The 115,470-nt window shown below is 35.1% G+C and overlaps 1 protein-coding gene across 1 annotated transcript; it reads right to left on the bottom strand.

Annotated features, from left to right (window-relative positions):
• Positions 1 to 53,435: 53,435 nt before the first annotated feature.
• CCDC172 (coiled-coil domain containing 172) lies at positions 53,436 to 113,918 on the bottom strand. Its single transcript, XM_063101633.1, has 8 exons — positions 113,840 to 113,918; positions 113,551 to 113,636; positions 88,732 to 88,848; positions 87,412 to 87,577; positions 74,776 to 74,877; positions 74,313 to 74,415; positions 54,313 to 54,400; positions 53,436 to 53,471 (listed from the first exon to the last, which is right to left on the bottom strand). The coding sequence occupies exons 1-8, from the start codon at positions 113,916 to 113,918 to the stop codon at positions 53,436 to 53,438; spliced, it is 777 nt and encodes a 258-aa protein (XP_062957703.1).
• Between the last annotated feature and the right edge of the window lie 1,552 nt (positions 113,919 to 115,470).

Genomic DNA, 115,470 nt, shown 5'->3' with positions numbered 1-115,470 from the left:
CCAAGCCCGTCAGCATGCACGTATGGCTTTTCCCAAACTGCCCTCACGTGCTTCTCCCACTGCTCCCCACTCTAAGCACCCTTCAAGCTGAACCACTTCGAGCACTGTAAGCAAGCCATTTGTGCTTATGCCCCCGTGCCTTTATTTGTGCCATTTCTGCAACACTTTTTGCCCTTCCCCACTGGGTAAGATCCAGCTCAAGAATTACTTACTCTGTGAAATCATCCCCAACCCCTAAATTGGAAATTGTCACTTACTCTGGGCTTCCCCGTGCTTTAGACATATCTCTGCCTCTGATGCTATTGTATTTTAATCAGGCACATGTTGGACTGGTCCCATCTGACCACCACCTTGAGATTAAGGAAATTGATGCCTTGTAGCCATCTTTATGTTCCCCTGTACTAGATAAGAGGCTTGTCACTTGATGGACACTCAGGACTCTTGAACAAATACTTTAACAAATAAATGAGTGAAGAGAGAAAGAAAGAAAAGAAAGAGAGAAAGTATCTTATCTTGATCTGGCTAAACATGAAAACTCTTGTCTGTGGGTCCAAATTTCTATAATTATAACCTTTACTGACTCATGGGGAAGGAAGAAACCCTACAAGTTTATTTATTCCATTCTTTGTGTTTTCTATTACATCTAGGCACTTAAAAAAAAATCAGCTTCAGGCCTGGTTCTCTTTCTCTGAAATCCAATAATCATTATGTATTGTCCTCTTTGGCATACTAAAATAGCTATATGTACCCCAATATAACAAATATATATTCCCACAACAAATAATGCCAAGAATTCAACTTTGGCACTAATGAACATTTATCCCTAATCAGGCCAAATAATGGACTATTTCATCAACTACTTCAGTATTACTTGCTTCCATATTTTCAAAATGACTAGTTCAATTTTAATGAATTTAAGTTTTCTGAGAAAAAGATGACTTGGTGGTAACTTGAAGACAACTGGGTTTTCTCTTTTCATAAGAGAGCCAATACGTGAACTATTATAGATAAAACAATATGCTACTATTTGAGGTTTATTAAATACATATTCTTAAGCTCTTTACATGATAAGTTACAAAACACATTTGAACAAAAGCACTTATTTCTCTCTGGCAGATTTCATATTTAAATTTTACGTGACAGAATATGATATAGAAAAGACAACCCAATTTGACATCCAAAGAGAGTAGTGTGAGAAAGAGCTCTCTGGAGATGGAGATAAATAGACATAAAGGTTCTGGCCTCTATTCTCAATACTTCTACTATCTAGCTATGATCTAGGACAATGCAAGTCTTGACTCCTTTGTCTGTAAAATGAGGAAGACGAACTTTGTGATATAAGTTTTTTGGGGGTTCTAAAATAGGCTGTGCTTTGTGTTTTAAGGATCACTTGCATTGATATTTGAATAAGCTCTTCTGGGGAAAAAAAATGGACCAGTTTGGCTTCCTGTGTCACAATGATGCTGGTGCTGTAACCATAAAACCATCCTAAAGTACAATTATTTCTTGCTACCTGTGCTGTCTCAGTGCTATCATAGTCAGGTGGTGACTCTTGGCACCACCCAGAAAGGAGCTCCTCTTTTGGAGGAGGATATCATTAAGCAATTTTAGGCATGAAGAGTGACTTGCTTGCAACTAAAATAACCAAAGAGTCAGTGTGTCTTGATGAGTAAAGGGATTGATTTGTGTCCAGTCAAATCTGAGACCTTGGTATGGCATGAATACCACTGTTATTTTGAAACAACAGAAATTGAGATCAGCTTTTTCCCCCATTGTGGAAGGGGTAATGAAAGCATTAACAAGGAACTAAATGCCTTTAAGCTCCACCTTAATGGATGAAGCCCCACTCTTGGGCTGGGAGACCCCTAAGAAAGGAATAGGACCAGTTTATAGAAAATAAAGGGCTCAATTTAAGGTGGAATCTTCTAATAGATAGAATGTACTCAAAGTGGAACTCTTTAATAGGTTACTTGAATAATATATTTGAGAATATTTTTACAGGGAAGACACTGGTTATTAATAGGGTTTTAAGGACTTAAATATAGATTTTGCCCTCAAAGAGACTATGATCCAGTAGAAGTTGTTTGGCATATACATAAGAACTCTAAAACCAGATAGAAGGTAAAATTTATGACATGAGTAGAAAGGTAATAAATCCAATGTCATTGGCAATGTTCAAGGAGAGGCGGCATGACTATTTGGGGTGATGTAAGAGATTTATACATCCGGTAGGAAGTTAAACTACATGACCTTCAAGATCCTTTCCAACAAATGCTTTGTGGTTTTATCACTAAAGTAAGGATTTATAAAAAAAAAAAAAAAGGACTGTCTGATTTTCTTTTCCATCTCACATCTCAGTTAGATGTTGCTATGTTGGTTTTTTTTTTTTTTTCTTCAGAAATGTGTCTCTATTATGTGCTATTAATTTCTAACACTAGTTCTTAGAGCAAACATTCTTAACTAATTTACTTAAAACATGTATAAGAATTCAATCAGTTAGAAAAAGCCAACAGAGCATTATTAAAGCTATTTCTAAAAGGCAGATACAATTTTTTCAATATAATAATGATGTACTTTTTAAAAGGAAAGTAGAATTATTTTATATAATACAAACCAGAAAAATGAGACAAATATGATAAACTTACATACATCTATAATTTCCACTCACTCTTCATACTATTTTAGCTTTAAGATTAATTGTTCAGAATCTTATTTCACAATCCCTCAACTTTTATTGACTTCAATATTGACAGACTTGGTACATGTTGTAAAGCCTTATGTGGCATGATATATAATTAAAATACTTTGTCTCATAACTTATATTAATGGGTGCTTGTCGGAGAATGCCTATTCGCCTCTGAGAAGAATGTAAACCCACATTAATTAATTTATTGTGGAAAAGCCTATCTGGGCCATTAACCACTTTGCCTTTGCATTACATAGTAAAGCCCTAGCAGCTAAAGGTCTTGGCTGAGAGCACTGTAGGCTCAGCCTACCCTACTATAATGTGACTCCTGTCAACACAGCTCATATCCAACTAGCCTACTGGGTAAGTTTTTCAAGATGTAAAGCCACTGGATTAGATTAAAAAATAAAAATAAAAAAATAAAAGTATCAGTAGAAACATCTTTTCCTGGAACTACCCACTAGCAACTTTGATTAGCACTTTGAATAGTCCTGAAATTTCTCCAAAAGTATTCACCAGTGCTTAAATTCATTTGTTTTATGTGGGTTTTCAAAGCAAAAATAATAGTAATTTTATTGCTAAATTATTGTGGCAAGGGAGCCTCTCACTATTATTCTCAAATACTCATAAATAATTTCAGTTGAACAGTGGGGATGGTCTAACCATTTTTAGAACACTGGCAGAAAAAAACAAGTAGCAGGATCTGGTCCATTGTTTTATAGGTCAAGATACTTTTGTCAGGATGCCCAAGGGTGATAAGGCTCTAGCAACGGATTTAGCTACTCAAACTGACAAGAGGCTGTTATGTAAATGGGAAAGCACGTATAAGGAAAAAAATCACTTCTGAGACAAGACACTCTGGTTCCTGATAATTATGGTCTTTCCCTCAGGCCAGACTGATAAAGTTCTTATAGCTTGGTGAGCATCACATCTGATCAAGGATAGCTGGTTGAATGATATTTATGGCCACTGTTATCAATTGAGAAAAAGAACATCCATCTATCTCCACAGTAATAACATCCTTGAGGCCACTGGTCTGGGCACATTTTTTCCCTAGACAGTGCTGGAGACACTCTGACAAATCCCTGTTCTTTGGACTCTGTTTATAAACACCATATAGATTGTTCTCTTTCATAAAAGGGTGATGGAGCAGCACACAGTGGTTTAGGTCAAGACAGAGGTCATTCATTCAAATGTCTACAGGGACCAGCTAGTCACGTAAATAAGTGGAGCAGATTAGATGCCAGTCTAGTCAAATGCCAGAAAAACAACCAAAATTATTTTACATTTCTTGAACAATAATATATGCATGTAACATAGTACAGATAGGCATGTACGGCATTAGAGATATTTGAAATTGTAAAATAAAAAAACAACACTGAAAAAATAGAAATTTTCATTACTAAAGTTTTCTTTCATAATAATTCCTTGACTTGTCATTGGAACCTCAAAGATATCACTATTAGGCCATAAAACCTAAACCACAGATACTTCATCTGCAAGCAATAATTTTATTTACTCAGTTTCATATGCAAAAGTGGAATTTACAAACATTGGTGCTACTTAACAAGTACAGACTCTCTTTATACAATGGTTATAATCTAGAGATAAGTGTTCAGTTCTGGCATTCCAGCATCGTTGTGTTTAGTTTTCATTGCTTTGTAGTTTAAAAACTTCAATTTGTAGCTCTTTGTTCATATTATCAATGTCAAACTACAAAGATAAACAATGTTAATTTCCATAAATTTTAAAATCAGAGAACTTTTTTTGGAATTCCATTTTCAACTCTACAGTTTTGGTAATGTAGTTCAGGTTATGACTTTCATTTAAGAAAAGGATTGCAGTGCAGGCTAATGGGCCAGATTATTCTTTGCCAAATTAGTTTCTTAAAAGCACAATTTCACTTAAAGTGAGCAAATCGAATCATATATTTGTGGAGCTGTTTGTGAATGGCTTTGAAGAAAAATGTTCAAAGACTAGGTTCTAATGTCAACCAAAAAGACCAAGACTGGTCCTCTTTTCATTGTTAGGTATTGTGTAGGAATTTTCTCTTGAATGACATAAAAGTATCCAGAAGTATCTCTCAGCACTCAGTCACTGAATCCCATGTATTACAAGAGGCCACCAGACATCTAACTCATAAAAAGAAGCACTGGAGCATCTGGATTTCAGCCATGGGATTTTATCTGGTTCACAGTGTCAATTACCACACATTCACAATATATTACATTTATAATTCTTTGGTACAAAGCAATTCCTGGCAAATGATGTAATCAGGAGACCTAAGGTCCATGTTCCTGGGAAATGTTCCCTTTCTGAATTTAAGATTAACACTGAATCTTAATTCAGATTAATCTGAATTTCACATTAACACTGTCCATTGCAAAAGTGGAGTCACAGTGACTGATTTTGACCAACTATGTTACATTTTGCAAAACGTTCTTACTGACAAAGATAAGTCATTTGCTGAATTCCAATCAGGGCCTCTCATCTTCTGACTCATAAAAATTCTTGTCAATATCATAAGCTAGGTGTTATTATTTATGTCTATGCTCTCATCATTTTCAATAGAAATACTGCAGTCAATTTAACTTTTTACATACAACTTTCCTGTAAGTGCTCACACCTAACTTCAATATACTGGTCAACATTATTTCCGGTAAGACTTAAATTTACAAATGCTTGTCTTAGAGTAGGACACATAATTTCTGCTGTATTCTATGATGCTCTTTTATAAACTTACCATCTATAAAAGCTTTTGATGCCTGGACAATTTTTTCACTTAATATATAACCTCATTCATAGTAGCATCAGATATTTTATTCATATTCAAAACCAATTGCTTGCTGAAATTTCGGTCCTTTTTTCAACTTAAATTCTTCATTCATTTTCTCCATATACCCGTCAGAGATCTTATGATAGTTTACCTCATAATGGCCTCTTAAATTTTGGTTCTTTCAATACAGTCATCTTTTATTTGCATATTACACATGGAGGAACATTCTTCAATTCATCAAAGAAAGATGATCTCTTCCACTGTGCCTGAATCAAGCTTCTTTTTCCCACATTTGGTGGAGATATGGGTATAAAGAAGCAGTTCTCTGTTCTAGGAGAAGCAAGTGCAAGTGGCAATTGAAATCAGCCTCAGTGTTAGAAAGATGATAGGGAGTGATGGTGCTTGTGGGTAAGGAGAGAACAAATGCTCCATCTAAGAGAATAGCTGCGGCTGCTCCATATAAAACAGATGGCTAAAGAGAAGAGAGCAACTCTTCTCTTGGGACTTACTACAAGAAAGTACAATGAAGTCTAGAATTGTCCATGGTCATTTTTGCCACCACACAAGAAGAGTCTACCTCAAAATGATGCCAGGTTGGAGGGAAATAGCAGAACCAAGAGCTGGAGAGAAAAAGACCAATTGGTTAGATCACTGGAACTGCTAAATCCAGCCGTTTCTTTTTTATTTTAAACAAGGATATACACATTTATTTGTTCAAATAACAAACACATAAACTGAATAACAGATGAATAACAAAATACTCTGTAGAAAGTAGGGCTTCAAATTTTCACAAAAACTAGAGATGTAAAACGTGTTAAAATTTACATATTTCATTTTGTAATCTCTACAATTATTTGAAATAGCTCTCTAAAGTCTTCTGAAAGCATGCAAATATCAAATTAATTTCAACAGAGGAAGATGAATAAGCTTTTCAAATGCAAATTAATTTCTAAGCAAATCAACAAGTCCACTTAAAAAGAAATCAAGAATGGAAACTAAATATCTAAGTTTAGCAATATCAATTTCATAAAAAAATCAATAAAAAAATATAAACACATGGGAACTTCAGAAAATTTGTAGAATAATAGAATTGAAAGATAATGGAAATCTTTCCAAGAGATTTTTTCATTTTGTTTTAAAATAATTTTTTCCTTTTCTTTTTTAAAAAAAAGACTACGATCATAGAAAATATGTTCTCAGACCCCAATAACAGTAAGAAATTTAGAAAACTCACATCTCTGTGGAAATTAAACAACACTCTCCTAAATACCCAATGGGTAAAAAGAAAAATCACAGGGAAATTAAAGAGTACTTTGAGATAAAGATCAAAGTGCAACATATCACAATTTATAGGATGCAGAGCTCATGCATTGCTTAGAGGAAAATTTATACTTGTAAACACCTATATTAAAAATAAGAAAAAATCTCAAATCAGTAATGTAAACTTCTACCTTAAGAACATAGGAAAAGTACAGCAAACTAAACCAAAAACAAATATAAGAAGGAGATAATAAAGATTATAACAGAAATATATGACAGGGAATTAAAAAACAATAGAGAAAATCAACAAAACCAAAAGTTGATTCTTTAAAAGATCAACAAAATTTGTAAACTTTTATCTAGACTGACCAAAATAAACAGAGAAGACTGAAATTACTAAAATCAGAAATAAAGTAGGGACATTACTACATAGTCACTACGGCTTTTTGTGGTGGTAAGATTTAGTTTCTTCCTCTTTCTCCTTTGCAGTTTTGTTCTACCAGTGGGTTTTGTTTTTCTTGTGTATTCGTGGTAGTGACCATCATTTTTCAGCTTCCAGATGCAGGACTTCCTTGCAGATTTCTTACAGGGCTGGTCGTTTGGTGGTGAACTCCCACAGGTTTTGTTTGTCTAGAAAATACACTATTTTTTCCTCATTTCTGAAGGAGAGCCTTGCTGGGTATAATATTCGTTGCTGGCAGTTTTTTTCTGTTAGTATTTTGAACATATCATCCCATTTTCTTCTGGCCTATAGAGTTTCTGTTGAGAAGTCTGCTGTTAGTCTGATAGGGGCTCCCTTATAGGTGACTTGACAATTTTCTCTTGCTTCTTCTAAGAATCTCTCTTTGTCTTTGAGCTTTGCCAATCTGACTATAATGTGTCTTGGAGAAGATCTTTTTGGATTGAATCTGTTTGGGGATCTTTGAGCCTCCTGGATCTGAAGGGCAGTGTCTCTCCCTATACCTGAGAATTTTTCTGTTATTATTTCATTGAATGGTTTTCCATGCCTTTTTCTTCCTCCTCCCCTCTGGAACACACATGATTCAAATGTTTGTGTGCTGAGGGTTGTCTGCTAGCTCTCCTATGCTTTCTTCACTTTTTAAAATTATTTTTTCCTTTTTTGTGTGTGTGTGCCTGGGTTATTTCAAAAAGACTACCTTCAAGATCAGTAATTCTTTCTTTTGCTTGTTCTAGCCTGCTGCTTAAGCTATTGGTTGTGTTTTTCATTTCTATGAGTGAATCTCTCAGTTCCATGAGTTCTGCTACATTCTTTTTTTAATATATTAATCTCTTTTGTAAATTTCTTCCTTCATATCCTGGATTTTTTTTCTCATTACATTATATTCTATAACTGAGTATTCTCATATTTCAGTGAGTTTCCTTAAGATTGTTGCTCAGAATTCCTCTTCAGTCATTTCAAGGGTTTCCTGCTTCATAGGGTCTGGTATGTGAGAATTACTATATTGTTTTGATGGTGTCATATTTTCTTGGGATTTTGTATTTCTAGTATCTCTACATTGATGTCCAGTAATCTGATAGAGCAGTTGCTTCTTCTATTACTCTGGAGAGGGCTTTGAGGAGAGAGAGATCCTTATCTTTTTCCAGTCTCTGCTGGTGACTCTCTTTGTGTCAATGTAGTTGAGTGTCTGGTAGGCCACCTGCACAGTGGTTGTGGCTGCTGCTCTTTCATTGACCTGCTTTTTCAGAAGCCATGGCTGTGGCAGTGGCTGTAATGGGCCACCCACTTGGAAATGGTGTTTTTGGCCTGCTCTCATCTGCTTCTGGGTAGAGGGGGCTGCTTCCTATGGCTCCTTGCCTGAGAACCCAGGCATGCTCTCTCACCTCCTTTGGGACAGAGGCAGCTACAGCCCACCTGAATCCAGCCATTTCTGAAGCCAGAATTTTCCTCAGTCTTTCTAGTTACATAAATCAATATATTCACTTTTTGGCTTAGGGTGGTTTAAGGCAAGTTTCTGTAACCTGCATAGTCCTGACTCTGACAGGTATAAATAAATAATATTATCCTTCATGTCCATCTTGTTTGACAAGCTATATGGTCCCATATAATCCTGAATTTTCTCCATTGTAATTTGCTACATTTAATTGTAATCTCTTATATAACATAGATTTTGCCAACTAAATTTTAAAAACTTTTTCTATAAAGACTAAATAGTAAATTATACTGTGTGGGCCAGACTGATTCTGTTGCAACTAACTCAACTCTGCTATTGTACATGAAATCAGCCATAGGCAATATGTAAACAAATAAGTGTGGCCATGTTATAATAAAATTTTATTAATGGCACTGAAATTTAAATTTCATAAAATTTTTACAAATCATAAAATATTATTCTTTTGATTGTTTAACCACTTAAAAATCATTTTTAGCTTGCATGCCTTATTCAACCTTGTGAGCCATAGTTTGCTTACCCCATAGTAGATTATATTGTACGTAAGTGGAAGGAGTGAGTCTCACTGTCATTATGTCCCAGCACCAAGACACAATGCCTTGCATTTAGTAGATTATCACTAATTATTGAATGGATAAGTGAATGCTCAAGTAAAATCATGATTACGGAAAATTGAGATTTCACAAAAAATACAGTCACACCAAACTTTTTGGAAATTTAATAGAAATTATTAAAATTTTAAGGAACCTGAGAAACTGTGAAGCTTTTGCCTAGTTCTCTGACCCTTTCTTTTTCTCTCTCTCATCTCTTCACAACCTCCTTCCTGAATGTCCCACTAACCCCCAACTTTTTGTCCTATTATGCAGGTCACTTTTCTATCTTTACAATGCCTACTCACAAATTTGCATACCCAAACAAGTCAAGGTATTCAAAAGCACAGAGTGTTCTACCCTAAAAGCAGGGTGGCCAACTGTCCCAGTTCTATTATTGACATTCTCAATGGGTAATTAGTCTCAGGCAACTCATTTAATTGCTCATTTTTTTCTGCACATAAAAGGGAGAAAATGTCAGCTATTGAGCCAACTTCGCATTTTTTTGGAAAGTATCACATGAAATAGTTAATATATAGGGTACATAAGCTTTTTAAATTCCTAAAAAAATTAACACATTATTAATAAAGCTTTTAGTAGTTTTCACAATGATCAATGATAAGAAATGTGATCCAGCAAGCTAAATAAAATAGGTCAAATTTATTTTAAAAGAGTGTTCATCATAATGAAATTTCTCATCTTAAAATAAGAATAAACTAGCTCAAAGTCTTTCTAGGAGATATACTACAATTAGGATAATTTTTATACTATATTTTTTCTTAATTGATAATCTCCTATTCAACTAATTCCAAACTGTTACAATAGTATATGAAAATGGAAAATGATGACATATAAATTTTAGTTGTGTAAAGACAAAAGAATTTGGCCAATCTAATCTCCAAAAATACAAAATTTACACTTTTAGGATGTTTTGTTCTAGAGTAACATGGATATTTCTGAACATCTTTTCAAATGATATTTTATTCTAGAGGAATTTCTTTCTCTTTCATTAACCTGGAGGGTGATGTAACTACCAAATGAATAAAATAGCAATATATCATCAATATACAACACACCAATCTTAATTTAATAGTATTCTAAAATTTTTAAGTCTTTCATGCTACAATGAACAGGTCTCTTTCCCTAAAGTCAATCTGCTCTTTAATGTGTTGCTTAGCTACTGTTGCTAAGTATTTTCTATCTTATTTTTCTAGAAAAGGAATATTGTGTAATATAATTCATGTGCTCTTCTTTCCCTGCCTTAACTTCTGTTCTATCTACATAAAACTTAAAATCTACACAGACATGCTTTGGTTTTCAATAAAGAATTATACATGGAAATGGTTAGAATTTGAATTGTTTTAAATGTTTATATTATGTTTCAAATTGTACATTTTCATAGATGGAAAGTTTGGGTTCATAGCACATACCATCTAGTTATTCTATCCATTTTTTCACTTATATCCATTTATGAAATATGTAAATAAAAAATGGAATACCTACTGCTAAGCAAAGGTGATTACATCATTTAATAAATACAGGATGAAAATGCATTCCATCATTTAAGAGGTAAAGAGCCATATTAATTCCTACCAGTTATCTACCTCTGGTTCTACAAAATCAAGTATGGACCTAAGATGAAACATTCTCTCCCCTACTCTATTACTTTAGAAAGTAATATCACTTTCCATAGCAGGTTTTCAAAACAACATAATGTCTTTTTGTCACCTCTCAGTCATAAGTTCCTAAGTGGTAGGAGCCAAAGTTGTGCACCAGCCTACCTCCCCCCAGTGCACTGTGAATTCTTCAAGGGCAGGGCCTTGTTTTACTGATCTTTTTACCTCCTGTACCTCACACAGTGCAAGAGAATGAGGAGGAGGAGCTCAGTAAGAATGTAGAAGGAATTAATGAGGGGATGAAAGCCCAATGGTTAGAAGTCTATTTGTAGACAAGAGCAGAAACCCCTTTAGAAGAGAAATGATGATAACATCTCATCAGCTAGGACTGTAGGATAACCCCTACAAAAGAAATAATAGGTATAATAGTTATTAATTATTTTAAATATAGAAAATAATTAGTGAAAGTCACCCTAAAATTTGCATCCATTCATTGAGATCTGAAATGTTGAGTCGGCATATAACCAATTACAGGACATGATGAAAGAAGTACCATGAGATCAGGAACTAACAAAATATTTTGCATATCAAAGATCATTTTGATCAATATTTGGAAGTTTTGTTCCTTTTGAATTCCTATGTTGTATATACGGATGTTCAATATTTTAGAACAAGATGTTGTTAAAATTGTTTTTCTTCAATGAAGGTCTACACGGAAGAATAGACTTTTGTATTTTCTAGAGACAAAAGTGGGATTCTATGGAAAAGAAAACTCGACAAGAAAGGGCAAATAAACTCATTCTCAATACTTCTGACCTCCTTCCTGATATTTAAGTAGATCCTTTGTTTTAAAATGAGCGCTTTGGGACACACTGATGAACCTGATGTTGATCATTATATATCCCAGGCTTTCCTTGATGACTTTCCTTTGCACAAGAGAAACAGAAGTGCCCGAGCAGTTTATTGAACCTGCTCATGTATTTTAATAAGATTTTCCATCATTATTGCTTCACTTAGAGTAGTACCATCAATTAGAGTAGCACCAATCACTTAGAGCAGCACATTGCTCAGAGATTGTCCCTTCAAAAATGGAACCCAGAACTATGTTGCTTATGTATATCTGTTTCAACATTTCATTTTTTTGTATTTCTTAGATAATGTAAAGCAAAATCTAACGTGAAGTTACCAATCAAATCTTCCTGACTGAAAGTCCAAGTGAAATCCCCAGCTAGTGAGACAACACAACCCAGCATCACAATAACTAAAGAGACATATTCTAGTACTAATGTCCATTTACATTGACAGAAAGCTATTGCCCAGAGTCAGTGGAAGTCAGGAATTGTATGTGTCAGAATGCAAGAAGATGAGCCAAATCTGTTATAGTTGTGTAGCATCTAAAACTTCATCTACAAATTCAAGGATACAGTGTGTACTTATTTTTTCTTTTTTTGGTGGCTGGCCAGTGTGGGGATCCAAACCCTTGACCTTGGTGTTACCAACATCACAACCTAACCGAGTAAGTTAAACAGTGTGTACATTTTCTCCTAAGAGCCTCTTTGAATGAACCTACCATTAGGGTGAAGGTTTAGCAAAATTATAATGTTCATGATTGGATGTGAACATTCATGTGATCTTGACTATAAAAGTGTCTTACTCAGAAAGTCTAGATAAGAGGCTGGCCCATGGCTCACTCAGGAGAGTGTGGTGCTGATAACACCAGGGCCATGGGTTCTAATCCCATATAGGGATGGCTGGTTAGCACATTGGGTGAGCGTGGTGCTGACAACACCAAGTCAAGGGTTAAGATCCCCTTACCACTCATCTTTAAAAAAAAAAAAAAAAAGGAAGTCTAGGTAAGGAATAGTCTTCAGGGCAAGGGAACCTCTGCCTTAGCAGTCGCCCTCAGAATTGGCCAGTGAATACTTCCTCATGTGGCCTGTTGCATGGATCAGCACCACAGCTGAGATAGCTAGAAAAGGTACAGACAAAAACAACAGGAAGCCAGGCAGGGGACAGCTTAGAAAAGTGTCTTGAGAAAGAAGCGATTCACACCATGACCAATCTGTTTCAATATGCTGATAATATGACCTCAGCAAGTTGTCGACAAAGTTCCTAAAATATAATATGAAGAATTGGGAGTTTATACATAGAAGCCAGTCTAATTCCATCTGGACTCAGACATTATACTAATTTACTTAAAGCTAAAAAGTATATCTCTCGTCCTAAGGGGAAAAACTTGAAAACCAGTTAAGTTAATGAAAAAAAGGGCCTCAGACTAGCAGGACAATCCCAGTAGGCTACATCAAGTCCTTTCAGAAAGGTCTCAAACCTAAAACTGCAGGAACTTCTTGAAAGGCTACCAGTGACCCATCAAATAAAAATCTAAGCATTCATATTTTGTGCTTACAAACCACTGTTTTTACTGTATTTTTGTTCAATAAATGTGAACTACTGCTGAATTATTTTATAGCCCACTAGAAAAATGTTGCTCCATGATATTAAATTCACCAGCACACAGAGACTTTCTGGAATATCAAGCAGGAACTGAGTTCTGAATTTGGGCCAGAACATTACAAATGCAAACTACAATGTCTTGACAGAGAGGGATGGATGATTAACTCGATTGGTTAGAACATGTGCTGATAACACCAAGGTTTGGGGTTCAATCCCTGTATCAACCAGCTGCCAAAACAAAAACAAAAACCAACAGCCAACAGAGATGCATAAGTATAATACATACCTCCCCAGTTTCCACAATAGTCTACAGGAGTGCAATCCAAAGGTGTGGAAAATAAAAATAATTATCTTTGGCTCTGAGCCACTAGCAACAAAACAGACCTTTATGGCATATAGTTGTATTGTTGTTTCTTGCAACTGACATGCCACTAGACACAATGGTTTTTGCTGTGGAGTATGAATGAACAAATCAGTCTGTCTCAGAAGATACTCAGCAGTCTGTGAACAAGGGATTATTTGAACTGCCCTCATGGTTGCCTCCAGCAAATGTTCAAACTGAGAAGATGATGCAGATAACAAAGATTATCACATCAAAGAAGACTGCCATCAAGACTCCGCAGGTTTCTTGTCACTTTAAAGGCTCACAAGTCCCATATTAAAAATCAGGGTCCAGTAGTGGTCCAACAGAGGTAGGGAACATTCCTAGGGCTACAAAGTCGAGTGGGGGGGGAGGGGGAGGGAGGTTGGGGGATGATTGGGTGGGAACAAGGGTTACAAAAGTAATTTCTGGTAATGGGTATGCCCCCAGTATGAATCTGACCCTCACATCATGGGCAGGAGGAGTGATAATTAGCTTTGTATCTCGTGGATATTCTTAATAAATATAAATCAATCAATCAATCAATCAATCAGGGTCCATCCAGAGAAGACAAGTGGGATAGTGCCTCACCTTGTTTCAGCTGTCTGCAAACAAACTCAGAGAATTCTGAAGCCTGCTCTGCCTGTACCCACCATTCACCCATTACCTTTCAAAGTTGGTCTTTGGAAAGAGCCCTGCAGTTGGACCAGGGTTGTTTTCTGTCACAAATATTGAGGAATCCAACTTTGAAATACACAGTACAATGTGCAGATGGGCCAATAGCTCTCAACTGCCAACTGAAAAATGTTTTCCCCAAGGAACTCAATAATACCAGAGCCATTAAGAGTCCTTCTCAGCTTAAGCCGAGTACCGGAATTACTTGAGGAGCTTTAAAGCTCTGGCATCAGTTTTGGTTTGCTTGTTTTGTTTTTTTGTGTGTGCGTGCATTAGGGTTAGATGAGGATGCTTGAAGATGGAATAAAACGTATAATATTCAGCAAACTATGACTAGATGGGAGCTTCCTTAATTCCATAATGGGCTTTACAAAAGAAGCTACAGTTAACAACAAACTTAATGATGAAACAATAAATCCTTTCCTGCTAAGACTGGAAACAGGACAAGGAAGTCTGCTGTCACCATTTGTATGCAACAGTGTACTAGAAGTTCTTCCTAGTGTATTAACTCAAGAAGAAGAAACAAAAAAATCTAAATTGGAAAAAAAGTTGTAAAACTCATTATTTACAGATGACATCAATAAGTATTTTTAAAATCCTATGAAATTTTCATAAATCTAGTAGAACTAAAAAGTGAATTTAGCAAAATCACAAGATATGTAGGCAATATGAAAAAATTAATTGTATTTCTATGTACTAGCCATAAGCAATTACAAAATTAAATTTAAAATGTTACTAAGTACAAAGACATCAAAAAACATCAAATCCTTTGGAAAATATATTACAAAAGATGTACAAGACTTTTACATTGAAAAGTATAAAATGTAACTAAGACAAATTAAAGAACACCTAAATAAATGGAGATAGTTACTATTATGTTTACATATTGGAAGGCTTAATATTGTTTGGATATCAGTTCTTTCCAACTTAGTTAAAATGCAAAGGATCCAGAATAGCCAAAACAATCTTGAGAAACAGCAGAGTAGGCAGAAGTGCTCTGTCTGATTTCAAGACTTGCTACTTAAAGTTACGATGATCAAGATCAATACTGTGGTATTTCCATAAAGATAGACATATAGATCAATGGAACAGAATAGAGAGGCAGGAAATAAACTTACTAATATCAATCGATTAAGCAATAACTTACTAATAAGCAATCGATTTTTGCTCAAGCCACCAAAGCAATCCAATGGTGGAAAGGAAAGTCTTTCTAAATATTGCTAAAAAAAAAAAACCCTGGATATCATATGAAAAAATAGTGAACTTAAGCTCCTCTCTCACTATATACAGAAATACTAATATGAGATGTATTATAGACCTAAATGTAATACCAGAAACTACAAGCTTTTAGAAATAAAACATAGGAGAACATGTTAGCAACTTTGGGGTAGACAAAGTTTTTTGAACAGGCACAAAAAGTACCAATCATTAAAAAAAAAAAAAAATGGGCAAATTGATTTTCATCAAAATTAAAAATTTCTGCCCATCAAAAGATGTTATTTAAAAAATGAAAACACAAGCTACAGACTGGGAAAAATATTCATAGTTCCTAAATCTAACAGAGATTTATATCCAGAATATAAAAATAAGTCCTATAAAGTAACATTAAAAACGAACCCAATTTTTTTAAATGGGCAAAAAGATTTGAACAATCTCACAAAAGAAAATATATAATTGGCCAGAAAGTACATGAAAAGGTAAACAATACTATTAGTCATTAAGGAAATGCAATCAAAAACACTATTTAATGCCTGTTACAGTGGTGGGAAAAAAAATAAAAAGACTGACAGTGTTGATGAGAATATGGAGTAACTCCCCCCCCAATTAAGTATAATCAAGTATGTTTCAATAAAAACAAAAATAAAAATAAATTTTAAAAAGATATGGAGTAACTGGAAATTTCACACATAATTGGTAGGATTTTAAAATGGTGAAACCAGTTTGGAGAATTATTTGGCAGTTTCTTATAAAGATAAGCATACATATATTCAACAATAACTCAGCAATTCTACTCCTAGGTATTTCCCCAAGATAAATGAAAACATGGTCACAAAAATACTTGTATAAGAATGTTCATAGTAGCCTTATTAATAGTAGCCCAAAACTTGGAACAACACAAATATCTGTCCTCAGCAGAATAAATAAATAAATAAATAATAAATAAATCATGGTATATTTATATAATGGAATACTATTTAGTAATAAAATAAGAGTGAATTGCTGATAGCCACAACAACATGGATGAATTTCAAAATTATTACATTAAAAGAAAGAAGTCAGAGTACCTATTTGTATGGTTTCATTTATATGAAGTCCAAGAACAGAGAAAACTAATCTTTGGTGGTAGAAGTCAGAAAGTGATTGCTCGGTAGAGGCAGGGGAGTGAACAATTGACTGGAAAAGGGCATGAGGAAACTCGTCTGCAGTGATGGAATGCTGCATATCTTGTTTCGGGTGATGGTAGCTTTGAAAAATATAAATATTTGTCAAAACTCATTGATCGCACCTATTAGGAAGGCTATTACTTAAAAAACATAACAAACAAACAAAACAGATGATAAGTGTTGGTGAGAATGTGAAGAAACTGAAACTCTGTGCATTGCTGGTGGAAATGTAAATGGTGTGGCTGCTATGGAAAACAGTATGGTGGTTCCTCAAAACATTAAACATAGAATTACCGTATGATCCAGTAATTCACTTCTGGGAATATACTCAAAAGAATGGGAAGCAAGGATTTAAACATATATTGTGCACCCGTATTCATAGCAGCATTATTCACAATTACCAAAAGGTGGAAGCAACCCAAGTGTCCACCAACGGATGAATGGATAACAAAATGTACATACATACTGTTATGGAAAGAACTTGGCAAGGAAAACTTCAGACACTCAGAAGTTTGGAGAGCCAGGAAGTTTATTACGCTAGCGTGACCCAGGCGAACTCACGTCTTTAATCCTGGGACCCTGAGTGCAGGGAGAACTGTGGTTTTATACTTTTCTTGAGCAGGCATGCAAGCTTTTTATTGGCCCTGCCTGTATTCAAGCAGAGTCACACAAACTGGGGGCTTAATTAAGCAGCTGTGCAGAAGCAGGAAGTACAGTTAGGTGGGTTCTGTAAATTTCAATTTCTAAACATATATCTTGGGCAAGCAATTTCTCCAAATTCAGGTGGCTCAAACAAGCAAGCAACTTCTCCAAAACAGGCAGGCATCAGGGTTACAGAAGCCAAAAATGCAAACTGTTTAACCACTAAACCAACTCTTAGGGGTCTTCTGCAAATAAGCACATTCCAGCTGCAAAGTTACACAAACAAAGGGCCTTGGCTAAAAATCTACTTTTCAGACCCCAACAATACAATGGACTATTATTCAGAAAGGAAGGAAATTTTGACACATGCTACAACATGGATGAACCCTGAAACATTTTGCTAAGTTAAATAAGACAGACACATAGAGCTCAGCCTTATAGTACCAAGGTCACGGGTTTGGGTCCCCACACTGGCCAGATGCTAAAAATCAATCAAGCAATCAATTAATAAGACATAAAAGGTCAAATATTGTGTGATTCCACATATGCGATGTGCCTGGAATAGTCAAATTCAGAGAGACAAAGACTAATGATCGTTGCCAGGGGCTGGAGTGAGGAATGGGACATTATTGCTTAATGAATACGAAGTTTCAGTTTGAGAAAATGAAGTTCTGGAGGTGGATGGTGGAGATGGCTGCACAACAATGTGAATGTACTTCATGCCACTGAAATAGAGATTTAAAAGTGGTCACAAATGGTCAATTTTATGTTATCTGTAGTTTATCAAGATAAAAAAAAACCTCATTGCAATGAACTCTTAAGACTTGCCCATTTTATTGGATATTAAATATACCTCAATTGAAAATCAACCTTGCATTCGTGGAATAAATCTCACTTTGTCATGATACATTATCCTTTATGTATATTACTGGGTTGTTGCAATTTTCGTGTCATGTTCATAAGAAATATTGATCTGTAATTTACTTTTCTTGTGGTATCTTTGTTAGGTATCACGGTATTCTAGCTTCACAGAACAAGTTGAGCAGTGTTCCCACCTACTTTATGAAAGCGTTTGTATAGTATTGATTTTATTTCTTCCTTCAGTGTTTGGTAGAATTCACTAATGAAGCTATCTAAGACTATAGTTTTCTATGAAGGGAAGTTCCTGATTGTAAATTCAATTTATTAAATAGATATGTAGCTATTTAGGTATTCTGTTACTTATCGTATCAATTTTGGTAGTTTATGTTTTTCAAGAAATTTGCCCATTTTATTTATGCTGCCAAATTAATTGGCATAAAGATACTTAACATATTCACTTATTATCTTTAGAATGACTGTACAATCTGCGGTGGTGTCCATTTTTTCATTCCAGATATTGGTAATTTGTGTTTGCTCTCTCTTTTTCTTGATAAAACTTACTGGTCATGTATCAATTTGATTTATCTTTTCAAAGGATCAACTTTTGACTGTTGATTTTTTTTTTCTGTTTTTCTATTTTCTGTTTCGTTGATTTCTACTCCAATTTTTATTTCCTTTCTTCTTATTTCAAGTTTAATTTGCTTTTTATTTTTTGAGATTTATAAGTTGAAAAATTATATAATTAATTTTATTCCTTTTTTCTTTTCTACTATAAGCATTTAAAGCTATAACTTTTCCTCTAAGCACTGTTTTTGCTACATCCCACAAATTTTGATATTCTGTGCTTTCATTACCATTCAGTTAAAATTATTTTCTAATTTCTCTTGGATATCTTCTTTGACCCATGGTTATTTAGAAGTGCATTGTTTAATTTTTAAATATTTGGGGGATTCTCTAGATATTTTTTAAAATTGATTTCTAATTCAATAGCATGTGTTAGAAAATATACTCTATGATTTCAATTCTTCAACACAATGAGATTTGTTTTATGTCCCATCATACTCCTATCTTGGTGAATATTCTATGTGCACTTGAAAATACTGTGTATTTCATTGTGGTTAGTTGTAGAGTTCTATAAATTTTATCTAGGTCAAACTGGTTAAAACTGTTGTTCAAATAATCTATTTCTTCACTGATTTTTGTCTACTTGTTCTATCAATTACTGACAGAAGGTGTTAAAATCCTCAACGATGATTGTAGGTTTATCTATTTCTTTCTTTAGCATCATTGATCATAAAAAGGACACATTTGTTTTTAATACAGATACTAATTGACAAGTTTAATTTAATTAAAATACTACGTTAATTATTAATGATAATAATCATTAATGTTTAGCATATATCATGTTTAATTTTCCAGCTACGTTCAAATACAATCTCTCAGAGGAAGTTACTGTTAATGTATATACTTCCAGACATTTTAAAAAAACTTATACAAATGTAGATATGTGCACATGTGTGATAGGTAAACTAATGCTCCCCTCTCAAAGATATTCACATTCTAATTTCCAGAACCTGTAAATATGTTGTATTACATGGCAAAGGGGAATTAAGATTGCAGATGGAATTAAGTTTGCTAATCAGTTGATCTTGAGATGGGGATATTATCCTGGGTTTCCATGTGGGTTCACGGTAATCACAAGGATCCTGATAAATGGAAAAGGGAGGCAGAAAAGGGATAACCGAAGAGACGCAACATGAGGACTCAGCCTGAGATTGCTGGCTTTTAAAGATGGAGAAATGGGGCCACATGCCAGGAAATGCAAGCAACCTCTAGAAGCTAGAAAATGCAAAGAAATGGATTCTCCCTAAGAGCGTCCAGAAGGAATACAGCCCTGCCAATATCTTGATTTTAACCTGGTGAGACCATTTCTTACTTCTGACCTCTAGAACTCTAAGATAATTCGAGTGTGTTGTGTCTAGCCATTAAGTTTGTGATAATTTGTCACAGTAGCAATAGAAAAATAATAAAATATATCACCATCTGTATATATATCACCACCATATATATATCCATCTATATATAATATGTATACACACATATGCAAGTCCCACATAACAGGTTTTTAAAAATGTTGTTGTTATTTAAAATGTTAATATATTTTCTTTTTTCCTATCTGCTTTTAGTTTTTCCTGGGGTTGAGAAAAGGGTAAGGTCTGAAGAGGTGGGAAATTTAGAAAAGAAGGAAATTTCCTCTATGCATATGTCCAAATAAAAGAGAAAACACTACCTAACCATAAAAAATGTTAATATAGCTTCTAAATTGCTTTTTTCACTTAATATATCATGTACATTTCCTACAATTTATAATGTGTATTCTATAATTTTTTGTTTGTTTTTGCAGCTGGCTGGTATGGGGATTTGAATCCTTGACCTTGGTGTTAATTCCTCAGTTTTTAACAGTTGCATAATATGCCCTTGATTCCATATATAGGCCATTTCCAAATTTTTTTAAACTGTGAATGATGTTGCATTCTTGTTCACAAATGCTCATACAATCCCTGCTGGTACCTTAGTACTTAAAACCTGCTAGGTTATAAGTTATGAATTTTAAATGTTTATAGATTTTCTAAAAATATTATAACATAAGAGCATGCCCTCTTCCTTTAATTTCACCAGTACTGGCATAATCCTTTTGTTTAATTTTTGCCAGATTACAGGAAAAATTGTATCTTGTTTTTATTTGCATTTTTAATTATAAATGAGTTTGAGCATCTTTCCATATGAACATTAGCCTTTGTGCCCTTTTCAATTAATTATTGATACCCCTTGCCTATTTTTTACTTTTTTATTAATTTTTTGAAGTTGTCTCTATATTATTAATGTTAACCCTTCACTTATCATTTGTTGCAAATACATTTTCCCAGTTTTTCATGTGTGTGTGTATGTGTGGTATTGGATGTTCTGTTGTAAGTACTAGAATTAGAGGAATGTTTATAGTTGCCTATAGTTGAGTAGGACACAAAAAGACTTTATAGAGAAAATTGTACCTGAAACAAACCTTGAAGAAAAGCAGACATTAAGAGTGCTTGGAATATACTAAGTACATTTGCTGGTAATGCCCAATATTCATCCTTCCTTCTTGTGGTAACAGCATTCCCATTTTCTCTTGGAGAAATTTGCTTCTCCTTTCTCAGTGCATGAGGTTTGCGGTAAGCTGATCTATTCCTTGCCCCACCCCTTGGCCTGGTCTGGCCTGGCCTGGCTAATCAGAGTAACAGAGATTGGGGCAGGCATAGATGCCCAGTGCAAGTCAGGCCATTGAAAGCAGTTCAGAGACTTGTTAGACCAACTGGAGACAGATGCTTTCTTTCCATGGGAATAGCTAAACTGACAGGAGAAAATCCTAGAGCTGGCAGTAGCCCATCTTTGCCACCACATGGGCAGAGTTTGCCTGGAGATGAAGCCAGAAGAACTAGCATAGGGGTGGAGGGAAAGACTGGTCTGATGATTCTGAGCCATTGGATCCAACTGTGCCTAAGGTCAAGATGCATCCTAGATCTTTCTACCTAAGTGAAATAGTACAGCCCATTTTTGTTTTTAAATTAGTTTGAGTTGGGTAACTGGTCATTTGTAAATAAAAGCATCCCAACTTATTTAGTACTAAATAAATATCTATTAAAATGGATAAAAAATTAACAGGTAGAAAACATGAGATGGGATTCCAGGTCAAAAGAATTAAAAGCATAAACAAAGTAGCAAATTAAGTAACTTTTATGCAGCTTAATTGAACCTTTTTCAAAAATGGAAGAAAGTGTATGTGTGCATACACACACACACACACACGCGCACACACACACACACACACATCTCTGTCCTTAGCAGCCTACAGATGCAAGATTTTTGATATCTCTTAAGGCATCTATTTGAAGGCTCCTTGTTCATCTCTCAAATTGTCGTATGTAAGAACCACAGTACATTTGAAAGGAATGGCTTATCTAGTTTTATTCAAAGAGGCTATGCATTTTTTCATAACCTGAAGAAAAAGATTCAGGGCAACACTACAGGACCTATTTATTATATCTTTGTTAAGCTATTAGAATCAATCCTTAAACCAACCATTTTAATGTCATTCTTCTTGACAAGCACCAGGAACCAATTCCTCTTCTTAATTTATAGCCAAAAGATTTGCATAACCTGTGCTATATTCAAACAGCATGTGTTAGGACTAGGGCACTACCAACTCATGATGATATGACTTCAGTACCTTTTCTGTTTCATCAAATTACACATTTATTGAATTAGCACTTCTCAACTTGTCTCATATAATTTCGATGTTGTGACTTTTCTGTACACACAAAGCTTCATTTCTGCTTCCTAACATAAAGATGTGATTCTGTTTTAAATAGTCTTATTTCTAGTGCACCTTTCTTTAACAAGAAAAAAAATTTTTTTTTTCATTGCTGCACAAGCCAAAGATAGGCCAGGATTCCAGGACTGGAGCTGTCTTTTGTAACATGGCAGTGTAAACACTTTTTTTCTTACTCTCTTATGCTACAAGGAACAAAAATATCCTCATTCCTTGTTTTAACAGGTGAATAATCTCAGACTAACCCCCTCACCACCTATCACCAGTTACAACTAGACTCCAGCTAAACTATCCGGCTTTATATAAGTGAATTATACAGTGTGTACTCACTTGAATCTGTTTTTTTTCACCCAAGATAATGTCTGTGAGATTCACCTGTGTTCACAGACATTATCTTGGGTGAAAAAAAACAGATTCAAGTGAGTACACACTGTATAATTCACTTATATAAAGTTCAAGTACAGGCAAAACTAATCTACCGTGAAAAAAATCAAAACACTGGTTACCTGAGGCCAGGACAGTGGTGGGAATAGGGATTGACTGCATGTAGGCATCAGAAACCCGGAGTGGTGGAAAAGTTCTATTCCTGGTTTGGGTAGTGGTTTTTATGAGTGTCTACCTCTGTTAAAGCTCATCAAACTGTCCACATAAAATCTGTGCATTTTATTGTATATGATTTATATCTCAATAAAATTGATTTAAATTTAAAGAAAAAAAAAACAAAGAAAAATATAGACTTATATTTTACGTAGCAACAGTGAACTTTTCATGCAAGCCAGAGAGGACTTTTACTCAAAAAACATGAATAGTACTGGAGTTATTATAAGCTGGTTCATATTAACTTAAGAGAGCTGACTGTGAAATTTCAGGAACTTTGCAATGCAGTTGTTAAACCATCGTCAACTTGAAATTGGCCATGCTTGACATCTTTTAACATGTTACACAACAGGACTCTCCCCTGCCCCAAGAGCTGGTTTACCAGCACACCACTGGGTTTATAATAAAATAAAGGCCTGCTTTATATGTCACATTTAAAGTTATTGTCAACAAAAAAAGCAAACATTCCAAAAATAGTTCTAAGAAGTTTACTTGTATTAATGAACACTATCAGTGCCTCCTTCCCTACTCCCCTTGTCCATCAGCCCTACTCCCAAGCAATAATTTCAACTCTTTTGGCTGTTTATCTTTGAATTTGCCTTCATGTCACTAAATAACGTGCTCATGCTGCTACTTATTTTTTTCAGTTTTGGCATTAACTACAGATTTCCCACTAGGGAAGGTAAGAATTTAGTTTACTTCCCCACAAAACATATGCCACCATCACAAATACACTTCTCATCCACCCCAACCTTTAACATAGTTTTTACACTTTTAGTTAGATCTATAAGAACCCAAATGCCCCAAGGGATCACACCCTGATCCAATCAGCCTTCCCTAAAAGCCCTATATATATGTGTGTGTGCTGCCAATAAGCTCTCTCCGGTGGATCGTCAACTGGTGTCGACTCATCCATTCATTTGGTGCCGAAACCCGGGACAGAGATTCGAGCGGTGACACTTTTCGGATCGCAGCGGCGACATCTTCCAAGTCGCCCCTCAGGGCTCCCTCGAGCTGTAACACTTTTCAAATCGCAGCGGCAGCACTTTTCGAGTCGCCCCTCGGGAACTCCGTCCTGCCAGGACCGGCCTCCCTCCCACCACTCACCATTGACAGTCCACCCTCGTCCATTCTTTTCGGCGCTGGCTCCTTCCACTCACCACTGGCTCATCATTAGGTAAGCCCCCTTTCCTAAAGGGCACCAGCCCTTTTCAGGCTACCACAGGGAGTCTAACGCCCATACCCCACCCCACCACGGTCTTTACAACCACCATAAATTCCCAAACTATAACAGGTTCCAAAGCCCTGGTAAACTTTTACTTTCATTTTTGGAGGTTAAAAGCCCCATTCTGTTCTCTCCTTCACCCTCCTTTCCATCGCTCTCTTCTCTCCACTTCCCGGGTCCGGGACCCGACCAGAAAATCCTGGCGCTAGGTTCCTTCAGGCACTGGGCTTTTGCCCTAGAGAAGTGGAGGTCTGAGTGACGACCCACACCTCCCTTCTCTCCTCCTGGTTGTTACCTGAACCTGCCGGGACTGACATGACCTACTGGGGATGCCCTCTAGGATCCCGCCTTTCCCAACCGGCCGAAGGATCTGTTCTATCACTAAATCTCTGTCCGATTTCTGTCTAAATTCCCATTAAGAGACCAGAATGGGCGCTTCCTCCTCCTCTCTAGGGAACTCTCCACTTCAATGCCTTCTGAAAAACCTCACCAACCCTTTCCCTCAGGATATTGAGCCCAAACTCCTCACCAAATCCTGTACACAAGATTGGCCTTATTATCCTTTAGATAATCAAAACACATGGCCCCCTGAGGGCACACTAGATCCTAACATTCTACGAGACCTCTTTAACTACTGCCAGTGCCTAAAAAAATGGAAGGAGATCCCCTACATCCAGGCTTTTATCCTCTTGGCTCAGAACCCCACCCTCTGCTCCTCCTGTGCTCCCTCTCAAGTCCTTTTAGCCTGTAAACCATCTTCACAGTCACCCCTCGATTTTTCCACCTTCAACCCTGCTGATGAACCCTCACCCTACTGACCTCCTCCTCCCCCAGCACCTCCGGCGCCTGCTCCTCCTCCCCCGTCATCCACGTCACCTTCTGCACCTCCTGCGCCATCCACTCCTCCGTCTTTACCCTCCCCTACTCCTGACCCACTAAGCCCCCCTTTCACCCGTTACCACCCCCCGCCCCTTTAACAATCGCCCCACTATGTGAGGTAGCTGGGGCTGAAGGAGTAGTTAGGGTCCATGTTCCCTTTTCCCTAGCTGACCTTACAGAATTAGAAAAAAGACTAGGCTCTTTCTCTACCGACCCTACGACCTACATTAAAGAATTCCAATGGATCCTGCAGGCCTACAGCCTCACACATCATGACATCTTCATGCTCCTAGCCAATACCCTCCTCCCCGAGGAACGCCGCAGGGTCTGGGATACAGCCCAAACCCATGCCACTGACACCCATTGTACCAATCCGAATCACCCGCCAGGCCCCCAAGCAGTCCCAGAACAGGAACCTAATTGGGATTATAACACAGCCCAGGGAATCCAGGCTCGAGACCGTTTTGCCTCTTGCTTAATAATTGACCTCAAAAAAATCGGCTCGCAAGGTCGTCAATTTCCAAAAAATTCAAGAAATTGTCCAAAAAAAGGAGGAAACTCCCTCTCCATCATTCAGGACCTATTAAAAAAGGGGTATCTCCGTCCCACTCACTCCCCTTTCAATAAAAAAAACCTAATGGTGCCTTTCGTCTTGTCCAAGATCTCCGCCTTGTTAACGCCACTATCATTCCCATTCACCCCCTTGTATCAAATCCATACACTCTTCTTTCCAAGGTCCCAGTGACCTCTACTCATTTCTCGGTTCTGGACTTAAAGGATGCCTTCTTTTCCATACCCCTGGAAACCAATACTCAGGACATTTTTGCCTTCACATGGACTGACCCCCACTCCCGTCACTCCGAACAACTCACTTGGACGGTCCTGCCACAGGTACTTCGAGATAGCCCTCATATTTTCAGGCAGACCCTAGCACAGGACCTCAAATCTTTTCACTTAAACCATCCAGAGTCCACCTTATTACAATATGTGGACGATCTCCTTCTATGCAGTCCTTCATGGGAACAATCCCAAGCTGACACTGCCCATTTGCTTAACTTCCTAGCCGGTAGGAGATATTGAGTGTCCCCCACCAAGGCCCAAATCTCCTTACCGTCTGTAACCTACCTTGGTTTTCTCCTCTCCCCGGGAAAGAAGGAAATCACCCTGGACAGAAAACAGTTTCTTACTGACCTGCCCATCCCCAAAACCAAAACAGAGATCCTATCCTTCCCGGGTCTAGCCGGATATTTCAGAGCATGGATCCCCAATTTCTCTTTGCTAGCCCGACCTCTGTATAATATGAGTAAGGGTCCTCCTGAAGAACCTTTACTCTCCTCACCTCAGCACCCTTTTCTCAAGCTTCGGCAGGCCCTTCTAACAGCCCCTGCACTTCATCTCCCTGATCTAACTAAACCCTTTTTCCTCTATGTTCATGAAAATATGGGACAAGCTCTAGGCGTCCTAGGACAGAATTATGGCCCCTCCTTTCCCCCGTAGCATTCCTATCAAAACAGTTGGACCCATGGATTCATATTTCCAGGCTGAAGCCTTACACTCAAGATCCACCCTCGGCCACTGAGAACTCCAATAACAAGCTGCAAAAGAACTTAACACACCATTCTTTTAAGTGTATCCCTCATCCTACCGACCCTTTCAAACTCCACCTATCCCGGACCTCAGCCTTACCCCCAATTCCGGAGACATGAACCTTCTCCTTGGCCTTCTCCTGTTCTTTTCATTTCACCCAGGGAGCTTTCAGGCCCCTCTGCTAGCTCCCCAGGGTCACCCATTTACACCTGGCAACACATCATTTCTGAAACACTCATCTTTCTTTCTCTCTCCCGGAAATTGTTTTCTCTCATGCGACCGCTCCTGGTGGCCATCCCCTTAAATGCTTCCCTTCCTCAACCATTTATAACCACACCGTTGCCCCACCAGGCTCTTTCTTCTGGTGCAATGGAACCCTCTCTACCTCCATCCTGCCTAATCTTGCTGCCCCATGCCTTCTTGTCACCATCGTCCCTCAACTCACTCTGTACACCAGTTCAGAACTGTTCCATCTTCTTCATCCCCCCTCAAGGCAAAAAAGGGCCGCCTTCCTCCCGATCATGGTTGGTATTTCCCTAACAACATCAGCGGTTGGAGCCGGCCTGTCGGGCAGTTTATGGGCTGTCAAAGACATAAATGCTAAACTTGAAGGGGCTCTGACCTCCACTGCTGAATCTCTTTCCTCTCTATAGAGACAAATTACCTCTTTAGCTCAGGTCACCCTCCAAAACCGTAGAGCACTAGACCTCCTCACTGCAGAAAAAGGAGGTACTTGCATCTTCCTTGGGGAAGAATGCTGTTATTATATCAATGAATCCGGTCTAGTAGAAACAAACATCATCAAACTCACTGACTTAGCTTCCAGCCTATGAACCACATCCAGTTCTAACCCCTTTTCTTCTTTTATCTTAAATCCTATCCTAATTGGATTTGGCGCATTTTGGGACCTCTAATCATTATCCTCATAACCTGCCTTTTCTTGCCCTGCATCATTAGGTTTCCTCAAACTCAAGTGGGAAAAATCTCTAATCAGGCCTTTAACCAGCTTTTGCTTAGAAACTACCAGCTTCTAGGTACCAATGAACCCCCCGCCTCATCTCGTGAGTGCCTCAGCTGATGCTGAAGAGACACCACCTTACAGAGGAAATGCATTCCTACACGTCCTCGCCACCGACGCCTGGCTGCTCCCTCCAGTCTCCAACTACGAACAATGGAACCAGTGCATATTTGACTTGTGGCTTCAAGGAACATTTATGGACTTTTCCCCTTTTGAAATTACTTGTTTCTCCACCCTCCTTTGGGGTTTCATAGTGGGTATTTATGTACCTTCCTCCCTTTGCCCCCCCCACAATGCCCCAGTTCAGCAGGAAGTAGCTCGATGACTTCAACGTCCCCTTTCCTAAAACAAGAAAAAGGGAGGAATGTAAGAACCCAAATGCCCCAAGGGATCACACTGAGGAATGTAAGAACCCAAATGCCCCAAGGGATCACACCCTGATCCAATCAGCCTTCCCTAAAAGCCCTATATATATGTGTGTGTGCTGCCTAATAAATGAGCTCTCTCCGGTGGATCGTCAACTGGTGTCAACTTGTCCTTTCAAGATCGGTATTCAGTGTTTATCCTATGAACATATTCACAGCTGAGCTGTCTAGTATTATGATGACTTTTCCTTCCTTGCACAACTTTTTGCTTTTTCTCTGGAGTTAATGATATTCTTGTTTTGTTTTTCCATTTGCTTAATTTGTTATGTTCTTATCACTGATTTATACCTATTGAACTCTATTCAAATTGTTTAAAATTCCTCCCAATAGTTTAACAATAGTTTAGGTATTCTAGCAATTTCATTTTCTTGGGAAAACCTCTCTAGAGGCTGCTATAATTTGGATTGGTAGCTCTCAAGGCCTGATGCTCAGCTATGATCCTGGGATTTATCTTCCCTTTATCTAGGTGATCCTTATCACCTCTTTTATGAATTGGTAAACAAACTGTTGGATTGGTCATTCAAGAATTGCTGTTGAGAAGCCTAAAGCTATTCTGACTCCTGATCTTTTACAGGTGACCTATTTTTCATTTCAGAAGATTAAGGATCTTATCTTTGTCCTCCATGTCTTTGCGATGTCAGGTGGGCAGTGGGTCTAATGTGTCAATTCTACTTGGCCCTCAACTGGTGCTATGAATCTGAAAATTCCTGTCCTTTAATTCTTGGAAATTTTCTCCTCTTTTTCTGCTCTTTCTAAACTTCGTTATTCAGATGTTGAACAAAATGAACTAATTATCTTATCTTTTTCTCCCATTTTCCCTTTATTTGTCTTTCTGCTCTTCTTTCTGGACGATTTCCTCAAGTTTCTCTTTTAACTCATTTTTTAAAAAAAAATTTCTGCTAACATTTTAAATTTAATTTATTCATAGCATTCTATAATGGCAAGTATCTTCTCTTATCTCTCAAAAGATACCAGCGACTTTTTAAAAGTTTTTTCCTTCCTGCATAATATCTATCTTCTTAGTTGATTTTTCCCCTATGTTTAGGGGCATAGATCCTCTTCACGTTAAAGGCATGTCTCGTGAATGTTGACTTCTTCCATTTAAAAGTAAGGCTGTAAAGGGTTAACTGAAAGTTCTGCGTAAATAGGCAGTGCTTATCAACTGTGGGCATCACTTTAGGTAATCTGGATGGACTTTTCATTGAAAAACACATTTTCTTAAATCTTTTTTTTTCCCCCCAATAGGGATTTGTGGGATGTTGAGTCCTAAATTTTAAATGTGATTTAAGTAATGTTAAAATTTGGTCTTTAGAGTTATAGAGGTTTTCTAAAAGTTTTTATTTATTTATTTGTTTGTTTGTTTGTTTAAATATGAGATACAAAGCTAACTGTCACCCCTCCTGCCCATGATGTGAGGGCCAGATTCACACTGGGGGCATACCCATTACCAGAAATTATTTTTGTACCACTTGTCCCCACCCAATTATCCCCCAACCTCCTTTCCTCTCCCCCTCGCCCCCTCTCCCCACCATGCCAATTTATAGCCCTAGGAATGTTCCCTCCCTCTGTTAGAACACAGGACTACTGTTGTCTTTCTTTCCTGCCTTCTTTCTCTTTCAGCTCCCACATATGAGTGAGCACATGAGGTATTTATCCCTCTGTGCTTTGCTTGTTTCACTCAACTTAAGTTTCTCCAGGTTCATTCATGTTGTTGCAAATGGGAGTATTTCATTCTTTTTTTATGGCAGAGTAGTATTCCATAGTGTATATATACCACAGTTTCCGTATCCAATCATCTATTGATGGACATTTAGGTTGGTTCTTTATCTTGGCTATTGTAAACAGAACTGTGATAAACATGTGAATGCAGGTATCTCTTCGATGTGATGATTTCCATTCCTCTGGGTATATACCCAGAAGAGGGATTGCTGGATCATATGGAAGATCTATCTGTAGTTGTTTGAGAAACCTCCATATTGTTCTCCATAGTGGTTGTACTAATTTACAGTCCCACCAACAGTGCAGTAGTGTTCCCTTCTTTCCACACTCTCGCCAGCATTTGTTATTCACTGTCTTTTGGATTATAGTCAGTCTAACTAGAGTGAGGTGGTATCTCGATGTGATTTTAATTTTCTTTTCCCTAATGACTAGTGATGGTGAGCATTTTTTCGTTTATCTGTTGGCCATTTGTATGTCTTCCTTTGAAAAATGTCTATTCATGTCCTTTGCCCATTTTTTAATTGGGGCATTCATTTTTTTTTACTGTATAATTGCTTGCATTCTGTGTATATTCTGGATATTAATCCCTTGTCAGATGCTTAGTTCGTGAAAATTTTCTCCCACTCTGTAGGTTGTCTTTTCAATCTGTCAATTGTTTTCTTTCCTGTGCAGAAAAACTTTTTAGTTTGATATAGTCCTATTTGTAAAGCCTGTGCCCTGACCTAACTGCTGAAGTGTTTCACCTATATTTTCCCTTAGTAATTTTATAGTTTTGGGTCTTATGCCTAGATCTTTAATCCATTTTGAGTTGATTTTAGTGTATTGTGAGAGATGCATATCTAGTTTCATTCTTCTGCATATGGATCTCCAGTTTTCCCAGCACCACTTGTTGAAGAGGCAATCTTTTCCCCAATGTAGATTTTTGTTGCCTTTGTCTAATATCAGATGGCTGTAAGTCTGAGGAGTGATTTCTGGGTTCTCTATTCAACTCCACTGTTCTGAATATCTATTTTTATACCAGTATCATGCTGTTTTGGTTACAACAGCTTTGTAGTATAATTTGAAGTCAGGCAGAGTTATGCCTCTGGCTGTAGTTTTTTTTTTTTCCTCAGGATTGCTTTAGCTATTCAGGGTCTTTTGTTTTTCCATATGAAAGGTAAGATTCTTTTTACCATTTCTGTGAAGAATGCCATTGGTATTTTGATGGGAATTGTATTAAATCGTACAATGCTTTGGGTATCATAAACATTTACACAATGTTAATTCTTCCAATCCAAGAGCATGGAATGTCTTTCTATCTTTTTGTGTCTTCTTTAATTTCTTTCATAAGTGGTTTGTAGTTCTCATTGTAGAGGTCTTTCACCTCCTTGGTTAAATTGATCCCTAGGTATCTTATTTTTTTGTGTGACAATTATAAATGGGCTTACTTTATTTCTCTTTCTGTTAATTCATTATTTGAGTATATAAATGCTACCAATTTGGAGGCATTTATTTTGTATCCTGCAACATTACTGAAGTTATTAACCAGCTATAGGAGTTTTTTGATAAGAGTCTTTAGATTTTTCTCTATATAGTATCACGTCATCTACAAATAGACTGCATCTTTTCCAATCTGAATTCCCTTTATTTCTTTCTCTTGCCAGATTGCTCTAGCAAGTACCTCCAGTACTATGTTGAATAGAAGTGGTGAGAGTGGACATCCTTGTCTTGTTCCTGTCCTTAAGGGGAAGGCCTCCAATTTTTCCCCATTCAGAATGATACTGGCAGTGGGCTTGTCATAAATGGCTTTTATTGTGTTAAGATATTTTCCTTCTATACCTAATTTGCTGAGAGTCTTTATCATGAAGGGATGTTGAATTTTGTCAAATGCTTTTTCAGCATCTATTGAAGAAATCATGTAGTCTTAGTCCTTGAGTTTGTTGATGTGATGTATCACACTTATTGACCTTCATATGTTAAACCATCCTTGCATCCCTGGGATGAATCTCACTTGATCATAGTGTATAATTTTTTTAATATGTTGCTGTATTCTGATTGCTAATATTTTGTTGAGGATTTTAGCATCTAAGTTAATCAAGGATATTGGCCTATAATTTTCTTTTTTTGTTGTGTCTTTATCTGATTTTGGTATCAGAGTTATGTTGGCCTCAAAGAATGAGTTTGTGAAAGTAGTGTCTGTCTCAATTGTTTGGAATAGTTTGAGGAGAATTGTTATTAACTTCTCTTTAAAAGTTTGATAGAATTCAGCTGTAAAGCCATCTGGACCCAGACTTTTTTTTCGTTGGAAGATTGCTAATTACTGCTTCAATCTCCTTGCTTGTTACTGGTCTGTTCAGGTTTTCTATCTCTTCTTGGTTCAGTCTTGGTAATATGTATGTGTCTAGAAACCTATCCATATCTTCTAGATTTTCAAATTTGTTGTCATACAGTTGTTTATAATAGTCTCTAATGATTCTTTGCATTTCTGTTGTATCAGTTGGAATGTCTCCCTTTTCATTTCTAATTTTTGTTATTTGGGTCTTCTCTCCTTTTTTTTTTTATTGATCTAGCTAATGTGTGTCTATTTTATTTATCTTCTTGAAAAAACAACTTTTAGTTTTGTTGATCTTTTCTATTGTTTTTGGGGTCTCTATTTCATTTAGTTCTGCTCTTGATTATTTAGTTCTGATCTTAATTATTTCTTTCTGTCTACTGTCTTTAGGTTTGGACTGTTGTTTTTCAAGTTCTTTGAGGCACAGTGTTAGGTCATTTATTTGAAGTCTTTCTATTTTATTGATATAAGAATTTGCTGCAATAAATTTGCCTCTTAGGACTGCTTTTGCAGTATCCCACAGGTTTTGGTATGATGTATCTTTATTTCATTAGTTTGTAGAAATTTTTTGATTTCCTGTTTAATATCTTCTTGGACCCATAGGTCATTTAGGAGTCTATTATTTATTTTCCATGTGTTTGTATAGCTTCCAGTGTTTTGCTTATTGTTTATTTCCAGTTTTAGTCCATTGTGGTCTGAAAAGATAGTTGTAATGATTTAAATTTTTAAAAATTTGCTGAGACTAGATTTTTGACCAAATATGTGGTCTATCCTGGAGAATGTACCATAAGCTGATGAGAAGAAGTGTATTCTTTAGCTGTTGGGTGAAATCTGTATAAATCTACCAAGTCCAGTTGGTCTAGGGTATAGATTAAATCCTGTGTCTCTTTGTTGACTTGTTGCCTGGAAGGCCTGTCCCATACTGAGAGAGGGGTGTTCAGATCACCCACTATTAATGTATTAGGTCCTATTTCTTTCTTTAGGTCTAAGAGTGTTTGCTTAATATATCTGGGTGCTCCAGTATTGGGTGCATACACGTTTATGATTGTTATGTCTTCTAGCTGGATAGGTCCCTTTATCATTATATAGTGGCCTTCTTTGTCTTTTTAAATGTTTTTTGGTTTAAAATCTATTTTGTCTGATATAAGAATAGCTACTCCTGCTTGTTTTTGGTTTCCATGTACATGGTATATCTTTTTCCATCCCTTCACTTTTGGTCTATGTTTGTCTTTACAGATGAGGTGAGTCTCTTGGAGACAGCATATACTTGGATCTAGCTTTTTAATTCAGTCAGTTAGTCTGCGTCTTTTGAATGGAGAGTTTAGTCCATTCATATTTAGAGTAGCTATTGACAAGTGTTTCTTAATTCCTGTCATTTAACTGCTACTTGTTTAGAAGGTTTAAATATCTTTTGATCATTATTTCCCTTTTTATTTCTCTTCTTCAATGTTAGTTGGGAATTTAATGTGGAATGATTTAGCTTTTTTCTCTTTCTTACTGGCATTTTTGTTTTAACTGTGGGTTTTGCTTTTTCTTGTGTATTTGTGATAGTGATCACAATTATTCAGATTCCAAATGAATTACCCCTTTGAGAATTTGTTGCAGGGCTGGTTGTGTGGTGGTGAAATCCCACAACTTTTGTTTGTCTGGGAAATACACTATTTCTCCTTCATTTCTGAAGGAGAGCCTTGCTGGGTAAAGAATTCTTGGCTAGGAGTTTTTTCTTCAGTATTTTGAATATATTATTCCACTTTCTTCTGGCCTGTAGGGTTTCAGTTGAGAAGTCTGCTGTTAGTTTGATCGGGGTTTCCCTATAAGTGACCTGATGCTTTTCTCCTGCTGCTTGTAGAATTTTTTCTTTGTCTTTGAGCTTTGCAAATTTAACTATAATATGTCTTGAGGAGGATCTTTTTGAGTTGAATCTGTTTGGGGACCTTTGAGCTTCCTGGATCTGAAGGTCTGTATCCCATCCTACACCTGGGAAGTTTTCTGTTACTATTTCCTTGAGTAGGTTTTCAATACCTTTTCCTTTCTCCTCCCCTTCAGGAATACCTACAATTTGGATGTTAGAGTGTTGGAGCTTGTCTGCTGTCTCTCTTAGATTTTCCTCGTTATTTTTAATTATTTTTTCCTTTTTTTTTTTATCTGCCTGAGTTATTTCAAAAAGTCCATCTTCAAGCTCTGAAATTCTTTCTTCTGCTTGCTCTACCCTGTTGCTCAAGTTCTCAGTTGTGTTTTTTATTTCATTGAGTAAGTCTTTCATTTCTAGAAGTTCTGCCAGACTCTTTTTTAAGGAATTAATCTCTTTGTAGATTTCCTCCTTCATATTCTGGATATTTTTTCTTCTTTCATTGTGTTCTCTAATTGAGTTTTACTTTATTTCTTCAAGTTTTCTTAAGATCTTTGCGCAAAAAATTTTTTATCAGACATTTCAAGGATTCCCTGATCTGTAGAGTCTGACTTTGGAGCATTACTGTATCGTTTAGGTGGTGTCATTTCTTCTTGATTATTCGTACTGCTAATATTTTTTCACTGATGCTTGGTCATTTGGTAGTGGGTTTGTTTCTTCTATTATGCTGAGGATGGCTGTGGAGTGGCCTTGGTTGCTATTGTGGAGGTGAGTTGTCTTTGCTCGACAGTAGGTGTGGTGGTGGTTATGTTAAACCACCTTGGTTCCTGTTCCAGACTCTGTGGTCACAGAATGAGCCCTTAGCACTGTGAGGTTCTGCTGGGCCAAACTCAGTGGGTTGGACCCATAGGTTAGTGCTCCCTCCTGGGTCTGAGGTCGGGTGAGGGGCCATGTCCAGTCATGTGGTTCCACTGGCTGCTGCTGCTACTGTCTGCCACTGGTGAGTTCACCTGGGCAGTGCCAGTTTGGGGTGTGGGGGCAGGGCCTGGTGCTCACCCCCAGCCTTGATCCAAGGAAGGGTGAGGGACTATGTCCAGCCATGCGATTGTGCTGGCTGCTGCTGCTGCTGGCTGCTGCTGGTGGGCTCACCTGGGTGGCACCAGTTTGGGGCATGTGGGCAGGGCCTCCATTTCCTTAAGTCTTTTGAGCATATGTGATTGATTTCTTAGAGAAGGATATTCTAATCTTTTACTTGGAGTAGTCATTATCAAACTTGTGTGTGCATCAGAATCACCTGGCGGGCTTGTTAAAACATAGATTGTTGGGCCTCACCTATACAGTTTCAATTCAGTACATCTAAGGTACATTTCTAACAATTTCTTAGATGATACTGATGCTGTTGGCCCTGGGACCACACTTTGAGATCACTGGCCTGAGTAATATAAATTTGATTGCCCAAAATGAGACTTGAGATAGAGTAAAGGGTTAGGGATTATGACAGTCACAATGTAAATGTTTCTGGATCCCTCTGTTTTCATTAATGATACTCCATACTCAACAGTGCCTGGTGCCCTCTGTCCAGAGACCCTCTGTTTTTTATTCTCTAGAAAAGAAACCTAAAATCTTCTGCCAGGGTAGGGAAGAGGTTGGAGCAGGGAATAGTATGTGAGGATCTCAGTGATCCTTAAACATACATTCATTCAACCAATCCCTTCATTTTCAGTCCCACCTTTGTCTTCCCAACCAGAGGTACTTAGTACTACTAACACTTCCTGAGTGTTTGAGGATTCTGGAGGGGCAAATCAAGATGGTTTTCCTCTTTCCCTTTGCTGCTTTGCAGTCCACTTTCTCAAGTTTGCTAAGTCATTCCCCACTCATCCCTTACTTCCTAGCTTTCAAAATCATATTGCTATCAACTTCTCTACATCATCTTCTCTTTGCCCTTTAGGTCTTTAAAAGAAAACAATTTCATTACTGTATCAGTGGACTTTGGTGGAAGAAGAAGTAAAGGTTTGTGTTCAATCTGACACTTTCAACTGGAATTTAGAAAAGTCTTTAATGTCCAAAACATCATGTTCCCAGACTCTGATTATATCTCAGAGCATAAACCAAATAAGATTTTCTTTTTTTTTCCCCATGACCGGTAAGGGGATCTCAACCCTTGGCTTGGTGTCACTCGCACCACGCTCAGCCAGTGAGTGCACCAGCCATCCGTATATAGGATCCGAACCCACGGTGGGAGCGCCACTGTGCTCCAAGTGCTGCACTCTCCTGAGTGAGCCATGGGGTTGGCCCCAAATAAGATTTTCTTGAAGGCAAGCTGAACCATCCCCAAATATTTCTCTAAGCTGGTCAGTTTAGTTGTTTCAGGTTTGGTAAAAGATGCCAATTATGTTTGCATAGGAAATTCTGTTTCATACCTTCAGACTGCACCTCTGCCACAGCCAAGTGTGTCATAGGTTTGGGATACAAGCCACACTTATGAAATTCTGGTAACTCAAAGTAAGAGATCAAAGTGCATGAACCAGTAAGATTATTTTATATACAGAGGTCAACACTAAATATATTAATACCATGCTAAGGTACTCTATATCTTACATACTGTCTTCTGCCTAACAATTAAAATGACTATGATTCACTGAGCAAATACCGAGTTTCAGAATTATGCTACAGTCTTTATATACACTGTCTCATAGAATCATTACAACCACCCAACAAAATGGACATTATTTTATTCTTTCATTATGAATTAGAAAACTGAAATCTGAATAGTTGAGTCACTAGCTCAAGGCCACAGAGGAAGGGCAGAGTCAGAATAGGACTGTAGGTCTGCCTCATTCTAAAGCCAACATATAACCGTTTTGAATAAGGTGAGATAAAAGCAAGTAAATGTATTTATTTGTAATGCAAAACTCAAGCTGATTTTGTAACATAACACAGCCTACTTGAATTTAAGTTTCTTTCAGATTTAGACCTACATATATCTTTGTGTTACACACACACACACATACACACACACATACACACATATTTGCAACGCATACAGCACCTACCAGAAAAAAACTTTACAAATTGCTTATTAAATTAAAGACTATATATTTAATAGTTGTATGAATATTGCTCAAGAACAAGTTGATTCAAGATTATGATAAATTTCTACCAAGGGACTTGGTATGGTTTGAATGTATCCCCCAAAGTTCATGTGTTGGAAACTTAATCTCCAATTCAACAATGCTGAGTGGTAGGACCTTTAAGAGGGAATTAGGTCATGAGGGTTCTGCCCTAATGAATGGATTGATGCCATTATCACAGGAGTGGGTTCCTGATAAAAGGATGAGTTTGGCTCCCTTTCCATGTCACTCACTGCTGTGCTCTTTTGCACTTCCACCTTCCACCATGGGATGACACAGTGCAAAGGCCCTTGCCAGGTGTGGGTCACTTGATCTTGTATTTTGTAGACTCCAGATCTGAAAGAAATAAATCTCTGTTCTTAATAAATTACCCAATTTCAGGTATTCTGTTATAGCAGCACAAACTGGACAAAGACAGAAAATTGGCATTGGAGAAGTGGAGTTTTGCTATAACAACCACCTGAAAATGTGAAAGTGGCTTTGAAACTGAGTAATGGGGTAAAGGCTGGAACAGTTTGGAAGTAAAGGCAGGTAAAAGCCTATTTTTCCATGAATGGAGCATTAAGGGCAATTCTGGTGAGGGATCATAAGAAGAGAATAGTTGTAGGAAAAATCTGAGACTTATTAGAGATTACTTAAGTGGTTGTGATAAGGTTGGTAGAAATATGGTTGGTAAAGGCAATTCTGATGAGGTCTTATATGGAAATGAGATACAAGGTATTGGAAACTGGAGTAAAATCCATCCTCATTAGAAATTGGCAAAGAAGTTGGCTGAATTGTGTCCATGTCTTTGGGCTTTATGGCTGGCAGAATTTAAGAGAGATGAACTAGAATATGTAGTGGAAAAAAATTCTAAGCAAAATATTAAAGGAACTGCATGGTTTCTTTTAACTGCTTACAGTAAAATGAGAGAGAAAAGAAATGATTTAGAGACAGAATTTATAATTAAAAGGAAAACAGAGCAGAAAGATTTGGAAAACTCACAGCCTGACCATGAAAAGAATGAAAAGGTGTGTTTAGGGAAGCAAACCCGGTGTGTGGCTAAGCAACTGTTTGCTAAGGAGATTAATATGGATAGAAGGGAGTAGATTCTATTCATTAAGACAATGGGAGAATGATCCTAAAGGCATTTCAGAGATCTTTGAGGCATATTAAGTCCTTAAGGAAAAGGTTTCCAGAGAGGGGCCCAAGGTACCTCAGTATTTGCTGCCATGTACCTCCTAGGGAGTCTGCTCCCAAAATTCTGGCTCAGCATCCTTTGGTTTCCTCAGACATAGCTCAAGTGGGACAAGATGTGGCTTGACCCCCTGCTTCAAAAGGTACAAGTGGTAAACCTTAGCGGCATTCACGTGGTGCCCAATGGGCTGGCTTTGAAGATGGAGGAAAGGGCCATGCATCAAGAAATGCCTGAAGCCTTTAGAAGCTGGGGAAGGCAAGAACACAGATTCTCACCTAGAGCTTCCAGAAGGAATGCAACCCTGGCAACACCTTGCTTTTAGCCCAGTGAGACCCACATTAGACTTCTGACCTCCATATTTGTAAGATAAAAAATGTGTGTTGTTTTAAGTCATTGAGTTCATGATAATTTGTCACAACAGCAATAGGAAACTAATTCAATTGACTTAGCATACTGTATGTCTTATCTTACTTTTCAAAGCAAGTCAATAGACCATCCTTTAACTAAGTGATCAAATAAAAATAAAACCACCACACTTTTTTCTTAGAACAAAAACTGACTCAGTTTTCTATTTGAAATCAGTATGTTCCCAGATAAACCTAATTAATGGAGTTGTATGAAAGCAGGCCTCAAAACTGAATTAAACATGAATAAAACCCATTTAGCACATCATCATCATTGCATAATATAGTGTTATCTTAGCTGAGACTGCTTCTTTCTATGCTTGTAGGATGAAGTTAACAAGGCATCCTTTCCTAAGAATTTCTTCCATTGATCTACATATATGAATTAATTCTTTAATTCTGGCAGTCTACTATCAGCTATTCTTTCTAGATGCTTCTTCCACTCTTTTTGAAATATTCCCATACTAGTGATTATTCCCAATTTCCCTTTTAACACTATCAAGGTGCCACTATGAATGGAAAATAGCAATTGGTTATACTGAACGCAAATTTGAATTTTGGGGAAAAATCACCAGAACAAGCATTTGGGGAAAAAAAGAAAGGAAGGTGCTTAATCTTCAAAAGTCATCTTAATTGGGTTACTTAAATCTTAGAATATACCTCCTCTCACCAAGGATATTGGAAATAATTAGGTTCCAGGCCAATCTAGAAAACCTTTTCAAACCTTTAAGTACATAAAGTATAAGTTAATCATATGCATGGAGTTCTCCACATTTATTGGGTAACTGTTATGTGCAAGGACCTTTGGTATGGATTGGAAATGCAAAGATAAGTGAATAAAAAATTCTTGCCCTCATATAGTTCACAATCCAGAGACAACTAATAATTATACCACTATTGAATAATATTATAATGCACATCCAGAAAAAGTACTGTGGGACACGCAGAGCATGCTAAATTTGCTTGGGGGTATGGGAACACACTTGGCAGAGGATGGAACACATGTGTAAAAAAGGAAAGGGACACATATTAGCATTCCAATGAACTCTAAACTTGATGAAAGGAGTAAACAGTGGCCTCCATCCTGGAAGAATGGAGTTTAAACATTCCTGGTACCTAGCAAACTACTCCCTGCATCTGTGAAAGAAATAGCTCTTTGATGCATTTCTAAACCCAGAGAAATCAGTTCCTTGGTATTCTGAATTGGGAAATATAGCATTTATTAGAGAGCACTGAGTTCAGGCAGTGCTGGGTTCAAATCTGTTTTGAAGTTGACAGTGTAGTATTATCTTCGCAATTTACTTAGCATTGCAGCCTCTGTGTCCTTTGGTATAAACAGTCATTAATATTCCCATCTTTTAGGTTAATGATGATAATCAGATGATTTATGTAAAGCACCTAGCATCAGAGATCAAGAATGGAATTCTGAATCTGGACTCTCTAACACCAAATATATATGTGTGTATACAAATGCAACTTTTAAAAGTTCATGGAAAAATAGAATTAAAGGATAATGTGAATCTTTCCATGAACTTTTTGAAGACCCCTTGAGTATTAGTTTGTTTCTGTTTCTTATAATAGAATACCTGAAACTGGCTGATTTAAAAGACATAGAATTTATTTGTTACAGTTTCAGAGGCTGGGAAGTCCAAAGTCCAGGGAACACATCTGGTAAGGGCTTTCTTGTGAGTGGTTACTCTCCAAGGTGACTCAGGCTATCACATAGTGAATAGCTGAGCAAGAGAGAGCAAAGCTTCTCACTAGCTTTCTCTCTAAAGCCATCAGAACCGTGCCCATTACTCCATGAATGAATCAATCCATTCACAAGGGCACACTTTCTAACCTCTTAACAATGTTACAATGGAGAATAAATTTCCAATACAAGAAACTTTGGGGGACACATTTGACCCACAACAACTTGTATAGTGTTCATAGGTTAGGAAACACACAAAACTCTTTGAAAATTACTAAGTTTGATGACGTCCTTCAGAAAAATAAAGTAAAATAAAACAAAGATAAATCTACTTCCTATTTCTCTCTCTTTTTTCTTTCTGGCATCTGGCCAGTATGGGGATCCACCTCCTGTTTAAATGTAGAATAAATCTAGCAGCTCTGAGTCTCAATTGTTTTGTCATTTCATAACTCCTTACAGTCTTCGGGAAAAATTGTATGTTTCATAAGCACAAGGACCATGTCTTAGCCACCTTTGGTCCCATACCACAATTATTCTGATAACTTGTTTAGTAGGTGCTCACCTTTCACCTTAAAATGTAGTGAACTGTAGTCAAAGTGTAAATAATGAAAAGATTATACTGATTTGTACATTATAATTTAGAGTTGATAGAAGCACCAAGAATAGGTCCCTACTAATATAATTAAAAATATTTTATTTGAGAAAGAGGAAAATCATTCAAAGCAAACCCATTCACCTTTGAGTCTATACTATGTGTCAGGTACTGTTCTAGGCACTATGGATATAGCAATGAAAAATCTCTGCCCTTATGCAGCTTACTTCTAGTCTGAAAGACAGCAAATATCCCAAAATTGGTAAATAAGTAAATTGTATAGAATAAGTGTAAGAAGAAAAATGAAGTGTAAAAGGAACACAGGAAGTGTCAGGGGGCCTACACTAGAGCAGTAGCCATACTCGTGTGAGGCACCCTCTCACAAGAAATGCACTTACATGCCACTAATGCAGAAAAGGGCAGTTTATTCACTCCAGCTGGCCACTGTCCATCTCCCAAGATGCAACCAAAGAAGAGTGGCATCAGGCTTTGGTCTTGTAGGGTTTTTAAAGGCAAAAACTACATCCCATTGGCACACTGGTTTGTCCAAGTGCACAAAGCAAGCTAGGGAGCTAGGTCACAGAGGCTGGGAATGACCCGCTTGAGCAGTCAAGCATACAAGTTTTCATGTGTATGGTTCCTGTTCCCATGTAATAATTCACTGTGTATGGCTCCTGTTTCTATGCAATTGTTTTTTGTTTCTATGAAAAGGTCAACGGTTTCTCATGCAGAAGGGGGTGGTAATCTGCAGGTCAGACAGGGGGCAAAATGGAGTTACTTAGGTTAAGCAAGCAATTCTACAGAAGCAGATAGCATACATTATGAGGGTGTAGGGTGCTCTATTTCATTCCCAATTCCTCTTTAGGAAGGAGTCAAATCATTGATTCATTGGTACTTAATTTGTTGTACTTAGTATGTAAAACAAGGAGTTTGACTGATTGTTCGTTAACCAAGGTGACCAGGAAAAAGATTTTCAAACCAGTTTTTGTTATTACTATATGACTCTTCTCCTTCTTCAATGTGTTTTCTGATTAATGCAAGGCTGTCTCTAATAACACCTGAATGGTTGGTATAGGAACAACAAGTTTCCCTAGAGACATATATAATCCACCTTGTTTGTCTGATTGTGTGGATTATATATGGGTACAGCTGCTGCTGCACATTTAGATAAGTCCAGCCTCTGTGTAGGACACAATGACCACAGCAAAGTTAACTTTTTACAACACTGTCAAATTGATCATTTGGTGTAAATGTTTTTATCAAAGCACTTTACATTTTAAAATTGTAATTTAATTGGAAAAACTCTCAACAAACTAGGAATAGAAAGCACCTTTCTTAATCTAATAAAGTGCATCTACAAAAAGCGCACAGCTAACATCATACTCAATTTTGAAAAAATGCTGTTTTTCCCATAAACTGAGGAATAAGGCAAGCATGCCCATTCTTGCCATTTTTATGCAGCATTGTATGGGGCCAGCATTGTATGCTAGCCAGTCTGCTCATGACAAAGAAGGAAGTCCAGATTGGAAAGGAACAAGTAAAATTGTCTTTATCCATAGATGGCACGGTCCTGTGTGTAGAAAATTCTGAGGAATCCATACATAAAGCTACTAGAACTAAACATGTTTGGCAAGTTTGAGCACTAGAGATTAAAATGAAAAAAGCAATTGTACTTCTATATACTAGCCTATGTTAGGGCTATGAGTTCAGCCTTTTGAGCAGATGTTCTTTGGCTTAAGACTTGAACCTAAATGACTCGATCTAAAGTTACCGTGGCTGTGATGGCATACCTGATTCAATTGGAGATGAAACTGCTTCCATCAGTGAACAGCATTTCATTAGGCTCTGTCCAGGGCACATCAGTCAGGTCCAGCTGGAGACCTTGGAGATTCTTGATTGTTTCGAGGCACTCATGGACAGGCTTGGTTGGGTTGTCATCTGGGAGGAGGGTAGCTGGATTTAGAGCCATGGTTTTTAGGGGCTGATCTAGAAGTAAAGCCTGATACTGGGTAAATCTGGAGTTGGTAAGCCAACCTTCAGGTGCACTTTGTAAGAGAGTCTGTACTGAGTGGGGGGCCACTAAGCATATGTCTTGTTAGCCTCTTTTACTAGTAAAACAGTTGCCATTATGGCTCAGAGACAGGTTGGCCATCCTGCAGCCACACTGTTCAACCTCTTGGAGAGGTAGGTGATAGGCCTCTTCCATGGTCCCAGGGCTTGGGTGAACACCCCCTTGGCAATGCCTTACATTTCAGCAACAAACAGGCTGAAGGGCTTCATCAAATAAGGTTGGGGAATTTTTAAATCCTTGGGGGAGGTGAGTTCAAGTTAATTGTCCCGAGTATCCTCCCACAGGGTCAGTTCATTCAAAGGCAAAGAGAGGCTGGCTTATTTTGGCCAACGGGAGGCTGAAGAAGTCATCCTTAAGATCTAGCTTTTTGGTTTGTTTCTCTTCTGGACTATCTGTCATTAAAGACCTTCTAGGCAATTTCAACCAGCTCAGATAACAATTTTCCTTTAAATCCTTCCTGTCTTTGAAGCTTTCTCCTAATGTCTGGGACTGACTGGGTAACAAAGGCAATATTTATTGCCTGCCAGTTTTCTGGGGTCCCAGGGTCCACAGGAGTATAGGTCCTGTAAGCCTCCATAAGGCGTTCCAGGAAAGCAGTGGGGATTTCATTTGGTCCGTGAATACTTTTGATAGGTTAGTGGGCTTCTGGGCTGCTGTGCAGAGTCCCCTAAGGAGAGTCTGGTGATACAGGTTGAGAGCACTCATATCTTGGTCCATGGTTGGGTCCCGCCAGGGTCTGTTAGAGGGGAACATGCATTCGAGGTGAACAGGGTCATCAGAGGGTCAACCATCATAACCAGTAACAATTATCAGGGCCTCCCTCCAGATCCACTTGTGTTTTTCTGACATGAAGAGAGTCTACAGGAGCTGCTGACAATCATTCCATGTAGGCTGGTGGGTAAAGAAAACAGTCTCCAGGAGGGAGATGAGTCCCTGAGGTTTCTCTGAGAAAGAAGGATTACCAGGATCAGGTGGGGGAGCAAGAGGGGAGTTTGGAGAAATGGCAGGGAGAGGCAGTGCCACTCTGAATATGGGAAACAGGCAAAGAAAGTCCAGAAATACATCCATAGTTCTGGTCAATTGGTTTTTAACAAAGTTGCCAGAACAATTCTTTAGGAAAAAGCTATGTGTATGCCCTGAAAACTACACTACCATTTAAAAATTTTATTTATATCTACCTAAATGTTGACTCTGACAACAGTTACACTATGGAGTTAATAAGGCTGTATGTTTTTAAAGTAATGAACAGAATATGCTTTCTTAGCTGCCTAATTCACATTTTTCTGAGGTATTTTGTCAGTTAATGCCTCCAACCAACTTAAAAGTAATGTTTTCCCCATGTTCTCCATGAGTGGAAAGAATGCAAACAAACCTGTGTTTGACAATAAGGTCAGCATGACATAAAGTAACAAAAGCCAATAAATTGAAAATGAGGTTGACATTCTGGGACTAATCTAGCAGCCCTACAACAGTTTTTCAAATTCTTTTCTTTGGTTACAGTATATTCAGAGATTAAATCATTGCTGTTATGAACTACTGCTGTTTAACTTATCATCAACTTCCCCCAAATTTTTAAATTTTCTCCAGTGAAGGGAGAAGAAATTATTAAAGGAAATACTCTTAGCTAATTTTTAATTTTTAAAGCCACCTTGGGTCTTCAGAGGCATCAGAGAGTACGGGAGGTGCTGCGGGGGAGGCGCTCTTCTTCGGAGAAGCTGGAAGAGAAGGCTTAGTTAAAAACACAGATGGTGTTCTATTTCCATTCACCTTGGGACATTTTTTAAGGCATCTTTTTAGTCATGATGGCTTGTCAGAGATTATATCAATCCAAACCTGTATGTAACAGGGTTGTCCCACAGACCTGTTTGGAGGAATTTTGTCCCATTTGTTATATAAGACCACAGTTAATGACACACAAAAACACACAACTGGCAACACACAAAAGACAGACAAGTGGCCACATCCAAAATTACTCTAAGATATCCACAGACACAATAATCACAATGACAAAGACAAACAAGAAACACGGAAACACAATTTCTATTGACTTGCAAGTCCCAAACCCAAATTGACTTGCAAGTCCCAAATCCAAATTACCACTGGGTCCAGTGACGTCTTGGGAGCCCAAGGACTAGGGGAGTTAATGCTGCATCCAGCCTCCCACTAAGTCCACCAATTGGTGCACCGTCCCTTACTGAGATCTCACCTACCTGGGGAGAGAGTAAAGTGCCCTGTCTGCCTCCAGGCAGAAGAAGAGGAACAGTTTCTCTATCTTCTCCTAGGAGATAAGTGCAGAGAGGGATATACTCACGAGAGAAAGTATCTTGCTGGGGCCTCCAAAATGTTGGGGCACCCTCCCACAAGAAATGCACTTACACGCCACTCGTGCAGAAAAGGGCAGTTTATTCACTCCAGCTGGCCAGCATCCATCTCCCAAGGTGCAACCAAGGAAGAGCGGCATTGGGCTTTGGTCTTGTAGGGTTTTTAAAGGCAAAAACTACATCCAGTTGGCACACAGGTTTGTCCAGGTGCACAAAGCAAGCTAGGGAGCTAGGTCACAGAGGTCAGGAATGAGCCACTCCAGCAGTCAAGCATACAAGTTTTCATGTGTATGGTTCCTGTTCCCATGTAATAATTCATTGTACGGCTCCTGTTTCTATGCAATTGTTTTTTGTTTCTATGAAAAGGTCAACGGTTTCTCATGCAGAAGGGGGGGTAATCTTCAGGTCAGACAGGGGGCAAAATGGAGTTACTTTGGTCAAGCAAGCAATTCTACAGAAACAGATAGAATATGTTATGAGCCATAAGGAGCTCTATTTCAATACCATGATAAGAGGTTTCAGCTTCTGAATATGTTTTGAAAGTAGAAATAACAGGATTTGCTGATGTATTAGACACATGAGGCACTGTCAAATATCAACTACCAGGATATTCTTTTTTTTTTTTTTGACCGGTAAGGGGATTGCAACCCTTGGCACGGTGTGGTCCACACCACGCTCAGCCAGTGAGCGCACCGGCCATCCCTATATAGGATCCCAACCTGCGGCCTCGGCGCTCCCAGTGCTGCACTCTCCCAAGTGAGCCATGGGGCTGGCCCTCAACTACTAGGATATTCTTAGAGTAAACAGAGAGTCAGCTCAATTTACCTTCATCAACAGAATTGCACTAGAAATAGCCACTTAATTCATGAAACAATATGAATTCTATAGATATTAAATTATATAAGGATGGGATTTTTAAAATAAAAGTTTTAAAGGAAACAAATATTTGGTGATAAAGTTGATTTGCAGGTCAATTATCAAAGATAATTCTGACTTCACTTTATTTGATGGACCAACATAAATCTTTGGAAACTATAGAAAAACACTGAAAAGCATACTGCAAGTCTGATATTTATATTTTTTAATTCAAAATAAAAGAAATGTATTGATTAAACCAATAGTCTTTAAGATTAGCAAAAATAGAAACAGTACTGTAATGTAATTTAGGTCCCTTGAACCTAAAGATGAAGTTTTAGTTACAGTGCTGTAATGTTAATGTGATACTATATTTTCTCTGGGGTACATGTGATACTGTACTAATTTGAAAATCAAAACTTATTTGAACATTATGTATGTATATATATTTGAGCAATTGAAAACTATATACAGAGATTTAAATTTTATGTTTACATAAATTAGGAAGGAAGGGAGGAAGAATGGATCACTCTGTATTTTATAAGAATTTGTCATTCCCAAACTTGAGACAAAACAACAACAACCAAACCCTCCAATTTTGTTAAATCATCTTGTTCAACGTGGTATCAGAGAAATCCAGCAGATGGCACTCAGACATTTTTCTAAATTGGTGCTGAACTTGAAAAAGGATTGCTTACATTTTGTTTTTCAGACCAGAAAGACTGAATAAATGATAGGGGCAAACACATTTCAAAATTGTCTATAACCACGGAGCAATAATGCTTTTAAGGTACTCTAATGTACATTCATAGCCTGCAAGCAACTTAATAATTTTCACTTTCAATTCTAGCAGCTGGTGGAAAGTAAGCATTCATAACCATTATCTGCCAATCAACAGCTTGATAATAGGAAACTGTAAGTGACCATTGAGAAACCCACAAACTTTTTCCATGATGGGATGTTGGATCATTATTTTCTTCTAGTTTATTTCCAATGCTTTTATTGGTTGTTCTGTATAGATATGTTCTGAAATTAGCAAACATTATTGCTTTCATTTTTTAGCTAAGCAAACAGAGGCTCAGAAAGAGTAAGAAGTGAGAGGATAGGGTAATTTAAGAAAGATAATCAATAAGTAACAAATCCAGTTTATTTAACTAAAAAATCAATAATTTATACTTAAATTCTTAATTAATGAATATGGGTTAAATGAACAAGTTAATTCAAGCTATACTTCAACACATGTTTACAGACTACTTCCCATATGCCAGGCACTGTCCTAGGCTCTAAGGGAAAAGTGGAGTGCATGACAAACAACACCCCTGTGCTCACGGAACTTACAGTTTAATGGTGATAAATAGAAAAGAAAAACAAACCAGAAAGATAGAAACTTTAAGTATGAAGAGAATTTAACTAGGGCGTGTAATAATGTGACTGTGTGTCTACTTTAGGTTGGTTGTTTAAAGGAAGGCTTGTCTGAGGAGGTGACATTTTAGCTGGCACATGAATGACAGAAGAACACAGCTATGCAGAGATCAGGGGAGGAGGAGCACTCTGGGCAGACGCACCACAGCTTATGAAATGATCATCAGGCTAGAACAAGTCAGGCCTATTTGGGGAGAAGAAAGAAAGCCCATGTGGCTGGAGAGGAGTGTACCAGGAGGAAAGGGATATGACAGGAGTTCTGAAAGGTAGACAGAAGCCAGGATGGACAGATGAATGAAAGAATGGATACAAGGACAGACAAAAGAAAGAAATGAGCAAAAGTGCTAATCTCAGGTTAATCAGAGATTCTTTTATATGTTGATCTTCCTGGAAGTTTTCTGTTAGTTGACATTTCTGCCTTAGCAAGTACTAAAGAATGAACATAACTTCTATTATATGATATTTTAAGAAGGTGCCATCCCTCAGGTTATCACCTCAAATATCACAAGGTAGCACAGAAAAAAACCCACATCTGTAAAAGTACAATAAAGTGAGATGAATAAGTATTACTGTCAAGAGATACCCAGAAAGTGAATTTTCAATAATATTTGATTTGAGTCTGTTTTGTGCTGATTTGCCCCTTTCTTCTCAAGAAGTTAAAAAAGACATTCTTAGTTAATTAAAGATTCATATTTGCTGATTCTGATTAATCAATGCTTTCTGGTACTAAAGGGTGATTTAAATAATTCTCAAATTTCTCTTACCTTTTAATATTTACCTGTTGTGTAAGATTTTATTATAAGCAAATTTTCAAAAGCAATATACTTTTAAGGTACATTAGAAGTGGAAGCCCAAGCAACTAACTGTACATAAGTAGGCCTGTGCTCTCTGTGACCACACACAAATCAAATCATCAATCAAAATCTCAGTTCCTCCAGCAAACACTGGGATATACACTTGGTTTCCAACTAGAATCTCAATAAGGAGCTTTGATTTTATTGGATAAAAACATCTTAATAAATATAACCTTGGTATTTTACAAATTTTAATTGGTAACAGATTTTAGCACTGACAGTACACTGACCCTATGACTACCCCCATGTCACCCATTCCCAATCAGGAGCTCATTTGTCTAAAGTTCACAAAAACTGTTTCAAAAACAACTCAAGCAAACAGTGGCTGGAATTTGCAAATACTGTCAGTAATCACAAAGCTATATCCAGAAATATTCATAATTGTATTTGCATCTATTAAATGTAGATTAAGAAGATTTTATTTCAACAAGATTTTACTTACCAACTAATTAGAATGGCAATTTATTACAAGTATGAAAATAATTAACTTAGAATTATGAGAGTAGTATAGTTCTCAGTGTAAAAAAAAAATAAAATCATTTTCTCTGACTCTATAGCCCTTGTTTAGAACAGCTACTTATATAAGTCACTGAAGATAAGTAATTTCACACTTTTACTTACTCTTTATTTTTCCAGACATCAGAATTCTGGTGCTGTGGATTTCATAAAGGCCTTTTAAAGATAAATTTGCTATGTGTTGAAATTCAATTCTGATAGCTTTGCTCTCGATAGTTTTCATAGCAGCAGCTAGGACAGCACGATACAATCAGTCATGGCTTCCTTTCTCATGCTTTCTTTCCTCCAATTAAAGTAAATATGCTCTTACAACAAACACTACCCTGTAAAATTTTCCTCATGTTTAATAAATGTGACGCCCCTTACAATGAACAGCAAACGAACAAAATCCTGATTCTCCCTTATAGAGCAGGAGAAAGTTATTACATTATTTCCTTCATGTATTAGTCAGTGCTGTCTCAATATTATTCTTTTGTAATATCAGCAAAATAAATAAAAAAATAAAGCTTATTTACTGGAATAATTATTTGACCATTAGCAGGCCAAGAAAAAAACTTACTTAACTTGAAAATGTAATGTTTAGAAAGCACAAATGCAACAGACTATACATTTCCCCCCTCAAACATTTTCAAAGATTAATTTCATCCTACCCATTCTTAGATTTAAAAAAGAATCTGTTGTCTTACGATAAAAGGGCCACAAAACTCTAAGACTTAATCCCTGCTTCAGGCTAACGACAAAAAATATTTTTCATTTTTAGTTCACATCCTGAAAAAATTCCCTTGACAGAAAATGTTCTGAACTAGATTTTGAGAGGCAAATATATTTGCTTTACTTAAGTTTTTCAACATAGCAAAGGATAGAAGAGAGGTCAAAAAAGAAATATAAACGTTCACCTTTAAATAGATCAGCTTCAAATGTTAAAATACTTTTTAGTACATTGAACAACTTCAAATTTCAAATTTTATACTATAAATAAATATTTGAATGACAGAACACCTTACCCTGGTGCACACAGGATTAAAATAGTCTAATATTTATTTCTAATCATGTCACTGAACTGCTACTTTTTTCTGGACTGAAAATAAACGATTTATTCATAATAGTGTGATATAGTTATGTATGATTGAATGGTATGAAATAGAAAGGGACTCTGTCCTCAGCAAAAGCTTAGAACAGGGTCTGTCCAGTGTACGCTGTCTGTCCATTTTCAGCCAGCCAGCCGAATTACTGCTTGTACTTCTGGTAAGGGACTCAACAGATTTTTCACAGTATAATTTCCACTCTAAATTATCAATTCCAATCGACTCTGTTTTAAGACATTTCTAGTTTCCAATTTGTTATAATACCATGACCTCAACCATGTCTTAGACTTTTCAGAATTTCATAATGGTTTTTCAAGTTCCAAAGAAAAAAAGGCAGGCAGTAAATGCTCTTTTTTGTTTCTTTTGCAGAAGAAAACACTACTGTCAACAAAATAATAATAGGATAGAAACATTCCTGATTGTACATACCTTGTGGCTTTTCTTTTTCTTTGTTTTTTCCTCCCATTTAAATAATTTGGCCGGGGAGTAAGAAAGGAACTTCTAGTCCAGTTGCTCTTTTTTCCCTAGCCAAATAGCTCCATTAATCAGCAGGAAAAAATATGCAGCAAACTCTATACATTCTAATAATATCCCCAATGGAGAACTGAGAATTAGAAAGCTGCATCTGAAAGAACTTCTGTTACATTAAATAACTATGGCGGCATGTCACGAACCTCAGAGCATCAGTGTTACTTCAGGTTAGTTTGCACTTTGGTTATAACCAAGTATATGGCAAATTTAATGAATTAATGAATGGGCATTCATTTAAAAATTGCTTTTTAGTATAGCCAAAGTCTTACTTCCAAAGAATTCAGTGCGACATATTTTTACCTAGATAATTTCAGTTAATTATACTTGAGTTTTATGACTTACTAATTCCTTAAAAAACTGAAAACAGACCTAATCTACTGCTAGTATTTTATATCAATGGTGCAGTTTAGCTTTGTATACTGTGATTTCTATTGATTGATGTATTTCCTTTGCTTCAGAGAACTTGTTCGTTTGATTACATTGATTCCAAAAGTTCCAGTTATTTTGATTGGTATCACATAGGTAGTGCTTTCTATTACTCTATCTTACAGTGCTAAAATAATCATCCATATGATTATGTGAAACTTAGTTTAAATCTTAAAATACGTGTTTTAAACATTTTGAAATAATGAAAATACTGAATCCTCAAGTTTGTTCTCAAATTCAATTCATATGAACCCTGATTCTGTTACTGAATATTTAGTCTAGATATTCTATGACACACATGTGAAAGAAAAGTTGTATGAGTAGTAGTTTGTTCTGCATATATGCCATTGTGTGTTAGTCATACAAATAGATGGCAGATCTCTAGATCACATTAATATTTTAGCTACAAAACCAATAAGGAACAAAAATTATTGGTAAGCAAAAAAGGCTTTAAAATGTGCATATTAATATTATGATATACATATAATAATAGATATTCACAAGACTTAGAATGTGGGTAGATAAATGGACTAAAATAAGAGAGAACTGAAGTCATAACTAATCCCAGTAACCATTTCCCACTCTACATTTGCATAATAGGTTGCAATTCCCTGGCACCATTAATTTTTTTTTCTTAGACAAAAATAATTTATTACTAATTTAAATATTTAAAAATAAAAACAGAAATCACTTCTGAAAATGCAAATTATTTGAACAGATGGCAAAGGCTACACATCCCAAAGGAGAATATTTTAAATTTGCTAATTTTCTAAAAAATAAGGGTATAAAACAAAATATGCAAGAAAGCTATGTCACAATAAGACTTGCTCTGAAATGAGACTTGCTGAGTCTGTTTTGAGACTTAGGTAGACCTAAGTACTCTACCTTAACATCATGATATAAAGCATTTTTAAACATTTCATAATTGACATTAAATCAATTTGACTACAACCACAAAAGAAAACATGGTTCTAACATTAGCAGACAGTACTTAAAAAAATTATTTTATTGTAGCATAACTGATTATACATATTTGTGGGGTGCAAAGTTGACTATCAATAGTTGTGTACAATATGCGATGTTCAAATCAGGATAGTGAGCTTATTCAGCATTATAACACGTAATCATTCTCTGTGCCCATTGACCAGTTTCTCATTAGTTTCTCATTCTCCTCCTTCCCCTCCCCCAGCACTCAGTACTTTGAAATATATTCCCAAGTAAGTTTTATTACTCTCCCCCACCTACCCCAATCTAGGGCATTGTTGAACAGATTTATTTATTTATTCATTTATTCATTGTTTTTTGTTTTTTAGTTTGTTTTTATTTTTTCAATACACTTTTAGACCCAAGTGAAAATATACCTTTCTGCCTAGTAAGGAGTGGTAACTGCAGAAAGATAAGTGATGTTGGACGTTTGGTGGCAATAGCATGATCGATCCAATCATAAGTATACTGTTGTCATTTACAATGTTTCAGGCCACCAGCAAATATGAGTCCTGATGGCTATAAAGAGACTATGTACCTCTGCAAGTGGATAACTTATTTCATTCTAACCAACACTGACTGACATTAGGAAGAAAACTGGCAGGCACAAACTGCTGGAAAATGGCTGCAGGTGCCCCAGACTTCACAGACACACAGAGCAAAGTGGAGAAAACTGGCTTTTGCAGATGAAGGGCCTCAGAGGACCTCTGTCAACAGACATCTTATGATTAGAGAAGGATTAAAATGAAAGTAAGCACCTTTGTTGAAATGGTGCCAACAAAATTGGGTCAGTAATCTGAGTGTTTCTTCTTTTGTACGTATGACTGTACCTGAGGTAAGCTACAACAAAGAATGAAAGGATCAGAAAGACAGAGAAGGATAGAGCAGCTTGAGGGTCAGGGGGATATAAGAAGCCTGGGAATACAATATCTACTTCTCCTTTCTCTTCCTTTAGAAACAAAATCAAACCACTTAAGAACCCTTAAAATTCCAGTGAGTAAAAAAAATTATTTTTAAGTGCTAATAAACCTATTCTAGGTATCAACAATTTTGAATATTCTGGACCTCATGTTTTCCACAGGAATCTGTTGGAATAGGTACCATTCATCAATCTATCACAAAGATTTGATTCTAAGATGCTTTGGTCAAATCTCAGATGGCTGATCAATTCTCTACAAGTTATTTTTTTTCCTCAAGATCTTTCTGTGCCAATGTCTGAAAAGAAACATGCAAAGATTATTCATAAGAAAAAGTAAGTTCTTAATCAATAAATTACATAAAATTGACCTAAACTTAGCATAACAGTAACTCTGGGCATTTCTAAATTATATTTTTTAAGTTTTTATAAAAAATATAAATCCAAACAATCGATTGGAACATCTTTGAACAAGAAAATGTTTACGGAAAATAAACATGAAACAAAATAAATCTAATGTATCAAATTAAAACTATATTTTAATATACTTTAATGCTATGTATGTCTTCTATTAAAATAGAGCATGGCAAACAGTGTTCATTTCATAAACAACCAAAGTAAGAGGGTGAAACAATTTTAAATATTCCCACACAATCTGAAAATAAGTTTCCTATAATTGAATCCAAGGTTTCTGAGATCATAAGAATCTGTTAATAAGAAAGTTTTAGGATCAAATACAATAAAAGTATAATTTATGCCTACGAAAAACAAAAAGCTTTTAAGCATTATGGTAGTTAACCTCCTTTAGTACATTAAACCTCTAATAATAGTTTCAGTCAAGGAAATGTAAAATTAGATATGAATTTCTTTAACTTACTTTGAAATTGTACATATTCTTTTTGACTTTGAAATTGTACATATTCTTTTTGAATATAAACTTGCCTTATGTAGCACCCAACTCTCCAGGAACTCAAAAACACTTCACAGATTTATCTCCTGACCTTAGTTTTGTTCATTGTTGCTTTTTTGTTTTTTGCAGAGAGGCAAAGCACTAGTTCAATGACATGTATGCCAGTAAAACCATTCTTACCAGTAGGTCAAATAATGCTGAACAGAATACATTAGTCAGTGATGGCTTACCAACTCCAAAAATTCTATTTCTGTTTGGAGAGCTTCATAAACACTTTCCATGTCATCTTCCTTATAAAGTTCTAATTCTTTTTTAAGTCTGTTTTAAAAGAAAAAGTTATCATATTAATTCAACAATAAACTGTTCTATCATATTTTTTAAAATTATTACACAGAGAGTGGCAGGTTTATAGTTTCTATAACTAGAATTTCAAGTTAAAACTAAAGACTTGGAAATTTTAACTGTCTATAATCCTATAAGGACTGTATAAAAATCTGAGGATAAAACTCCCATAAAGACAACAAGGTATACTAAATAAATAACAGACATTTAATAATTTCATGGTAATTAAAAGAACAACATGGTTTAGTGTAAAAAATATACTCCTATTAACGAATGACCATGAGGTCTGTGAAGGACAAAAAGTAGAAACTATTTCCAGACAAAGAGAGGGAAGAAAGGCATTCTGCAGACTGGGGAAATGCAACATCTCTTAGCTTACTATTCATATTTTCACTGAGAATTCTGTTAACAGCTTTTACTTTCAATCTGTCATTTTCCTTGTCTTTGGGTTTGCATGATTTCTGATGAGAAGTCTACTATAATTCTTATCTTCATTCATTTACATGTAATGTGCCTTTTTGTCTTTTTTTTTGTCTGCCTTCTTTCATGATTTTCTCTTTATATTTGTTTTCAGAGGTTTGCATATGATGTGTATAGATGTTTGCTTTTCTTTCTTGCTTGCTTTCTTTCTTTTTAATGCTGCTTGGGGCTCTCTGAGTTTCTTGTAACTGTGATTTGAAGTATTTCATTATTTTTGTAAAATTCTCTGCCACTATCTCTGACATATGGACAACATGGATAAATTTCAAATGCAATATGCTATATAAAAAAAAGCCAAACCTAAGAAGCCATGTAGGATATTATTCCTTTTATATGACATAGTAGAAAGGCAAGACTAAGAAAAGAAAACAGATCAGGGGCTGGGGTGTATTGCAGGCATTGATGATAAATGGGCTAGTGGGAGTATTTTGGGGTGATCAAAGTATTCCATATCTTGATTGTGATAGTGGTTACATGACAAAGTGTTTGCCAACTCATGGAACTGTATACTAAAAAGCGTTAATTTTATTGTATGTATATTATACTTTAATAAGCCTGTCTTTTAAAAAAGGTAATGGTAGGAGTCCAGATTCTTACAACATCACCTAAATGAAAAAGAAAAAAATCTCCAATAAGAAAACCAAATAAAACCACCCATAAGCCATACACACAAGCTAACAAAGAAATGGAGGATATTCCAAACTTGAAATTACATGTAAGTAGGGAAATAAACATCTAAATCCAGCTCAAAGCCTACACCAATGCAGAGAGTTAAGTAGTAACGAAATGGAAGAGAAAAGAAAGGGAAAGAGGGCTCAGGGATGATAAAACACAGATTAAATGACCCCCAGAAAGTAAACCTCGCAGTTGCCAGTACTGGCTTCTACAGAATGGGAAGAAGTTTTTAAATTTAATGGCTCTCATATTTTGGGTAATTATATTCTCTCATATTTTTTGATTTAATCACGTTCTTTAATCTTTCCTGAGCCCCTAATTTCCATTTTTGCTCCCTTCTTGTCTTTAAAATGTTATAGCCACTTCCAAGTTTTCTATTTCTCACCCAATAACTGTAGGAAATGGAAAAGTTTTTGTTTGGTTTGTTTGTTTTATGAAGAAAAATTTTTAAAGAACTACATTAAGAACAAAAAGCAAAAACACTTTTTGAGAACAGATAATCCCAAAACTATATACATTGGTTTAGAAAACTTAAAAGGTAAGGAAAACAGTCAACTTCTTTTCCTTAAGCAAGTATAACATTAATATCTAAACCCAATAAAGATAGTGCATACATACACACACACATATCCATGAATACCGATGCAAAAATTATAAGTAAAATAATAGCAAAAACAATCCAATACCACGTTAAGTAAATAATAAGCTATGATCAATTAGGATTTATTCCAGAAATAAACGTATGATTCAATATTAGAAATTCATTAGTATAATTGACCATATTAATATTTCCAGGGAGAAAAATAATATGATTATCGCCAGAGGTGCTAGAAGAATCTCTGAAATATTAAAAACTTATCCCCAATAAAAACACTCAATAAAAATCAGAATTAATGGATATTTTTTCATACAATATAAAATATATATATCAATCTTAAAGTAAGCATCTTATTTGCTGGGAGAGCACTATAGTCAATCTCCTTTAGGATGCCCATTGCCTCTACTAGTTTTTATTATTTTGTTGGAATAACTAGCCATTGAAATTAGCCTAGAGAAAATAATTAGAGGCATAAGAATTTGAGAAAAGAAATAAAGTTACTTCAATTTTCAGGTGATATGACAATATACCTAGAAAACCCAAGAGAATCAATGAGAAAACCAACTCAAACAATAAATAATATAGAAAGGTAGCAAGATATAAAATTAGCATACAAAAATACGTAGGCTTCATTGTCGTCAATAATAACTAACATGACTTTTTCTTGGATAGAACATCATAAAAATGTTAATTATCCTCAAGTTAATCAAACTGAATGTGATTCCAATAAAAATACTAACAAGGTTTCCGCCCCCCTCCACCCACCCTGGTGCTAGGCAAATTGATTTTAAAGTTCATATGGAAAAAATAAACATTCAAGAAAAGCTCTTGAATGTTTTTCCTTTCAGGAAAGCCCTGGAAAGGAAAAATAAAGAGGGTGACTAGTCCCACCAGATATTAAATCATATTATTAATCTCATAATTAAAACATGCAATACTGGCATATAAATAGAGCAGTGGGACAAAGTAGAAGACGGAAAGAGACTCAAGTACAAATGGACATCTAGTACATGATAAAGATGGCACTTGAAATCACTGAAGAAAAATTATGGACTTTTTAATAAATCGTGTTGGGACAAGTGAATAGTCATTTGCCAATAAATGTAAATAGGTAGTCAAAGCTAAAATTGGATCTGTATTTCAAAGCATATACAAGAATACACTCTAAACAGATAAAAAATGTAAATGTAAAAAAAGAAAACTATACAAAATGAAAGCATAGGTAAATTTCCTTATAAGCTGGGTGTGGGTAAAGACTTTTTAACCATAGCTTAAAATACAAATGCGATAAAAGAGAAGAATATTAAATTCAATTATGTTTAAAAAATTGCATAGGAAAAAATACTATAAGTCGAAAGATAAATGACAATCTGGAAGAAAATATTTGCCATGTATCCAAATAAAGTATTAATCTCATTAATATATAAAGACATTTTCTAATCAAGCTGGGGGAAAGATAAAACCCTGATAGAGAAATGCGGGAAAGTCATAAAGAGGCAGTTCACAGAGAATGATATACAAATAGTCCTTAAAGGTATGAAATAATGCCCAACGTCACTCATAATAAAGACTTGCAAATGTACTGCACAGGGATACCATTTCTCATCTATCAGACTGGCAAAACTTCAGAAACTTGACAACAAACTTCTGGTGAAGCTATGGAAAAACAAATGTGCTCAAACATTGATGGAGGGAATTTAAAATGGTACAATCTCAATGGAGGAAAATTTGGCAATATCTAACAAAATTACATTTACATTTTCCCTTTGACTCTGGATTCTACATCTAGTAATATAGTATAAATACAAAACAACATATGTACAGGGTTATTTACTGCTGCATTATTTGTACTCACAAAATATTACAAACAACCCAAGTGTCCATTCATATGAGACTGGTTGAATAAACTATAGTACATCCATTACAATGAAGTATTATACAGCTATAAAAAATGAAAATAATCTCTCTTAACTCATATGGATTAAATTTCAGGATATATTGTTAAGTAAAAAAAACAGCAAGATGCAAAATATTATATACAGTGTGTTAATGTTAGCAGAATAGAAAGGAATATAAGAATATATAATATGTTTATTTTTGCAGAAAGAAACACAGAGAGGATATGATAAACCAGAAATTAGTGAAAATGGTTACCTACAGCAGTGAGTGAAAACAGGGTGGACTAGATAGGGAACTTTTTACGTACTTTTGACTTTTGAATCAAGCTGATGTTTTACATATTCATCAAATAATATTCAGTCAATGAAGCTCAACCATAAAGTTTGGCACCAAAGAACACTTGAGTTAAACACAAACACAAACAAACAAACCTAACTGCATTTCAAATTTATAATCACAGAGAAAAATAAAAGTAGTCTATACAACCTCAATGGGGTATGTTGTATGGCAATAAGAATTACAAAGGAATCTTAAATTTTATTTAGTAGTTTTCTTGTTAGCGAAGGTACACAGCTAGTAAATCTAAAATTATTTTGTGATAATGTGGAATTTAGGAAATGAATAATTACACTGATGTTGTTAAGAGCAAAAGTTTTCACTAGAAGAAGAAAGATATACATGTAGAATGAGAGAAGAAGACAAACCCTGTCATTTTGGATTTGAATTGGAGGGGATCAACATACATTCACGATTTTTTTAAAAATGGTATTTTTAGTTCTGTTCACTTGAAGTACTCAGAAGCAATGACATCCAGTAGCAATGTGCACACCCACCACTCTAATATCATTCCAGATTCAAAGATACCAGGGCTCTTTGAAGAAATCTTTGGTTCAAGGGTGGAGGTCGATAATGCATAAGGTGAGCCCAGAACATCTTCTTGCACCAGAAAGTGATCAAAAAACTGATAAGAACATATCAAAAGACACAGAAATCAATTTGAAGGGGTTGCCAACGGCCAACTTTTGGACAATTGGAGCATCAAAAATAATAATGCCAGTTTCAGATTATAACATGAAAAAAAGAAAAGAGAAATCCACAAGTCAATAAAGTATTTTTATTTTATTATTTTTTTATTTTTTAAGGATAAATAAAAATGGTGAGGGAAGGAAGGCAAAAGTGAACCTCTTTTCTTTCTTTCCTTTTTTTTTTTTTTTTACAGAATTTTATCAACTAATAAATGACAGAATGCCATGATTACAATTTTTCAAACACCATTGTAAAAATTGATTCAGGGAAGAATTATTAGGGGATGATAAAATAATTGAGTGAATAGTTATTGGGGAAAAGGACATGCACAAGGTCTCAAAAAGTCATCTCATATATCACTTACTAATTATCAATGGAAAACAGTACTTTCTCACAGAAGAAATCTTAACAACAGGATCAAACTTAAGTTACCAATATAGAATTAACTGACAATGAGTGCCTCCTGACATAATACTGAGAAGGACATGCTATCACATATATAATATTCTTTAACCTGAATCTAATCTCAATGTAACAGACAAACCCAAATTGAGGGATATTCTATCAGACAACTGGCCTTGAAACCTCACAAAAAAAAAAGTGTCAAGGTCATGAAAGACAAAAAAAGCTGAGGAAATGTTCTTGATTAAAGGAGATTAAAGAAAGCATAATTTGTAATCCTTGATTTGATCCTAGATATGAGAGAGAGAGAGAGAGAGAGAGAAAGAGAGAGAGAGAGAGAGAGAGAAGGAGGAAAAGAAAGAGAAAGACAAGAAAGAGATAGAAAGGAAGAGAAACATAAAGGAAAAGGAACTATAAAGAACACTACTAAGATAATAGGGAAAATATGAATATTAATAACAGTATTGTATCAATCTTAAATTTGTTAAGTGTGTTAATGATATCATGGTGATGTAGAACAACATCCTTTTTCTCTGAAGATATGCAGTGAGGTATTTAGGAATGAAATATTATTACATCTGCAGCTTAACCTAAAGTGATGTTGCAAGATAGAGAAAGAGAGAGAAGAATAAACAGTTCATAGGTGTTCATTGAACTATTATATTTTTTTGTAAATTTAAATTTTTTCAAAATAAAACTTGGGGATAAAAAGAACTAAATACGTCCTTCCCCTAATAAGATAATACAATGAACAACTTATGCCATAAATTTGAAAATTTACATGAAACAGACAAATTTCTAGAAAAATATAACTTACTAAATTTATAATAGAAGAGACAGAAAGACTAGATAGTACTATAACTTAAAGAAAATCACTTAATTAGTCCAAAAGTTCCTACAAAGAAAACAGTAGAGTTATTTCAGGAATGTAAGGATAGTTTAATATCTGTATATTTATAAATATCACTCCCCACACTAACAGATTAAAGGAGAAAAAAGAAATATGATTTTTCAACATATGCAGAAAAAAAAATTACATAAAATCAAGACCCATTCGTGACTTTAAAAAATAAACCAAAAACCTCTAGAAAAAAAATCTTAGCAAATCTATACAATAAAAAAGAATCTAATTTCTCACCTGGGGTCCTAGACAGGAGCTGAGGGCTACCTCCTATGCCTGGGGTCCTAGGCAGGATCCAAGGGCAGCCCCTTTCTTCCACTTGGAAGCAGGCAAGAGAGAACACCCCAGGTCCTAGACAGGAGCTGAGGGTAGTACCCCTTGCATGGAAGCAAGCAAGAGAGCACACCAAAAACACCACTTTTGCATGGGTGGCTGACCACAGCCACTGCCACAGCAGTAGCCGCAGACACCATTGAGGTGGCCTACCAGACTCTTGACTGCATTGACACAGGGAGAGTCACCAGCAGAGACTGGAAAAAGAAGAGCACGTCTTTCTCGTCAAAGCCCACTCAAGAGTAACAGAAGAAGCAACTGCTCTATCAGATGACCAGACAGCAATGCAGAGGCACCAGAAATAGAAAAACCCCCCAAAATAGGACACCACAAAAGAATACAGTAATTCTCAAATACCAGACCCTATAGAGCAAGAAACCCTTGGATAACTGAAAAGGAATTCTGAGCAACAATCTTAAGGAAACCCAATGATATACGAGAAGACTCAGTTAGACAACATAAAGAAATGAGAAATAAAGTCCAGGATATGAAGGAGGAAATTTATAAAGAGATTAATACCTTAAAAAACAATGTAGCAGAACTCATGGAACTGAAAGATTCACTCAATGAAATAAAAAACACAAGCAAAAGCTTAAGCAGCAGGCTAGAACAAGCAGAAGAAAGAATTTCTGATGTTGAAGATAGGCTTTTTCAAATGACCTGAAAAAAAAAAGGAAAAGAGAATTTTTTAAAAATGAACAAAATCTGAGAGAGCTAGCAGACAACCTTAAGTGCACAAACATTTGAATCATGTGTGTTTCAGAAGGAGAGGAAAAAGGAAAAGGCACGGAAAATCTATTCAACAACATAATAATAAAACTTCAAGGTATAGGGAGAAACATAGAGACTTTCAGATCCAGGAGGCTCAAAGATTCCCAAACAGATTCAATCCAAAAAGATCCTCTCCAAGACACATTATAGTCAAACTGGCAAAGCTCAAAGAGAAAGAGATCATCTTAAAAGAAGCAGGAGAAAAGTGTCAAGTCATCTATAAGGGAGCCCCCATCAGACTAACAGCAGACTTCTCAACAGAAACTCTACAGGCCAGAAGAAAATGGGATGATATGTTCAAAATACTAACAGAAAAAAAATGCCAGCCACGAATATTATACCTAGCAAGGCTATCCTTCAGAAGTGAGGGAGAAATAGTGTATTTTACAGACAAACAAAAACTGTGGAAGTTCGCCAAGCACTACAAGAAATCTGCAAGGAAGTCCTGCATCTGAAATCCAAAAAATGATAATCACTACCATGAATACACAAGAAAGAACAAACCCACTGGTAGAACAAAAACAAAAAGGAGAAAGAGAAAGAAATTAAATCTTACCACCACAAAAAGTCATAATGACAATATCATAATGTCCCTACTTTATTTCTGGTCTTAGTAATTTTGGTCTTCTCTCTTTTTTTCTTGGTCAGTCTATGTAAAGGTTTACAAATTTTGTTGATCTTTTTAAAGAATCAACTTTCGATTTTGCTAATTTTCTCTGTTGTTTTTTAATTTCCTATTTCATATATTTCTGTTGTAGTTTTTGTTATTTCCTACTTATATTTGTTTTTGGTTTAGTTTGTCTTCTTTTTATATTTTCTTAAGGCAGACGTTTACATTGCTGATTTGAGATTTTTCTTCTTTTTAATATAGGCATTTACAGTGTAAATTTTCCTCTAAGCACTGCATGAGCCCTGTATCCTATAAATTTTGATATGTGGCACTTTGATTTTTAACTCAAAGTACTCTCTAATTTCCCTGTGATTTTTCTTTTTATGCATTTTGTATTTAGGAAATACAAAGTTTGTAGAAGGAAATTTCTAAATTTCCTTCTGTTACTGTGGTCAGAGAACATATTTCCAATGATCTCAGTCTTTTAAAATCTATTAGGACTTATTTTGTGGCCAAAAATTTTAAAAAATAAAGTAACGAAAATGAAAATATTTTATAATAGGGTAAATCAAAAATGTTGTCCTGATTGAATGCAATGAGAAGAACACAGCATCACTTCTGTGATACTCCTGCCAATGATATATAATCTGAATCTACTAACAAGAAAACATTCAACAAACCCAAATTAAGGAACATTCTATAAAATAACTGGCCTATTATTTTCAAGTGTTAAGATCATGAAAACCAAGGAAAGATTGGAGAATGGTTCCCAACTAAAGGAAACATGATAACTAAATGAACAAGTTGTTCTCAAATGGATTGGGTGGGTAATAATAAAGTGATGTTAATCATATAGTTGTTTTGGCTGTATTATGATACGTAGGACAATGTCCTAGCTTGTAGAAAATAACCAACTTAAGTTTGTGGGATGGAAGGGAATTGGGTTGGCAATTTACTTTCAAACAATTCAAGCAAAAAAAATTTTTGTACTGTGTTTGCAATTTTTCTGTGAGTTTGAGATTATTTTCTAAATAAAAAGTATGAAAATGTAAAAAAATATATAATTTTTAATAATGAACATGCTAATATTTGATCATCACATATTGTCCACAAATGCTGAGTCAACTCTGTACCCCATAAATATGTGTAATCAATTATATTTCAATTAAAAAAAACTTTTCCTTTAAAATATATAATTTCTTCAACAAGAAGATTACACATTAAGTAAACAAAAAAGAGGGAGGAGCCTCTAGATTAAAAGATATTTTAAAGACATACCAGGAAGTTGTTAAGTATGGCTATTATTTAGAACCTAATTCAGACAAACTGAAAAAAGAGGCATTTATAGATTATTGGAAATTTGAATACTGATTGGATATTTGATAGTATCAGTGAAGTTCTGTTAATTATTTTATATGTAGCAATGAACTCTACTAATTTTTTTTCGTTCTTATTTTTTAGAGAGATGTAATAAGATAACGTGATGTCTAAGATTCATTTCAAAGTAATACAGGAAAAAGGTGAATGGAGATATAGATGAAACAGTACTTGCCATAAATTGACAGATGTTGAAGTTGAGTGATGGGTACATAGGGCTCATCGTATGTTATTTTATTTTGTATGTATTTTAAATCTTCCATAGCTTTTTTTTAAGAAATAGAGAGTTTAGCAAAGATAGTGGCCATAAAGCCAACATACAAAAATCTGTTATATTTCTATGCACCAGCAATAAACAGAACACATAATCATTAAAAAACAACACCATTTACAACAGCATCTAAAACTACAACCTATCTAAAAATAAAACTCAAAAAAGATGTGCAAGATTGATGAGCAGAAAATAATAAAGTTTTATTAAAAGATACTAAAGAGGACTTAAATAGGTAGAGATATCCTAAGTTTATAGGCAGGAAGTCTTAGTTTAATGAAGATGTAAATTATCCCAACACTGATGTTAGAATGGGTGGAATTGTAATCAAAATCACAAAAGATTTTCATGGCTATAAGATAATTCAGAAGCTTATATAAAAAAAGCAACGGGCCAAGAATAACCAAAACACTCTTGATGAAGACAAAAAACAAAGTGTATGGAGGATCCTACCTTATATCAAGACTTATTATAAACTAATAGTAATTAAGTAGTTAAAATTGAATAGTATGCATTTAATAGTAATTAAGAAAGTCTTGAACAGGAATAAACTAATTGACTAAAGGAATAGAACAGAAAATCCTGAAATATATCCATTAATATACTGATTTTTTTTGAAAAATAAAAGACATGGTATTGTAGATCAGTACAGGAGGAAGAAACCTTCAATAAATGCTGCTGCGACAGTTTGTAATCTACCTGTAAGAAAATAAAAATGGATCTTACTACACACAAAAACAAAAATAAATTCCAGATAAACTAAGGACTTAAAAGTGAAAGACTTAAAAGTGAAAGGCAAACCTTAAAAATTATTAGAGAAAATGTAGGAGAATATCCTTCTGATCTTGGGTAGGAAAAGAGTTCTTAAACAAGAAACAAAGATGCTAAACATAAACAGAAATGACTGATAATTTCAACCACAACAAAAATAGGAACTCTGTTCAACTAGAACAGCCTAAACGAAACAACAAAAATTCCATAAAATGGGAGAAGATATTTTCAATGCATTAATAGACAAAACCCACAATTATTGAAAGATCAAAAACTAAAAAATTCTAGAAATCAATTAGAAAAAGACAAATTACCCAGACAACCAAGTAGAAAAATAATTAAGAGGCATTTTACAGAAAAGGAAATGCATGGGCCATAAATGTGAAAAGATACTCAACTCAACCTCATAGATAATTAGAGCAATGTAGATTAAGACCACAAAATACCATCTGATGTCTAAAAGACTGGCAAAAATTAATAAGTCTCAAAATAAAGTATTGAGGAAGAAATAATGTGCTAATGGGAGTCTAAAATAGTTTAATCACTTTGGACAATGTCTGTCGTTATCTTGTGAAGCTCAACATTCATGGCCCCACATTTAGCAATTCCAACAGGCATATATCCTAGAGAAACTCTTGCACATGTGCACCAGCATGTAGACACCAGCACTGCTCATGATAACAAAAAGCTGGAAACAACCCAAATGTCTATTAAAAATAGAAAAAAAATTGTGGTATATTCACACATCTATACTCACCAACATGGGTAGATCTTAGAAACAATGCTGAATAAAAAACAAGTCCCAGACAGTACGACACTATTTTTTTCACAATTCAAAAACAAGCAAAAATAACCAATAGGTTGTTTAGGCATGCATATATATGGTATGTGGATTTTACAGAAATATATAATGTAAACTTAAATAAATTATATAATGTAATAAAGAGAATTATATATAAGCAGGAAATGAATCAAATAAGTCTTATAACACACATGAAATACAGTATATAGGTCATTAATTACATCTGGAGTAAGGAAGGGAGTACAGGATAAAGGAGGAGCCATAGTTAATGCAAAGTACTGGTAATATTCTAGTTTAGTTCACAGGTGCTCATCATATTATTATAATTTAGAAATTACAGATAGTTTACATATATTATTTTAAGAGCCACTAGGGAAGAAAAACATAATACTTATAATAAGGATGGATGGGGAAACAATACTCTATACATGTAAAGTTCATTATGTTCTGAACTTCTAAGAAATTAATAGTAAATAGAAGCTCTAAAGGAATGCTTAATTAGGAAAGAGAACAAGTTATTAATTTTGAGCATTATATGTTTACACAAACATAAAAACCCTTGTAATAAATATTTTTAAAGAGTAAATTGAGGGTTAAACAGTTACAGTGTACTGTGGATGCTGCTATTACAATGTACCTAAAGCTTCATTTTAATGTATTTAGTTTTTCAAATAAAATTTGAGATCTTTCTTTTACCATACCACCAATACTCGCCCATTCCCTTCTTCAGTTCAAATGGACTACAGATTCTATAAAATGTGTTATGCCCATCAGAGTTTCTTGGCGACCACTCTCCCTTTTAGTTACCTAATAATAAGAATGAGAGACTACTGAAATTAAGGAGGGCATTCACAGCAAATTATAGGAAGTACTTCTCTATTCAGCATATAATCAAGCTGTAGAATTTAGATCCACACTTAAAGATTGCTGTTGCTAGCTTTAAAAGAGGATAGATGATAATGGTATGAATATTAATACATTCACAGCTAGCCAAAGCAATATAATGGTAAGCAGATCTCATGCTTCGGTGCACAGACTGATTGCCTATAGGAGTCAAGAAGGACTTCCCTCACCCACTGCACAATAACTAAGGGCAGTTTTGCACTGGTTATTGGCATCTTTCTCTGAATCATCAAATAATGACCAGAATGGGCCAACACTGCTAGTTAGTTTAGCAAAACTTATGTTCCATGTGTTTTTATGATTTCCTGCACTATTCCAAAATTTTTTTCAGTTACCTCCCAGAGACATAGAAAAGCCTTAACAGTGCACTCTTTTTAGCTATAGGACTGTACACACTGCTATTTAATTAGAAAGAAGGACAAATTTCATCCAAAGTGCTAGTACCCAAACTCAAATGCTGTTAAAATTTAGGTATATTTCATTCCAGTCTTTAGTTTCTATATAATGGTGATTTTACAATTTTGCTTCGCAGTTTTTTCTTTTGCTTAATGCTATTGTATACACTTCCCCCAGTTAACTACGCATGCCAATTAAGACCATTTAAGATAAACATGCAGTAGTCGAAGTGGCTATACCACAGTTAATTTAATCATTCGTATATGTTAGGACATTTCAGTTGTTCTTATTTTTTTCTACTATAAATAACATTACTATGAACACCTTTGTGCAGAAAGCTTCTTCTGTACTTAGAATTGTTTTTTTGGGATAGAGCTCACATGTAAAATTATTGGGTCAAATGGCATAAAAATTTTAAAGATGTTTACAATAATTTATATATATATATATTAAATTGTACTCCAAATATGTATATGTAATGTGTATTGCTACCAGCAATGAATGAGTTATCTCTGTACCACAACTTGCCAACTTTGATTATGATCATTTATGAACAACTTTTACAATTTGACAGAAAAAATTATATTCACTGGCTTTAATCTGCATTTCATTGATAAGCAGTATAACTGAATGACCTTGTCTTATTCATCTTGGTATCCCTAGCAACTAGCATAGTGTATGGTACAAGTGGTTATTTAATACATGTTTTCTGGAAAAATGCATGAATAAAAAACAATTGATTTTAGTGTTTTCTTAAGACTCATTTATCAGTTGATTATTTAATAAACTGTTATGCCTTGTTTTTCATAATGACTATAATTTTCTCAGTTTACCATTCCATGTTGATGACTTTTTTGACACATGGAATTTGAAATCTTATATGTTAAATCTATTATTAATCTTGTGTTTTTTGGTTTCCCAAATTACCTGAGAAGTTTAATAAGTAGTACTTTCTATTTACTACTAGTATTTCCATGGTTTGACTTTCTTAATATTATTTCTCCACATTAACTCATATGAAATTATTTTAGTGCCATTTAAACAAAACATTACTGTTTTCAAAGTTACATAGGTGGTTCTCTTTTCATATGTTATTTATTTCTGAAAGTGGGTTTGAAAGTTGAATGTGTGAAAGGAGAATTATCAATTTCCTAACTATGTTTCCCTCAATACAGGCCACCAGCACACAGGAAAGAACCTTCACAGGTGAGTAGGGCTGCTGAGAAAGACTTGGAAGAGGGAGGGGTCCTACCAGCATCTTCCTTACTTTAAATCCTGGGTTAGTTTGATTAGGCATCACTTTTTGCCACTTATTTTCTGTCATCTTCCCAACCCTCACACCAAAAGGGATTTATTTATAAAGGTAAAAATATGAAAATGAAAAAAGAAAAATGTAGTATGATATCAAAGACACCAATGAATTTTTTTAAAATGATCACACTAATGTTGTATATGGCTTGTATAATAAACAAAATTATTTCAAAATATAGGAGACAAATTGGTACATGTATATTGAAATATAACTTTTAAAATAATTGATTGAGTCTACCATCAAAATTTCCCCTATGTTTACTTACAAGCTTTAATAACTATAGTATGTGGCAAGGATTCACAAAACAAGGGATCTCTACATAATCAATGCTGTAGAGACACTTCTGTTAGTGAATAAATGATGAAGTTTTACCATAAACGATGCAGAGTCAACAGAAGTATTCAACAAAATACATAGCTAAGAATGATCCTGGAATTAAATGGGATTTTCATTTTTTATAAATGTTAATAAAAGAAAGAGATTATATGGGTTGGGTGCAGATATACAATTATTTGACTAGTACTTTATAGAAACATTAGAAGTGAGATCTTGTTATGCTTGTCCACTTTGAATTAATTCTTGTTGGGAAAAGAAGAGCAAAATGTGGACTATTTTCTAAATGCAGCCTGGATAACAATTCCTATTACTCTACTGAACAGAAACATTTATGCAAGTACTTAAATATACATTTATAAAGATGTGTCTAAATATGATTATTTAGAAACTGTCTTGTACATCCATCAATGGGAGAATGATTATATAAATATGGCATTTCCATACAATGGCATTAAAAAAAATGAAGTTGATCAGTACAAACTAATGTGGGAATGTGTACAATGTTTTGCTAAGCAATAAAGCAAACTGCAGACCACTAAGTGTGACTTGATGATCCCATTTTGGCTAAACACACACAGACACACATGGATACATGTGCATGTGTAAACACACACATAACAGACATAGAGAAATACATAAACTCTGACAGGATACACACCAAAATTTAACAATGGTCACACCTCAGGCATTGAAGCAAAATGATGAGAGGGGAGACTTTGACACTTTACATCCTTGTAGTGTTTGATTTTTTTATTCAATCAACATAACCTACTCTCATAATTTAAACATATATACACATTTGGTAAAATTAAAAATATATACATGTATAAATATGCCTATTTATCTGTGTATCTTTTAAAGAGGTTGAAAGCATTTTCATACCATAATGTGTTTATACCTTATAAATCTGAGGACTATCAATGTCACCTCTATGACCAACTTAACTGGATGACTTTTCCACTGAAGAAGCAACAGCATTGCTTTACTACTTCACATAAATGCATTTGGTGTCTCTCAGTAGCAGGTGTATATTAACTTTTGTGCAGTTTACATTGCAAATATGCTCTTCACAAAATCACACTATCTTTAAGCATTCAGAATGAAATTCTCATGCTGTTGACTTTGCAGATTTATTTCCAAAATAAGCTTCCTGTCTCATTAAAGAAGCACAAATATTAGTTATACAATATGTAAAGCCATTCTAGAAAGAAGTTTTTGAGTAAAGAAAATGCCTGAAACATTTAAAGTTGTCTGTTATGTTACTATGTCGTTCTTCAAAAAGTTCATGGGAGGATTTGTATTATCTTTTAATTCTATTTTTCCACGAACTTTTTGAATTACCCTTGTATTTGCAGTAAATAAAAAATCATGATGAAGAACTGTATTTTGGTAATCCTGGTGTTTGGTAATAATAAAAAATAGTAGGTTTAGAGAGTTTGAAGGGGCCCAATATATAATACTCTACTTTCCTGAAATCTGCCCAATTGAAAAATAAGAAAGGCAGAAAGGGAGGCAAAAAGTCACATTTTCTACTGATATAGTAGATACTGGAGAATGTAGCTTATATCTGCAGGCAAGAGTTTTCTAATATTTAACCACCTCAGAATTAGACTAACTTAACTCACATTATTTAAGGCAGCACTGTACCCCACAAACTTTCTCTAATGGATTCCTGCCACTATAATACTTAAGGAATGGAAAAGCAGAGTAGAACACTCACTGTCTAAGGCAGGAGAAGTTCCAAAGAGACAGGGAAAATGAAGGGGCTGGGTTCCATATAACCTAGTGTACTCTTCCAAGCTCACTGATGAGATTGGGTCACTCCTCCCCACCTTAGGATAAGAGAGAGGCCAGGGGGAGGCCAGGAGGATTAAACTAGTAAAGCTTTTTCTACCTTGAAGAAAAAATAAGTAGGGAAAAAAATTCAATTCCAAAGTGGGGCTAGCCCAGTGGTTAGTTAGAATACACCATGTCTTTGCAAATAACATTAAAAAATATAAAGAACTTTTCTTTTTTGCAGTGAAAATTTCATTATATGTAGACTCAATCACTGGAACAGACATTTATTGAACACTCTGTGTCCTTGACTGTGCTAAATGCAGAAACTTAAAGAAAGATGAACAAGAAAGGGAGGGAACATAGAGTATGATTAATGACAACAGAATTGTAAATGAGTTCTCTGTGAACACAGAAAACTTAACAGTAGAGGGAACTTTTATAACGTATTACATTCATTTATTCCTCTATTTATTCAACACCTACTGTATGCCAAGCTCTGTAGCAAAGTATTTAGCCATAAGTATACAATGGTGAACAAAATCTTTCTTTCTATTGAGCAAAGGGTGGAGACAGACATTAATAAAATAAACATGTAAACATATAATTACAAAATGGAATATGTGTTAAAAAGGAAAAAATATAGGGTGCTGTTAGAGAAAGTAACAGAGGTTACATAATTTAGATCACAGGGAAAGGGGGCTTCTCTGAGGAAACATTTTAAGTGAGACCTAAGGATGGGATATGTCCCACCAGGTAGGAAATAGGCAGAGTGACAAACAGGTAATTTCAGGAGAAGAAAAGTCAGGTACAAAGGTCTTTAGGTGGAAGAAAGCTTAGAGTGTTTGAGGGAGCAAGGTGAAAAGGGGATCATGGTTGAAGACAGCATGAGGGAGGTGGTCAGAAGCCACATTGTGAAGTCATGTAGGACACATTAGGGACTTCAGGTGTCATTATGTTCATTATGAAGCTACTGAATGACTTAGGAAGAGGAACAACATGATTCAATTTACAATGATTGGAAGGTACAAGAGTGGGTGAGGGGAAAGCAGAGAAGAGATCATTTCTGAAATGCAGGTGAGAGAGAAGGGTGGCTAGAACTTGGGTAATGGAAAAGGAATGGACTTAGAAAAGTGGAAATATTCAAGAAATATTTTAGAGGTAAAAGCAACAAAACTTGGCAATGGATAGGGGTAGGGTGAGAATGGCAAGAGTTTGTGAATGTGTCAAAAATTCCTGCTACATTTCTGACTTCAGCAGTACCTAGAAAAAATGACATGTGAGCTGGGCCTTGAAGACTTTATTTTAGTTGAATTTTAGCTGACAGAGAAGAAAGAGAGAAGGGCACAGAGGTGTGAATGCCTGTGGCATATTCAGAGTATCACAAATCATATTCTGATGCATTAGTAGTGTAGGGTATGCAATAAAAATGCAGGGAGATAGTGGTGAGGTGCAGATTATGAAGGCACTTGAATTTTTGATAAGGGTTTTTGTTTATTTAATCAGGGCATTATCATGTCAGATCTATTTCTATGTTTATATTAGACTGTTGGGGATTCAGGATGGGAGCTTACGAAAGAAGGATTAGGGCAAAGATTTGGAAATTTTCTATAGATGATGACTAAAACCACAACCAAATGAGATAGCCCATGGAGAATACATAGTAAGAAGAGAATCAATGATTAACCTTTGGGGAGCCTCTGTATTTAAAAGGCAGGCAGAAGGAGAAATGAGAAAGAAGCTCAAAAAGCATGAAATCCTCATGGATAGCATGAAATGAAATGAAATCATAAGTAGTTACAGCTGATAATTATAGAGCATTTACTATGTGCCACGCACTGTTCTAAGAATTTTATATGCATATTAAACCCTTTACTTTTTACTCTAATCTTGTGAAGTAGGAACTATTGTTAACCTCATTTTATAGATGTGGAGACTAAGCCACAGACAACTTAAATTGCTCATCTAAGGTCACTAACCTAGTACTGTAAGTAGCAGAGCTGGGATTCAAAAGGATTTACAGTCTTAACCATTATGCTTACTGCCTCTCAAGACTCTGATCATCATTTTTGTCCTCTCCAGACTGTATGAAAAAACTAGCTCAATCACAGTTATACAACACTTTTGGGAGGCTTCTGATGAATTAACCCAACCTCTGCCCATAAGCGTTAATCATGGCAACATTCTACAAGTGAGCTGCTTTAATGTGTGTTAGTTAATGATCCCACACTCTTCAAAATAGAATATTTTAAATGAACAAATACCTTGATGTTTATAAGTAGAAAAAGATCCCCTAAATTATAGATCATCAAGTTACTGTGAATATAAAATACTGGATCTTTACATTAATGGATAACATCAAGACAGAATCCAACAAATACCTTAAACATGGCAGATTAACTTTTAAGAATATAAACCATAATAATTATAAAAGAATTTCAATAATACAGACAAAATAAAGCATGTTTTAAAAATTTCAAATTACTAAAAGTAGAAACAATAAGCTCATAGAGATGAGCTAATTTTAAAGTTTTCTTCAGCAATTGCTTTCTTAATTGGTTAAAGTTTAATAAAAGTAGAAGTATAATTATAATAACCTTAAAATAAAAACTGGTTATGAACTGGAGATTTTGCCGCCCCTCACCCCTGCCCCAGGGGACATCTGACAATGTCTGAAGACATTTTTGGTTGTTACAACTGGGGGCTGGGGTACTTCTGGCTTTTAATGGGTAGAGGCCAGGGATGCTACTAAAATATTACAATGCAATGGACAGCCCCCAACAGCAAAGAATAATGTGGCCCAAAATGTCAGCAGTGCCAGATGCAACTGTTATGGAATTTAGTATACATTTGAACACATAGATGAAAAAGACTATTGTATTACAAAATCTAAGGATAAAATCAACTTCATTTTGGCCTTCATGATGAAACTAAATAAATGTCATATTATTTCTTGCCATCATTAGCTTCTTGTTATTGCACTAATTATAAGACTGATGGACTTCTTTCCTAAAATCTTTCCACTCAGTACTTTGACTCTGTTCTTCACACTTGGGAGAACTTTTATGGAGCATACTAATAAGAAAAATAAATACACATATCAAAGAATTAAAAGTGGGAATTGATAAATATTGGCATTTCATTTAACATCTGCTAAAATGCAATGAATAAACTAGGTGCATGAACTGATTTTTTTTCTATCTAAATGTCTTCTGTCACCATTTATAAAGGAAAAAGCACTCTCTAACAGACTTTGTGTGTTTAATTTTAACACAGGGCAAATTTTTATGACTGAGTGATAAACCCACAAAACTGGAGTTCATATTGGAAGTCGTTATACTACTCACTATTATGATACCAGTGGGCATTACCATTTTTAAAAGTGTAAAAAAAAAAAAATCAATGAGCAGATTGGCATAGAAACTCATTCTGCATCACACATATCACCCAAGAGATTGATATTTTATGCTTATAAAACTTAACATAAAATTAAATTGCAAATATTTTCTCACCATCTACTAAAATATGGCCTAAGGCAATACACTAATATGAGGCATTTGTTCAGGTTTAGTGGACATATTTCCTATATGATTTATGTGAAGGAAGGCTTCATTTACTTCTTCACAGATTCAATAATGAGGTTTCTTTTCTTATATTAATCCTAGAAAGTGTAGGAAATTCTTAAAATCAAGCCAACAAATATTACAGTGAATTATTAATAATAGTCAAATTAAAAAGCTTGAAATCTTTCCTCCTTGTGTTTATGACTGTCGTTTCAAGTAGCAGCCATTCCTTCATTATCCAAATGCATAGAAAGCATCTAAATATCTCATGCAGAAAATACATTTTCATTCTTTAGGAACAAAACCATAGTAACAAATTTCAAGTAAAATAGTAGATTATGATTTTTCGCCCCTGGAATATAGAAAGATTAAAAATAATTTTAGTCATTTCCCCCCAAAAAAGTTAGGTATGACAGAAGGGAAAGCTGTCTTATCTACTTGTATATGAATAACACTGAGTTCGTTAAGTGTAAGAAAAGATCAAATTGATTTCACTATTATTAATCCAATGCATTGTGAACTTATTGTGTAGAACTTTCTAGCCAGTGAAATGTTTATTAGCATGTTTCAGTATACACAAAGCAGGAAATAATGTCTTCATCTGGAACTTAAAAATAAAAATCTTTATGCTGAAATCTATTTAAATTACCATATTTTATACCCAAAGTATAACAGGCGACTCTCACCTTAAGCATTCAGCATCATTTTGAGGCCTTTCACTGATTTTAATTTTTTCTGCCTCTAGGTATTTGGTAGTACAAACAGCTTCATTCTCTTCATCTTCAAAAACTAAACAATCAAGAAAATTCTTAAAATTTTTAAAAAATTAAACATAAAGGATATTTTCATTCACATAAGAACAATACTCTAATTGATGGTGCTTGCATATAAAATGTACATGCTAATAATTTTTATTTTCTACTTTAATATAGCAATTAAAATCACAAAAAAGATCCTAGCAAAATTTGTGAGATTAAAAATACAAGATCTAACACTGATTGATTCAGTGTCTTATCTATTCCTTTTTGTACCAATAATAGCACTGTAACCTAACAGGTTAATTAATACATGTTGAAGGAAGAGTATGACCCTATCGTGTGTATACAACTATATTTAGCAGCAAAATAAACTAACTCATGAAAGTAATACCTTTAAGTTTTCTCTGAAGAGTAAACAATTCTTCTATCAATTCACTCTTTTGTTTTTGAAGTTCATTTAAGTGGCCACTATCATGTTCCATTGATTTCATTTCTAGAAACAAATATGATAGTATCAAAAAACTAAAATAATTAGGAATAAGTTTAACCAAGGAGGTAAATATTTGCACACTGAAAACTGTAAAACATTGATAAAAGAAACTGAAGAAGACACAAATAAATGGAAAAATATCCCATGTTCATGGATCAGAATTATTAATATTGTTAAAATGACCATACTATCCAAAACAAAATACAGATTCAATGCAATCCCCATCAAAATTCCAATGGCATTCTTCACAGGAAGAGAAAAAAATCTCTAAAAAAAAAATCTAGAAACAAATAGACAAACAAAAAACATATTTTAAGTATTTGGGCTTTGCCTTAAAAATTTCAGCAATTACAAACTTTTTCTTATGTAGTAAATATTTAAGTAGCATATGGTCAATTTTAAGCCCCAATTGGCTTCCCTTGACCTCCTAGAAACTGTTTTTAATAAACTAACCAGCACTCATTAATCACCAACTAGATACAACAGTGTAAGTTAGTTGATGGTTCGGCTACCAAAAGAGAATTCAAAATACGTAGTATCACTAAGTAAAAAAAACTTCTTAACAATATATTAACAAAACTTCATCTTTCATAACTAAAGCATACAGTAGTCTCCCCTTATCCATGGTTTCAATTTCTGCAGTTTTAGTTACCTGTGGTCAAAGGCAGTCCAAAAATAGTAAATGGAAAATTCCTGAAATAAGCAATTAGTAAGTTTTAAATTATGTGCCATTCTGAGTAGTGTGATGAAATTTCACATCGTCCAGCTCCATCCTGCCCAAGACGAGAATCATCACTTTGTCCAGCATAACTATGATATGTTACCCACCCGTTAGTGACTTACTAGCCATTTTGGTTATCAGATCGACAGATAACAAGAAGTAGAAGGTGATTATGGTACAATAAGATATTTTGAGAGGAAGAGAGAGACCACATTCCCATAACTATTACTACAGTATATTGTTATAATTATTCTCTTTTATTATTAGTTATTGTTGTTAATCTCATACTGTGCCTAATTTAAAAGTTAAACTTTATCATAGGTAGTATGCACAGGAAAAAACAGTACATGTGTTGTTCAGTACTATCGTGGTTTCAGTCATCCACTGCAGGTCCTGGATCATAGCCCCCAAGGAGAAGGGGAAATTACTGTATTTTAAATGACATTGCATAGTACTCACTACATGGCTAGAAGCTTTGGGTGTTGCTAATGTTGTTGCTTCTCTATAAAATTTCCTTTCTGTCTTTATTCCCACAACAAACTCCAATTCACACTTTAAGACTCATCTCCTAATTTTTCAAATATTTTTTCTCTTCAGCTACAACCTTCTGGGACTCCAATTACACATATATTAGATTGCTTGATGTTGTCTCTCAGGCCTCTGAGGAGATTTTTAGTTTTTTTGAAGTCTTTTATTTCCCTCTCTGTTTCAGTTTTTAATGCTATCTCTTCAGATTCACTGATCTTTTTTTTTTAATTGGTTATGTTTATTCATGAGATACAAAGCTGATTGTCACCCCTCGTGCCCAAGATGTGAAGGCCACATCCATACTGGCAGCATGCACCTTACCACAAATTGTGTTTGTACCCCGTGTACCCCACTCAATTATCCCCTCCCTCCCTCCTCTTCTCTTTTTCCCCCTCACTCTGCTTTGTATCCCAAGGTATGTTCTCTCCTTCTGCAAGTCCAACGCACTACTGTGGACTTTCTTTCCTTCCTTCTTTCTCTCTTACCTCCCACTTATGAGTGAGTACATGTGGTATTTATACCTCTGTGCTTTGCTGCTTTCACTCAACAGAAGTTTCTCCAGGCTCATCCGTGTCGTTGCAAATGGAAGTATTTCATTCTTTTTTATAGCAGAGCAGTATTCCGTGGTGTATATATACCACATTTTCCTTATCCAATCATCCATCGATAGACATTTAGATTGGTTCCATGTCTTGGCTATTGTAAACATAGCTGTGATAAACATGGGAGTACAGGTATCCTTCTGACATGATGATTTCCATTCCTCTGGGTATGTACCCAGAAGAGGGATTGCTGGATCATATGGAAGATCTATCTGTAGTTGTTTGAAAACTCCATACTGTTTTCCATAGTGGTTGTACTAATTTACAGTCCCACCAACAGTGCAGGAGCGTTCCCTTCTCTCCACACCTTTGCCAGCATTTGTTATTCACCGTCTTTTTGATTATAGTCAATCTAACTGGGGTGAGATGGTATCTCAATGTAGTTTTAATTTGCATTTCCCTGATGGCTAGTACTCAAATTCACTGATCTTTTCTTCTGATCTGCTGTTATTCCCTTCCAGGAAATTTTTCATATCAGATTTTGTATTTTCTAAACTCTAGAGCTCCTTTGGTTCTTTTTACAAAACAATGTTTTATTGAGATATAATTTACATACCATATAACTCACCCTTGTAAGGTATATAATTCAATGGACTTTAGTATATTCACAGATTTGTGCATCCATTCCCACTATATAATTTTGAAACATTTCACCACCCCAGAAAGAAACTCCATACCCGTTAGCAGTCACTCCCAATTTCTCCCTGCTCCTCCAACCCAAGGCAACCACTAATCTGCTGTTTATATGGATTTGCCTATTCTGTGCATTTCACAAACATAGAACCATAAATATGTAGTCTTTTGTATCTGGCTTATTTTACTTAGCATAATTATTTCAAGGACCATCCATGTTGCAGCATGTACCCGTGTTTAATTCCTTTTTATGCCTGAATAAAATTCCATTGTATAGATATACCGCATTTTGTTTTTGAATTCATCCGTTGATAAACATTTAAGTTATTTCCACTTTGTGGCTACTGTGAATAATGCTGCTATGAACATTCATGTATAAGTTCTTGTGTGTTTGTATGTTTTCAATTCTCTTAAATACCTAGGAGTGTAATTGCTGTATTATATGGTAACTCTAGGTTTATTGTTTTGAGAAACAGCCAAACTGTTTTCCAAAGCAACTGCATCATTTTACATTCCTACGAGCAATACACAAGTTTTCAAATTTCTTTGTATCCTTGCCATCACTATTATTGTTCACCATTACTATAGCCACACAAGTGGTATATCACTGTGGTTTTGATTTAGTTCTTTAATTTCCTTCAACAATGTTTTTTGCAGTTTTTAGTGTACAAGTCTTGTGCTTTTGTTAAATATATTCCTAAGTATCTTTTTGTTGTTGCTGCTATTGTAAACAGATTCGTTTCCTTAAATTGATTTACAAATTGTTCATTGCTAATATATAGAAATATAATTTTTGTGTGTGTATTTATCTTATATCCTCTAGCCTTGCTCTAATAGTTTTCTTGTAGATTCCTTAGAATTTTCTATATACAAGATCGTGGTGTCTTTGAATAGAGTTTTACTTCTTCCTTTTATCTTTTATTTCTTTTTCTTGCCTGATTGCCTCTTTTAAAACCTCCAATGCAGTGTTGAATAAAAGTGGTAAGAGTGGATATCCTTGTTTTGTGTCTGATCATAGGTGGTAAACTTTTATTCTTTCACAATTAAGAATGACATTTGCTATGGGTTTTCAATAGATGCCCTTTAACAGGCTAAGGAAAGTTCCTTATATCCCTAGTTTATTGAGTGTTTTTTATAATGAAAAGGTGTTGGATCTTGTCAAATGCTTTTTCTATGTCTTTTGTTACTTTTTATATCTTTCACTTAGTTCATTATGGTTCACATCCTTGAGTATACTTGTAATATTTATAAAAGCAGTTTTAAATTCTCTTTCTCCTAATTGCATCATCTCTGTCACTTCTGGGTAGGTTTCTATTGACTCCATCTCCTCCTTGATATAAGTTATAATTTGTTCTTTCTTCACATATCTAGTGACTTTTGACTGGATACCAGACATTGTATTTATTATTTTATTGAATGTTTGAATTTTGTTATCTGTAAGCATATTGATGTTTGTTGTAGCAGGTAGTTAAGTTACATATGACCTGTCGTCTCAAGTACATGTCCTAAAAATTCTCATTAACTTAGTCTCCTTGAACTTCAATATTTGTGTCTTCAATCAGTCTGACCAGTTTGCACTTAAGTTCCTCCTCCCAGGACTACTGCCCAAAAATTGCACCCAGGTAGAAAGCTGGCGCGACCATAGGGCTTACTTTATTTGTTTCCCTTCTTGGAGGGATCACAGTCCTATCCTGTCTCTTGTCCTCATTATCTAAAATTATCTCCTGTCTTCTAATTGTGGTAGGAGGGAAAAATTCCATAAAATTATTCCTTCATGATCATAAATGAAAGTTCTCCACATAATATTTAAATTATCCTTTTATTTGTCTCTCTTCCACATTATACCATAAGCCCCTTGAAAACAGAAACTTGCCTCATTCATATCTAAACTTCAATTCTTGTACGGTGCCTGGTATAGTATATACAAAGCACATAGTGGGTGCTCAAAAAGTGTGTTGAAATTACTAAATTAAAATAAATCATATAATTGCCTTTAAACATTTTTGATTCTCCACAATGTTTTTGTCTATTAGTGTAAATAATTAAAAGTGGACAATTCTATGAAAAGAAAATTAATAGACTCACATTTGTTCTTCTGCTCCTTTCATAGATTAAATTAAAAAATATAAACATAACTACATGCTTATAAGTGAGGTATTCCAGGATACCATAACACAATCTTTAAAAGATTAAAAAAAATACAATATTTTATTCACTATTTGATTTATCAGACATTCTATGATAAAATACCTTTGTAAAACTTAAGCAAGAATGATGGAGAAATTTTGGATTTAAATTTTCCTGAGATAGAGGATATGTTATTTTTCTTAGTTCTGAACATCTATGCTAAATGGAAAGGCATAGTCTGAAGACTGATTCTTCAAAGAAAAATAGAGCAAATGTGACAATTCCTTACGAAACTCACAGAACTGAAAGAATAAACACTGTCTTTGTGGTTATAACTTTTCCCCCACTTTTATATTGCCTCGTTTTTACTGTATTATTTTTATTTGCAGCTTTATTGAGGTATAACTGATCTGGTGATCCCCTTTTAATTTCTTCTACTGCCTAAAACTCCCAATGTTCTAATCAATAGCTAGGTTTTATGGCTATGAATATTAAACCAAACTAAGACAATCAAAATTCAATCCCATCTTTTAACATGTCAGTTGTCTTTCTCATATGTACACTGCCAATCATTCATGGTTATTACCAAGCAAAAACAAATGTAATATATTCTTATCTCACATCCAAGAAAAACTAATTCACCAACTGGGAGAAATGAGTAAGTAGAACATTTTGAGAAAAATGTTATGACAATCATTATAGTCATTATTTTGAAGCCAAAAGTGATAGATGCTTTTATCTATGAATTGCCAGATGTTTAAAATGAATACATATTTAGTCATTTCACAAATATATATTGAATAACAAATATTCCATACTTCTACTTGCTCAGGCCAAAAACCTTGGAGTCAACCTTAACTCCTCTCTTTCTCTCACACCCCATATCTAGTCCATCATGAAATCCTAGGTGTCTAACCTCAAAATATATCCAGATCCGAATTCCTCTTATTGCTTCTGTTGCTATATCCCTAATCCAAGCCATCATCATCTCTTATCTGGATTACTACCACTGTCTCTTCAGTTTCCCTGTTTCTGCTTTTACTTCTCTTAAGTGTGTTCTCAATAGCAGCCAGAGTAATCCTGTTAAAATGTGAGACCCTTCGCTCCTTTTCTCAAACCCCCCCAATGGCTTCTGATCTCACTCTAGTAAAAGTCGAAGGCTTTAGAATGACCCATAAGGCTTTATATTATCTGGGTTTCTGAGGTCACATCTCTGACCTCATGACCTCTCCTTTTACTCTAAAGACATTAGTCTCTCTGCTTTTCCTCAGAAACAAATTAGGCACAATCTCCCTTCAGGGTATTTGCATTAGCTATCCTTTCTCTGTGAAATGCTCTCCCCCAGGTATTCATTTGGCTCACTCTCTTACCTCTTTCAGGTCTTATTCAAAACTCACCTTCTCAGTGAGGCCTTCCCTGGACCTCTACCTAAAATTGTACCACATAGCTCTCTCCAACCCCACCCCTAATCTCAACACCGTACTCTCCCGAGTGAGCCACGGGCCGGCCCAACCCCACCCCTAATCTATTTATCTCCCTTCCTTTCCTTATTTTGCTCCTCACCCTTACCACTATCTAACTTCCTTTCTTCCTTCCTTCTCCTTTCTCTTCCATTCCCTTGCATTCTTTCCCTTCTCTTTCCCTCTTCTTACAGGATAAGAAAAGTATTCCAAATACAGAATATTCAAAGGTCCTGAGGCAGGAGGAAGCATGGCACAATCTAGGAAATAAAAGAGTCCAGAGTACCTTTAGCATAAAGGGTAAGGTCTGCTGGGAGAGGCTGGAAGGTGGAGAGGCTCTAGATTGTGCAGGGGTGGTAAAACATATTGAGGAACTTGGTTTGCTATGATTATCATAATTTTTTTAACCAGAAACATAACTTAATTAAGCAGCTCAATATAATAGTATGGTACTAATAACCTTCTCAAATATATGAATGTTGACATTTTGGCACCCTTAAGGAGGGAGAGCATAATTCAATTCTAGGGTTAAAAAATAATGAATCACAGAAGATGTCTGGCAGTGGGAAAAAACACTCTGAGTAGTAGAAAATAATAAAAACAGCTACGAAGAGTTAAAGATGGAGATTATTCCAAACCCAGTGAAACTAGCTGATTAATCACAGTCATGTGCTAAAAGCTCAGTGGGAAAGGTCAGGAAGAAGGAAGAGAGAAGAGAAAAATCAATTGCCAGGAAATAACAGATGTGGATGCATGAACTAGGAGAGGAAATAGAAGAGCAAACACAGGCAAGAAGATAAATGGAACTAAACTGCTCTGGGGAGAAAACAGCTCTACTATCTGTTTACAATTTGAACAACCTCTTTCTCTACCACCACCATCATGGAGAAAAAGTCACCTGAAAGTTTCACAGGTGATTCTTTTGAACCTTGAAGGAGCAGATAATTCTAGTATTTACACTTATTAGTTTTCTAAAAGTATCAGCCAATGAAATTAAAATTTAGAATGTAGTAATTATTGGAAAACAAAGACAAAATTATCATTAGTTGAAGCTGACACACTTACACATAGAAAACCCAATGAAATCAAGTGCCAAGAGAATTCGGTAAGGTGGTATATTTGTCTGTTTCTGTTGTTTATAACAAATTACATGGAACTGAGTATTTTATAAAGAAAATGAAATTTATTTCTCAGTTTCTGAGGCTGGGAAGTCCAAAGTCAAGGAACACATCTGGTGGTGGCAATGTGACCCAGAGTTCTCACATTGCACGATGGTGGAAGCAGAGAGAGCACAGAGAGACTAACCTCCTCCTTCACTCTCCTTTTAAGGTCCTCCAAACCACGTCCATGACTACCATTTTTAATCCATCACTACGGCATGGTCTTACAATGTAATCACCTCCTCAAGGACTCACCTTTCAATTACCATAATCATATTTCCCACTCTCAACAGTCACAGTGGGGATTAAGTTTTGGGGGGACATTCAACCCAAGGCAGGTGGCTTGTTGGAAAATTAGAATATGGAAAAAAAAGTAGTTTACTTATAAATAACCATTGACCAGTAAGAAAATATAATGGAGGAAAGCATCACATTTAAAATACTTAGTAATATTTAGAGAAATAGTAACCAAAGAAAGGCAAAGACTTCACCAAATACATACCTTGTTTTTGGATTGGAAAACTCAAGATTATAAAGGTATCAATTCTCTCTAAACTTATTGACAAACTATGCAATTCTGATTAAAACAAGATATTTTTAACTTGACAAATGAAATTTAATTTTATCTAGGAAAATAAACACAGGAGAATTTATAATGAAGAGTAAGGAGAAAGGATTCTCCCCTCCCACTATATATTAAATAACACTATGAAACTAAAATAATTAAAAAACAAAATAGAGACAAGAAAGTACAGAAAGACACATAGATATGTGCACACACATAATATGAATTTAATATGTGGTAAATGCAAACTTTCAAGTTGGATGGAAACTGATGAATTATGTAATAAATTATGTTAAACAACTGAGCAGCCATTCAGAAAAATATAAAGTTGTATCTCTAACCTCTTATACCAAAATAATTCTAGATAGATGTAAAATATAAATGGGAAAAATAAGACAAAAAATTAACAGAAGTAAACATGGTGGACTTTTTAAAATTAATGTTAGACAGAGAAAGACTTTCTAAGCTAGACACAAAATCCAGAAGCCATAAAAGAAAGGACTGATTAAAATGACTGCAAAAATTTTAAATTTCTAGAAGGCATTCAAATATAAACACAAATACACTACAAGTAAAGTCAAACAGTAAATTAAGACACAATACTTATAACACACACAGGCTAATTTCCCTAATTTACAAAAAGCTCATAAAAATCAGTAAGAACAACAAAAAATATGAACAGATTCTTCTTGTTCACAGAAAAAGAAATATAAGTGGACAGCAAATTCAGAGAAATAAGTTCAACTTCATGCAAAATTTAAAAAATACTAATTAACCAGCAATAATAATATCTTTACTTGTCAGATTGGCAAAGATTAAAATTAAAGATTAAAATTGAATAATACCCAGATCAGTAACAGTATGGAATAATAATATAGGAAAATAGGCACTCTCCTAAAGAGTTGGTAGAAAAATAATTAATTCAGTGCTTTAAGAAGCATAATTTGGCATTAATTCTGTTAATATTTCCTTTTGACCTAGCACTTTCATTAGATTTTACCACATGAATATATTCACAAAAATATAGTGAGAGAGAAACTTGGTTACAGTCCCCCTATTGGTTGTCACGTAGGTTGTTCCCGGATTTTTATTTTTGCTTTTGTTTTCTTCTCAAAACACCACTACCAGTCCTGCCACCTGTTCACCATTTCCTGTCTTCTCTGGGAACTGTGCTTCTCTCCTAAGTCTTCAGCTCTACCTCTCTACTGGCTCCAATCCATCAGCATTTAAATATGTTTAAATACTTCCCATCTCAAAAAAGAAAAACAAAAAGAGGATGACCCCACCTACCCACTAAAAACCCTCCCGACTTCGCACTCCCATTTGTTACTGGACTCTATCTTATCCACAGGGAAACTTCTTGAAAGACTTCGTGGTTGCCATTTCCTCTCTTCCTACTGCTCAGCCCATCACAGGCTGGCTGCTGACTTTCCTCTGTTATTACCTCAATCCGCTGCTTTTGCTAAAGGCTACCAGCGACCTCCAGTTGCTCCTTCTTAGTTCTTATCATGGTTTACAGCTCAGCAGCATTCAATGTGGGTCGATGACTCCCTGAAATACTTTCTTCTCTCCTAGGTGACCCTGAATTCACATAGTAATGTGTCTTGCCCATCTTTTTATTTATTTATTTTTTACTTCAAAGTGTTGTTGAGGACTGCCCATCTTTCTTGAAGCCCTTTCTCACTCCACACTGTGGGCTTTCTTCCTCTTCTTGCCTTGAAAATCCTGGTATTCCTCAGGGTTCTGTTCATTTTCTTCCAGTATTCTTCTTACATGACTTCCAAAAATTAATAGCTCCAGCCCAGATCTCTCTCTGAGTTCTAGACTTAAATATCCAACTATAAATTTGACATCTATATTCAAATCTCTCGTTTGCCTAACAGTATCCTTCAGATCTCTTGCTCAGGGAAGTCCTCCTTAACTACCTGGTCCAGGTTAGGTCCACTTAGCATATGTTCTTATATCATCTCGGGCTTCTTCTTTTGAAGCAGTCATCAATCTATTATTATCTCATTCATACTTTTGGGGATAGAGCATTAAATAAAACAAAGTCCCTGCAATTATAGAGATTAAAGTTTCATATAGAAATATTTTGAAGTACCAGAGACAGACTTTCTGAAAGTATAAAGAACCAACAGTATCAGGTACCATGCACTGTGATCATAACTTCTGCAGTCTAAGGTCTCACAGCAAAACCGGCATGAATTTCCATTTCCTTCTTATAATTTCACAGATAGAAGATTTGTTCTTATGAGCAAATGTTAGAAACAATGTTAGGAACCTTAGCATACTATTTTTCTCTCTTAATACTTTTTTTACTGAAATATATTGATTATACATATTTATGGGGTACAGAATTATATTTCAATACATGTACACAATGTATGATGATCAAATCAGGGTAATTAGCATATTCATCACTGCAAAACTTAATCATTTCTTTGTGATGTGGACATTTGATCTCCTCTCTTAGCCATCTGATAACATGCAGTAAATTATTGTTAATTATAGATGCTTAGCTCAACCGTACACCAATATGATTTTTTTCTTTCCTTATTAAGTAAAAAAACTTTCACCTTTTCACTTAAAGGAAGCACTTCACAGCTTCTTTTGGCATAACTGAATTGTTAGCATCATTACTCTTGTGCTTTGGGGTCATTATTAAGTAAAATAAAGTTCATTGGACACAAGCACTTTGATACCATGACAGTCAATCTGATAACTGAGACAGCTACTAAGTGACTAATGGGCAGGTGGCACACATAATGTGGATATGCAGAATGAAGGGATGATTCACATCCTGGGCAGAACAAAGTGGGATGGTGAAAGATTTCACCAGGCTACTCAGAACATCATGCAATTTAAAACTTATGAATTGTTTTACTTCTGGAGTTTTCCATTTAATGTATTTGGGCCATGGTTGACTGTGGGTGACTGAAACTGTAGAAAGCAAAACCACAGATAAGGGGGGACTACTGTACAGCTGAATCTTTACTTTATATTCATTCTGATAAGCTCTGCCTTTTAATTATAGTGATTAGTCCAGTAACATTTAATGTGATTATTGATATAGATGTATTTATGTCTACCATTTTATTATTTGTTTCCTGTCTGTTCTCTGTGCTTTTTGTTCCTTTGTTCCTCTTTTCCCACTTTCTTTCAGACTATATAAATATTTTTTAGGATTCCTTTTTAATCTATATATTGTATTTTACCTATTTGTCCTTGCATTCTTTTCTAAATGATTGCTCTAGGAATTAAAATAAATATCTGTGGTAGCCTTTCTACAAAATGCCCTCTCCCCCATAATTCTCACCAGAAAAAAATCCTATATTCTTAGGAAATTATCATCTAAAGATAAAACCTAGAATGTAAATTTAAAATCCCTTGCTAAGACCTCAAAATAATCCTGGATGATGCCTTAGAGAACCATTCAGTCAAACTACAGAGCTAGTAAGAAGCTTAAGGATATTGTCTCTCAGCAGAAGCTCAAAAAAGAAAACAGTTTACCTCAAAAATACATGTAGTTGTGACTTTTCCCCAATGAAATGAACCTCGATAAGATTCATGTGAGACCCACAAAGTTTTTAAGAAAATTGTATTTGTATAATCACAGTGAGCTTGGATTGAAATGGACAGAGACAATAAAAAATGAAAAATGAGCTCGTGGATACCCAAACTTCTACAGGACAGAAGCAGGCTGAGAAAACTAGCAGTCGCAAATGAAAGCCATCTTTTGTAAAAAAAAAAAAAGGATTACTTAGAGAAGGAAAGAAAGAGAACAGAGGATGGAGCCAAGAGCCATTGAGAATCATTCCCAGGCAGAAGGGTGACTGAGTCCTAATCAAGGCATTTCCATTATTTGCCTGGCTCGATTTCAGAAGTGCTATGGAGCAATGACTCCAGTGTTTCTGCTGTTTTTCCCCTTTCTTAACAGAAGTGCCTCTAGTGATTATCCTATGCCTATTCATCATAGTATATTGGGCATATAGTCTGAGGCCTTCAGATCAAGAGGAAATGTACTCTAGGAATTATAGATGGAACTACAATCAATGGCCTCATCTGCAACTGAACATGATTTAGAAGAAGAGATACTGGACTTTAAGCTAATGCTATAATACAATATCTGCAGTTTGAAAACTAAATTATCCTTGACTTTCCCTATTTCCATCCACATTTATCAGTGACAAAGTCCTGTCATTCTTCCTAAACATCTCTTTAAGTCATTGCCTTTTCTTTTTGGCAACTGCTTTTAATTCAGGATCTTACAGATTTCAATAATCTACATACTAGTGTTCTTGAAGTGAAACTCTCCCCATCCCACTGTGTAAACTGATTTCCTAGCTTATACTTAATTGATGGTAAAATGAGGAACACAGCACCAGTCCTATCCCTATTGTAGCTTCCATCACACCGTATTATAAATACTTGCTTATATATTTGCTTCCTCCACTTTTTTAGTTTTATCTCCCTAGGACCTAGAATATTGTCTATCACATAAAAGATATTTGCTTATTGAATAAATGACCAAATGATCATGTGACATGTACTTCTAAAGAATTTAGGACTGCTCACAATAAAAGATTCATATCCATTAGGAAATTTAAGATCAAAGTAAAAGAATAGCTATGCATTAACCCAATTTGTTTATGAAAAAGTTAAATTTCTGAGAAATTCATTTATCCAAAACAAGTTCTTTTCATTAATGCCAGACAAATGAGGTGGTTGTACGTATTCATACCCCTTTTCAAAATGTTTGCCTGGTTTTTTAAGTCGGCTATTTCAATCTTGACATTTTCTTTCATCAAAAGCTCTCTTTTCTTTGTTATTTCATATTCATTATTGAAGTCTGTAATTTCCTTAATAAATTTTTCCTCCTCCTCTGTCATTTTTTTCTTTGTAGCATCCTGAAAAACAGAATTAAAAGATCACAATAATATTTTTCTTTAATGATTTAAAATACAATCATCTGGAATTATTACCAACAAAAGTATAAAATTATACTTCCAGGTATTACCACAAAAATGCTTTATTCCTCTAGTAATATTAATAAAAAACTGAGGCTATTACATAATAACAACCCACTATCTTCAGATGAAAGATTTATCCTTAAAGTTTTGGGAGAATTATTGAGGTAGAAATTCTACCATTCGTCATTATACCTGTATTTATTTGTGTATTAAACTTCATAATCACATCTGCCATTTTGTCATTACAATATAAAATTGGATGATAAAACAATTAAATGGCCAAACTTGAAAACTAAAATCTACACCCAAAGAAATTAAAGAAAAAGAAAAATAAACAAACGAGGATATCTAAGGAAACATTTTAAAATGTAAATGATGAAGGCAAAATTATGTATTTATTTCAAGATCAATTCTAAATCACAGTTCACATTTTATGAAATATCAACATGGCATGGAAATAAGAATTTCCAAAAACTTTGGACAATGACAGAACCTAAACTTTATTGTATTTTTCTATTTTTTCTAAGAGATATCAACTAACTATGAGCCACATTTAGAAACTGGCCATGTTATCCAAAACCACCAAGACTGTTGGCTGACTTTTGATAGCTGCAAATGTATTTTCTTTAAAATGTCAATTAATCACAAGTCATATTTCTAAACTGGCCCTGTTATTCAAAACAATTGCTTATTCTGTTGGCTCTGACTTAAGATAAAATAAAAAAAATAAAAATAAAAAAAATCCATCCTTTTACCCACATCCATAAATATGCCAAAAGTGTGAACCTGTCTGCCTCTCAAAAGCATTAAAACCAAGGTCTCAAAGCCTGAGCAATTCAAATCAGTTTCATTGTTTCTTTTATGCTTATTACAATTACAAATAATTTCTACTGCATCCCTGGCAATAGATTTCTTTCAAACTATATTACTCTATCAGTTGGTTTTAAACAGCACTTAATACTTTTCCATATGTGAACAGTACTATCTGCCAATATGCATATAGATAATTTTCAAAAAGTACACCGAAGCATGTTTAAGTATTTTTTGACACAATTAGTAAAATCGATTTTTCTAGGTGGCTGGAGACTTACAAAGGTTTGGAGAAGCATATTCCTTTGGTTTGTAATTTCACTGCACTGTCTTTCTAAAGCATTTTCATATGCTTTTAAAAGCTGTAAGAGGAAGGATTTTTCAGAAAACTGCTGAGCCTTCAAAGTAAAAAAACAAAAGTCAGAATGAAACAACTAATTACACATATTAGTTAACAGAACAGATTTGTATAGAATATTTTCTGTATTATTTAAAATGCAAAATAAAATCCAAATTAAACATCTTATTTTATATGCACTATTTTGCATTATTTTATAAGTGCTTTATAATTACAATTTTATAATCTCTTCTCCAATAAGACTATAGGCTCCTGAAGGGGAGAGATTGTGTTTTCCTTTTCCTCTCCACACCTAGCACAGTTCTTAGCATAAGTACTAAAGCTTTTTGACTACACACATTGCTTCAAGACAGCTTGTTTTAAAGAACACAACTTATAAGGAAGATATGGATGAATAAATCATGTATACAATATGACATATAAAGTAATTAGATTAAATATGCAAAGCACAGTCAAAAACCCAGTCCCAAGACTACGGTTATATCAAATAAAATACAAATCTGCTAATATCCTTAAATGGGCTTTGAGAACTTATTTTTTATTTTAGTATCTCATTTGGTTCTAAGTAGCAAAAGATATAATAAATATTAATATTAGACATGTAACTGTTATTTCATTGGACCTTAAAGAGTAGCATCTTCTGAGACATGGATATTGAAATGAAAGTCAGGGAGCTTTAACAATAAACACTGAAGTTGATGCTGGACTGGAAATAATCTTTCTACTGCATTCAGTACTGGCCCTCATAAGAAAGCATCACTTCCAGTTTGGGGCTGTTCTCATCTTTACAGAGAAAAGAATAACGATATAAATTCAACTTAAACTGCAGAAAGCAAGATTTACGTTAGTTATGAGAACTTCCTCAAGGTGACAGACAGGTTGTGAAATCTCTGTCCCAGAAGATACTGAATAGCAAAGAGTTTAGCAATAGTAGAGTCCAGAGGCAAAGGGCTGGCTTAAAAGACATTTTGAAATATTATAGCTAAAAAGTCCTAGAAATATTGGCATTAAAAAAAGTAGCTGAAATAAAACAGAAAATATGATCTTACATAAGTGTAAGATCATAGCACATCTGCCCACACCTTCAGTGCTTGGTACTGTTCTCATCAACTCTATTTTAAAAAAGACATCAATTGAAAAAGATTAGAGAGTACAATTTACATGTCCAAAGGAATTGAGATAATACTTTAAACACTGGGGGGAGGGGGAATGGAACAGTTAGTATATTACTCTCTGAGAAGAGAGAATTAGAAAACATATGGCCAAATCTATCAAATCATATAGAAATTGACAAGGGCAAACAAGTATGACCATGACATCATAACATTAATGTGGAAATATCAGAACTATTTCAAAATAATAAAAAGGTGATGTTGGAGCTAAAAGAGGACTTCAGTCTCTCACAAAAATATAAGTTAAATGTATATAAGTTTGAGAAACATTTAAAAAAATTATTAAATACTGGTTCATCTGAACTTATTGAAAAGGTTGCTGGCCTAATTATCAGATTGCAGACAGTAACCATGAATGCCCACAAAAAAGCTTTAGAGACCAAATACTAGGCGGGGTAAACTTTGGTTTAATCTACTAAGGTATTTTAAGTATTATGTCCTTCAGAATCAAAATTCCTGAACTCTCTGTTTCTGCCACTGATCCGTTCTAAAAGATCTGAATCAAAACCCCAAATAAAAAGACTATTACTTATCAAACTAAGGAATTTTTAAATGAGACCTAAGCAGATTTATTACTCAAATTCAGAAAAACCTGATGTTAAGAGCTCAGAAATTAAGGTGCTCTGTTTCAGATATCAGTGAAGAGCTAAAATTTACTACTGAGCTCAAGTCCTCTTTTGTAAAAGGGGCAATAACAAATATTAAAGAAAACAATGTGACATATTGACATTTAACTGGAATATTTTACCGTAACCTAAAAAAAATGAAACCTATATGCCAAAACTAAAATGTCCAAAGGGTTTATAAAAAGGGTATATCTGTAATTTTCCTTTTCCCTAAAACTTTATGTAAATTTTTCATTTTGAGGTTTTCTTTGCTTGTTTTTACTTCTATTATTAATCTCTCTCCTCTTCATCCCCACTTTCTGTCTTAGCTTCTGTCTTTATCTTACTTCCACATTTGCCTCTTTTAATCAGGACCTAAAAAGTCCCAGAGAGTCAATAACTACAGAAAGATTACAGTAATATTAATTTTTAAATTTACTTAGAATCTATGATGAAAACATTTAATACAAAAAGGAGAAATAACATAATAGAGAAAATGGCAAGAGTTTAGGAAAGCCAAAGTCAGGAAAGACAGGTAAGAATAAATGTCTGCAGTACATTGATTCACATTGCTGAGGACATCAATAGGTTAACATTGCAGAAGCAAGAGGAGGCCTGATATTATTAATATAGAGCCTTCACATTTTAATGGAACTAGAGGGACAAAAACTTTTGGAACTGCCCAGTTCCTCTCTGACAAGTAGAAGTTATTAACTCTTGAGAAATAAAACAGCTTTTCATAGCCACCTATTTGTAGAATGTGTTTCAGATTGTTCCTTTTGTTCTTTCTGCTGTCCCAACCAGTTTCTTAAGTTATTTTTCACATTCCTTTGTTTAAAAACCAAAGCTAGTGAAGTGTAAAATTTAAGTAAATATTCCAAATATAACTGAACATACTCATAGGATCAAAAGATGAGATCATTCTACAGAATAAATAATCATCAGAAACCTCTCTTACCTCTCTTTTGTTACAAAGGTAATGAGCAAGGATCAGAATTGGGAAGATACTATGAGAAATATAAAACTGTGACGTAAAAAATTCTTCTAAACATATCTGAGTAAGATTTGAATTGAGACACTATCTTATATCCAAGGTAGCTTGAACTGTTTATTTTACAATAAATAAAAACATAAGAAACAATATTGACTTTGTCTTCTAAGTTACCCAAGGATCCCAAGGGGCTACAAACAATATAAAGAAAAGGGTGGAAAGATCCTAATGGCAGTAAAACGAATTTCTCTTTCTCGTCTCTCTCTGTTCTCTGACTAGAAATGATAAAATATTTGCATGCAGTCTTAAGGTTACATTGTGGAATCAAAGAGCCAGCTTTATCAGAAAGTATTGCTGTTTTAGAAAATTTTAATTTAGAGCAGTGCCAACTCCCTGATTAATCCTGCTTTTGAAGCAATATTTTTTTTCCTTTCCCTGTTTTATTCCTCTTGGGATGTTTGATTTTTTAATGGAGCTTACAGTTCTCCCAGTGAGCTGACTTGTCTGGTCAACTAGGCGCATTTTCAGCAAAGCCATGATTTGTGACTCTTTATACTTTTGCTGCCTTGGTGCCTTTAGGTATTTTTCTACTAGGAGAACTTAAAAATTGAAAATGACTGAGGATTTTAAATTAATGTTTGGGTCCAAGTAAGCAAAGTACAGAGTTACTGTTTGTTGTGGTTGCTGCTGTTAAAAATAATCTCAGCCTTGAGGGGCTGACATTTTGCAGATTAAATGCTCTGCCCAATAGCATAAAAGGCAACTTTATGTAAGAAAATGAAGAGTTATGTAGAAGATTTCACATTCCCAAAATCTTAACAATTGGGGAAAAGAATGTGGTTGTTACAACCATGATAAAAGATATTTTAAACATTAGAGTACATCAACTATTATTGTATCAATAGCAGACGTTTAAGGTTTTTAAAAAATAGACTTATTTTTTACAATACTTTTCTAAACCACAGATATGAGGATTAAAGAATAACTCAATATGATACAGTAATCCTAATACAGTTAGCAAGGAAGTTTCCACATTAGGAAATATTAGTCCTTACACTGGCATATAAGGCTTTACATGGTCTGTATCCATCATTCCCTCTCCATCCACATATCCTATCAGTCTCCTCCTTGCTCACTCCCTTCCAGCCACTCTGGCCCCTTGCTATTCCTCCAACACACTAGGCACACTCCCTCCTCAAGGCCTTTGCACTGGCTGTTTCTCTGCCTGGGAATCCCTTTCCTCAGATTACTTACGGTTCTTTCCCTCATCTCAGTCAAGTCTTTGCTGATCTCTTACTTTTTCATTAAGAGTTATGAGGATGTCTGATAACACCATTGCTATTTAAGTTTGTTGTGGAAGTTCTTGTTAATTCAATACGGCCAAAAAAAAAAAAAAAAAAGTATAAGAGATATAATTATCCAAAAAGTTGACACATAAATCTATTTCTCTTTTGTTTGTTTAGGCAAGTGCCATTATTAGATACCTAATAAACCCAAGAAAATCTACCAAGAAACTGTTAGAAATAAAAAGGAATTTAGTAAAGAGGCTAGCAACAAAATAAATACCAAAATCTATTTTAATTACCAAAACTAAATAGGAGAAAGCATGGAAAAGTTTGTATTCACAACAGCAAAAACAAAACAAACAACATACACAAATTAACTTGACAAGAAATATCTGAGACCCTGAGATTTTTATGAAAAAACTTCTACTGAGGAACATAAAAGGGGATCCAAATAAGCAGAAAAATATGCTGTATTCTTGAATGTGATTTGGAGTTGTAAATATATCAATTGTTCCCAAATGACCACATGAAATTAGTATAATCTTCATTGAAACCCCAATGACTTTTTTTAATTTGACAAAATGATTTTCAAATTTATCAAGAAAAACAAAAAAACTGAAAAGAATCAGGAAAATTCTGAAAAAGAAATTACCCTTCCAAAGAGTCAAAGTCATTTTAAAGCGAATGTACTTAAGCCGATATGATACTGGTGTCAAAACAAATACATTAACAGAACAGTATAGAATATCTAAAAACAGACATAAATACATACACACACACATATTACTATATCATAAAGATGGTACTTCCAGTCAATGGGGAGCATGTGACATTTACCCAAGTGACAATGGATAGTCATTTTTCTTTAAAACATTACAGGGAAAAAAAAAAAAACCCACTATGAAAGTACTAGAAAAATACATTGTTTAAAATCTTGGAGTGGGGCAGGCTTTCCTAAGCCTGAAATGGATTCAGAAACAAGCTACCTAAAGGATTAAAAATTCTAGCATCACAAAAATTCTAAAGTTTAACTTGAAAAAAGTCATAAAAAGCCAAGATAAAAATAAAATTTACAACAAATTACAAAGAAAAGGTATTATCTGTAACATATAAAAAGCTAGAAGTCATAAGAAAAGATAGGAAAGGAGAAAGGATATTAATAGATAAATCAGAAAATAAATATAAATAAATGAAAAACTATTATGTTAACAACAAAAAAATTCAAATTAAAACTAAAAAGATGCCATTTTCTCATATCTGCAAAAAACCTGATAATATCCAGTGTACAAGTGGTAAAAAATTGTGTCAATATAAACTGGAACAACCTTTCTGGAGGACAATTAAAAATTATCAAAAGCCTTAAAATGTAGACATCCATTGACAAAGCAATTTGATTTTTAGGACTTTATCCAAAAAAAAAAATAAAGTAAGTTCACAAAGATGTAAGTATAATATTATCATCACAATGATGTTAATAATAGTAACTTATTAATAGTAGTAATAAATACCTATTAATAAGAAGTAAACTAACTAAAACACAGTATAGTATTTAATGGAATACTATGCAGTAATTACAAATTGCTTATGTAGATATATATTTACTGAGATATCTCAGATATAGTAGATAGAAGAAGCAAATTAAGAAAAATATACACACTTTTAAACAATTTTGAAAGTAAACCTATGAAAATATTAACTGTGTGGTAGAATTATGTGTGATTTTCATTCTACTTTTTGCTTATCTTTATTTTCAATAAACATGCATTACTTTTATAAAGAGTTAAAACAATAATGCTATTTTAATTTTGAAAAAAAAAGTTCAAAAAATATAAAGGTAGAAGACCCTCAGAATTTCCCAGGAATATAACCCACTCTTCCAGTAGGGACATAAGCAAGCATGCCTAATAAAGAGGTGCAGGAGCTCATAATGAAAAGACCATTTTAAAGTAACAATCTGATCTATTTCCCACTGTGGTGGTCACATCTCCCTTTCCTCTCTTCTGTTAGGAGAATTGATGAGAATTCTAACCAGAAAAAACTGGACTATATTTGAAGTCATGCAACTAATGTGAATCAAAGAAGCTGAGGATACAGCCCTTCAACTTATCTTGAAATATTAATTCAGGCAATAACAAGTCATAAGACCTTATAAGCACCAAAGCCTATATCAGAAATTCTTGCCAGCAGCATTGGGATCACAGACCCAGTTTTAAGTGCCAGTTTGCCTTTGACCCCTTTCATTCAGTTTTTCTGAATGTACCTGGTTTCCAAAGTCCATAGCCTACCAATATCTACCAATCTCAAACATTCTGTAATGATACTTCTTGATCTGAAAGACTCTTACTGGGGAGACAGTTTGAAATAAGGTGACTTCTATGTTATTTGACAACCCAGGTGGCACCTTACCTTAGCTATTGTCATATCTTCCTACTCTGTCAGGATATAAAACAATAGAATGCTCAGGTAGTGGTTTTTCCATGTACTTTTTTTTAAATGAAAGAACTATAAAATGTCACAGATTCTTTAAAACATACATTTTTCTCCTCATAATATGTAAACTTGGCACATGAGCAAGGAAAAAAATCATACTTCAGTCAAGCAAAGCTGTACAAGTACTACAAAATACTAGAAATCGGGTTAGGGATATTCACATGAACTTGTCAACTAGCTATAGCTCTAAGAAGACAGTTCATTCTTCAAGAATTCAAGAAAACAAGAGGTGGACAAATATCAATGTATATATTGTATCTGTTGGCAAACTGCTGGTCTGAACAGATCTTACAGAATAGTAATATGAACCCTATGAAAAATACTGTTAACAGAAGAGAAAAAAGGAATTATTAGAATGATTACAAAGAAAGAGGACAGTATATGTCTATAGTATTTTATTACAGAATGCCCAAATTTTTTTTGTTAACCAATTCCTTGATGTCCTCAGGAGGATGTAGACAAAGATAAGTCCAATAAAAAACAAGAGTAAGAAAGGACATAAGAGAATAAGATGAAAATACAATGGGCTGAGATAAAAGAGAAGGCAGAAAATTAAAGACATGGGAGAAAAAGAAGGCAACACAATTTAAACTTGCAGAGAGCATTAAATAACAAAACTAACACTGTAGAAGATGGAATCAATGATGTAAAGTATGAGAAGTTCTCCCAGACTGCTGAGAACTAGCAATTAAATAAAAGAAGATAAGAGATTCAGAGAAAACAAAGATCTAAACTATAAGATATAGGGACACTTGAAAAAAAAAAAAACATATTAGTTGAGGTTAAAATGGGAGACTTGCCTTGTTCCAGACAAAATTAATAGATATATCCGTGCACAAATTTGGAATTATAAAGATAAAAAATTTCTAAAAGCAACCAGGGGAGAAAAATGAAACAAAATGGGTTACCTAAAAAGGATTTTTTAGAAATCAGGTTGATTTTAGTACTCCTCTTCTGCATTAGTAAATTTTTCAGAAGACAATAGTGCTAGATCTACAAAATTTTCTAAAAACAGGTTTGACTCAATAATTCTGTATACATACAAGTAGTCATGCAAATGTGAAGACAAAAGAAAGAAATTTCAGATATTAATGGCTTAGAAAATCCATCACTCACATTTTATCCTGAAAAATTACTAAAAAAAAAAAAAACACCCCAAAACCCCAAAATCACAAATAAGAACTCAATAATGAGGAATTAGAGGCATTAAAAATTTTATGTTGAGGAATTCTGGTTAATATGGTAGTATGAGGAAAAGTGGTAAGGACTGGCTCTCTACTCCACATATACAATATTCTTGTAGAAAACAGCTGAATAAAATATAAACACATTTAAATACATATCATTTACACAGCTAAGCCAAAAGGAAGAAAGGGAAATTTTCATGCCAGAAACAAAGAGATAAGGCAGGGTAAGGACAGTGTGCTAAAATTCAAGCCCACAGGGTCACCTCCTTACAGAATGGATACAGGCATTAGGGGCTAGGGTTTTAAAAGACCACACAGACCAAATGTCAAGGCCAATGGGAACCAGAACTGGGCTCAGTGCATAGTTAGGAACTGTGACGCGTCTATGCCAGTTATGAAAGTAAAGAAAACTGCACCCATTGACCTAGATGCAGCATATAAGTGAGCTGCATCCCACTGAGCCATGAGTACAGACATACCCCATAAACTCAAACCCTAAACCTGAACTCTTCTGTGGCAAGATTCAAATATCTCTTGTCCATGCAGTCCAGAAATCCTGAGCTCAGAAATTAACATAAAAATCGGTCCTGAACAGGTGAAATCTGCCAGGCCCTGGCAGCAGGGGTGAAACTGCATTTACAGACACCTTTATTATCAAGGGAAGGTGTGGGACTGCCAGGAAAGATAAACTCTGCTAAAGTTATGTTCACAATAAAAAATCTTAAAGTCCATAAGGAAATCTACCACAACGTAAGAAAGGCATCAAATGAAACAAGCAGAATTCACAGAACAGTAAAAGAGAAAACAGAATTCTATGAGAAAATCTTTTTTTATTTTTAAATTTAATTTTGTCAATAGACAATGTGGTTGATTATCGTGGCCCATTACTGAAACCTCCCTCCCTCCTTCCTGTCTCCCCTCCCTCCCAACAACCTCATATCTGTTTGCTAGTCATATCAACTTCAAAGAATTGTGATTGTTGTGTCTTCTTCTTCCCCCGCTAGTTTATTTGCGTATTTAATTATTTATTTTTAGCTCCCATAAATAGGTGAGAACATGGGATATTTCTCCTTCTGTGCCTGACTCGTTTCACTTAACATAATTCTCTCTAGGTCTATCCATGTTGTTGCAAATGGCAGTATTTCATTCTTTTTTAGAGCAGAGTAGTATTCCATTGTGTAGATATACCACATTTTCCATATCCACTCATCTGATGATGGACATTTGGGCTGTATCCAACTCTTAGCTATTGTAAATAGTGCTGCCATGAACATTGGAGAACAGGTACATCTTTGACTTTATTTCCATTCCTCTGGGCATACTCCCCGCAGTGGGATAGCTGGGTCATATGGTAGACCTATCTGCAATTGTTTGAGGAACCTCCATACTATTTTCCATAGAGGCTGCACCATTTTGCAGTCCCACCAACAGTGTATAAGAGTTCTTTTTTCTCCGCAACCTTGCCAGCATTTATCATTCACAGTCTTTTGGATATTAGCCATCCTAACTGGGGTGAGACGATATCTCAGTGTGGTTTTGATTCGCATTTCCCAAATGCTGAGTGATGTAGAGCATTTTCTCATGTGTCTGTTGGCCATTTGTATATCTTCCTTTGAGAAATGCCTATTTAGTTCCTTTGCCCATTTTTTAATTGGGTTACTTGTTTTTTTGTTGTAAAGTTGTTTCAGATCCTAGTATATTCTGGATATTAATCCTTTGTCAGATGTATATTTTGGAAATGTTTTCTCCTACTCTATTGGTTGTCTATTAACCCTGTTAATTGTTTCTTTTGCTGTGCAGAAGCTTTTTAGTTTAATATAATCCCATTTATTTTTCCTTTGGTTGCCCATGCTTTTGGGGTCATATTCATGAAGTCTGAGCCCAGTCCTACTTCCTGAGGTGTTTCTCCTATGTTTTCTTTAGGAAATTTTATCGTTTCAGGGTGTATATTTAATTCCTCAATCTATTTTGAATTGATTTTAGTATATGGTGACAGATATGGGTCTAGTTTCATTCTCCTGCATATGGATATCCAGTTATCCCAGCACCATTTGCTAAAGAGGCAGTCTCATCCCCAGTGTATAGGCTTGGTGCCTTTGTCAAAGATCAGATGGGTGTGGGTGTGTGGGTTGATTTCTGGATTCTCTATTCTATTCCATTGATCAGTGTGTCTGTTTTTATGCTAGTTCCCTGCTGTTTTGGTTATTATAGCGTTGTAGTATAGTTTAAAGTCAGGTAGTGTTATGCCTCCAGCTTTATTTTACTTTTTTTTTTTTGCTCAGAATTACTTTGGCTATGCGTGGTCTTTTGTTATTCCATATAAATCTCTGGATAGTTTTTTCCATTTCTGAAAAAATGTCATTGGAATTTTGATGGGGATTGCATTGAATTTGTAGATCACTTTGGGTACTATGGACATTTTCACAATGTTGATTCTTGTAATCAAAGAGCATGGGATATCTTTCCATCTTCTTGTGTCCTCTTTAATTTCTATCAACAGTGGTTTGTAGTTCTCATTGTAGAGATTTTTCCCATCCTTGGTTAACTCTACTTCTAAGTATTTTATTTTTTTTGGTGGCTATTGTAAATGGTCTAGTTTTCTTGATTTCTCTTTCTGCATGTTCACTATTGGAGAATAGAACTGCTACTGATTTTTGTGTGTTGATTTTGTATCCTGCTACTGTGCTGAAATCATTTATCAACTCCGAGAGATTTTTGGAGAGGCTTTAGGCTGTTCAATATACAGGATCATGTCATCTACAAACAGGGACAGTTTGACTTCATCTTTTCCAATCTGGATGCCCATTATTTCCTTCTCTTCTCTGATTACTCTGGCTAGTACTTCCAACACTATGTTGAATAGGAGTGGTAAGAGTGGGCATCCTTGTCTAGTTCCTGTTCGTAAGGGAAAAGCTTGCAGCTTTTCCCTGCTCAGGATGATATTGGCAGTGAGTTTATCATATAGGACTTTAATTATGTTGAGATATTTTACATCTATACCTAACTTGCAGAGAGTCTTTATCATGAGCGAGTGTTGAATTTTATCAAATCCCTTTTCAGCATCTATAGAGATGATCATATGGTCCTTGTGTTTGATCTTATTGATATGGTGTATCACATTTATTGATTCATGTATGTTGAACCAACCTTGCATCCCTGATGAATCCCACTTGATCATGGTGTATAATTTTGGTATCTGTTGCTGTTTTGTTAGCCAGTATTTTATTGAGGATTTTTGCATCTATATTCATGAAGGATATTGGGCTGTAGTTTTTTTTTCTTGTATCTTTACCTGGTTTTGGTATCAGGGTGATGTTTGTTTCATAGAATGAGTTTGGGAGAATTGCCTCTGTTTCAATCTTTTGGAATAGTTTGTACAGAATTGGTGTCAATTCCTCTTTGAATGTTTGGTAGAACTCAGCTGTGATCCCATCTGGTCCTTGGCTTTTCTTAATTGGGTGCCTTCTGATAAAAGCTTCAATCTCTTTTATTGTTATTGGCCTGTTCAGATTTTCTACATCATCTTGGTTCAGTTTTGGTAGTTTCTGTGTGTCCAGAAATTTATACATTTCCTCCAGATTTTCAAATTTGTTGGCATATACTTGCTTACAGGAGTCTCTAATGATTCCTTGTATTTCAGAGGTATCAACTGTAATATCACCTTTTTCATTTCTAATTTTTGTTCTTTGGGTCTTTTCTTTTTAGTTAGTCATACTAATGGTTTGTCAATTTTATTTATCTTTTCAAAAAACCAACTTTTTGATTCACTGATCTTTTGTATAATTTTTTTGAGTTTCAATTTCATTAAGTTCTGCTGTGATCTTAATGATTTCTTTCCACCTGCTAACTTTGGGTTTGGATTGTTCTTGTTTTTCTAGTTCTTTAAGGTGAAGCGTTAGGTTGTTCACCTGCCATCTTTCCATTCTTCTGAAGTAAGCATTTAATGTGATAAATTTCCCCCTTAATACTGCTTTTGCAGTATCCCACAGGTTTTGGTATGATGTATCATTCTTTTCACTAGTTCCAACAAATTTTTTGATTTCCTGTTTGATTTCTTCTTGGACCCATATGTCATTAAGTAGAATGCTGTTTAATTTCCATGTGTTTGTATAGTTCCAGAATTTCATTTGTTATTGGTTTCTAATTTTAATCCATTGTGGTCTGAGAAGATACATGGGATAATTCCAATTTTTTTGAATTTGTTGAGACTTGATTTGTGACCTAATATGTGATCTATCCTGGAGAATGATCCATGTGCTGATGAAAATAATGAATATTCTGAGGTTGTTGGATGGAATGTTCTGTAGATATCTGCCAAGTCCAATTGGTCTAGAGTGTTGTTTAGATATTGTGTTTCTCTGCCGATTCTTTGCCTACATGATCTGGCCAATATTGATAGTGGGGTGTTCAGGTCCCCTGCTATTACGGTATTAGTGTCTATTTCCTTCTTTAGGTCTAATAGAGTTTGCTTTATAAATCTGGCTGCTCTGACATTTGGTGCATATATGTTTATAACTGTTATGTCTTCTTGATGGATGAATCCTTTTATCATTATGTAGTCGCCCTCATTATCTCTTTTTGTGGTTTTTAGTTTAAAGTCTACTTTATCAGATATAAGAAAAGCTACTCCAGCTCATTTTTCATTTCTATTTGCATGGTAAATCTTTTTCCATCCTTTCACTCTCAGTCTATGTGAGTCTTTATAGGTGAGGTAGGTCTCTTGAAGGCAGCATATAGTTTGGTCCACCTTTTCAATCCAGTCAGCCAGTCTGTGTCTTTTGATTGGGGAATTTAATCCTTCTACATTAAGAGTTGTTACTGAAAAGTGTTGATTTACTCCTAAAATTTTATTGGTTTTTGTGGGGATGTCTTAAGTGTCTTTTGCTCCTTTCTTTCTGATTTTCTGTTTGTCTTCTGTATTTATTGGTTTCTTTGGTTGTAGATAAACTTTTTTTTCTCTTCATTGTTGGCATTTTTATTGTACTAGTGGGTTTTGATTTTTCTTGTGTTTTTACAGCAGTGGTAGTTATTTTTCAGATACCAAACCCAGTACTCCCTTGAGAACTTCTTGTAAGGGTGATTGTGTGGTAGTAAACTCCTGCAATTTTTGTCTGAGAAATATACTATTTGCCCTTCATTTCAGTTGGATAGCCTTGCAGGGTAAAGTACTCTTGGCTGGCAATCTCTTTTAGTATTTTGAATATATCATCCCAATCCTTTCTGGCTTTTAGGGTTTGTGATGAAAAGTCTGATATTAGTCTGATTGGGGCTCTCTTACAGGTGACTTGACGCTTCTCTCTTGCAGCTTTTAAGATTCTTTCTTTGTCTTTGAGTTTTGCCAATTTGACTATAACATGTCTTTGAGAAGACCTTTTTCGGTTGAATACATTTGGGGATCTTAGAGGTTCCTGAATCTGAAGATCTGTGTCTTTTCCACACCTGGGAAGTTTTCTGCAACTATTTTGTTGAATATGTTTTCAATGCAATCTCCTTTCTCCTCCACTTCTGGAATACCCATGACTTGGAAATTTGAGTGCTTAAGGTTGCCTGATATCTTAGATATTCTTCAATGTTTTAAATTCTATTTTCTTTCGTCTGCCTGTGTTATTTCAAACAGCTCATCCTCAAGGTCAGAAGTTCTCTCTTTTGCTTCTGCAAGCCTGCTGGTTAAACACTCTGTTGTGCTTTTTGTTTCACTGAATGAATTCTACAGCTCGGCAAGCTCTTCTACACTTTTTCAGGGCACTGATTTTCTTGTACATTTCTTCTTTCAGGTCCTGTATACTTTACCTCATTTCATTGTGCTGCCTAGCTGAGTTTTCTTGTATCTCATGTAGTTTCCTTAGATTGAAATTCCTTGTCAGACATTTCAAGGGCTTTTTGTTCTATAGGATCATGAGCTTGAGAGTTATTACCCTTTGGTGGTGTACTTTCTTGATTTTTCATATTTCTGGTACCTTTTCTTTGACGTTTAGTTATTGTGGCTAGGGATTTCATGGTCCACTGGTTCAACACTATTGTCTGGCTAGGATTCTGCCAGGGCTGGCAATTTGGCACAGCTGCCTCAGTGCCTGCTTGGTTGTGTGCTGGCACCTTGGGTCCATGGTCACCGTGGTTCTCAGGCCTCGGGGGGGGGCGCCTCTTTGGTCAGCATGCACTCAGCTGGGCTGGGGATGGGGTCCAGATGCAGCAAGGCCTACCTGTTCAGTCATGCACCATTGCCATGGGGCACATGATTGCCATGGGTCTTGGGCCTGCCTCTCTGCAGGGGCACCTCTCTGGTTGGCACACACTCGGCCGAGTTGGGGATGGCGTTTGGTAGTAGCGAGGCCTACCTGCTCAGTCACATGCTGGCACCACGGGGTGTGTGGTTGCCTGAGTAAATTTTTTAATTAATTTATTATTTTAATAAATTAAAAATTTATTAAATTTTTAATACCTCCTGTGATGCAGGCATTGTTCTAGATGCTGGGAATAACAGCAGTGAACAAAATGGATAGATTTCTACTCCTTCTATTCCACTGGGGGGAGATAAATAATAAACAGATCAATATAAAATATGTCAAGAGATGGTAAGTGCTACAAAGAAAAATAAAGCAGAGAGAGAGAAAGAGAGATGGGATAAGGTGATGCTATTTTATATAGGGAAGTCAGAGAGGGCCTTCTCTTTGGTCTTATGACTGCTTCATAGTCTACAAAAGTTACTGAGATTCCTGTTTGTTTGTTTTTGTGAGTTGTATCTATCAATATTTTCTGTATCAAATAAAAAAACTGGAAAAATTTAAAAACATTTAATTCATTTAGGGATAGCAATAAACTGACTACATGTTTAAATAAGCAGCATAAAGTTTAATTAAAAAGTAAAGATATTTCCAAGACAAAAAAAAAAATTAGAAAGAAGAGTTGTATACACTTTTTTACAAATCTCTTTAATGTCTGGCATAACAGAAGCCAGCTAGATTCCCATATCTGCTTCTATCCATTCTTTTGCAATATGTTTTTCGTTTGGAGTACATGGAGTACACTGATGTGTGGCTGGAAATGGAAGGAGGATTTTAATACCATTTTCTAATAATTGTGCATATTCTTCTTTGATACTACAACAAAATTCAACAAGTGGCAGTTCCTCAAATGTTAGTAGCAACGTGGAACCTGAAAACATTTCAATGGACGTTTCATTCTCTGCTACAATAAAATCCATCAGTCTTTCTTGTGCCTTGAGTGCATCTTTTATCAATGCACAGTTTTGTAACATTATACATTAGTCATTTGGAAAATATTGCTTTATTGAATTATGCAGATCTTCCAAATGTGGGTACATTTTATAATATGATATCAAAAAATAACATTCAAATTCATTCATATCAGTAAAAAGTCATCAGTAATTTTATTGTTTGGGGTCTAATTTTCAAGTCTTTAATCCATTTTGAGTTGATTTTGGTGTATGGTGAGAGGTACAAGTCATTTCATTCCTCTGCCTATGGATGTTTTCCCCACACCATTTATTGAAGACACAGTCTTTTCCCCAATGTATGTTCTTGCTGCTTTTGTCAAAGATCCTTGGTTGTAAGTATGTGGCTTGATTCCCTGGTTTTCTATTCTGTTCCATTTATCTGAGTGTCTGTTTTTATGCCAAAACCACACTGCTGTCATTACAATAGCCTTGTAATATAATTTGAAGTTGGGTAGGGTTATGCCTCTAGCTTTATTTTTTGCTCAGGATTGCTTTGGCTATTCAGAGTCTTTTGTTGTTCCATATGAATGTTAGGATTGCTTTTTCTATTTCTGTGAAGAATGTCATTGGTATTTTGATGGGGATTGCATTGCATCTGTAGATTTCTTTGGGTAGAATGGCCATTTTCATGATGCTAATTCTTCCCATCGAAGAACATGGTATGTCTTTCCACCTTTTTGTGTCCTGTTTAATTTCTTTCAGTAGCGTTTTGCAGTTCTCATTGTAGATCTTCCACTCCCTTGGTTAAATTGATTCCTAGGTTTTTTTGTGGGTTTTCTTTTCTTTCTTTTTTCGTTTTTTTTTTTTTTTTTTTTTTTTTTTTTTTAGCAACTATTGTAAAAGGGCTCACTTTCTTGATTTCTTTTTCTGCAAGTTTGTAACTGGAGTATAAAAATACTATTGATTTTGGGGTGTTGATTTTGTATCCTGCAACACTGCTGAAATTGTTAATCAGCTCTACAAGTTTTTTGGTAGTCTATAGGTTTTTCTATATATAAGATCATGTAGTCTGCAAACAGGAACAGTTTAACTTCATCCTTTCCAATCTGGATGTCCTTTCTTTCTTTCTCTTTGGCTAGTACTTCCAATACTAGTTAAATAGAAGTGGTGAGAGTGGGCATCCTCGTCTTGTTCCTGTTCATTCAGGATGATATTGGAAATTGGTTAGTCATAAATGGCTTTTATCGTGTGGAGAGAATTTCCTCTATACCTAATTTGCTGACAGTCTTTATCATGAAGCGATGTTGAATTTTGTTGAATACTTTTTCTGAATCTATTGAGATAATCATATGGTTCTTTTCACTTAATTTTGTTTATGTGGTGTATCACTTTATTGACTTGTGCATGTTGCATCCCTGGGATGAATCCCACTTGATCATGGTGTATAATTTTTTTGATGTGTTGCTGTACTCTGATTGCTAATATTCTGTTAAGGATATTTGCATGTTCGTCAAGGATACTGGCCTATAATTTTCTTCTTTTGTTATATCTTTATCTGGTTTTGGTATCAGGGTCATTCTGGCCTCATAGAATGAGTTTGGGAAAATGGCTTCTGTTTCAATTTTTTGGAAACATTTGAAGAGAAGTGGTATTAATTCTTTAAAGATTTGATAGAATTCAGCTGTAAAGCCATCCAGTCCTGGGCTTTTCTTTGTTGGAAACTGCTGATTACTGCTTCAATCTCATTGCTTCTTATTCATGATTGGGTTTTCTATTTCTTGGTTCATTCTTGGTAGTTTGTATGTGTCCCAAAATTTATACATTTCCTCCAGGTTTCCATATTTGGTGGCTTACTGTTGTTTATAATAATCTCTAATGATTCTGCATATTTTTGTGGTATCAGTTGTGATGTCTCCCCTTTCATTTCTGACTTTTGTTATCTGGGTCTTTTTTTTTTTTTTAACCTAGCTAATTGTTTGTCTATTTTATTTATCTTCTCAAAAATCCAACTTTTTGTTTCATTGATCTTTTGTATCATTTTTTGTGTCTCTATTTCATTTAGTTCTGCCCTGATCTTAATTACTCCTTTCCATTGATTACTTTTAAGATAGGGTTGTTGTTTTTCCAGTTCTTTGAGGCATAGTGTTAGGACACTTATTTGGAGTCATTCCATTCTTTGGAAATAAGTGGTTGTTGCAATAAAATTTCCTCTTAGTCCTGCTTTTACAATACCCCACAGGTTCTGGTATGATGTATCTTTATTTTCATTAGTTTCAAGAAATTTTTTGATTTCCTCTTTAATTTCTTCTTGGACACATATGTCATTAAGGAGTTTAGTTACCATGCACTTGAATAGTTTCCAGAACTTTGCTTGTTATTTCCAATTTTAATCCATTGTGGTCTGAAAAGATACTGGGAATGATTTCAGTTTTTTAAAATTTGCTGAGACTTGATTTGTGATGTAACATACGGTCTGTCCTGGAGAATGTTCCATGTGCTGATGAGAAGAATGTGTATTGTGAAGCTGCTGGATGAAATGTTCTGTAGATGTCTGCTAGGTCCAGTTGGTCTAAGGTGTTGTTTAAATTCTGTTTCTTTGTTGATTTTTTTGCCTGGGAGTTCTGTATAATGCTGAGAGAAGGGTGTTCAGATCATCCATTATTATCGTGTTAGAGTCTATCTCCTTTTTTAGGTCTAAGAGTGTTTGCTTTACATATCTGGGTGCTCCAGCGTTGGGTGCATACATATTTATGATTGTTATGTCATAAATATCTAACTGGATAGATACCTTTATCATTATATAATGGATTTCTTTGTCTCTTTTTATGGTTTTTGGTTTGAAGTCTATTTTATCCAATATAAGAATAGCTACTCCTGCTCGTTTTTGGTTTCCATGTGCAGGGCATATTTTTTTTCTATCCCTTCACTTTTAGTTTATGTGTGTCTTTATAGATAAAGTGGGTCTCTTGAAGACAACATATAGTTGGGTTTAGCTTTCTAATCTAATCAGTCAGTCTGTGTCTTTTGAATGGAGAGTTTAATCCATTTACATTTAGGATTGTTATTGACAAGTATTACTTTTCTCCTGTCATTATACTGCTTTTTGATGTTTTAAATATCATCTGTTCCTTTCTTCCCCTGTTACTTTTCATCTTCAATGTTAGTTGGATTTTTGAGGTGACATGATTTAGCTTCTTAGTCTTTGTCATTTGCATTTTGGTTTTAATGGTGGGTTTTGGACTTTCTTGTACATCTGTAATAGTGATTATTGTTTCTCAGATTCTGGATGCAGGACACCTTTGAGTATTTCCTGTAGGGCCAGTCATGTGGGAGTGAACTCCCATAATTTTTGTTTGGGAAATATACTATTTCTCCCTCATTTCTGAAGGATAACCTTGCTGGGTATAGAATTCTTGGCTGGCAATCATTTTCTTTTACTGTTTTGAATATATCGTCTCATTTTCTTCTGGCCTGTAAGGTTACAGTTGAGTCTGATGTCAGTCTCATGGGGGCTCCCTTATAGTTGATTTGATGCCTTTCTCTTGCTGCTTTCAGAATTCTCTGTCTTTGAGTTTTGCCAGTTTGAATATAATATGTCTTGGACAGGATCTTTTTGGATTGAATCTGTTTGAGGATCTTTGGGCTTCCTAGATCCAAAGGTTTGCATCTCTCCTGATATCTGGGAAGTTTTCTGTTATTACTTCCTTGAATAAGTTTCCTTTCTTCTCCCCTTCTGGAATGCCCACAATTCAGATGTTTGTGCACCTGTGGTTGTCATCTAGCTCTCTTAAATTTTCATTTTTTAAAAATTCTTTTTTCCTTTTTTTTGTCTGCCTGGGTATTTCAAAAAGACCATCTTTGAGGTCTGAAATACTTTCTTCTGCTTGCTATGGCCTGCTGCTCAAGCTTTCTGTTTTTTTATTTTATTGAGTGAATCCTTTAGTTCTAGGAGTTCTGTTACTTTTTTTTAAAGGTATTAATATCTTTGTAAATTTCCTCCTTCATATCCTGTTTTTTCTTGTTTGTGCTAATTGATTCTTCTCTTATCTCTTTGAGTTTTCTTAAGATTAGTGCTGGTAATTCTTTTTCAGACATCTCAAGGGTTTCCTGCTCAATAGGGTCTGATACTTGAAATTACCACATTCCTTTTGTGCTGTCATATCTTCTTATTTATTTGTAGTTCTAGTATTTTTTCATTGATGTTTGGTCATCTGGTAGGACACTTTTTTCTTTTATTACTCTGGAATGGGCTATGAATGGAAAGACTTTCTCCTCTGTAGGCTCTGATGGTGACTCTTATTGTATCAATGTAGTTGCACATGTGGTGGGCTGCCTTGGCTCCTGCTCAGTCAGTGTTGCAGGCCTCTCTGGGGCAAAGGCATGGGCCAGTGGCTCTGGCAGGGTTGGTGCATGGGATGGGCACTCACCTGGGTGCCCACTCACTCTGAGGGTGGGCCTCTCCCCATGGTTTGATTTAGAAATTGTTCAATGAATATTTGTTGAATGAATAATTATCCAGTGTGTGACTGGAGATATTTAGAAGTAGTGAGGAGCAGTGCTAATTGATTTTCCAAGGAATCATAAATCAAAAAGTAAACTTTTAAAAATGCATTCTTTTGTGTTGTATAGTTTTATGAAGCCAGCAAACTAAGTTTTAATCTCATGCTTTCTGCATACTGAGCCACAAATTTATTGTTCTTTAATTAGAGAATTGTTCCTCTAGTTCCTGGAAAGGAAGCATTTTTTTCTGTTCAAAATATTTCTAACATTTTAGGCTAAACTATCTAGAGTAGCTCTTTAAAAAAAAAAAAAAGGAATTGAGGCACTGGAAGATTTTATAATTAGAAACAGTGCAGTAGATTTCCCACTTTTTGGATCCAAGACAGAAAGTGCACAACTTTTGTGATATATAAACACCTGCAAACAAAAACGCTATCTGGTATATTGTTATACAGTTTGCTCTAAATTGCTATTACCATGAAATATTCTTTGAATTTTCTTAACATCATGAAAACAAAGTTGAGCAAAATAAATCTGAAAAATGCTATATATAATATTTTAACATCATTTAGAAATGTAATCATTTCAGTTCTATTTACATAAAGAGAGATAGCTACTTCTCAGAGACAAGGACTCCTCATAAAAGAACTGTAACCACAAGCATAACCATTAATCATGGAACTCATGTGAACAACAGATACACCAAATGGCCAATAATTACCTGAGATGTCCAATATTGGTATCACTAGGGAACTGGGAATATAAACCACAATAAGATACCACTTCACACCCACTAAGAAGGCTTTAAGAAAAACCCCAAAACAGAAAATAGCAAGTGTTGACAAGGATATAGAGACACTGGAGACCTTATACATTGCTGGTGAGAATGTAAAACAGTGCAGCCACTGTGGAAACAGTCTGGCATTTCCCCAAAATGTTTAACGTGAAGTTACCACATAACCCAGTAATTCTACTCCTAGATAGAATACTCAAGAGATTTGAATATATGTGTTCATATAAACAGTTGTACACAAATATTCATGGCAGCATTATTCATAATGGCTAAAAAGTGGAAATAACTCAAATGGTTAACTGGATACACAAAATGTTATATTCACATATATATGTATATGTATGAGGGTACTTCAAAAAGTTCATGGAAAAACAGAATTAAATGATAATATGAATACTCCATGAGCTTTTTGAAGAACCCTCATATAATGAATTATTATTTAGTCACAAAAGGAATGAAGTATTGATTCATGCTGCAACATGAATGAACCTGGAAAATGTGCTAAGTGATAAAAGCCAGTTACAAAAGGCCACATATTCAAAAAGTGATTTAGTTGTGACCTAGGGCTGGTGGAGTTTGAGGGGTATAGGAGGGTGACTGCTAATGGTTATAGGGCTTTTTTGGAGGATCATAAAAATGTTCTGGAATTAGCTAGTGAAAAAGAAATCAAATAAATGCTATATATAATATGGTTGCACAACCTTGTGAAAAGACAAAAATATAACTTTGTGACTTTTAACATGTACTTTTATTTTGTAAAGTGACCTAACATCTGTGTCCCCACTCCCGGATTTATAAACAAAGCATTACATGTAGCTTAAGTGCCCTATATACCCTTCTCTGATTATAGCTATTTTCCACCCTATCAGAGATAATCACTATCTTGATGTGCTATTTATCATCCCCATGCATGTCATTATACTTTTACTATATATTTATATATCCCTCAAAAGATGTCTTATTGCTTCACATATTTTTAAATGGTATCATACTTATGTAACTTCTATAGATTGCTTTTTTAATCACATTGTTTTAGAGATTTATTAATTATTCTTAAGTTATCATTAACTGGCTTTTTAACAATGACATCCAGCACTTGGAATTCTGAGGTCATACTCCCAGGAATAATAACTAAGTCTATTAAACATGTTTACAAAACTTCACTTCAATATTATAAATGACAATAATTTGTGATTTTTATTCTTTCACTTATTAGGTAATACAGTGCTAAAGGATATCACTTTGCCTGCTATTCTGGGAAGGATCCTAACTTTTACCAATTAAAAAAAAAATGTACATTTTGAAATAAAAAAGTAAACTGAGCCACTTCAAGTTACTTTTTATTTCAATATAATTTTCCTTTAAAAATTCATGAAATATTCTTTTATTATTGCTATAAAGTTTATGCAATAAGTTAAAATTGGGGAAGAAAAAAATAAACAAATATTAACAGGATAGCTTCAGATTTTCCTCCATTTACTCCCTCTTAAGAGAGTGTGGAATTATATTGGGCTTGAGGTAACATGTTTATAAAAATCAAATGCCCAAAGTTTAACTGTATGCCATTTTTTTAAAATAGGAGAATTTCTTTTAGATGCTTAAAAGAAACTGGTATTGTTCCGTGAGTCCTTAACTTTGGCTTGCTCTTTCATCAATAGTATAAAACCTTTCCTGGACTATCAGAGTTAAGAATATTGGTAAGCAATAATGCAAATCCAGGGCATGTTCTCATCTTTCTGTTGTCATATTACAAAACCTAACCAGGCGTACTGTAGCTGTCCAATTCACAAAGTACTTATACTATATAATATGAGACTTTTGCAACCACATATTTTAAAGGACTCATTGAGCCTTGAAAGGCAAATGCTATCATTCAAGTTCTAATTACATGCTACCTGGCTTTTACAAAACAGAAAAAAAAAAAAAAAAAAAAAAAGAATATTGTACTTCCTAAATACATTTTTTGACCACAAGAAACTACTGAAATAAATGTCCAAAATATTTTCTGAATGTATCACTGTGCAACAGCTCAGGCAGTGCCCTTTTCAAATTATGTTCTAGTTTCTTCTTATGCTGCTTCTACTTGATAAATGGATCAATAAATGCCAAGTCAAATGTTCAAATAAATATATTTTCATTGTTATTGGCAGACATATAATTAACTCTAAGAATAAAAGAAACAAGAAATCAATTTATGATTACTTCTTCAGTTCTTCCCATTAGTCATTTACACTATAATTGTGGTTCTACTTTTAAAATCTTTATATACAGACACAGACACACATATACCATCTTGACTATAATTATGAATCAGATTATTTCAATGACAAATTAGAATTGTGTGAACTGTGAACTTCATATGTTAACCTTATTATAAGTTATAATTGTATTATTACCCACATATATGAGCTGATTAAAAAGCTAAGCACATTTATGAGCCTATATTAATTAGTGATTTCAGCAAATGTTTTTCTAAACAATGTTAGGGATTTGCTCTGTCTTCTCTCCAGCACAAACAATTCAATCAACATTTTTTTATGTATGTGTATATATCAACAAATTATATTTACATTTTCAGGCAAAACAGGTTACTAATAAAGAAAATATTACAAAGAGCAAATGTATTTTTCTTTTACAAAGAAAATGTCATAAAGAGGAAAGCTTTTTAAAAAACATTTATTATCTGTCAGGTCAATATTTTCACCAATCCAGGAAAAATGTACAAAAACTTACATAAGCAACCTTTTAAAAATATTGCCCTAAACCAGATGCAAAGCTTCAGACATATTATTATATGTGAATTTCATGAAGAAAAAGTTCAAGATGACCTCAAAAAATCTGTTTTAATAAAATATGCTGTCATTACTCAATTGTTACTTTCACTACGGTAGTTTGTTTTCATATTATATTTCATGGACAAGTCATTTAACCTCTCAGTTTCCTCACCTATAAGAGGGGAGGAATAATGATGAAGCTTCATTACAGGATTCCTGTTAGGATTAAAGGAGTTAATACAGGTGAAGCATTTAGAATAGTGCCCAACATATAGTAAGTGCTCAATAAGTGTTAGCTATGTATTACTTAGTTGTACATATTTTGCCTATTATTTTCTATTAGCTTCTAGTTAACCAGTCCTGAAAGTATCTTTTTTTTTTTTCCAAGCAAAAAAAAAAGCTAATTATGACATTCTTAATGCTTTTCCCATCCCACCAGCTTTTAACATTGTTTACAGCAGCAGGTTTATCTCTTATTCACAGGCAAAATAGGAGCTAGGGTCTCACAGAACAATAGTTCCAAATTCTATTTTAAAAAGCAGCATTCTCCCTGTTAGCTGTCACACTATTAGCACTCATTAATTCATTCAACACACTAATGTATACTATATGCCAGGCATTGGATACAACCAGTAGGAATAAAATATGGGTAAGAAAAAATTTAAGATACATTGCTCACACAATAATGGGGATACAAACACAAATACAAGTATGCATTGTTGTTTAATAAAACAATTTTACCAAGATGTCCATGGGAGGGCTTTATGGGTGTTATCTAAGAAAGACTCAAAAAGAAGAACTGAAGCTCCCCAGGTGGAGAAGGGTTCCATGATTATTTTACTCACAAAGAACGCTGAAAATTCCTCACAGTGATAAGTTAAAAACATATCTGAAGCAAATAGATTTCCTCAAACGGACTTCCCATTGCACATTGCTTGAATAATTTGTTAGGTGTTGAATAAATATTACTGAACATCTGTCTCCACCCATAGCAAAGCCTTCATTGTGACACACATAAATGATGTTCTTAGCTTACTAATTTTTCCTATCTCAGAGAGATCTTCCTAAAACCACTTTTATCACACTGCTCCCCGATCAAAACCTGCAATAGTTAGTTCCTGTTCTAAGATATCAGCCCCCTGCTTTGAATAGATTTTTCTCCCAATATGCCTGGGGCATATCTGCCTCTTCTCTCTACCACGAATGTTTTTCTCCTGCTACTTCTCTTTTCCTCTCCAAAATTCAACCCACCCTTCAAAATCCTCCAAGAAGCCATCAGACTGTCTTGCTCCTATTTAAAATAACAGAACTTCACAATGCTACATAAAAGAGAGAAATTCTAGTGGAAAAAGTACACTTTTGGATGAAAGACGTGTCCAAAATGAGGCAGAGAACTGAAGAACAAAAGGCAGAGAGGCTCATCGGAAAGTTACATTCAATAGTTACATCAACATAGCACACTTAAATTATTTATTATTCAAAATTTATATACTGACCAACTAATTGAATAAGTAGAACACTTATTCTTCCAATAACACTATGCTCTTTTAAAACCTTGACCATCCCACAAAATGGACAATGAATTCTTCATTACTTTAAGTGGCTTCTTTAGGGAAAGTTCATATTAGAACTGAAGGTGTCACTGAATTCAGAACTTTAAATATTACCAAGGTAACATAGAATGACACTAACCAGCAAAGAAGGAGTATAGTGTATTTACGGGTTAAAGACTTTTTCAAGTGATAATTAGCGTGCGCTACACGTTAATACCTTAGATTCCAGCTTGATTTTCTCTTCACTCAGCACCTGTGTTGCTTCCTTAATTTTTTCACGACATCTGGTTATTTCCGACCTTACTGTAACACAAATTAAATCTTCAAACACATCCATCTTTCCCAAGTGCCCATTTCGGTGGCATTTGATAAGGCACCTTTCAGCTGTCTGTCCCAGTACTTGGAAAGCAAACTCCCCTAACTGCTCGGGATCTCCTTCTGCTCCCAGCACCCAGCTCGAGAAGACAAAAGACCCCATGCAAAGGACAGAGACGCCCCGACCTGACCTTCTCGCATCAAACGGCGACTCTCCTCAGCCTGGTGCTCGGTGAAGAGGATGTGCTGAAACAGGGATTCTAAGCTCATCTCAGGCCCGGGCTCCTGCGGATCCTTTTCTGGCAGTTCAATATTTTATAACTGAGTCTGAGGATCCTGGAAAGCACAATAAAGAAGGATTCTTCTGGGGCTGTTCCCAGACAGACCGTCTCCGGCCCACACCGAGGACGGAGCGCACGCGGGACGCAGTCAGGGCGCCGGTCCGGGGACGCTATCCGCGGCCGTCCCTACCCGCCCTCGGCCTTGGTTTCCGTGTTACGATTTGCGAACCCGGTTCTTCTCCCCAACGCGCTGTAATGACAGTTTCAAGTTCTGCCTTTTCCCCTGGCGGAGCGCAGCTCCCCGGCACCAGGCCTCGGCCCCTCTCCGGGTTTGCGTTTTGCTCTGGTGGCAAATAAAAATGGAGGCCCCGGGCCTGGGCTCCTGAGAGGGTCTGGGCAACAGCTCTTGCTGCTGTCAGTCTTGTCTTCCCAGTTCTCTCTCTTTTTAGGGATAAGGCCCTCAAAGTGCGCTGTCCCTCAGCAAAACGGTACTTGTTAACAATACCTCAGGCCGGAACTCTCCCCCAGGGCTATGGCCGCAGCCTTGAGAAGGCCTTACCTCGCGAGACCTTAAACTACGGAGGCCCGCTGGGCCCATTCTGCCTCAGGGTGGCTCGCCATGGGCCATGTGGCTCCTGAAGGTCTTAGGCCTTATTGGAGTTGCGGCGCCCTGTCTCCCCGGCACAAACACCCAACATTATAAAGTACAAAGTACCTGTGATTCTAAATATAAACTTTAGCAAAGTCTTATCCTTTGAGGATGGCAAAGACTGCTATAAATGTGCAATGTCTGACATTCCACCTTAATCATTTCTTTGTAATCAGAGCATATCTTTTTTGTCTGCTTTAAAATTAATCATTGCCTTTTGTAATCAAGCTGCAGTGATATTAACACTTCAGTATCTGCACAATATATGTCAGAGACCAAAGTGGTTGCTAATTAAAGCTTAAACATGAAAGGCACCTTTGGGACTTTTGCATGGGATTTTTTAAATTAAAAATAAAATATTTTTAGTTTTTGTAGGTCAAAATATTGACATTGGAATAAACATTTGTCTTTATTTCTGAATGTAAAATTTGACATTGATTAAACTTTAAAAGGTAACTTCTCATTAGAATGTATTTAAAATTGAGTAAAATAAGGTATATGTAAATTCTCTCACATCACTATGTTTTATTAATATTTTGCTAATGCTGTAGTATAATTGGTTAAAAATTTTAACCTATTTCACATTTCCACCTTAATTTCCATAAAGCCATATAGGTATAAAACTTAATTTTTAAACTTTATTATGTAAGAATACACTTTGAAAAATATAATGAAGCCAAAAATAATTGCCCATAAGCATATCATTTAAAAAGAAATATTAACAACATTTTGGCTATTGCCTTCCAGGTAACCCTCCTCACCTTGCATTTTTCCTTTATAAACTTGAAATTATTATGAATAAATAATAATAATAATTGTTATTATTTGCCAGGCAGTATTCTGAATACTCTATATTCTTCTGACACGATTTTTACTATTACCTTCATTTTAT

The sequence above is a fragment of the Cynocephalus volans genome, chromosome 7, assembly GCF_027409185.1.
Source record: "Cynocephalus volans isolate mCynVol1 chromosome 7, mCynVol1.pri, whole genome shotgun sequence".
Taxonomy (NCBI): domain Eukaryota; kingdom Metazoa; phylum Chordata; class Mammalia; order Dermoptera; family Cynocephalidae; genus Cynocephalus; species Cynocephalus volans.
The sequence above is the reverse complement of the archived record's forward strand: the minus strand, read 5'-3'. Positions and strand labels throughout refer to the sequence as shown.

Coding starts and splice junctions, on each gene's coding strand:
- CCDC172 (XM_063101633.1), bottom strand. CDS start 113,918: ATGAGCTTAGAATCCCTGTTTCAGCACATCCTCTTCACCGAGCACCAG. Junction 113,637..113,839: donor TCGCCGTTTGATGCGAGAAG/GTCAGGTCGGGG, acceptor TTTGTGTTACAG/TAAGGTCGGAAATAACCAGA. Junction 88,849..113,550: donor AAATCAAGCTGGAATCTAAG/GTATTAACGTGT, acceptor TTTACTTTGAAG/GCTCAGCAGTTTTCTGAAAA.